Genomic DNA, 144,179 nt, shown 5'->3' with positions numbered 1-144,179 from the left:
GAATCTGTGAGACAGGACCGATGTTTAATTGGCCTTTATTCCAGGATCCTGGGATACGGCTGCGGCATGTTTGAATTCTTATCTTCATTTTTCCAAGGTACATGTTACTTTTGAGGATACCACTGTTCGTCTTGCAGCTCATTTTTGTTGGTATATTGCCTTCATGCATCATCAATCACATTTGAATAGTCGGAAGAGTATTCCTCGGTTGATCATAGATCCAAATGTGGATGTAGCTACTGCTCAAATGGATGTATTGTATTACTTTGCACATATTTTTCCCACCAGGTTTATCATCTTACTGGAAAGGACGTGTTGTCTCCAGTTTCTCCAAAATGTACCTCAGTACTTTGTAGATGAGAACAAAACCTTGGAATGTCTTAAATTGAGTATGCAATTTAAGAATAAACATCTTCATCGTGCTTAGTAGAAGAGGGTTTTCATGATTGTATCATTTTTTAATTAATGAAAATCTTTTCATTTGCTCTCCGTTTTTGGGAGCGTATGCCATTTAGACTACCTAATTTTGTGTCAAGTGTTAGTGTATGTGTATGTATTATTTTTTTCTTAAGTGGAGTTGAAGACAAAGATGGACTTGATTGAGATACTGATGGATGGTGGTTTATGATTCTATCTGATCGAAGGATGGAAGTAACCTTTTATATCCTTTACGAATTTGTTATAGTTTTCTATCGATTATAAGATTTGTTCATGGATAAAAGTGTTTTCCTTTCGTTATATTCTTTCTAAGATATAGGTTATAAGTTGGGTTCGTGGTTGGATGGAAAATTCGTGAAGATTGATGTTGAAGATCAACGAGTTGAGCTCTTGAATGAACTTGTATTTCCTTTTTCTTAGTCCGCGAGGACGCACCCTTATTAAGTGTGGGGATATGTTGAATGCTGAATTGACTAGGTTTTTATGGCTGATTTTTGTTGTTTTTATGCCTGAATGGTTGATTTTTGATGGATTTTGAGTGATGATAAGTTGTTTTGGAAGTGTTTGAAAGTGTTTTGGATGAGATTGATTATATTTTGGAAGCTCATGATGATTCTTAGTAGAAATATGAGGCTTTGTGATATTCTGATAGGTTCTATTGAGGTTGTGATTGGTTTTGTTTAGCTTTTGTTTTGTTCTGTTTTTCTTCTGTATGAAGCATGTATTAATGGTTGATGGAAGTTGAGGTTTTCTGAAAGCTCATTGAATAGTTTTTGATAATTTGGATTGGTTTTAGTATGAGTTATGAGATTCTAATGCTTTCTGTGAAACCTTCTGTAACCCTTTTGTTGAGCTTCTGTAGAGCCTCTGTTCCTGATCTGTTTCTGTTTTGTAGATCTTCTTTGTAAGTGTTATGTGGAATGTATGTATGACTTTGGGAAAGTTTTCTATCCTTGGAAAGAGGTGAATATAAGTTCAAAAGAGCTCAAGAAAGTGGACGAAGTAGCTGCTAAAGACTCAAGAGAAGACTGGAGTGAAGTGACAATAGTGAGTTGTGAGAAGTCACTGTAGTGGCTCTGGTGACCTTTCATATCAGACACACCTTTTGGAAGGGGCGTCCATGACCAAAGAAGGATTATTATGAGTGATTATTGAGCATTGTAGTAAGGAGATGTACTATTGATTAAGAGAGAAAAAGAGAGTCAGAGGTAGCCATGCCAAACAATGTATCTATCTATGAGAGATTGTGAGAGAAAACTAAGAAGACAATGAAGATGAATACTATGTGATATTTTTCCATGCAAAGTGGTGTTTATTTTGTGTTCTCTTTGTCTATCAATAAAAAATATGAAGAAGATGAAGAGCAATATGAAGTTAAAGCTGTGGGAGATTGTTTCTATGATGCTGCATGAAGATTTCTTGCTAGTGGTGTTCTTTTCCTTGTTGTGGTTCTCTAAAGAATGAAACAAAAGCTTGTTGATGTTACAAGATAGATTTTATTGCAGTAGAAACCCCTTTTCCTTGGTGTCTCTCTTAGAGCTCCAACTCAATAAAAACCAATCATTACATAAAAACACAACCATTCAACTCACAAAAACAACAAAAATCAACCAAGAAAACAAGTCAATTCAACCCTCAACATTAACCATTCAAATTTCAACCAACTGCCAAGTCAAGTATATGGAACAATGCATTGAGCTAAGCCTTCTTGGGGCTAGAGTGATCTATGCCTTTGACAATGGAAATTAAGATGAGAAAAGACAGTAATTAGCAAAATGCACAACACCAACTATGAAAGAAGCCTTGTTGCACCAATTAGTTGATAGCTTAGGAAAAGGACCCAATGCCCATAAGTAAGTCAAAGACTAGAAACCCAAGCAAAGATCAAGCTAACCTTCAATAGTAAATGAAAATACAAAAGGCCACCACAAACACCTCATTTAGGAGATGTAAGCAATCTTAGGGGCATAAGCAAGGCCATCCTAAGTGATGTGTATCATCTGAATGGGTACCTAGAGCCCTCCTAGTGGCTCAAGGATATTAGAAGGGCAACTACCATATTTGGATACTCAAGAAAAGTACTCAAGCCCCTTGACTGATTGCTTGCAATATATGATGTAGGACATTGGGCAAATACACCATTGTAAAAGAGATAGTTTCTTCCCAATAAAAAATATATCAAACTAAACAAAAAAATATGACAAAAGCCTTGATCAGGGAAACCACAACTAAGGCTCTGATTGTAGTACTCAAGAAATACAACAATGATGGCAAGATACCCAACTCTTGCAATGGTGGAGCAAGGTACTCACCCCCCTTAGCTATGGCGGGAGGTCCAAGAATAGGAGTCCTCAAGAAGATTATTTGATTAATGAAAAAAGATCATGAAGCATGTTATATCTTAGTCTTTTATACTCCCTCCTATTCTAGGCTCTAACTTTATTACAAGGTTAAAATTTCCTCCATTATAATCTATCCCCGCTTAGACAAGTTTTATCCTCAAATTTGAAAATTACAAAGAGTACAAGGATGAGTCATATGGATCTAGAAACTATAAATGACTCGCATACTATCCTGAATAGGATAGTTGTAGAAAATCAGCCATGACTTTGGATGGAGATGTTCGATTGAGGTATACAAGGTACAAAGATAAAGTACGCATGATAAGGTATCCATCTGTGTCATAAAAATGAAGGCAAGAAACTATTTTTAGTGCAAAATATTATAATATCAACTATACCCTATTCCTATGACATCATGAATCATCTAATAGATCAAGATGGATTGAAAGGAATGCCATCATAGAAGTCATCACTCATCCAATGATTGTCATTCTCACTTGGATCGAATGGCATTCCAAAATAATGGCTATCAAAGATGGGAAAACTATCTCCAAACATATGCTTCCAACCACTTAGATCAAATGGGTGCTAAGGAATTGTCCCCATAATCACTTGGATCAAAATGAAACATAGGGCCACCATCATCCTCATATACATCATATGCACCCAAAGCATAATTCCCATAATATAATGGTTGGAATGAAGCATCCAAGGAAGTATGAAACACTTCTCTAGATTGTTTTATGTCTTGGTGCTCATGCATACCATCCATATGCTCATCATGAGGATATCCAAGGTCTTCAATACACTCATCTTCAACATAGCCTCCAAGATAGCCTTATTTGGCCATAAATGACTCATGTGGTTCTTCAGTTGTTATCTCATCCTCTTGGTCAGGTTCCTCTTCATTGTCCTATCCCTCAACTTCTTACTCTTCCTCCTCCTCCTCATTATCATTGTCTTCTTCTTCTTCTTCTTCTTCTTCTTCTTCTTCTTCTTCTTCTTCTTCTTCTTCTTCTTCTTCTTCTTCTTCTTCTTCTTCTTCTTCTTCTTCTTCTTCTTCTTCTTCTTCTTCTTCTTCTTCTAAGTAGTCAAATTAAGTGGTGGAGTTAGAAATGGATCATAGGGTGTGGAATAGGGTCAATAGTAGGTTGATGTTCTTTGTTGGCCAAACCTTTTATGATCAACTCATCAAATCTACTATCCATCTTTGCCATGGTTTTGCTTAATAAATGGATGTCCCCAAGAATCCACACATTCATCCTATTTATTTCCTTGGATAATTGCTAGTAGTCATTGGATGCTCGAGACACATGCACTACTTCATCCTCTTGATGATTGTTTTGAGTATTTAATGTGCTCATGCCTCCATCTTCATGACATGGTGCATGGTATTCATGTTTCCTAAAAGAAATAGCACATCTATATAGCTAGCCATATTCACTAGCATAATGCTTTCCATGTCCATGTCCATGGCCATGTCCATATGCATATGCATGTTGCTGTCCATAGTATGTATGCTACTATCCATGAGAGTAAGCATGACCATTATATGCATGTTGTTATTCAATAGAATTTGTATCACTATCATATGCATCCTCCATAGACCAATGCTCATTGTACCCATTATTATAGTAACCCTATTCATGTAAAGGTGGGATGATCATATCCAAAGTGTAGTTCTTCACTGTTAAAAGGAAATAGTGATATTCATAGTAATGATTGATAGGAAAAAATCAATATCTCTCCCAAAATTGATCCAAACTGAGCACAAGAGGGCTCATATGGAAGGCAGCATCTAAATCTTTCAAGCCATAATATGGTCCAATTTTAACTATGTTTTTGCTAACCAAAAAGTGGCAAATACCACACCTTCCCTATTATAAGAGCAACCTATAAAGCTCACACTTAAATGGAGTATAAGAGTCTAGAATTCAACATAAATAGTTCATGTTACATGGCTAATCTTGTTTCTTAGTAAGCATCTTTAGGATGGTTTTAATCATCAAGCATGTGATCAATGAGTTGAAGAGTAGACTAAGTAATGCTCTCCAACTTGAATCATGGAATGAGAACTAATCTTTCCCAAATTCTCATGTTGCATAAAATTCTCTACAACCTAAGGTCTGAAAATGGATATGAATATGTCTCTAAGGCATTTGAGAAGTTTTATGATGAATGGGATATTAAGCATCAATCAGTCGCCCCATATACCCCACCCCAAAATGGTATTGCATAGCACATGAACATGACTATTCAAGCAAGAGTTCATAGTATCTACATGTATATTCTCTCTCTCTCTTTGTGTTGTGAAAAGAACACACACACACACACACACACACACACACACACACACACACACACACACACACACACACACACACACACACACACACACACACACACACACACACACACACACACACACACACACACACACACACACACATGCTCGGTCGCTTGCTTGCTCACACACACACACACACACTCCCTCTCATTATTATAATGTGAATGCTCATGCGGCCACTCCAGATCATTACAACTTTAATTGCAATGGATTGATATCTCCCTTCTCTTTCTCCCCACCTCTCTCTCTCTCTCTCATATGAATTCAACACAATAAAATTCATACAAGAAATCCAAATATACATTTATATTACTTTAACTTTTGGCAATAGTGCTATTGCTTAACAAATTAAGAGAGAGAAGGTCACCAAAAACTTGTCAAAATTTTGACATAAGCTAATTAAGTGAATTGTATGATAGTATTTTCTCAACAAAATAAAATGTAGCTTTGCTAAAAGGTAGTGTTGGTGTTGCTTGTTAGATATACTCAATGCCCCACCCTCATAAGATGCTACCAATGATCCATGGTGCTCTAAGTTGTAAGGCCCCCATTATGAGGAGAAGCCATGTGTGAGCATGAACATTGGGTGGGTCCTGAGTTGTATGCCAAATGAGGTCTGCGTGATCAGTTGTCAAAAAGGTGACCTTTGTGGATTAGCCTTTAGGTTAGATAGAATAGTTATGCTGGTAGCAATTCGAGGCACAATGCATCAAGTTGCAGGCTACGGGAGTTATTAGGGGCCCCTATTTTAGGGTTCGATGGCTATGGAAGTGGCCCTTGGTTGGGGGGTCTCAAGGAGACCAATGGCCCCCCTAAATGGGGATCCAAAGGCAGCACCCCTGGCCAGACGATAAAGGGAATATTTCCTAAAATATTCCCTGATCGACTAGGAAATGCTCATAATACAGTCAAACATGCCGACTAGACTACCTTCTTGAGCTATAAATAAAAGATCCCTCTAAAGTCATTGTCAATCTATCTTTCACCCAGTCAAAGTTCCTCTAGCTACCCTAAGATCTTCACCTATCATCTGTTTGGATCTCTATCTAAGCTTCACAGTGGAAGCACATAGGTGGACAGAGCCATCTTTGTATTAGTCCGTTTAAAATTAAAGTGGTCTTTATTCTTCTCATATTTGCTGTGTATTCTCTAATCCTTGCGCAGATTGTGTCTACTGTGTTGTGTAAATTCTACATGGTATCAGAGCCCAGGAGGCTTTGAGGAGCGAAGACTACGCGAGGGGTAAGGACTTCAATAGTAAAGAGGAGAAATGTCATTTACTACATTAAGTAGCAATGTTGGTGCATCAAGTGGTGTTGTTGTTATACCAACAATTCAAACACTAAGGATTCGCCCACTAACCTTCAACAAAGGCAAGTTAGATGGTACAAACTGTACTTTGTGGAAGTTTAAAATCACAACTATCATTGATTATTATGACCTTCTAGAGACGGTGCTAGGGACTGACCTAGAACTACAACCCACCCTCGACCTATCAAATTTGAGTGTTATGATCCCTCCAAATGTAGATCTTTTATGAGCTTAGAAACAAAGGAATGCAGATGCACTATGTGCCTTAGTTACAAGATGTTCTATATTTTGATCTTGATTCAACATACAACCAAAGCATCAGAGGCTTGGAACGTACTGAGGAGTTATCATGAAATGCGAAATCAAACAAGGATTTAGAACTTGGAGAATCAACTAGCAGTAGATAAGTTTATTGAAGGAATTTAGTTGAAGCATTCATCACTTAGTTCAAGAATCTATGGGACCAGATGGCTAGCATTAGGATACAAAAGATTAGTGAGAAGCTAGCTCAGAAGTGTCTTCTGATTATCCACAAAATTTTGATGGATTGGTAACTTCCCTAAACGCTCAAGTGAGACCCTAAGCTTTGACGGTCGAGGAGTTTTGTACACTACTATAATGGAGGAGGAGTTTTGGCTTAAAGCCCGAGAAGGTAGTAGTAGTGGAGATGCTACATTCTCCACCAATTCAAAAGGCAAAGGTGGTTCCTCTACCAATGGTGACAAAAAGAAGAAGGATGGTAAGAAAAAGTTTCAATGAGAGTGCTTCTATTGCAAGAAGAAAGGACATGCAATTGCATATTGTCATGTGAAGAAGGCAGATGAAAAGAATGGCACCATGAAGACTAAAGGGAAGGAGATATCCAATACTCAGCCAATACGACTAAAGTAGAGTTGGAGTTATTCATGGCGACCATTGGGAAAGTGTATTCCTCGATGCAAGAAATATTAACACTAACTCATGGGTATTTGATAGTGGTGCCTCCCATTACATGACCAACAAGAAAGGTCTATATAGTTCTATGAAGCCTCTACAAGAATCCATCATTGTGATGGTTGGGAATGATACAAAATGCCTTGTTGAGGGCACATGTACTATTTCCTTTGTTACTGCAAATGGTGAACTAAAAAATCTTTCAAATGTGTTATACATTTTAGAGATTAAGATAACTTTTCTATCAATTGCTTCTATAACTAATCTTGGCCATGAGGTGAGGCTTATTAAGACATGTGCAAAAATTATTGACAGTGCAAAGTTATCAACAAAGGAGAAAGAAGAAACAACCTGTATGAGCTAAGTGCTCTTATAGCCCGACTGCTCACGTCGGCACAAGTAAAATTTGGCATGAAAGATTTGGTTGCATTGGTGTTGCAGTGTTGAAGGAGATGCATAAGCAAGGTATGGTTGCGCACCTATCTATAGCAATTAAAATAAAGGAACCATGTGAAGCTTGCATGATGGATAAACAACAGAGAAATGCATTTCCATACGAAAGCAAGAATAGAGCGAAGGCTCCTCTAGAGTTGGTGCATACTAACTTGGAAGTATATTCCTATTTCATGTTGATCATCGACGACTACAGTAGGAAGATGTGGGTGTACTTCCTTCATGATAAGACTCAAGCTTTTGGTAAGTTTAAAGAATGACTAAAACTTGTTGAGAATGAAAAAAAGAAAAGTGTGAAGAAGTTTAGAATAGATGGTGGTGGTGAGTTCAACTCAAAGGAGTTTGAAGACTTTTGCAAGAGCAAAGGGATTAAGCGTCAATTGATGATGCCTCATACACCTCAGCAGAATGGTATTATTGAACGCTAAAATCACACCATTGTGGAAATGGCAAGGTATATGCTTAAGGGTGAGGGATTTCCTAACTAATTTTGGGCAAAAGCTGTCAATATTGCAGTCTACATTCTCAATCAGAGTTACACAAAGGCTCTTATGGGCAAAATTCCTCATGATAGTAAGAAACCATCTGTCTCATATTTTAGAACTTTTGGATGTGAATGTTATACTCATGTTCCAAAGGATAAAAGAAACAAGTTAAATACAAAAAGCAAAAAATGTATCTTAGGTAATAGTGATGAGCAAAATCCTTACAAATTATATGACCAAGAGTCAAAAAAGATCATAGATGTTCATGATGTGGTGTTTAAGGAGTAGCCACATACAATGGAGGAGAAGAATATGAGTTCGTCCACTTTATCATCCAGTGAAGAAGTGGTGTATTATGAAGCTATTCCAAGAGCTATCCCTACTCTCAAGGAGAAGGAAGCATCATCTTTGGATGACGAGGAAAAAGTTCACCAACATACAATCACACAACTAAAAAAGCCATTGCCGCAATGGGTGAAGCAAATCTATGATCACAACAATCCTATGCCAACCACAACTGAGGAAAATGCAGATGGACCAAGGAAGTCACTGAGAATAGAGAAGCAAAGAAAGACTTCTACTCACATAGTCAATATGGCCTTGAGATGGCTGAGATTATGAGAGAAGTAAAGGAGCCAACATACTTGGAAGAAGCACTTGCTGATCCAACATGGAGAGTAGCTATGCAAGTTGAGTATGACAATATAATGAAGAATGATACTTGGGAGCTAGTGGATTGTCCAGAAAAGAGGAAGATTATTGGCACCAAGTGGATCTGGAAGGTAAAGTACAAAGCTGATGGCAGCTTAGAAGAGTATAAAGCCTGATTAGTTGCACAAGGATTTTAACATATTTGAAGGGTTTGATTTTCAAGAATCATTTGCTTCAACTACTAGAACGTCCACTATTCGCATAGTACTTGCAGTGGCTACTCAAAAGAAGTTTTACCAAATGGAAATTAAATCTACATTCTTGATGAATGGTGACCTCAAGGAGAAGGTGTATATGGCTCAGCCACCAGGGTTTGAGGCCTCCCATTCTAAGAACAAAGTTTGTAAGCTGAAGAAGGTATTGTATGGGCTAAAACAAGCCCCTGCATCATGGTACCAATAGATTGATAAATTCTTTTTAGGATTTCAAAGGATATGTCTCAGATGCTAACTTATATGTTTATAGGGATAATGAAAAGTCTATAGTGATTGTCCTATATATGGACGACCTTTTTATTATAGGTGACTATGAAGATATGATCCATTAGACTCGAAGGATTTGAGCTAAGTTTGAAATGACAAACTTGAGCTTGTTGCACTTTTGTTTGGGAATTGAAGTTTGGCAAGAGCCTAGCAAAATCTTCATCTCTCAAAAGAAGTATACATGGGATATCTTAAAAGCATTTGGCATGACCGAGTGTAAGGAGATAGCTACACCTATGGAGGTCAATGTGAAGTTATCCATTGAGGATACATTAGCACTAGCTAATATTGGGAGGTACAGGAGGTTGTTGGCAGCCTCATCTACTTGTGTAACACCAAGCTAGATATCAGTTTTGTTGTTGGTGTTTTGAGCAGGTTCTCAAACAAACTAGGAGAAAATCATTGGAAAGTTGGGATGCTGAGTGCTCAGATACTTGAAGGGAACTCTTGATTGTGGCATCACATACAGTTCTAGAAGTGCTCTTATGGGGAACTATGACTCAAATTGGGCAGGTGATAGTGATTCTAAGAGATTAATTTTTGTGGATATCGTTTCTCTTTAGGCTCATGAATTTCCTCTTGGATCAATAAGAAGCAACAACTTTGGCATTATCTTCTACAGAAGTAGAGTACAAGATGGCTTGCTTTGATGCATGTAAAGTAGTATGGTTAAGGATGATCCTATGGCATATGGAAGCACAGGATGAAGATCCAACAAGTGCTAAGATGTGACAATTAGAGTTGCATTGCCATTGCCAAAAATCTAGTTTTTTATGCACGCACCAAACATATTGAGATCTACTATCACTATGTGCGTGATTTGATCGAGAATGGGGTAATAGAGTTAGTCTACTATCTAATGGAGGAGAATGGAGTAGATATCTTCACCAAAGCTCTTACGAAGGATCTCTTTTGAATTCATCTTCAAAGACTCGATGTTGGGTTGAGAATGTAGTTCACCTACTACAAGTGGACATTGAAGGAAAATGTTAGATATGCTCAATGCCCCACCCTTGTAAGGTGCCACACTGACGATCCATGGTGCTCTAAGTTGTAAGGCCCCATTATGAGGAGAAGCCATGTGTGAGCATGGGCATTGGGTGGGTCCTGACTTGTATATCAGATGGGGAGAAGCCATGCGTGAACATAGGCATTGGGTGGGTCCTGACTTGTATATCAGATGGGGAGAAGCCATGCATGAACATAGGCATTGGGTGGGTCCTGACTTGTATATCAGATGAGGTCTATATGATCGGATGGCAAAAATGTGACCTTTGTGGATCTAGCCTTTGGGTTAGATAGAGTAGTTATGTTCGTAGCAACTAGAGGCACAATGCATCAAGTTGCAGGGTATGGGAGTTATCAGGGGGCCCTACACCCCCAACCCAATGGTAAATGGAATATTTCCTAATCGACTAGGAAAGGTTCATAATATGGTCGGACATGATGACTAGACTAGCTTCTCATGCTATAAAAGGAAGATCCCTCTAAAGCCATCATCAATCTATCTTTCACCCAATTAGAGTTTTTCCAGCTACCCTAAACTCTTCTTCTATTATCTATCGGGATCACCATCTAAGCTTCATAGTGGAAGCACACATGTGGACATAGCCATCTTTGTATCTATTCGTTTGAAATTAAAGCAGTCTTTATTCTTCTCATATTTGCTATGTGTTCTCTACTCCTTGATCAGATTTTGTCTCTTGTGCTATGCAATTTCTTCTTGGTATCAGAGTTCAAGTTGCTGAGCTTGGATGGCACTAGGGCCTCAACCAAAGTGTGACTTGATGGGGGCATTGGACATGAAATTCACACTTACTAGAGAAAATTAGCTCACTATCAGTGCAACAATGATGAGTTGAGACTAGGTTTGAGTCATAGGTCAAATGGAAAGAGATTTTCATAATTGGATAAACTAAATGCCATCCATCTCCTTAAGGTTTTGGGGGCTAGATGGCTAGCCCAATTATGAGAAACTTCCAATTAAGTGCACATTGGCATGAACAATACTAGAATGGGTGACCTCTCGAGAAGGAGAGGTACAAGCCCCCCCACCCAATTTCTCACTTTGCTTTACTGGTAATAGTATAGGTGGTGCTAGAAAATTTCTTTTGCTTCCAAATACAAGGTGCAAGTTTTCTTCCGTAAGCATGGATTGGTGTATAAACATGTTTATATATGTATCCATTCCAAACACTCAGAGATACACATAGTATATGTGCTTACATGCCAAATATGCTTTTCTTTTTGCTACACGGTCCATGAAATCCTAGCAATTACATATTGGATTCTTTGCAATGTGCACATCATAACACTCTTACAAAAGGCACTTGAGTTAGGTGTCTCTAGTTTGGAAGGCTCATGCTTCAAAGGTTTCACCCCACTGTGTGGACCTTCATAGTTGCATCCAAAGCTAATGCTGAGTCTATCCTTTTCCTTAAAATCTATGAAATGCCTCTTTGATATCTACATTGTTAGCATCCACTTCTTGTGATACCTTTTGTAAAACAAACCCACCACTCTCTAACATGTGGATTTCTTTTGCTATCAAATTTGTGCCTCTTGTTTGGCCATACTTGTGGAACTATGGGTGGCATGTGATGAACGGAAGAACAATTGTTCTATGTATGGTCCACACTATCATTACAAAACCACATGAACTGGCGCCACATTCCATGTTGATTGCTAGCTTCTTCTCTTGAGTTAGACCACTCCATGATGCCCCAAAATCAAAGTGCAGGCATTTACTTCTCTACACTTGGTCATGCACCACGGAACTTTCCGCCAATGAAATTTTTCCCTTTTGTGCTCTATAGTAGAGAATTGGCCAAATTATTGACACCTGCATTATACAAACTGATAGATCCTTTGAATCCCTCATGTGTGCCAACTAGCTTGCATGCATTAGCTCTACTAGGTTTCGTGATTGGCATATGAACAATGTCCTCTACCACGTGGACAAATACTAGCACAAGAGGGTATGGAGCATGAGAAAACAATTGCACTCCACATCACATCCTAATCTTACAAATTAGTCTTATCCTGGTAAAGTGTCCCTCCCAACGTATATATCTGATATGCCACCAACAAAGCCAACAATCCATTGCTAGAATATTATAATTTGCAACTTTTCTTGAGGCCCACCAAACTCGAATGAATTGGTATTGCATTGTTGTATCATCTTCCATGGTTGCACACCTCTACATATGGCATAAACACTTATGCTCATCTTGGAAACTCTTGTACACATATTGTGATGTGTGTATTTGGAGACTTTGTCCCCAATGAAATAAGCAAGATCTCTCCATTCCTTACATTATGTTGTTTGGACATTGTGCAGATGGCTCTCTAGTTCACGACTGCCACATCTACCATGAATCTTGGAAAATTAGCGCTTGGGTGGCCACACTTCTCCATCACTTCATTCAACTTTGTTTAGAAAATTACTTGTGCATCTATATCCTCTTCCTTCATCTCGCATATTGCCAGAGTCTCATCAACTCTTATACACTACAAAAATACAAGATAGAAATTGAAGTTTGAGAAGACCTATATTTGTTATGTTTGTGTTGTGATGTTAAAATCGTGTAAGAGAAACTACCTTGGATCATATACATGTTGATATCGTGGTCTAATAATTAATATGATGCGCATGGTCGAAGCATATCCAACTATTGCATAGGTCCCCATGCCATTCCTTTGTATACGATTCACTGAGTCAACCCTTGAGGCTAGCCCAATCGTTGACATTTTGAATATAAATCACCTCCTATCATTGTCAATGGCTTTCTCAGAAATAGGCTACCATGGAAAAATTTGTATGTACAACATTGCTTTAACTTTATTAGACGAGATCCCATCCCCTAATCGCTCTCAGCATGTGCTACACGGACCATGTGTTTGAACCTACATGCACAAAATACTGAACATAATATGCATGGCTTTTTTAATAATATTTATGGGATGCATGGTATCCAGTGAATGGAATAATATGTTACATGTTCCTTTGAATGAGTAGTTGGAGTTTCTCCAGCATTGTCGAGAGTTCAATGTTAGACATGGGAATAGCTTACCTCATGAACCATTGTACTTGTCACTAGTATTCTAGTAGCCACAATCATTTGCAAGTGTTGAGGTCTAGCTATACTAAAGTCTCTTACCATTTCCTCTAGGTCATTCGCACCTCATGGTTATATGTGCCTTGATGGATAAACAGTCTTGATATTGTGCTTGCTGAATCACATAATACACTACACACTCACACTTGGAGAGCAAGATGGGGGGATGCTTCTAATAGAAGCATCCAAGGCTTTTGAGACCATCAGAGTTAGCATTACGACAACTAGTTTGTTGATATTAAGTTTTCTTGCATGGCAAGTAATGGGACTTAATAAATATGATTTACTCGTAATAAAGTACAAAAAACTGGGTCAAGCTATCCCACAATCCTTTTAATGACTTTGCAAATGAAGAGTCTTATACATGTCCATGCCACTGGTTTGGTGAGCTAGAAATTGAGTAGCCAGCACAATTTCTACTTGGACACTCTAGTTCTCCATCGCATTTGCTTTGGCAAATGATACCAAGGAATGCCACCAATGTTGATGTGGCCTTTGTTTAGCAATGGCCATCATACTTTTGCTCCATACCCTCCATTGGACATATTGTCTGTCACACTAATGGAAGCTCGTACGCCACATTACCATAATACAAAATTGGGGTCTCCTCCATTCTCTCTATAACACTTGTACCTTAAGCAAACAATGTAACACTCAGTGTCACTCCCAAAGACATTATGCACTCAACCACGCTTGCAGCATAAGAGGATGGTCGTATCCCCTCCTCTTCCACATCAAGCGTGATTGGGATGGTTTGGATTTTTGCCATGTCCAAGGGGGGAAGGGGGGGTTTCGAGGCTTCCTGAATGATTGTTGTTTTCTGAAAGCTGCAAGGGCTCTAGATAAGGTCTATTGTGGGGGAAGGCTGCAATATAGGCCCATTTCCTTGTTCAATAAGATTGCCTTGCAAGACCAAGGTGTTTAGAACATATACATGGCCAGCCTCATGGTCATTGTTGCAATGGATTGGTGTGCTTTGTATTTGGCCATTCGCATGGGTGATAGTAAGAACACAGTAGCCCATTGCCATTGAAAATATTTCCCTCCTTCAACATCAAGAACCGACTGCTTAAGTAGTGCATAATTGATTTGGCCAAGAGGGAGGCCACATATATACAGACCTCTATATTTTGCATAGCACTTGATGATTGATCCATTTCCCAAGCTATCTATACATGCACTAGTACGCATGTCAGATATGGGTGATAGTAAAAGACGAAGTGGGGGGTGGATGCCATATGAGAGAGAGAGAGAGAGAGAGAGAGAGAGAGAGAGAGAGAGAGAGAGAGAGAGAGAGAGAGAGAGAGAGAGAGAGAGAGAGAGAGAGAGAGAGAGAGAGAGAGAGAGAGAGAGAGAGAGAGAGAGAGAGAGAGAGAGAGAGAGAGAGAGAGAGAGAGAGAGAGAGAGAGTGAGAGAGAGAGAGAGAGAGAGAGAGAGAGAGAGAGAGAGAGAGAGAGAGAGAGAGAGAGAGAGAGAGAGAGAGAGAGAGAGAGAGAGAGAGAGAGAGAGAGAGAGAGAGAGAGAGAGAGAGAGAGAGAGAGAGAGAGAGAGAGAGAGAGAGAGAGAGTGTGTGTGTGTGTGTGTGTGATGTGTAATTTTTTCCACCGGAAAGGGGATTGCTAGCAACCCCTTGTTCGGTGAAGAATGATTCCACAAGTCCCTGCTTTCAAACAAAGGAGATTACATGGAATTATTTTTTGCCAAATAGGAAGTTGCCAGTAGCCCTTCCTTGGCGAACAAAAAAATTGCAGGTCCTTTGAGAGTAGAAGCATGGGACTTGTGAAATTTTTCGTTTGTTGAGAAGGGGTTGCCAATAACCCTTTCCTGGGTTTTGGTTTGTCTCTACCTCTCTCTCCTTCGAGAGATAAAGATTGGCATGGCCGAAATTTTTTTCATTGAGAAGGGGTCATTAGCAACCTCTTCTTGGGTGAAAAATAAAGTCATAAGTGAACTTATGACTTTTTTTCCACCCAAGAAGGGGATGTCGACGACCCCTTCTCGGGTGAAAAATTAAGCCACAAGTGGATTGACCCCTTCTTGGGCGAAAAATAAAAGCCCGACTTATGACATTTTTTCCTACCCAAGAAGGGGCTGCTAGCAACCCCTTCTTTGTGAGAAAAAATTGCACATATCACATGCTGTGTGTGTGTGTGTGTGTGTGTGTGTGTGTGCCTATAAAAGGATCCTTCCCTCCCTTTTAATTCGAGTTCATGATTTCTATCCCCGACCCTCGATATGGTTTTTCACACATACAGACACACACATGTCCCAAGCTTGCTCCGCCCCTTCTCTCTCTCTCTCTCTCTCTCTCTCTCTCTCTTTCTCTTTCTCTTTCTCTGTCTCTCTCTCTCGAAGAGTCTCTACATGGATTTTTTCCTACCCAGATCTACTGTGTTTACATAAATCACATTTGATATTTGATGGTAGGAAATCAAGGAAGCAATATATCTCTAAGAAGTATATATAAACCCCTCCATCATGGTGAGATCAAATTTTAAAAGACAAGATCATGCCACCCTATTTGAGGGTGATGAAAGCATAGGAGAAGATTTCGTCCATTAGACGATCCCCTCACCAAGCTTTCCCCCTGGACGAGTAGGAGTTCTCATCACCAAGCTTTCTCCCTAGATAAGTAGGAGTTCTAATCACCATTGTGCATTAGAGAGATATGAAAGCTTGTGACATATGTAATACTAAGATTAACTTTAAGGAAAATGCAATTGTGCAATGGCCAATTGAATTGATGGTGAGCAATCCCTCTCTTGATTTTTGCTATGGCCACTTTATCTCACCCTCGTATCTTATTTTGGATCGATGTTTGCAGGAAAGAGAGGACAACCTGACGAGTCTCCTGAGGACTCTAACTTGCCTCCTCGACCTAGAGCATGACAAGTTGTTATCACCAATAACATGTAATTGGAAGGGAGGAGCTGCCCTCCAAGAGGAGCGAGGTGGAGAGCAACACAAACACGATCAATGATATCCGCTAAGATGCAAGCAACCATTGCAATTGCATGTAATGAAAGCAATCAACCATGGAATGAAATCTAACTGAAATTGAAAATTAACTAAGCTACAACAAAGAATTAACAAATCTATTGCACCAAGACATCCTCATCATGTATTAATGGTTGGGGATTCAAGAATACATGACGGCCATGGCTGAGTGCTTCATAGGCTAAGAAGAAGCTAACTCCAAGAAATGGTAAAGCCAAGATTATTGAATGATCAAAAGATGTCTTGCCTTTGGCCTCTAGTCCCTTTTATTCTAACCCTCTTCCAAACTTAAGGGCTGTTCACACATGTACACATAGGCTAAAGCTAAATTTACAAAGGCTGGAATTAATCAAAAGTGCAAATATTAATGTTGTATTTTCCTTCATGACAAACCATCCCTTCCTGAAGATGGTTTTGTCCTCAAAACCAAGAAGTAATGGCCTATATCCAAGTCAAGAATGATAGTAATCATGCTCATTCATCTTCCAAATGATAAGAAAGCACTGTCCATGAAAAGAAGACTTTTGCATGCCAAACTGTGAGAAAACTGGTTGCTGTCCAAACAGGGCTGATTCACTAAAACTGCCATAACTTTTGATATATTGGTCCAAATAAGGCGTACGAGGTGTGGAAACGAAGTATACACTCCCAAGCATCACCTCATAACATCAGAATCAAATTTTGATGAAGTCAGGACAGTTTTATTGTCTGCAGAAATTTCATACAGCAAGCTGTCTCTGCACAGTCACTGCATACTGCATCATATATCATCCTGTAATAGCCAAGGAAAGTTACTGACATAAGTGGATGGTTGCCAAGAAGACTCTTCAATGGGCAAATTCTTCCACTTAATAAGATACTCAATGAGAGTACGATTTCTGAGAACTTTCTCTCTCTTTCCAATAATGCTTTCAGGTTCATATATGATCAGTCCTGCCTCATCCAATGGTGGTAACTCTTCCAATACTTGTACATCGGGCCCAACATACTTCTTCAGCTGTGAAATATGGAATACATCATGTATTCTAGTGGAGGATGGTAGCTGAAGTTTATAAGCAAGCTCTCCAATTTTGTCCAGAATCAAATATGGTCCATAAAACCTATGAGCAAGCTTGTTATTCCCACCCTTTAGTGAAGCATAATGCGTATTGGGCACTTTGAGAAATACCCAATCTCCAACCTTGAAGTCTAAATGTCTTCTTTTCTCATCAGCATAGACCTTCATTACGTCTTGTGCTTTCCTTATGCTGTCCTTGCATTGCCTCATGAGCAACTCCATTCTTTCCAACTCTTCCTTTGCTTGTGGGTTGATGTCTTCATGGAATAAAATTGATGGAAGTTGAACTTTATACCCATAAAGAGCTTCAAACGGAGACATCCCAATGCTCATGTGATGTGTGTTATTATAGCAAAATTCAGCAAGGTGGATCCAACGATCCCATGAAGCTTGTGTGTCATGACAATAATGCCTAAGGTACACTTCCACCCAATGATTGACTCTCTCCGTTTGCCCATCAGTCTGAGGGTGATAGGCCGTGCTAGGAGTGAGGAAAGTACCCATAGAGGAGAATAGACTTTTCCAAAAGTTGCCCAAAAAACTTCGAATCACGGTCTGATACTATTCTCATAGGCATACCATGTAGTTTGAACACACATTCCATAAATTGCTCGGCGACTTGTCTTGCTGAATATTGGACTTTAGTTGGGATAAAGTGGGCTGATTTGGTCAATCTATCAACTACCACATAGATACTATTCCATCCATGACTGGTAGTAGGCAATCTCGTTATGAAATCCATGGAAATATCTGTCCATTTGCCCGTAGGTATAGGTAAAGGCTGAAGTAAGCCAGCTCGTAATAGAGTGGAATCCTTATTTTGCTGACACTCCAAGCACTGAGATACATACTCTTTAACATCTTTCCATAGACCTTTCCAATAAAAACTTTGATGAACTCTATCAAACGTCTTGAAAAGGCCCAAGTGACCAGCCATTGGTGATGAATGCATCTCTTGAAGCACCTTCAGCTTGAATTTACTGCTGGGAATCAAGTACACTTTACCCTTAAACCATAAGAGGCCATTATGCACTTTAAAATTAGGAAATTCAGCATCACACCCTTGCTGTAATTTCTGTAAAATATGGGTAGCATGCTCATCAAGCACATATTCCTCTTGAATGTCTTCAATCCACTCCTTATAGATGGTGGACACAGTAGATAGACTGCATGCCCACATTCTTGATAACGCATCAGCCACCACATTATCCTTGCCAGCCATGTATGATATTTCAAAATCATATGATTGCAAAGTAGCCAACCATCTCTTTTGCTTGGGAGAAAGATTGGGCTGCGAGAGAAAATATCTAAAGACCCTATGATCGCTTTTGACTTTGAAGTGTGTCCCATAGAGGTAGTGGTGCCACTTCTTGATTGCATGTAAAATAGCAAGCATCTCCTGCTCATAAACATGCATCTCTCTCTCTTTGTCATCAAATTTTCTGCTCTCAAATGCAATGACACCATGCTCCTGTACCAAAACTGCTCCCAAACCTCTACCACTGGCATCTGCATAAATGGTAAAAGTCTTGGAGAAGTCAGGGCAAACTAGTATGGGTGCTGAAACAAGCAATTCTTTCAGCTCATTAAAGCTCTTGTCAGCGATCTCATCCCAAAAGAAGGCCTCCTTTTTCAGCCGATCGGTAAGAGGAGCTGCAACATGAGCATAGTTCTTCATAAACCGTCGGTAAAAGGATGACAAACCAAGGAACCCTCTTAATGAAGTGGCATTGGTTGGTGTAGGCCATTCTTTGACGCACTGAACCTTCTTAGGATCCACTTTGATTCCATCTTCTCCCACTATATGACCCAAGTACTCCACTTCCTTTGTCATAAAAGAGCATTTAGTGGCCTTGGCAAACAGTTTGTGTATCCTCAATATGTCAAAGACCTCTTTTACATGCTGCAAATGGTCTTCTTTATTCTTGCTATAGATCAAAATGTCATCAAAGAATACCAAAACTGTTTTAAAGAGCAATGGTTGAAGTATCTTATTCATGAGAGACTGGAATGTGGCTGGAGCATTTGATAACCAAAAGGCATAACCATAAACTGATAAAGACCCCTCTCCGTCCTGAAGGCTGTTTTGAATTCATCCCCTTCCTTCATGCGTATTTGATGATATCCCGATCTCAAGTCAATTTTTGAAAACACCTTGGCATCCTTCAATTCATCTAAGAGATCATCTATTCTAGGTATGGGATACCTATTCTTGATAGTGACCTTGTTGAGATCGCGGTAATCAATGCACATTCGAAAGGAGCCATCTTTCTTCTTCACAAGAAGGACTGGAGAAGCAAAAGGTGATTGGCTTGCCTTAATGAGACCCATTTCCAAAAGCTCTTTGACTTGGCGTTCTACCTCTTCTCTTTCCACTTTGGAGAGGTGATATGGTGGTTTGTTGATGGGCTTTGTATTGGGCAGCAAGTCAATAGGATGATCCACTTCTCTTTTGGGAGGAAGAGAAGTAGGTGGCTGAAAAATATCATCATATTCTTTCACGAATTTACAAAGACATGGGTCCATATTGTTGGTAGGAGAAGAGGGCTGATCCTCTTCAATCTTGGAAAGAAGAATGGTGAACATACATGCCTTTGCATTTATCTCTTTCTTAACCTTCTTGGGACTGATCATCTCCATTCTTTTCTTTTCAGCTCCATGTAGTGTTACTTGTTGTCCACACCATTTAAACTCCATTTCCATGTTGTTGAGATCCATGGTAAATCTGCCCAAAGATTTCAGCCAGTTGCAGCCAAGTATTATATCAATGGGACCCATTTCTAATGCAATTAGGCTCACTGATGTAGTGCACAATGGGGAAAGGGTGATAGGTACATTTGGACAGCATTGATTGCTCATCTCAAAATTTCCATTTGCCACTTGGATTTTGAGTGATGTAGGTATTTCATGCGTATTCAATTTCAGCCCATTGAGTGACTTAGCATTAATGAAGCTATGTGTACTTCCCGTATCTATGAGTATATGAGCGGTCCTTCCTTTGATTTGACCTTTAAGGCATAGGGTATTATCCCCTCTTGAACCACTCCATGCATCACTTGATATGGCACATAGCGATGGATGTAAATCAGTCCATGAATCATCCAAATAATGACCACCCGGGTCGAAAGGAAACCCATCCATCGGATCATAGAACTCATCATGGCCATTCTCTTCATTTTCATGTGCCTCTTCTTGAGTTGTTGTGACATCAAGATGAGCCAAGCTTCCTTCAATAGATTCAACATCGGAATCATCCTCGATGATCATGCTAATCTTCATATTTTTGGCCTTGCATTTGGACTTATGATCGGGTGACCATTTCTCTCCACATTTGTAGCATAGACCTTTAGCATACATATCTTTGAGCTTGTCATTCGATACATGTTTGCCTTGAGTAGGGGCCGAAGTTTTGGCATTTATATCAGTCCTCTTTGCATCAAATCTATTTTCAGCATTAGGTCTGAAATTACTGCTTTGTTTTGACCCAAACACAGTAGGAAAAGTGGGTATCTTGCTGTAGGTATTGCTGAAAGTATTTGATGGCTTCCCAATATGCTGAAAATCAGTTTTAGCATGCCCATAATGGCCTGATGTCCTTGGGAACTGCGTAGGCTGAAAAGAATGCCCTGTTTTTGGCTGAAAACCCTTGTATTTCTGCCCATAACGTTCAGCCAATTGAATGGCAGCTTGTAGGGATGTAGGATTCATGGCTCCAACTTCAGAAGAAAGAATAGGTTCCAAACCAAATATGTATTTATTCAACTTGGCACTATCGGAGACCCCATGAACATACATCGAGAGGTTCAAAAACTGATTTGAGTACTCTCTAACCGAGAGACCACGTTGCTCAAGCGCATACCACTTTTTTTCTAACCGCTCTTTTTCAATAGGAGAAACAAAGACTTCAATCATAGCATTTTTCAATGCATCCCAAGACAAGAAGTCATGTCCCATCCTCGCCATATATCTCCACCAAGTGTGAGCATAGCCTTCTAGATGAAGAGCTGCAAATTTTACTTTGGCATTCTCGGGCCTTGGGTAAAGGGAAAAATACATCTCTAACTTGTCAAACCACTCCTCCAACTCCGTGGGTGAAGGGTTCTCTCCCTTGAAGTTTGAGATAATTATTTTCTCCTTATACTCTCTCTCGTATTGAGGAGGTTGTCCATTAGGGTGCTGCTGCCCACTATGGTGTTGTAGCCCAAAAGAATTGCCAAAAGGTCCTTGCCTAGGATATTCATTATTTCCATGCCCTTGCGCATAAGGAGTTTGCTGTCCATAATGCATACCATGACTTTGTGGCTGGAAACAATGTCCTTGAGGATGAAAGTATGTGTTGCTCACATTGGGGGTTTGTCCATGCATCGGTGAATTGAAAGGTGGTTGCTGCCCATTATTTTGCTGATTCCAGCCATGATTTAACATGGGACTTGGCCTATTGGCCTGCACTTGAGAAGAGAAATTATGTTGTGGCTGTCCAAAAGCATTTGGGGCTGAATTCACATGTCCATGTGGCTGCCCATAAGAGTTTGGGGCTGAATTAACATGGACTTGCTCATAGCCACCAACATTTGCTTGAGGGTAAAATTGCTTGTAGAAAGAGTTGCACCCATGGATGTCTTCATCATGCTTTGAGTTTGTTTGCACTCTTTCTTGAAGATCCTGCCCATGTGGCTGAAAGTGACCCTTTTGTTGATGGAATTGTGGTTGAAGTGAAGTGGGATGAACAAAATCCTTAGCTTTAGATGATTCTCCAACTTCAAATTGACCTACCACCTTAGGAGTAAGTGGTTTAGGTGGTTCTTCAGCCCTATGCGGGTGTGGGATATTAAGACCAGCTGTAGGCAACATTTTCTCACCAAGAAGTGCTACAAGCTTGTCAATACCCAACCTCATACCCTCGAAACCTGCTTTTATATCCTTTATGTCATTTGACAATTGTTGAAAACTGTTTGAATTCATTGAGATATGAGACATCTCTATGGGTTGATTGGTAGGGGAGTGAGTGGAGCTTGCATCAACCTCATCGTTCTCATAATGCATTCGGTAAATGGCAACTTGAGAAGTGTCATGATGTTCACCCCTTTCCTATTGATGTTCATCCCTTTCCTGCTGATATTTCTTCAATTCTTCATTGATAGTATCCAAAACAGGGTCTCTCTTCTTATTCCTGGCCATGGGTTGATAACTGTACTGAATTTCCTGCAATAGAAGAACTTGATTATCTTCACTTCTAGAGCTCCAAATTACGAGGTCTTTGGCTCTGTTCAAAGCTTGAAGAACCCTCTATCCAACGATCTATCAAGTGCAGAAAATGGATGAGTATAGAAATTTCTGTAAGGGATTTTCTGTTGCTGTCTGAAAATTCCTGCAGGCAGTGAATACCCTGTTCTAGTCAATTAATGGCTTGTACCATCAATACCAAGCATGTACCAACTTCATAACCTTGTAGGAGAGTCTCATACGTCTGCCCATACTGAAAATGACCTCAGTAACCAGTAAAATGGCTGTCTAACTCAAAGTAGACTGCAATCTTTAATGAGGGTATGTATACATACTCTGTTCCAAACTTTAATGCTGAACCATAGTGTCTTTACCATAGGATGCATACATTTTACTGTAGCCATATGTCTTCATACATTTGCCATACCATACATTTGCCCAAAATCTCAAGAACTCACTGTCCATAACTCATGCTGTAGGCTGATTTCAAGTGCCTTTGAGATTTGTACATGCACCTAAACTTGAAAATACGTGGGATCCGAGACCCGAGGGGTTTGCAAAGTTCCCTCTCGGGCCGGGTTGCGCTCCCCTTCAGGGTCCTCGTCGGTAGGGGAGGGTCACCTCTCTTTTGTCCTACCGACTCGCCTGGCATCCACTTTTCCTCGTGGGCAAGTACATGGCAAGTGAATTCTAGCTCTAAAAATCAGTATGATATGCATGGAATAGGAAGGAAATACAATTGCCTTTCATTTGCCCTTTTCACGATATGCAAGATTGGAATTGAAAAGGCTGAAATGTAAATGAGAAATGGAGAGGTATTTACCTCAGCAGTGACTCACTGCTTACAAAGCTTTTCTCACTTACCAATTGGGTAATGATTTTCTTATGATCAAGAGGCAAAATAGGCAATCAATTTCATGTCAGGGTTAGGCAATAAAGATTGAGTAATGAAGCTCAAGAAATTACTGATTTCAGTGAATGAAAGTAGATAAGTAATGCTCATTCATTATGGAAGAGTTTGAGACATTTAGAGATGGCCATTTCAGTAAATTGAAGAGGTTTAGTAAAGACAATGACTGACATAACCTATAGGCTTCATGTAATGCATTAGGTTATGAATGAAAGCTTCATTAATCCTCTTATTTCTCTTCAACAATTGGAAATGAGATCAGCAATTGGATGTAAAGAGAAATTAAGAGTGATTAGAGTACCTCATTTGATTGATTGGAGAAGAGTATTGTTGATGGAATGACCTCCATAACGCTTGACATAGATGAGTTGAGCTTGATAATCCTTCTAAAATCAGTCCAAGAGATCTTCAATCTTCAAGACTAATCCCTTCCTTGATAAGCTTCAGCATCATTAATCCCATGAAAGCTCCATGACTCCATGAATGCTCCAAATGCTGAGATGTATATGGTTTGAAAAGTCTTTAGGGTTAGGCTTGGATAATGTTGTTCCTGGATACGGGGCCCTCCCAATGGCACTATATTTCTTCTTCCCTGAGAAAGATGCCTTTGGAGAGATTAAGAAGTATCTGGAGAGTTAAAAGTGGATCTCTAATCTTCGTGGATGCGGTCCATGATGATGACCAGGGCGACGATGAAGGCCTGGTCAACATGGGGATTGATGGCGGTCACGAAGGTGTGCTTGTCGAGAAGAACGTTGCCCACGGTGAACTTGCGCTTCAGCTCAGCGATCTAAGGCGTTTCTAACTGTGCTTAGTTCTTCTCTTCTCCTTCTTAAACTATTTGCGTGTGCGTTCAAGCCAGGCACAGGATGAAGGCGTGATTGACTGATTCTAAGTTTTCTTCTTCTGTTGAAGGGACGGTTCCTGCACTCAACGAGAATAATGCCACCTCGATTCTACGAGAGAGCGGTGTCAAGGTTTTCCTGAACCTCAATAAATCACCTACATCTAAGCATTCTCAAAAGCAGGCTCCTGCGGAAGTGAAAAACAGGATAGAACAGAAATCCAATACAACGCAAATCACCATTGCGGAGTCGGTCGCATCAGGGAGTGACCACCAGGTCATGCAGATAGCTCCATTGATATGTGAGGTCATGGATGTCGAAAGCAAAGAAACCGATCTCTTTCTTGGAAAGAAAGCTATGCGGACTCTGCACTTCGATTCTCCTGCCAAGATAATAATGGAGGCCTCTCAGATGGCGATGATTGACGGCGAGAATAGCTCCGTGCGGGAGCTGGAAGACGACGAGGTGTCGGAATGGTCCGTGCTAGTGAACGTAAGCTCTCCTGCTGGAAAGCATGACGCGGAGCTCGTGGATGAGGCGGCGACACGGCAGGTGGTAACCTTTGTGAACACAGAGTCGACCTGCCCGGTTCATGAGCACCTGCAGAAGAACCACGAAGAGAGCAACAAGGTGGACCTGCTCTGGTCCGAGAGAAGGAAAGCGACCCCTTACAGGAAACGCCGAGATGAAGACGAGGAAGAAGACGAAGAAGCGGATAAAGAAGAGGAAGAGGAGGATTATTGCAGCGAGAAGGACGATGGTGAAGGACAAGAGGAGTATGGAGAATGGCAGGAGGAAGAAGAAGATTATGCTGCGGATTGTGATGTTCTCTGTCAGAGCTTCAGCGGCATGAGAATGGAGGAGGAGGATAACGATGATGCAATTGTCGGTCTGCCTCGAGGTGAGGGCAAGCACATCCGCTTCCTGGCGACGGCTGCAGGGTCCTGTCAAATCCTATCACTCAAATTCCTCTCTCTACCTTGGAAATTGAATCTAATAGTTGAAAATGACTTCTGCAAGGATCTAAGCTATGGCTCTGATACCAATGTAATGAAAGCAATCAACCATGGAATGAAATCTAACTGAAATTGAAAATTAACTAAGCTACAACAAAGAATTAACAAATCTATTGCACCAAGACATCCTCATCATGTATTAATGGTTGGGGATTCAAGAATACATTACGGCCATGGCTGAGTGCTTCATAGGCTAAGAAGAAGCTAACTCCAAGAAATGGTAAAGCCAAGATTATTGAATGATCAAAAGATGTCTTGCCTTTGGCCTCTAGTCCCTTTTATTCTAACCCTCTTCCAAACTTAAGGGCTGTTCACACATGTACACATAGGCTAAAGCTAAATTTACAAAGGCTAGAATTAATCCAAAGTGCAAATATTAATGTTGTATTTTCCTTCATGACATTGCATGTGGGGAAGGAGTGATATCAAGAGAAGGTGGAAATGTTTCGATGATGTAGACAAGGAAGGGTAAGAGAAAGCTCATAGTATTAGAGAGTGATATCGACAAGGAGAGTGATGACCAACAAATCATAGAGTCATTTAATGTACAATAGGGGCGTGGCCACACACAAAGCAAGAAGAAGTGAATGGAAAGAACATAAAAGAAGTGCATGATAAAGGCAGCATGTATGCCTCTTGCAGACACTTGCGATAAATGTATTGTGCAAGCTTACATCAAAGACCACTTGGAAATGTTGATAGTGAGTGGTTATAAGAGATGGTGACATGTTATTGAATATGGTTTTTATTTCTTTATGTTGTCGATATTACTTCATCATTTTATATAGATGCATATATTGACCCCTTTGCCACCCATCCCATTATGTCATTTGGTTTCCATGCCTACAATAAGACAAGTTACATCAAGGTACAAGCAACTCTCAAAGACTTTTTTCAACAATGGGTATGTTAGAGGAATGGGTATATTCATAGTATCATTGGAGACTCCAAGGCACCAGTGCAAAGGTTAATGATACAATTACAAAGGAGTAGGATCCCCATTGGCTAAAGAAGCATGAGGAGTTTGAGGCAAAAATTGGCGACACCAATTGGGCCTTTTTGTCAAATTGCATGTTTTATGTTTAGATGGTAATCGTCGGCCCACAACACGAATGAATGAGACACACACATGTGAGTGGCCCTAAACTATAGGCCCTTAATATTTTTCAATGTATTTGTTGCCTCCGTCATCACTAACATCTTTAATCATTTGCAACAGCCTTTTTAGATAACATGAGACAACATGTGCACGTTAATTGTCACCTCGGGAAGGTGACAAGAGTGGCAGAGGGGGAGATTTTATCAGCTATATCTTGTATAAATAGGTATGTAGTGGACCATTTTCTCATATGCTTGGAATGACTTCATGCGCTAAATGTCATGTGGATGAATAAATATGCATGAGACCTTGATATAGTACATATACATGCTAGCACAAAAACGAGGATGTCCATACATTGTATCCTAACCTTGTTTGCAAAGCAAGGATGCTAGGGCAGGTTGACCACACAACTATTTTTGACAAGGTAGCTAATAATGCAAAGACATGGACATAAGTGCACAAAAAGCTAGTACCCATTCCCACATGGTACAAGGCACCATTGATCGCACTTGCCGACGTCATGTGAAAGATAGGCAGTTCTTTAAGCTAATTTAACTCTTCGTTTCACTCTGATGCATTTTTTCTCAATGCAATAATGCTATTCTTAATTACCAAAAAGTGTAGGACGAGTATGATATGGCAGTGTAGCCAATAAAACAAAAATAAACATAGCTCTTTGACTTTGAGTTTAGAACCAAGTGGAGCGAGGCATACTATAGTATTAATGAAAAGCTTGTCAAGAAAACTTGACATTTGCTAAGAGTTGCAGACCCTACCTTGGAGAGAAGTGGTATTGGTAAGTTGCTACCTCTTTGTACTTGCCATTGATATGCATTCAAACTACATTGGTCTGAAGTTACAATGTTTTTATCATTGTAGAACTATCTCATGCTTGGAGTGGGGTTCCAAGATCGAGGGTGTTTTGAATGAGAAGAGTATACACATTGTGTTCTCAAAGCTAAACAAGGCAAATCACATAAGGATATTGAAGGCCATGGAGATTTCTAATAGGAAAATTCGAACGTTTGATGGATATGCCTAAATGTAGGTTATTATTGTTCGTTTATACTATCTACATCGTAAGTTCAACAAGTTATTATTGCATGACATAACTTTGATTTGAGCAAATGAAAATGTACATTTTTGAAGTTGGATGAGACAAGAGACCTTTTGGACCATGTTGCATGATAGTAGAAGGAGACTACTCTCGAGTTGGGAGGACTATTATAGCATTTCAGTGGGATACGATTTGTTCTTCCAAAACATATAGGCGATAAAAGAAAACATAGAGAGAAAATGTTTTGCATTGTCTCCCATGATTTCAAGCCAAATGAAGATATAAAATCACAGATCTAAAGACACCAATAGAACGGTAGTCAAAAGAGGAAAACAAAAGAGCAAGTGAACACCTAGTATTGTCAAAGAAATACCAAGTGGAGATCAACCCTCATCACCAATTAATTTGGTTTCTCCACACCCAAAAGGTTTGATGTTTTAAAGTAATGTGGCCAAGACATCTCTTGTATTTCTATAGTGAAAATATATCATTGAACATGAATCATAACCACTGACCGTGTAGGCCCCTTGATTGATACCATTGAAGAGCACATTGAAATCCCAAGAATGCAATGAACACACTAGAGTAGTAGAGGTAAGACAAGTGGAAGTTGCAAGTTTGCTATCTATTACATATTTATCCAAATTTTTCCAAAGGATCTATATTGTTCCATCCCTTGACATGTTTCCAATGGATTTGATTTGTAGTGGAAGCCACTGAGGAGGTTCACATCATTGGTATGGATAGAAGGATAGAGCAAGTTTGTCCATATCTTGCGATGGAGGGGCTTACCTTAGACACCACTATAGAGAGACACGCGATAGTGACAAAAAGTGGCGAGGGGATAACCAAGGATATAACATCGCATCCCATTGACATGCATATTATAGAGCACTGAGATGGTAAGCTTGCTTGTGTAGAAAACTCATGATGTGAAAGCATGTAAACCTTGTTCATCATTGAAGTAAAAACAACAATGTTTTGTAGTGTGCAAAAGGTGAAAGAACTAAAGGTCTTGAATTTGCAAGTGACTGCAGATATGGCATGTATACGTAGAGGTAAAGAAACAATGCTCACAAATTTCAAATGCCATGATCACATGTCAATAAAGATGATTTATCTTTTTGCAAGGGGGGATATATATCAAGATTATGAACCTCCAATGGTGGAGGATGTGCGAGCCCACACACACAGGTGAACAAACATGCCTCAAGAATATTACCTATAATAACATTATGAAAGAAGAATATATTGCTAATTGTGAGGCCAATGTGCAGAGGGCCATACTGAAAGTCACATGGAAGCCCCCTTACAAGACAATGTCTCCCATGCTACTTCAAGGGGTAGAGGATGTACTAGCTACATACATAGGTGAATAAATGGACCTCAAGGATATTATCTATAGTAACATTTAGAAAGAAGAATATGCTGCTAATTGGAGGTTAATGTGTAGAGGTCCATACTGAAAGTCACATGGAAGACTTCTTGCAAGATATTATCTCCCATGCTACTATGATAGGGAAGGTGGAGTGGCATACTATTCTATACGACCCATTAGAGGCAGGAAATGTATTACGAAGAAATCTACAAAGTGAGGCATTCTCTAGATTGGCAACGGCTTTGAAGGAAGTCAACCAACATAAAATGATTGAGATTGACGAAGAAACTACAAACATAGCATGTGATATCATGGTGGTTCATCTCCCTGAAGATAGTGACGTGTATGGATTAGGGGATGGAATTCTATCATGGAACTCCCATATTGAGGTAGAGTCAATTGATACAATACATCTGGTTGATTGTGTGCTTAGGACACAAGGATGTTACTTTTCCTACCACAACACACTCCATGGTAGAGCTCATTGAGCAAGTTTTGAAGGATGGACACCAATGGATGGAGTCAAGGTAGAAGTGTTGGGCCTTACATGTGGTACAAGTTACTCATTGCGAGACACTTGTCTATGTCATTGGAGGTCAAGAGGTGAGAGTTTTAAAGTCATATATTTACATATCATACTTGCTAGCTCCACTCAGTAACTGTAATTGCTATAATTAGTATTTCATGCTTTAAATGCAAGTACATGTGATATATATTCTCGCGTACATGTGATCGGATGTCACTTACAATTGAATTATTCCTCTAAAATTCACAAAAGATGACATCACTACAAATGAGTGGATGCGAGATACATCAAAATCCCTAGCGAGAGGTTAGTATGAGATCCAATGTTGTTAATCTACTACAAAGATGTTTTGTAGGTATTTAGTAGATTCCTAATTCCTTATATTAATACCATGTACTATACGTGGCATGCAATGTGGCAAGGCTTTTGGAGCTTATTTTTGCAAATATACACAAAAGAAGGGGACACCATTTTAGATTGCAATGGAAGGATGTGGTGACCTTGCATCAATTAGCGCTAAATTCCAATAGAAAAATTACATGTTTGTATCACTTTGCCAAAGATGGAAGATCTCTAAGAACAAAGGTAATATGTTTACATAAACTTATACAATGTTTGACCATAGTGTAGTTCTCTTTTTTGTCACACCAATACATGGGTGCTCACCTTTCAATGTGCACATGTGTAGCTTTCTCCCACAAGTTGATAATTAATTGTGTTTGATGTGAATGGGGTGCTTCTACACAAGCGGCCACAACAAAAGGGATCGTTAATAGTGAAGCTCCTTGAAGTGGGCAGGTATTGGGTGATTTTGTAGCCCAGGGCTCACTAAGTTTTTGAAGGAAATATCCACATTGTTTGACATTGCCATTCGGGGCTTAATAGAGGAAGACAACTTGAGCAAGCTACTCCAATTGGTGTGAAGTTGTCAAAGCAAGTACCAACCTTTGTATTTCAATATGAACAAGGTAGGTACAAAGCAACTCCCACAACCACTTCTTCTAGAAGAAGTTACACAAAGCCCTTTTTCTTGAAATGTTTTGATGGCATTGATTGGCCACACTTTAGCCCAACAATGACACTATTTGTGGATGATAGGATGGAGAAGATGCAGAGGAACCCACCCAATGCCTTTATATGCCCACCTCCATTTGAGGGAAACCCCATGGTGGACACTATCAACTTGGAGCACATGCTTTCCTACTTGACTGAGCTAGTGTGCTTCCATGGTTCAATCCTGGACATTATTAGGGATCACCCATTCCACCCTCCAGCAATGGAACTTGATCGATATTGATGTGCACAATGAATATGTAATTTTATAATTATTTGATTGTGTTGATTTTCAAGTGTAATGAAATGAGGATGAGAGAGAATAGGAGAAAGAGAGAGGAATGTGCAAGTGAAGGAGATTGTGTATAGGCCTTCACTCAATTGCAGGTACTATAAGATGTGTAAATAAGGCACATGCAAAATATTGAGGGAGGGGTGGAATATAGATTCATGTGCCCATGTGAATGTATATTTACACAATTAATTGAGCAACAATGAGATAATAATGTTATCATGACATTAACTATTTGAATAATTTTTAAAAAAATAGATATCGCATGTTTTTACAATAAGTGTAACAAATTGTTTGATATCGTATCCTCTTGTAGTAAGTTCACACAATAATGCTCAATCGGTTGTAGCGAAAACATGTGCAGTGTAGTTTCACTTATGTGTGCACAATTGAAGTGCTGATATATCAAAATATAATTGCAAAACATGCACAAAAAAGAGAGAGCTATGTGAATATATATATACATGTGGGAGTAATAATGTGATATTCTTATTTCCCTGATATTAACTACTAAAGGTGTCAAAGACAATGGATCTCATGCAAACCCTTGACCCTTGCAAAATTAAGAGGATTGTGAAAAACTGATGCATAACATGGATTTGTGTTGGAGACTAAGCAACTGAGAGAGAGAGAGAGAGAGAGAGAGAGAGAGAGAGAGAGAGAGAGAGAGAGAGAGAGAGAGAGAGAGAGAGAGAGAGAGAGAGAGAGAGAGAGAGAGAGAGAGAGAGAGTGTGTGTGTGTGTGTGTGTGTGAGTAAGAGGGAGAGAAATAGAGAAGTTATTGATTGAGAGAGAGATAATGTGTGTGTGTGTGTGTGTGTGTGTGTGTGTGTGTGTGTGTGTGTAAGAGGGGGAGAAAGAAAGAAGTTGCTAATTGAGAGAGAGGGGGGAGAAAGAGGAAATTTGTTAACTTTTGAGAGAGAGAGAGAGAGAGAGAGAGAGAGAGAGAGAGAGAGAGAGAGAGAGAGAGAGAGAGAGAGAGAGAGAGAGAGAGAGAGAGAGAGAGAGGGGGGGGAGAAAGATGAAAATCGTTAACTTTTGAGAGAGAGAGAGAGAGAGAGAGAGAGAGAGAGAGAGAGAGAGTGAGTGTGTGTGTGTGTGTGTGAGTAAGAGGGAGAGAAATAGAGAAGTTATTGATTGAGAGAGAGATAATGTGTGTGTGTGTGTGTGTGTAAGAGGGGGAGAAAGAAAGAAGTTGCTAATTGAGAGAGAGGGGGGAGAAAGAGGAAATTTGTTAACTTTTGAGAGAGAGAGAGAGAGAGAGAGAGAGAGAGAGAGAGAGAGAGAGAGAGAGAGAGAGAGAGAGAGAGAGAGAGAGAGAGTGTGTGTGTGTGTGTGTGTGTAAGAGGGGAGAAAGAGAGAAGTTATGATTAAGAGAGAGATTGTGTGTGTGTGTGTGTAAGAGGGGGAGAAAGAAAGAAGTTTGTAATTGAGAGAGAGAGAGAGAGAGAGAGAGAGAGAGAGAGAGAGAGAGAGAGAGGTGGGAAAGAGAGAGGGAGAGGGAGAGAGTGTATGTGTGTGTGTGTCTCTTTGTGAGTGACACAATGAGAGAGAGAGAGAGAGAGAGAGAGAGAGAGAGAGAGAGAGAGAGAGAGAGAGAGAGAGAGAGAGAGAGAGAGAGATTGCTACATGGGACAAGGAGAGAGGGAGGGGGGAGGAGGAAAAATAGAGAGAGAATAATTTGGAGATGGGAGAGAGAGAGAGACTTATACTTAAGGTACTTAACATGGGAGGAGAAACATGGGTGGGGATGGTGGCAGTGCAAGTGATGGAGGTGGTGGCAATGGAGGTGGTAGTGGCAACGGTGGTGGAGGTGGAGGTGGTGGTGGTGGTAGTGGTAGTGGTGGAGATGGTGGTGATAATGGAGTAGTAGTGATACTTGATATATGTCTAGGAGAAGAGGACGAATAAGTGGACTATGTGGAACAATAAATGGCAGTTGCCCAAAAAAGCTCGCTTCTTGCATGCACTCCTTAGGGAGGCCTCCTATAATACATGAAATGAAATCTTCTTTTGTCATCGTTGGTGAAGGAGAAGCAAGCCATGTATGAAATGTCACAAGGCAACTACATGAGTTTCTTTTATAATAGGAACAACTACATATGGTGATAGAGGAGTAGCATTAACATGGAGGATAAACCCAATTTACTTTGGAGATAAATGATGAATAAGAAAGGTGGTTTTGCCGATGATAATAATAGTATAGGGAGCTCACATCAAATGGATAATTTACTATTATGGAAAGAAATAGCAACAATAATCAACAACTTAACTGATAAGAAAGACATAACTTTTTTGGAAAAAGTAGGTGATCAACCTTTTAGTGAAGAAACAGAGTAGTTGGTGAGCTTTTACATGCAAGAGCTTTAAGGGCATAAAGGCTAATTTTTGTAAGGTTATCATTGATTCTTGAAGAAGGAAAGGAGAAATAAGTCAATCAAGGGTCCTAGCATTGTTGGCTACACATACTACATAGACTATGCTACATGAAGATAGGGGTCTTTATTATATTGTCCCTTAAAAATGGGTAATAAGACTACAATCAATGGCCTGACACATCAAGATTTCCTAGACATACTTGGCTAGGAAGGGAATCTTGATTTGGTTGTGCCATTGGGACTTTTGTAAAGAGTGTTGCAATGGTGTTGAAGGATTCTTCTCTTACTTGTTCATTCTCTACTCTAGCCTTTGCTTTCTACCTTCTCACATGCCTTCAAAGATGCCCTAATGCTTGTCTTTTTATTGACTCATTCATTAGAGACTTGTCTCCACCCAAATTTTTAGTGCTCCAAAGAAGGAACTAGAATAGGTGTAGGATTTAATAAAGAAGAAGGATAGCACAATTGCATGAGAACCAAAAAGGTGAAGTTTAGATGCTGGTAGAACTACAGAAAACAATATTTAACAAAACTGCAAATTTTTTGCTTTGAATAAACCATTCGGACCATCATTTTTAAATTTGCAACATAGAAGTAATTTAAAATCAAGGAGTTGGAGTAGAAATAATAATAAGAAATATCCTCAAAATTATAATCTTTTGATAGAAGGGTAGCATTGAAAATGGAGGAAATGATCAATGTTTTCTAAAATGGGAATGGTGGGTGACCTTCGGTAAAGGGACATGTTGATATTGTGCATAGAAAGAAAGAAAGTTCATCAAGGAAAGTTGCATGGTACTATGTATAATCTAAAGATGAAGCAACAAGCTGCAAAGTTCATTTATTTAAGAGCAAGAGGAAATGTTGTTATGATTCAAAAAGAATATCACAGGTCAAGAGTGCCAAGTTAATACCCAACATGAGAAAGGAAATAATAATTGAATGGCTTGATGACTACATCAAGATATTATGTGATTAAGGGACTCGGATCTCATGCTTGACAAGTTTTGGCTTGACTATCGATAGACAAACTATGAGTTTTGGCTTGACTGTCAGTAGATGAACTACAAGGTCCTTGATTATCACCAAGAGGCATCCTTGGAAGAGCTCAATGTATAATCCAGAATATAGAAATCATGCAAACTAATGGGGAAAGCATGTAAGCCACCTATTTGTATACAGCCCGAACTCAGAACCGCTAGCCTCAAGGATCTTGCCCACAACTATGAGGGCAAGCTAACAATGTCGTTACTAAGCCCAAGCAACCCAACCTCAATACCCTAGAGCATGGCCTCACAACCACATTGGCATGTTGGTAACAATGTTGAGATGTTGAGCTCTACATGAGCTAGTATCCACTACACATCTTGGTGATGTTGTAGGATATTATTCACTGGCATATTAGGTGACCAACATGAGGATACGCTAATGATTCTACAATTGGACTACACCCACATAGTCCATCCTTCATTATGGCATATCCATTGTGCTAGTCTTCTTTTCTTAGTAGGTTCACACTTAGTGATATTGTAGACTTAGTTATTTTGTGATAAACCTTATGTTTGCTTCCTACAAACACCTCAAGAATTACAGATTCGCAATTTGTAACCTGCGCTCCAGAATAAGAAAGAATAAGAAGAAGTAGTAAATTTCAACCCTATCTCTTTGTGTGCTCAAGTCTGCATTGCTTTTGTGTAAGTGCTCTCAATCTCTTCACCTCTCTCCCTCTTATATGCTTTCATAATATTAGAGTTGTCCCATGACTGTGTAGAGCTCAATTGAAGGCTAAGATGAAGGCATTGAAGCATGATAGTGAGCAAGCAAACAACAACAATAAGCTCTTCTACCTTGTTCAATTTGCCTTGGATTATAGTTGTAGAAAGCTCCTAAGGCTGGCAGGCTACGGTGTCTGATTGCAATGAAACTTGGTGAGCAAGAATAACACTATGTATATTGGAGATACACCCTCTTAGGGCCCTCATGGGCTTATCTACTACGATTTTTGGTATTTGAGGTCTATTCAGCCTCCATTCTGGACCCACAAATGGTCTTCACAACACTTTTTGGGTACACTATAATTTTAGCTATGTAGGTTGTTTACAGGTTCACAGGTTATAAATCTCAAATATATAAGGTTTCAAGTGTTTGTCAAGTTGCAGACAAAAAAGATATTTGCATACAAATTGCTGATTGTGGTTATTGTTATGCAGTTAGTGGAAAAGATCATTCGTTTAGTTGTGGTATACTTGGTATCAGCTTGCTTGCATATTACAAATTTTTGCTAGTTATTTGTCTTGTCAAAATGTCTAACAACTTCAATTAGATTGTTAGTGAGAAGCTTGATAAGAACAATTATCCTTCATGGAAGTTTAGGATGACAATTTTCTTGAAGGGAAAAGGTGTTTGGAATTACATTGAAGGAGACATGGCAGTAGCACCCGAAGTTCTTGCATGAAATGTTGCTGCAAAATAGATAAAGGGTAAGAAAGATTGGGAGCAAACATAGAGTAAAGTTATGTATCGGCTATCTGTCCACATAGATAGCATGATGGGCTATTTGCAAGAATTTGATACACCCACTTCTATTGCATAGAAGACTCTAGCAAGATTATTTGAAGTAAACACAAAAGCTAGAAAGCTACAACTCAAGTTACAGCTAAACCAAGTGAAAAGAGGAAACTTGTCCATTAATGATTATGCCTTAAAGATCAAGAGTATTGTGGAAAGTTTGGAACTATTAATGTGGTTGTTGATGAGATGATGTTGTGGTGTATGCTTAGATAGACTTGGAGATGAATACACTAGCTTTAGGTCATCTATGAATGCAAGGGATGATATCCTTGATTTTGCAAACTTGCTTTCTATGTCAATACTTGAGAAGAAGAAGCTTGGCTTGGATTCCTCTTCTTCTCAAGGCAAGAATAAGTCTGAATATGTGTTTTACTCTATTAGGAGAGGTAGAGGAGGTCGGAAGAGGCCAAGGTGGTGGTTGTGGTCAAAGTTATGATGCCCAACAAAATAGAGGAGGACAGTCCCGAGAAAGAGGGAGTCAAAGATGCCAAGTTACATATTCTAATAGGCAATAAAATTCTGGTGATAGTAGGGAATATTGGCATTGTGGTCAAAAAGGTCACATTTCTAAAAATTATTTAAAAAAGAAGGCTAATATTAGAAATGGAAAAAGCAGCAAGGTAATTATGCATCCAACAAACAAAAACAATGATGACAAAAGTGAATAGTTGTTTTCTATGTAGCACTTTATGAATACTATGACTATTGATGGTTCATCAAAGAGTGATGTATGGTATGTAGACTTAGGTGCCTCTAACCACATGAATTCTCACGGAGAGTGTTCTAGAGAGATATGTAGTCCAAAGTTTCCAAGCTATGTGGAGACAAGGGATGATACAACTCACCCCATTACTCATGTAGGACATTCCTTTGAGTATGTAGGATGGAAAAACTAAGTACTTGACTGATGTGTTGTGTGTATCAAATATTACAAAGAACTTGGCTTCTTTTGGTCAAATGTTAGAATAAGGATTGCAATTTTGGTTCACATCTAATGGTTGTTATGTAGAAGATCTAAAAAATGATCACAGTTTGATTGCAAAAGAGAAACATGCTGGCAAATTGTTTACTCTTGATGTAAGTCAGCCTCAAATGGATGCTACCATATTTGTCCAAGGTTCAGGTGTTGTGGCTCATGTTGAAATTTGGCATAAAAGAATTGGTCATGTGAATGTGTAATAGTTGAAAGACATGCAGTCAAAATAGATTGTGGATGGCTTTCCTAAGTTTAGAGTTGATGAGATGGATAAAGTATGTGAAGCATGTCAATTTGGAAAGCAAGCAAGGAATGTGTTTCCATGTGGAAAGCATGTATGCAAGAAGTCACTTGAATTGATACATTTTGATGTGTGGGGTCCTACAAAGATTGAAACTTTAAATACTTGTAAGTATTATGTTTCCTTCATTGATGATCATACTGACAAAGTATGGGTTTACTTTACGCATGAGAAAAGTGAAGCGTTCACTCACTCTAAAAGCTCTAATGCTTTGGTTCAGAAGGAGACATGGTTGCATATTAAATGCCTCTAAGGTTAGATGGAGGGGGAAAATATCTCTCTAATGATTTTTCCAAAATTTTACAAAAAAATGATATACATAGGCAATATACATGTAGATGTACTTGGCAGCAAAATGGAGTTGTTGAGTGGAAAAACATGCATATTGCAGAGGTGGCTTGTGCATTGATGCTAATTAGATCCTACCATGGCAATCACCCATGATTGTGGATTCCCAAATTTGTCCAAACAATTAGAAAAGCACCAATGCAATATGAAGGTAAGACCAAACCCATTATCAAGAAATGGTCTAAAAAGTTGGTAGCAAAGACTGCAATAATAAAATCCATTGCAATTTCATGGAAGCATGTGATCATGACATAATTAGTGACATACAAGTGCAAGGAATTGTTGACCACCATGTAGCCAGAGTAGCAACAATCCTTGTGTATTGCTCAAAACACTCAATCCTAACTAAATGACAAACCTAATAAAGATGCTAAACCCATAATCCCAAATCCATAGCAATAGAAACCTCCATCTGCTACTTATATTACTCCATTTGAATTAATCACACCCAAGGATAGCAATATGCAAAAACCAGTGGATCCACAGCTAAAAATAGAAGCAAATTTCTCCTACTCCTAAGGCTAAGCACACCTCATGGTCAACAAACTAAGGTAAAGCAACCAAGCTCGCTATTGGGAATAAAGGGCAATGTACTTGACCACTAGGCACCCGCCCAACATTGTACTCTATGTACTTTATGCTTATCTAGAAAACAAAAAGTGGTACACTACTGTACGCACACATTGTGTCATTCTCTCTCTCTCTCACTTGTAAAGCATCCACCATTGAAGCTCTGTTCTCTCTTCGATCCACGCACTTCAAACTGGTATAAGAGCTCATTGAGATTTGCCTTGATCTCATTTGCTTTGGCATCTATCAAGGCACCTTTGAACCTCATCAGGGCATAGCTAGGGCATTATTGAGTGTGTCTTGAGCTCTTTTGGAAGAGCACTTAAAGCTGGAAATAGGACAACTATGTCTCTTTGCTTATTGTGAAGCATAAGTATTACCATTGCCTCTTAGCTTCAAGAGGGAGCTTGGAAGGGTCATTTGAGACCCCCCTCACATTAGCATTGAATCATTGTAGCCTTCTAGCCCTCCCAACTAGTCAGGCGCCATCACATCAACAACCATGAGTTTGTCTCAATTTTGAATAGAATGACCACAAGTCATTATTTTGCTCATAACTTGAGCTGGAAAACTCGAATTCAATTTTTTTAAAATGAAAACGAAGCTCGCTTTGAGCTCTACGACTTTGTAGAAGAGCTTGTGAGCTGATTTGGAGTGCAAGTATGTCTAAAATTGAAAACATAGAGACTGTTTTTTTAGGACAATGTATATAGATTTTGGCTACAAGCAAATCAACCCACTATCTTGATCATCTCCTTCATCATTGGCAACTCTAGGACCATCATTGGATACTTCAAAGCTCACTCTTGAGCTTGGCATGGGCATTGGGAGTGTTTTACTTAGTTTCTTCAACTATTCATAATAGTTTACAAGGCAGCATTGACAGTTCATGCATATGCTTGAATAGCATTGGTTGTTTGATGCTTATACATGCCCAAATGGATGCCTACTTGTCATGGGATATTGTGCCTACCATTTGGTATTGATTTGGAGCAGACTTTGGCACTAGCATTGCTCATTTCGATAGTGAATTTAGTGTTGTAATAGTAGGGGCCAAATGCAAATTTGCCACTTGAATGACATGTCTATTGGTTGCAGGCACTATCTCGGGTACTCAAAGTGATATCTAGATGCTTATCTTGGATGTCATATACATGGGAACAACTTTGGGGATGCTTTGAGCTTGGTTTTGAGCTTGGGAAATTTTGTCTTGGCTAGAAAATTACAGTTTGCAATTACCATAACATAGAGGGTATTTTGCACAGTTGGATGGTTCCCATTGAGGTCCTTATGTACTGGTTTTGGTTATTCTTGGACGTTTGGTGGTGCACATGCTTTATGCCTCAATTTTAGGATGAAACGGATCATTCGATGCATACATTTTGGTGTTGTTTACAATGAACAATAGATCTTGTTGGTCAATTTGTATCTCTTCTTGGTCACTTGTTTTTTGATAGATTTGGAATGTCTTCTTGTCATCTGAGCTGGAATTATGGCTGGCAACAATGACATTAGTCATCTTATGCACATCAAGAAGCTTGAAGGGGCACATAACTTTGAAATTTGGCAAAAGCAATGCTATAATGTCTTGGTGCAAAAGAAATAGGTAAAGCCTATCAAGTTGAAAGGAGCATGACCAATGGACATAAAGCAAGAGGATTGGGATGAGCTGGCTCATTTGACCATTGAGCTTTCCGTTTTTGATGCTTTTTTGTTCAACATAGAAGGGATCAATTTTTCCTATGCCATTTGGAAGCGACTAAAGGAAGTCTATGCTCTCAGAAGAATGTTGCAAGTAAAGTCTATTGGCTAAAGAAATTGATGGATTTACGCATGAAGGAGGGGACATCCATGTTTGTACACCTCAGTAAGTTTAATTCCATTTTCAGCTAGCTGGTTGTCTTGAAGTTCAATATCGATGATTAGTTCAAGGCTACTTTTTTGCTATGCACTCTACCTGAAAGCCGCGATACTTTCAAGACAGCCATGAGCAACTCGAATGCTATGCTGTTGTACTTTGATGTAGAGAGTTCTCTGCTTATGAAAGAGATGAATTGACAGAACAATGCATCTAACAAGTCATCCAATGCTTTGTATACTAGAGGTAGGCCTTAGCAAAGGGGGAAATCTGAAAGCAAAGGATGTAGTAAATCTCATGGGAAAGATGTGGAGTGCCACCATTGTGGCAAGAAAGGACACTTTAAGCCAGAATGCTTTAAGTGGAAGAAAGAGAAAGGAAAGAGTAAGAAGACCGATGATAGCAAGGATGAGAAGAAGGACAGTCAACCAGCTAAGAAGAACTATGTCAAGATTGAAGAAGTCAATATAGTCAACCATGAGAGCAAAAGTGGTCATGATGCACTCCTTGTCTCTTCTTGCTTTAGTGCACATACCTTGGTAGCAGATACAAATGATGACATGCATACTTGGATCTTGGATTTAGGTACCTCATTTCATGTCACTCCTCATCATGAGTGGTTCTCAGACTACACTGGGGATATGGTGTTGTCCACGTGGGGGACAACTATGCATGTGACATTGCAGGCATTGGCAGTGCGTAGCTACAATTTCAACATGGATCTGTCTTTACTCTTCAAAATGTACGGCATGTATCCCAGCTCAAGAAGAGCTTGATCAATATTGGGTAGCTAGACGATAATGGTTTTCATACCACCTTTGGTGATGGGAAATGGAAGATTTGTAAGGGATCTAGAGTTATTGCCAGAAGCTCAAAGAATGATACTTTGTATCCACTACATGTATCTAGTGTGTGTGACCATCTTGTTGCCGTGATCGAGCAACCAAGTGTTTCCTTGTGCCATGACCACTTGGGACACATGAGTCAAAATGGAATGGAAGTACTTACTCGTTTGGGTTATTTGCCGTGCCTTCGATATGCTGATTTTGAGCACTGTGCTCATTGTGTTTATGGTAAACATGCACATACTTCACATAAAAAGTCTCTTTCATTGAAATCTTTGCCTTTAGAGTTAGTACATTTAGATGTATGTCAAATGCCAGGGTTATCTCTAGGAGGGAAGAAATGCTTTGTCACCTTTGTTGACGACACTACACAAAAAGTCTAGGTGTACCCTATTGGTAGTAAGACTAAGGTTCTTAACAAAGTTAAGAAATTCCTGACATTGGTTGAGAACATGACTGGTAAGACACTTAAGTGTCTTTGCTCTAATAATGGTGGGGAATATGTGTCCAAAGTCTTTTAGGACTTTTGTGACAGCAATGGGATAAAGAGGGAGCTCATTGCTCCTCATAATCCACCCTAGAATGGAGTTGCAAAGCGTATGAATCAGACCATTCAGGATAAGGTTCGTACTATGCTGTCTCATGATGCTGCATTACCCCATGGTTTTTGGGCAAAAGCTGTTATGGCAGCCATTCACTTGATTAATCGATCACCAAATGGGTCTTTGGGGGGGGAGAGTTCCTCAAGAAGAGTGGTCGAGAAAGCCACCTTCATATTCTTATCTAAGAGTGTTTGGCTCTACGAGGCCTTTGTGCATGTCTGTAAAGAGGAATGTAACAAACTTTAGCCAAAGTCTTGTAAATGCATTTTTCTAGGATACAGTGATGAGGGTGAAATAGGGTATAGGTTATGGGATCCCGAGAGAAAAGGAAAATAGTATGCAATAATGATGTAATCTTTCGTGAAGATCATAAGCATAAGGAACCTGAAAAGACAGAGGAGGTCAAAAGGATTATTTTCAAGGAAGATATACCTATTGGACAACATATTATGCCCAATAGTAGACAATAGCAAATACTTGTTATAAATGACCTTGAAAATGCCTGAGGGCATGATGTTGAAAATGGTCAACAAGCTATTGCCCATGATGCCTCACTGTCTCAATATGAAAACATGCAATTTAGACAGCCATATGTGGAAAGACAATATGCTGAAATTTTAGAACATCAAGCTACAAATGCAGATTTGCAGGTCCCACAGCCCGCAAATGCTAAACCTTCACTTTGCAGGTTGACCCGACCTTCAAGACCACTTGATAGGTTGTTCCTAGTGCTCAGTATGCTGTTGATTATGTCATGGAATTGATCACGGTGATCCGTTATGCTTCAACGAAGCAATGACTAGACATGACAAAAAGAAATGGTTCAAAGCTATGCTATCAAAGATGGAATCTCTTGAAAATAATGGTACTTGGATTTAGTGCTTCTGCCTAAAGGGCGGAATATTCTTCCGTGCAAGTGGGTTTATAAGATGAAAGTCACTTCTGGTTCCTCGCCAAAGTACAAAGCACAACTAGTTACAAAGGGGTACAAGTAGGAACATGGGATTCACTTTGATGAGATCTTCTCTCCTGTAGTCAAGATGACTACTTTCATGAGATCTTCTCTCCTATAGTCAAGATGACTACTTTGAGAACCATCTTGGGCTTGGTTGTAGCCGAGGATATGGAACTCATCCAGATGGATGTAAAGACTACATTCTTACATGGTGATCTATATGAGGACATATATATGCAACAGCCTGAGGGTTTTGTGGCAAAGGGCAAAGAGAAGATGGCATGTAAACTCAAGAGGAGTTTGTATGGGCTGAAAGAGGCACCTCAATAATGGTATCACGAGTTTGATACATTCATGCAGTCCCAGGGCTTTCACAGGAGTCAAGTGGATCACTGCTTATATACCAAGAAGGCAGGAGATGGCAACTTGATTATCTTGGTCTTGTATGTGGATGGCATGCTGATTGTAGGCAAGGATGTTCATGCCTTGGACTCTCTGAAGCAAAATCTACATGGCAGCTTTGACATGAAGGATCTTGGTGATGCAAATCATATTCTTGGGATGCGAATACTCAGGGATAGACCAAAGGGGCTTCTCTATCTGTCCCAATAGGAGTATGTATCCAAAGTTTTGCAGTGGGGAAAGCAATTGGGATTCCATTGCCTCCATATGTGAAGCTCAATGGCCAAGATTTTGTATGCTTTAGCTATTGGTAGTTTGATGTGTGCTATGGTTGCTACACATCCTGACATTGCCTTTTGCACAGTGGGAGTGGTTAGTAGGTACATGGCAAAACTTGGCAAGAAGCACTGGGAAGCAGTGAAAGGTATTATGAGATACCTCAAAAACACAAAGTATTTGTGCATCTACTTTGGTAAGCATAAGGCATTTGTTGTTGGCTTTACGGATGCAGACTATGCTACATGCAGACTACAGGAAGTCCACCTCAGGGTATGTATTTACCTTCACAGGGGGATCAGTCTCTTGGATATCCAGGTTGCAGAAGTGTGTTGCATTGTGTCTACTACAGAGGCAAAGTATGTGGCTGCACAACTGAGGCATGCAAAGAGGCAAAGTATGTCATATTTGATTGCTGAGCTTGATATTACTCAGGTTCATGTCCTTTATGTGATAGTCAGAGTGCTATCATGTTAGCATGGAACCCTGCTATCTTTCATGCAAAGAAAAGGCACATACATGTGAAGTGTCATTTCATCAGGGAGGTACTTGACAACAAGAGCATGGAGCTGGTCAAGGTTCACACTAATGATAACCCTATAGACCTTCTCACAAAGGGTCTTCCAGTAGAGCGGTTTGCCCATTGTTGACAAATGATGGGGATTGGATAGGTATAGTCTCTTCAACTTTTACATACTTAGACTTAGCTAATTCTTTTTTCTCCACCTTTGGGCACATTGCCTTTAGGGGGGAGGTTGTTGTGGGAATAAAGGGCAATGTACCTGACCACTGTGCTTGCCTACTCGGCATTGTACTCTCTATGTACTCTCTCTCTCTCTCTCTCTCTCTCTCTCTCTCTCTCTCTCTCTCTCTCTCTCTCTCTCTCTCTCTCTCTCTCTCTCTCTCTCTCTCTCTCTCTCTCTCTCTCTCTCTCTCTCTCTCTCTCTCTCTCCCCTGTATATAGCATCCACCATTGAAGCTCCATTCTCTCTTTGATCCGCGCACTTCACAAGCCAAAGTAGATATTGGATAATATTGAAAGGTAAAGGACCAAACTCACTATTAGGTGAGTACATTTAAACAATAGCCCCATAGCTAACATGAAATCTAGTTACATTTGATGCTCCATTTGCAAGATGGCTAAAGAACTTATGATAGGTACAAAACTCAATGTGATAGAATGCTTCATTCAACTCAATACAACAATTAGAAAGCTGGCAAGAGGCTACAAGATTATCAATTAGATATTGCCAATGACGATGTTGAGGAGGCCATGTCTCACTAGCATACGACCTGCAAAGACCACAAACACATATTTCTAAAAAGCATGTTGATCCAAGAGGAATTCCTAAAGACCCTAACAAAGGATGTGACAACTCTTAAACTCATACCACCTTACATACCCATGACAAAGATTAAGGGTGAGTTTGAAATCAAGCAACTAAAACAAAAATCAATTCATAAAGCCCCTTCTTGAGAAAGTGATACCAACATTTATTATTGCATTGCAAATTATCTCATGACTAATGCTAAACAAGAAATAGCTATTAAGACACTCCTATATGACCCTATATATTGTAAAACTAGTTCCCTAAGGTTGATTATCCTTGTTCACCATCTAAACTCTCCAGCAAAACTTTAACACCATCGTCTATTAGATAAGGTTTTTAGGAGATGTCAATAGTCAATTTGGTACACCTAACTTGTTGTTAAACATTATAATGTATATTTTTCTATTGGTGGGCCAACCATTTGATTTAGACTCCTTTAGTAGAACTAGAATATAACCCTAAGTTTTATGACTAATGGTGTCCAAACCCCTTAGGCTAAAACTTTTGAATATTCATAAATAAAAACATTCTTTCCATTATATGTAGATAATTTTTCAATATAAGGAACACACAAAAATACAAGCAAGTGCTCCAACCCATCAACCACATCCCCTATAATGTTTGGAAGCATTGCAACTCTTCTTGAGTGACAAAGAGAGTGGTGAAACTATATAACTTGATGCTACACAATGGACCCAAAAAAAGGAGTATTGCCTTATTGACACTAGTCAATTTGCCTACCTAGATACCAACTTGAAGTGCATTCGCTAAATGGAGGATTTGAAGATTGGTGTAGCTATTCTTGTTTGAGGAAGCAAGGGTTGACTCCACCTTGCTCCTCGATGGCCAACCTATCCACCAGCACCTACATTTACAATTATGTTATCGAGGCTATTAGTCTGAAAAGATAGCATTCTTGGGAAGGTCTAAGTGGAATAACTACACAAAAGGAGACTTCATGAGGTGCCAATATAAAGTCACAAACATCAACAATGAGCCCCCAACTTATCATATGATTGATGTTAAAGGATATTGAATTGTTAAAACACCAAGTAACGTGAGTTGCTGCCAATATTATTGATGTGGAAAAAAAGAAGTTCGTCCTAAAGTGTGAATATAAGAGGTCATATTAAACTAATAGGTTATGTACATCCACAAACAACTAGACTACATCAAATGAGAGTACATACCAAGTTAGGGTCAAGAAAACAAAATCTCTTAATTATTAGAGGAATGTAATAAAACAATTTTGTATCCTTCAGCTTAGGGAAAATTAGCTTAATTGGGGTTGTAGTATAAAAGACAAGAGTGTGCCATTTTAAACATCTTTTAGCACATTTGCAAACTTCTCCATCTCTTGGAACTTGAGGGCTATTGCCTTCCCCCACTAACATTGAGAGGGAATACTCAATGCCCACCATAGCAAGAGGCGGATTTCTTCTTGCAGCAACCTCTCATCCATGATTCTCATTGTGCTTTTGATTTCTTCTAGCTATGGCTTCATTGTATTGTAAATTTAATACATTTTCATCTATGGCATGGTTATGGCTAGTTGATTCATTTATTATTTCTTGATTTTCTTGTCATTTTAATTCAGACGAGGCTAAGTTCATTTCAATGGTATCAGATCCTTGAGTTTGATTCTTGGCAAGGTCACTTTCAAGCCTAGATCTAGTTACTAGCACCATCCAAGGTAATTGGTGTTCAATATTTGGTTACAAGACTTGGTGCAGTCTAAATTGTAACTAGTTGGGGTTTCCTACAGTTAATCTTCACTATTTTTGGAGCTCTTGGAGAATATATAAAGAAGAAATGGAGGGATCTTGGATATTTTGGTAGCTCATGGGCCCATTTTGAAGTTTCCAGGACTAACTGAGTTTAATAAAGTTTAGGAAAAGCTTAAACTGGATTACTTTTTGCTAATCAAGGGTTTTCCTCTTCTCTGTCAAGCTATCCCAAGCTTCCATAGCTAAAATCTTGCTTAGATATTTCTTCCATGCCAATATCTTCTTCCTTTGAGTTAACAACATCATTCTTCACATCCTCTGGAGCATTTTGAGCAGCATTATGACCATCAAATAGCTCAAACCAACCACATGGAATCATAAGCAAAATTGGTGAAAAATGCGTCGCAAATTTTGAGCAACAAGCAAGCAATCGTCTCCAACATGAAACTCTTCTTTGATGCTTCAAGGTTGGTCCCTAGCACTCCCTAAAGGTACTCCAACAAGTTGAGGATATTCTTTCAATGATTCATCAAGTTTCAAGGTCAGCCATGGATTCGCTCTCCTCACCGTGCTAAGTGATTAGGATAGCAATGAATCTTCATCAAAATTTTCAAGATTCCATGGGGTTTTCACTTAAGCTGAGGATATTCTTTCAATGATTTATCAAGTTTCAAGGTCAACCATGGATTATTTCTCCTCCCCTTGCTAATTGTTTAGGATAGCAATGAATCTTCATAAAAATTTTCAAGATTCCATGGGGTTTTCACTTAAGCTCTTGGAAGCATTATCTTACACTATACTTCAAACATTGAGCCATATCCTCCTCTTGAAGCTTCTTTCAAACCCTAGCAAAGGAGTTTATGGATATCAAACTAAATCTTGCTTAATTCTTATAAATTCCATGGTGCTTTTACTCAAATATCTCTTGAATACCATTATTAATCTTCAGCATGTAAAGAGGAAGCAAGACTGAAGCATTTGGACAAGATTTAGAGGATTCTTAGTCTCTAATTTGTAAAAAAACTAGGTAGCCACAAAAAATTTCAAAATTTTGATCAATTTATGGTCTAAACATGGGGATTATAAAGTGTTTTACTTTAGAATATCAAGTAGAAGGCCATTCCATCAAGATTGATCCAATATTGGAGCAATAGACGTTGGTTCATAGCATTTCCTCCTTCTTGAATGCTTGGGCAGTTATGGATTTCTAAAAACACTTGGATTCTTGTTTCTAATTAAGAATTGAAGCATTTCTTGAAGCTTTGGATTTTCTTTAGCTTTAGTTGAAGGCATTGGTTCACATTAATGAGTATTTGATCAATCTTTAGTCAATGCAAGCAAGCATGGTTCAAGATTGGCATTCTTAAAGCTTTTTGAAGACTTAACATGGACTCTTAATCAATGGAAGGCTTATACAAAGTTCCTATCAACTATTTTGAAGACATTTGATATATTTCAGCAAGCTACATCAACCTCAAGCATTAAACAGGGTATCATCTACTCATTTCTAATATTTTCAATTCCAATTGTTGAGGCTTAGCCAATTGCTGAAGGAGGGGTTGAATTGGGTATATCCTCTTTGCTTGATTGATAAATTCAGTCTCCTGATGTTGAAACTTAATGCCTATTCATTGTTGATTGAATCTCTATGATGAAATGATGGATAATTCACCCTTTCAACTTGATTTCCATCATTGACATATTTCATGATTGAAACATACATGACTAACATTCCAATCTGAAAATTTCAATGAATTTTTGCTCATGTGATTGCTTAATCTTTGAATTTTGATTTCTTGTAATCCTATACATTGAAATACCCAAGAATATTGTAAAAAGTGAGTTTCGTAAGTGAGTCCACTGTTTACTAAAGATAAACCTTTCTCAACCCTCTTCATTTCATTCAACTTTCAAATTCTTACATCTCATTGAATGTCCAAAGCTTTATTTCAGTCATTCAAAGCATTCTTGTTTTCTAGAACACCAGCTTTGCCATATATACATACTGACCACTCAAGGAAAAAGATCATAGCCGGATAAGATAGCAAGACAAAAGAGAGGTGACCCTCCCTTGCTATTTAGGACTCCGTAGAGGTGCACAACCTAGCCCAGAAGGAGCTTTGCACACCTTTTCACCATAGGTGGAGACTATGTAATACCACTCATGATAAAGTGGACGAAGATTGAAGATTATTGAAAAAAGGGCACTAAAATAGGGTAAAACAGGGCAGTAAGCACAAGGAAATTGCAGGTCATTACAAGTTTACTGATCTTTTACAAGTGGCTATATGGTATTTGAAGGGTACACATATTGTACTTTAGTGGACATAGGTGCATGATGCATATCCATGATGAAAATTGACAAAATATGGCAATTACAAGGTCAAACAGGTTACTGACACTGTCTCGACAGTCACAGAAAAGTGAATTCAAAATTAGATATTTTAACTTTGACATAGAAATTGTGTACTCCACACATAGAAGACAAAGCAAGCTTTGATTCTAACTAAGAAGTTTGCCAATCAAAGTTGTGGAGAAAAAGTTATGCCCATTTTTTAAATATTTGGTCACTAAAAATAGCTGCTAGATAGCTAGGCAAGGTATACTATTTTGGTCTAGAACTATCCCTTACCCAATTGCAACTTGTAATTTCAGCAAATTTCACCTACCCACACATACTAAGCTTCATTTTGAGCTCATAAACACAAGGATTTAAGGGATACAAATCTTGTTATAGCCCATTTATTGATAGCCACTCTTCTTTTACTACAAATAAGAAAAAAGAGCAAATGCCGGAGAGAATAAGTAAAGACTTAGCTGAGTATTAATAAGCAGAGATAAACTCATCCATTATAGCTACAAAAGGCTAGATCCACAAAGGTTACCTTTTTGCCATCGGATCACATAGACCTCATTTGACATACAAGTCAAGGTCCACCCAATGTCTATGCTCACACATGGGTTCTCCTCATAATGAGGGCCTTACAACTTAGAGCACCATGGATCATTGGTGGCATCTTGCAAGGGTGGGGCATTGAGCATATCCAACACTACCTTGTTTATCAACAATCTTAGGTTACTATTATGTGCATCATTCTATGAGCCAGTAGAGTAGTGGCATGCTTCATAGAGTGATTCTGAAGATGATGAGGCCCTACAAAAGGATGGGAATAATGGCAACATACATGAAGAATCACAATGGCCAAGAGACCCTATTGATGAGATACATATGTCTAAAGGTAATGGCTCACATGACTCAAATGAGTTCCAACAACTTTCTTATAGGATTGAATGCATAAATGAGGGTATCTTTCAATTGAACAAAAAGATATATGATAAGTTTGGACAAATGGTCAATCATTTTGAGAAGTTTGGGTAGCATAATCAATGATTGGACACTAAGTTTGATCAAATGATCACCATTCTCAGCAACTTGGGTAATAATTGGGAAAGCCCTCCACCTTTCAATGATACTAGGGCATCAATTCCAAATGACAATGTGAAGTCAAGGGCATCCCATTAGTTTATACACTCAACCTATGAACAAGGTGGTCCATCAAGAGTTAAGGAAGCATTTCAACCTCCTGTAGCTCTTAGAATAGGGAAAGACTAAATTTTGACTCTTCAAGTGATCATGGAAATCATGAAAAAGCTCAACATGCTGAAAAAAGAAGAAGACATTCGTGGGTCTGGACACTTCTATAAATAGTTTTATTCACAAAACTTGCAAATGCCTAATGTAAGAAATAGATAAGGTCAACACCTTCATGAAGATTCAAGAAGAGAGAATAGAATTCAACATAATGATGATATTGAGGAAATCATTTCATTTATTCAGCCCCCTCATAATCATCAACCACATGGAACTAACCCACTTGGTCATTACTCTTTTGATAATAAGAAAAATGGTCATCAATCCTTTAACAATAACCATGGACAACTAATATGGGATAATCTCTCTCCAAGACAGCAATCAAGTGGTTTACCCAACAACAATGGCCATCAATACCACTATGATAGAGAGTACAAAGAGAAAATTAGCATACCACAGTTCAAAGGGGACGATCCATTACCAACGGAGCTTGAAGAATAGATTGATAACTTGGAAATATATTTTACTCTCTATCCACGCCATGATGAGGCAAAGATTTGCTATGTAGCTTTACACTTAGAGGGATGGACAAGATTTTTATACATGGAAGGACTTTAAATTAGCCATGACACTGGTTTTCGTATCTCCAATGGAAAAAGAAAGATTGGAAAGGAAGCAATATGATCTTAGATAGCCAGGCTCTACGATTAGGGAGTATTACAGCTAGTTCTAAACCTTTCTGTTTATGTTGAGGGCATTTCTGATTCAACAAAGTTGAATAGGTATATTTTTAGATGAGATCCAAACCTTTCAACAGAGGTTGGAGGGGCAACAAAGCTTGCAGATGTACATGCAATCATTCAGCATGTTAAATGCTATAGAGAGAAATATAGAAGAGAAGTGAGCTCTTTTCAGCCCAAGATAGGAGCCACTTATCATTCAAATCTACCAACAAGTATTGGATAGCAATTAAACCAACAAAGAGAGGCTTATAGACATGAGAATAGGGCTTCAAACACTTTCAACAAGATTACTATGTACACTACAACCTATACTTTAAAACAAGGAAACAACTTTAGGTATACTGTTGATCCAAAAGGGGATTTTAAGAGAGGTGAAAATGGAGCTAAACAATCACCCAATACCATTAACAATAAGTCCTTCTCTAATGACAAGCTAAAATGATTATCTTTCAAATGTGGAGAAAAATGATTGCCTGATCATAAATAAAAGTGCAAATCTAATAGTGCAAAGTTTAATATGGTAATCATAGAAGATTCAAATGAATATGAAACCCATGAGAAAGATAGATTGCAAGATGAGATAGCTCTTACTCATGAGGTGGATAACCACGATGATCAATTTGTACAAGAGGATTTAGGGCTGATTAACAGGTTTCATTTCCATCCATGTGGTCCATTTAATCCGGGTGGATTACTAGTGGATAATTCTTTAGCTCTTACATACTCACCCATGCTATGTTCTATATTCCAAGATGCTTGGATGGGTTGTAAAGGAGAGAATACACTTCAGCTCAAAGACATGATTAATTCTAAGGTTGCTCATATTCTTATTAATATGAGCAACGCACATAGATTTGTCAGTGCTAATCATTATTTGAGTTGAACTCATTACCCCAAGAGATGGATACCCCATTGAAGGTACAAGTGGCAAATGAAGCTCAAGAGTTGAGCAAGGAGATATACCTACAAACACCCATTGAGCTATCACAATCTTGTAACATTATGACAAACTTGATTGTCCTGGATATGGATCCTATAAACATCATCATAGATTGTGATTGGCTTAGAAATATTAGAAAGTTTTCCTTGGATCTTAATTGGATGTTTATGGAGTTTACTTGGAAAGGGCAGCAAGTAACACTTAATGGCATAAAGAAAAAACAAGTTGAAGTAATCAAGGAAAAAGAAGATGAAGAGAGAAATCAATGCGATGTCTTGTATTTTCACAGTTTTTCTCTCAAAGGTGGCTAAAAATCAACAATCTTCTACACCTAAAGAGTGTGATCCATGTCTTTAAACTTTTGAAAGAGTTTAAAGACATATTTCAACCTCCTACATCATTACCACCTAAGAGAGAAATTGACTATTCTATTGATTTGACACCTGACACTTAACCTATCAACAAATCTCCTTATAGGTTATCAAAATAAAAAAGAGAATAAGTGGAGAAATAGGATAAAGACTTGCTAGAAATGGGGTTTATTCAACCTCGTCAATCACCCTTTTTTTCTCCCATACTACTTGTTAAGAAGAAAGATGGATCCTACAAGATATGCATTGTTTATAGGGACCTCAACAATAGCACAAATTAAGATGAAGGAAGGTGATGAATACAAGACGGCTTTTAGAACAAAAAGAGGTATTTACCACTTCTTGGTTGTGCCATTTGGACTTTCCAATACACCTACTACTTTCTAGGCTTTTATGATAAGGTTTTACAGCCATTTTTGTATTGATTGGATATTCTTTGATGATATTCTCATATACAATAGGAATAGAGTGAATCATTTATAACATGTCCGTGTAATCCTTACATTAAGACGACATAAGCTTTTTGATAAGAAGAACGAGTGTACTTTTATGGCCAATGAGACAGAATATTTGGATCATATTGTGGACGAGAAAGGGATCAAGGTGGATCCAAAAAACATACAATTCGTTAAAGATTGACCTATACCACAAAATTCTACTTTATTGAGAGGATTTCTAGGACTATACTCTTTCTATGGGAGATTCATCAACAATTATGCCTATATAGCAACTCCTCTCGCACAGATAGATTGAAGAAAGATGCTTTCTTTTGGGATGCTAAAGCCAAAAAGAGCTTTGATGAGTTGAAAAGTTTTCTTATTTCAACACCTAATTTAGTGTCCTAAGACTTTTTCAAAGAATTTACGATCTATGATGATGCTAGTGGTTGTGGTTTTGGGATTGTTCTATGCCAAGAACATGATATTATTGCCTATGGAAGTAGAAATTTGAATGACAAAGAAAGGAAATTCCATGTCTATGAGCAATAAATATTAGCTATACTTCATGCTATTAAGAAGTGGCATCACTACATTGATGGCAATGATTTCAAAGTCAAAAGTAATCACCAAGTGCTGAAGTATTTTATTTCACAACCTAACCTATCTCTTAAGCAAAGAAAACAGTTAGCTACATTACAAGGTTATGACTTTGAGATCTCTTATATGTCATGAAAGGATAATGTAGTGGCAAATACATTATTTAAGATATGGGCATGTTTCGTTTCTACTCTATAAAGCTTAGATCCAAGACATACAGTAAAAATATTTGTTATATAAGCAAGCAACCAACATTATAAAGAATTTACAACAAGGCAATGAATATGAACTTTCAATTTCATGTGATAGAATGGACTTCTTTGGTTCAAAGGCGAAGTATATTCCACTCCTTAGATATCTTTCAACCAAAGGATTTTACAAGAGATGCATTCTTATCCTTTGATAGGGCATACTGGTTTGTTTAAAACCTTTGATACAATCCATAAATACTTTTATTGAAAATGACTTTGAAAAGGCGTCAAAGAATATGTGATGCAATGTTTACTATGCCAATAGAATAAAGATTCCAACTTGTTGCCTAGTGATCTACGTCAACCATTATTCATTCCACATGGTAAATGAACTAACATCAATATGGACTTTATTACCAGATTACTTACCACTATGTAGGGTTGGAATAGTAGTTTGGTTTTGTTGTGGTTGATCATCTTACTGAATCAGCCCATTTTATACCCACCAAAGTCAAATATTAATCCAAACAAGTGGCATATCAACTCATAAAAGGAGTTTTTAGACTTCATGGTTTACCTATGAAGATTGTTTATGATAGAGATACAAAATTTATGAATTTTTTTTAAAAAAGCCTTTACTTTCATATGAACAAAATTAACTCCAAGTACCATTTACCACCCACAAACAGATGGTCCAACTGAAAGAGTCAACAAGTGGTTGAAAGTCTACTTATGACACTTTTTCCATGACATACAAAATGCATGGAATTATTGAATTCATCTTACAGATTTTTATTACATCAATACATACCACATAAACATGTCACCATTTGAGACTTTATATAGCTATACAGTTCAAGTATCTTCAACATTGTTTTATGATGAAGTGAATCTTCTTGCTAAGGAAAAATGCTCTCAGTTAAGAAATTATATCAATATATCTTTATACAATGAGATGAAATCAAGTAGTGATGATAGCTCTCGATATGAACATTCACATGAAAATGAAAAAAATACAATGCTTGATCTTGTGAAAATGCAATGCTTGATCGATCATTTTTTGTTTAAGATTATTAGGATAATGTGTGCATTTTAATTTATACCTAATTATTAATTGCTAATTTTTAATCTTTGAATAAGATGATAAAACTTGATCAAACACTTCATCTTCAAATAGGATAGTAGAACTTGATTAAGCACTTAATTATAATAATTCATAATTAAGCATGCACTAAAATATACATATTACCTTAGCAATCTTAAATAGTAAACACCCTATTGGTCCCAAAATTAGTGTCACTTTTTATATTTTTTAACTTTGATTGCTAATTAATAATATACAAGTTGAGATTTCACAATCTCTTTTAATAATTCAAAAGCCCCTTGCTATACATACAATCAAAAAAATAACGTGAGTTAATTGCCCCTTGATTTTCACCCAAGACTTGCACAAATAAAACCACCAAACTGGCCAAATGCTACCCCAATTTACAATGGATAGATTGGCATCTAAAATCCCTGTCAATTCCAAGAATTTCAAATGTCGATGCCTTCTCTTGTTGATACTATCCCAAGGTGGTTGTCAAATCCTAATTTTATAGAAATTTAGGATTTGTAGTAGAAATCCTCCTACTGTCCATGAAATCTGGTTAAGATCTTTGAAGGTGAAGTTGGACAAAGCTCTTTAGCTTTTGTTCTCTTTGTGCACCTGTCTTCATGAAGATAACAACTGTATGGAAAATAGGTTGCCATTAAAAGTTGATACGCAATGTTTTGAGAAAATCCCTGAATTTTTAATTGGAAAGAATATTTCCCAAGATAAATTAGATTGCCTACAATACTTGTAATTGATATAAAATGTGTTAAATATCATGCTTGCTCTAGCAAAATGAAAATTTATATCAACCATTATATCTACCCCTAAGTCTTTGCTAAGATTCCCTTACTCACCAAGAGCTAAGGTTACCCAATGCAATGATTGGTGTATAAGGCGAGAGGATGTTCACGAAGACAAGATTCACTCCTATGGTAGCATCCAAACCAAAGCAACTCCAATGGTGGTAATTACCAAAACCAACCCTACAATGGACACAAAAACTATATGAATCTAGTGTATAGGCATTGAGAAGAACAATTCTAAAATGCTACTAGACAAGGATCACTATGATTCTCGAAAAATATTACCATAACCGATGGTCAAATATATATCTTGAATAGAACATGTTGTACAAGCAACATAAGATGATTCCAAAATGTGCTCTCTTCAAGAATCATTTTTAATTGTTTTCATCTATATACTTAAGAATATATGAAAGAACAAGTATAATAGATAATTAAGAAAGTTTTCATATCCAAACAATATAATAGTTATAGAGCTAAAAAGTAGCTTGAATTCACAAGTGACAAGCAGTGTGCTATCCTCAATAAGTGTTCTATGGAAGGATAGGCCCAATTAGTCATGTGGCTTTCTAAAGTGCACTAAAAACGTGATCAAGCTATATAAATTTGAAAATGTCAATGCTTTAGAAATACTAATGTATTGAGAACTAAGTAAAAGCCATGCTAGAGATGTATCCCACTATTGAGTGGACTTGTGTACCCTTAATCATAATAGATTAAGCTGTCGTGAGACACACTGTATACAAATTTGAAAAGATCAATGATTTAGAAAGACCAAAATTGTGAAATCTACATATGGGGTTAACCACATCATACTGATGCATTGGGCACGCTAGAGATGTGTCCCACAGTTGAGAGAACTGTTCACATACCCTTAATAATAGATCTAGTTGTGACAAGACACATTGCATACAGATTTGAAAAGATGATGCAGAAAGACCAAAATTTTGAATTCTAAATATGGAGTTAAGCACTTAAAATGACTAGTGCATTAAGAACTAAGTAGAGGCACGGTAGAGATTTGTTCCTTACGCCTCCACAAATTGAGGGCTAATAACTAGACATTCAAAACCATCAACGCTTGCCCAAATTGAGGGCTTCTAAAGCGACCAGAAATTAACAGAGAAACTTGTTCTTCAACTCTCACATAATGCCACTAACAGAAAGGGCTACTAAATAGAGGTATTCAACACTTGCCCAAATCACTTTCAAGTCTCCATGAAAGGGCCTTTACACTGACCAGAAACTAACAGAGAAACTTGATTCTTCAGCTCTCACATAATGCCACCTGCATTGCAGCGCCCAAAGCAAGTCAGCAGGCATGTTCTATTGCAGACTTTTTAGAGGTTGCTAAAGGTTGTACCATTTGGTGGGTATATAAATCATCTCCCCTGCCTCTAAGGTGCACTCAAAATATGGCACGCTTGCCAGGTTGGGCCATCTTTCATACACATCTGGCGCATCAACATCCACCTGGAATATGAAACGCCAAAGAATTCATATTTGTCCAATCTATTTGATTCAACATCCACCTGGAATATTACGCTGTCAAGGCAAGTGCCACGAAGCTACACGTTCAGCTACAACCACATCCAACACACCAACAGTGCAGACATGTGACATGTATGTACATGCACAGAGAGAGAGAGAGAGAGAGAGAGAGAGAGAGAGAATCACCTGAGATGTGTTGCGTAGATAGAGATTATAATCAAATGGATATAGGTTTGAATTTTCCTTTGCAGAATACAGGCGTACGTATTTCTTTCCCCAAACCTGCACACAAGTGGCCTTGTAAGAAGAAAGAAGCAAACATATTTGCTTATGACCATCACAATTATGAGCTGTGTCACCCTTGCCGCAATTTGTTGGTTCCTTGTCTATAACTTATGCAAATCCACAATGCATAAATCATAGTTACAACACCTCTTGGTCATCTCAAGTGGAACAATTTGTACTCAGCAGCTTTCCAGCTGAGAAAGATGAGACTTACCATGGCCACAAAAATGCCTGCCTCTGTCTAACTCAGCACACACTTACCTTTTCAGCTTGTCTATATACCTTGCACAAACTACAACCGTAATTATGCTATCTCTTCATGACCTCAACTTTGAAGATTTACTGTTCAGCAAAACCCCTCACTAGATTCCATTTGCCTCAGGTTCATCTAAAGAGCTGCTCCAAACCAGATTCAATTAAAAATGTGTATACTTGCAATGGATTGAAACACCCTTAGTACCTGAGCCAACACATTGTAGTAGGGGTCTCGATGCAATGGAGTAATTGTTCCAGCAGGTCCAAGCCAGACATTTCTTTGGTACAATCCTTTGCCTAATTTCACATACTCTGGATTTCTGGCAGTTGATTAAGATAACTCAATAACTAAAACAAAATAGTCCACGGGATACAACCATTTAAAGAGTACAGAAAGGACTCTCACTCTTACAAAATCCCTTCAGCCATGGATGGCAAATCATCCAAAAGCTGCTGTTGTGCTAGGTAACCTCTAATCGGCTGGTCTTGACAGTTTCTACAGAACATTTCTATAAAATCTTCCAGCAGCACTGCAGTACAAACTAACAAATGTGTCAATAATTTATCATTTCCCTGGCACACCAAATATACCAGTAATTCCATCATATTACCAAACAAAAACTAGAGGCCAAAGGTCAAATCTTACTGGGGTGTTGAGGTATGAAAAGCTCTTCCTCTGGTACTGGACTCTTTGCCTTGTAAAGATCACGGAAATCTGCCCATCGCTTTTCCCCATCATTCCAACGAGATAGCTCTACATGGACTGTAGCCTGTCCAAAATCTGTAACCAGGGTATCAAGAGTCCAATTTCTAGCACTCCAATTTTCCATCGCTGCTTCAATTACAACTGGTCGTTGTGCCTGTCAGATTAAGCGGCAATCCAAACACCATCATTTTAATACATAAAGACCTTAGTGAGCTCATCATTTTGACATACCAGTCCAACCACAAGCTTACTGACGTATGAAAGCATTATGTATTCAAGGAGTATTTTTTCCGAGTCAGATGAATCTCCTTTAAGAGTTCAGGTTCTTATGCTCTATGCAAACAGCCTCCTTTGTTTAATTCAAACTCTAAATAATGTTTTTGTGTGGCATAATCTGTAGAGATGAATTTTTATGGCACAATATATCTTCCAATGTGCACAAGATCACTTGAACCCTAGTGTAACAAGGACCTAGTGCTACTGTCACAAGCTAGAACATGTTTATTGCTGATTTCATGATTTAATTGTCAAAGTGTGTGCAAGAGTAAGAAATAGCAAACAGAAGATAACAACCAGTATCAAACGTGCTGAAATGCACTCGTGCCAAAGAGAGACATCAGGGACCAAACGGCACAAAATGGGAAACTAGCAACTGTCATGGGGTTGTGAATTTTTTAAACTTATTTCTCTTGGAACAATTAAGGCACATGTAAATTAAGTCTTGAAATGGAGTCACCATGACAAACAAAACCAATTTGGGCAGTAAGGGTCATTGGCAACAGTTGCGAAAGACAAGTGCCACCGTGCACTTGAGACAGATCTGGGTCGGAGAGATATGTCTGTAAAGGCCCAAGGGTTAGGAAGTTTCAAACACTTCAGGTTCAAAGAGGTCAGGAAGTTGAAATTGAGGCTGGGCACTAGTCAAGATTGGGCAGGGCCCAATTAATTTTCATTTTTTCTGAATAAAAACTGGCTGCAAATTCAGTTCTGGGCTGGAGATTGCATGGGCCGGTCTGCCAACCATCAGAAGCTGAGCTGCCACATGGCAATCAGCCCCTTTCAAGACTATGCAGAGCAGGTCTAGGTAGGAGAGAGAAGTTGGACAGCAGGCAAGAGCAGCTCTTTGGCCTTTTGGGGCTGGCGATTGCTAGATACTCCTCAGGAGCAGGCACCTGCTGCTGGACACTATCCAGGGGCATGTTACTGCTGTTGAGGACTGCTTATGGGCAGCAAAATGGAGATCTGTCTCCCCTTCTACTATTAGCAATCAGTGTGTCTTGTGTGGTCATCTCCTACCTGTGAACCTCAGTTTGAGTCAGAAGAGGACATTGGGAGCTCTAACATTGTATTTGTTTGTCATTTTAAGTTTTAGACACTTTAGATGGAGGGCACATGAGTGCACTTCTTTTTGGGCACTTTTAGCCATTTTTTGGGGTGACCATATTTAGGTTTTTGCCTCTTTTTTGCCTATATACAAGCGGCCTGCCCTTGCACTTTTATTATCCATTATCCATCATTGATTGTTCATAATCAACCAACCCTCTTCATTCTCTCATCCCCCTGCTATCATCTGGTGTCTACACAAACACATAGAGCTGCATGTTGGGGCTAACTGTTGCAGCTCAGCCATTGTAGTCACATTGTTCCTTCTCTCTCCTACCTTCTCTCTGCATTCACTTTCCTCTTTCTGTTGCACACTCTCACATGGTATTAGAGCCACATGTGGGACTGCTGCTTTTACCAGGGCAGATTTTCATTTTTGACCTCGGGCAGCTTCTGACAGGCTGGACGGCGTTATTTCTGCACCCGGGTGGCTCCTGCAGGCTGGGCAGCCTGTTTTCTGCCCATTCAGGCCTACATGTCTAAAGGCAAATCCCCTGTCTACTGCGTTTTGGGTCTGCTGGAATAAGTGCATGTATCACCTGCGTTTTTATGCAGGCAGCACACCTATCTTTGTGTTTCATGCAGCACTGTCATCAACCTTGCGTTGGCGGACCCTTTCCTAGCTAGGCAACAAGTTTTTGACCTGTTTGACTACATTAATTGCAGCCATATCTGCATTTTGGCAGATCTGCCCCAGTCTGCTCAGCATCGAATCCTCTTTCTTACCTCGGCTACTCCCTATCTACATTGCTCTCTGATAAACATACCGACGAACCTTGTACAAGTGGAGAACATTCCAGTAACAGCATCTTCTTTGTTTTCTTGCAGGTACTTTATTGAATGACATCTATGGCCGACGTGTATGCTTTGGGGGATCGTGTGGTTCAAGATCATTCATACCGACCATCCTATCTCTCTTTCCTACTATATTCCTCTGGGGTTTGCAGTCCCCAATTGGCATTGATGGCATCTCCTAGGCATGTGTCAATCCTACCCTCTCTACCAACATCTGAAAAGCTAAATGGAGCAAACTACCCTCTACCATCATGTCGCATGGAGTCTCCTTGATGGCTGTGACCTTTGGGATTTTTCTTATATCCCAACCTACTATGGATCCTCATGACAATGTGACTGCAGATTCAACAACTTTATGGGATCGGTTGAATGCCAGAGCCCGCTCTTTTCTCTTTTTGAGTAGTACAAATTCTGTGCTCGTGCATGTTAGACGTATCTGCACTACTACAAAGGTTTGGAGGAGATTGGCATCTCTCTTTCGAATCGAGACATTTGGGCATCAATTATCTCTTGAGTTGAAGCTACGATAGCTTTCTGTCTTGCAAATTCCCTTATGATGAGGGATCTGTCAGAGTGCAGCGGTGCGGAAGCGTAGGACTGAGAGAGAGAGAACGCAGAGAGAAAAGGGAGAGAAAGAGACAGTGTACAATGAAGATCTGCTGTATAAAGAATGCTGAATACAAAGATATACACGGGCGCAGTGCGCTGGACTGCGTGTCTCCACCTTGACGATGCGACCTGCTGTCCACCTCGAAGTCTGCTGCAGTCTGCACTGTCTGCTGTCTGAAATCTGTGAACAGAGACAGAAATCTGCACGGCACCGGACTGTAATCTGCGACAGAGAAGAATGTACAGACTGCTGAAAACGTCGGCAATATATAGCCGAAAAACTGCCTGGAATGGGGCGCCAGAAATAGGGCGCAGCCTGGAATAAATCCGCTGCAGGCAGTCGGACTGCCACGTGGCAGTCCGACTGCTGCTGGTCCGACTGCAGCAGGTCCGACTGCTGCTGCTGGTCCGACTGCCCTCCAAAACAGGCTATGATCTCTGACAAGATCACATCCATAGGATGGGGGAGATTTGAGATGAGCTTTCATTCCTTGGTACAAGCATTTCTTCGGAGGACCTAGCTGTGACACTTCTCTTGCATCTTCCATCACCGAAATACGATATGTTCTACATAAGTCTTCTCACTTCTCGTAGCCGGGAGACTCTCACTTGGGAGGAGCTAGTTCCATTGGTGCTTGAGCAAGATGTGCATCAAAATAAGTCAAATTCTTACGAATAATGTGCACATGGCCATGCTTATACAGCTTTATCTCTAGGTACATGACAACTCAAGCTGAAGAAAGGAAAAAGGTATTGGAGTCATCTTCCAAATCTAATACAAATTTTGTGGGAATGCATCGAGGATATTCCACGTGTCCTCATTGTGGGAAGACCTTGCACCCTGAGGAAAGTGCTAGAGGATATACCCTCACCTTCGTCCCAGAGCGAAGGGTGGATCTACATTGGAGCCTTCATCTACCTCTTTTTTGTCACCCCATATTACCGCTGAGTCAATGTTTCTATACATTTATTAGGTGGAGGAGCCTTCTTCAACTATTGATAGTGATGCATCAAGTCATATGACTCCCTGAGGTGATTTGCTGCAAGATCTCCATCAAAGGGTATTACCACTGCTAGTGACATCTCTTTGATACCTATTAGTGGTACTGGCACCTTGCCTCTATTGTCTGACCGTCCCTCGAGCTCCATTTCTGAGGCCCTACATCTTCTAGACTTGGGCTTCCATCTTCTCTCAATTCTTGGCCTTCCTAGACTCATGACCTACATTGCCTTCCCCAAGTCGGCCAAGATTCTTCTACAGGAGCCACTTTTTTAACAGGTTGGCAAGAGAGGGGCCTATCTATGCTCCATTCCCCTTTCATTATGCAAGGCCCTTCAAGGCAACTATAACCGCACCCATTCCCAATTGTGCACCATTTATCCCACAGGTTCCATCCCATCCCCTTGTAAAGAAATACTCTAACACAGAAACACAAATAGAAACCGTACAACAAAGCACAAATTGATAAAAGAACATAGTTAGGGTTAGGGTAACTCAAAGACAATGAACACAAAAAATAAATGAATTGGTATGACTATTGCATATACAATGCTCATGCAACAAACACACTATGCAGTGAATGAATACTGACCCTCAAACTCCTGTATCTCAAGGATCAAGGCAAGGGTAATGAGCTGGAGAGTGTATCGTACTTTGAATGGATCCCAAATCGCAGCAAGGCAATCTCCAATTGTCGAAACAACAGTAAACACAGCCTGTGTATAGCTGGACCTGAAGCAAACGGCAATCTAGAGTACTATAAATGCAAGCTAAAGAGAGAAAAACAGCAAACGCAAGCAAAGGAGAGAAAAAAACCGCAACAACAACAAGGAGAGAGAAAACTGAGTAGGCGGCAGCTGGAGAGTGATTAGCAACAGTTGCTCTGCTGAAACAACTACAAGCTGCGAGTGGAAGGCTGGAAACAGGCGCCAGACTGTAGATGACAACAAGGGACACCTAAGACTGCGATATCCTCCGTGAAAGGGATGAGGGCAACAAGCTGAAAACACCTGAAACCTGCAAAAACGAGATATGTATTTCTGAATGGAGGGCAACATACCTATTTTTAGAAAGTTTGGGCCCTCCCAAGTGGGTTTATGCTTATGGATACAGACACTCTCTAGGAATGCATTTCTTTTAAATAAACAAGGTTACTTTATTAATTAAGCATGTTTTGGGACTGTTTAAGTGAAGCTAATGCATTTTTAGCTCAACATCCCCTCTCAAGCCCAACAACAGTGCCTCGAGAATGAAGGCCAATCAAGCCCTTTTTCTTTTCTTTTACCCCAAGGCATCCCAGCCCAAAGCAACCAAAGCATAGGACAAAGGGTACGTGTCGGCTGCCCAATGGTCTACTAAGACTACAACGGCAATGATTATCTTACCAAGAGAGCCCAAGTGATCACCCCAAAGAGGACAAGGCATCGGCCAAAGGGTACATATCGGCTGCCTAGTGGCTGACCAAGCCCTACAAGGGCCGATGGAATCAGCTATGGACTTTTTTTTTTTAAGGCTTTTTAGATTTGATAGATTTAGCATTAAATGAGGGTTGCAAATCAATTTTCGTCCTATTGAGTATCAATATCCCAATATGAGAGAGTGATAAAGGGATGGTTGAACCCAAGACCTTCACAAAACAAGCATACTATCCCTACCATTACTGGGTATCGATGAAGAAGAAAAATGACTAAGGTGTGGGTATAGCAAATAAGTAAAGCAAGCAAGACAAGCAAAGCAAGCAAACAAGCTAGGAAAAAACTGCCTTGAAGATAGTCATTTGCAATGCCACGAATATGGTGGATTTAGAGTTGACCACTCCAAAAGACCGAAAAGGGATAAATGCACACAGATGCATGTTTACATGAATAGAATGCCAATGCATGAGGTAATGAAAAGGGAGATGCAAGATGTCATGCTCACGTAAAATGCTATGAACTAATGCCACTTGGACAGTGTCCTCGCAAGGGAATTGTTCACTTGCCCAAGCACCCTTTTATAATCATATCATCTTGGCAATGCGGATGAAGTTATAAATGTCCATAATACAATACAAAAGAATAAATTAATGTCTAAAAACTGTAAGCATCATCACTGTCACTATAAAGAGAAGAAGATATCTCCTCTCAAACTGAAAGGAAAAGCAAAAGGAAAGCACCCTCTCCCCGTCAATCTGAAGAAGCAAGGGAGGGTATACCCAAGCCGATCCTAGGTAGCAAGTACTAAAGAACCGGCTGATTGACCGCTTTGGTCAAGATGTCTGCAAAATTATTTGATGAAAGCACAAACTCTAGCGGATAGTGCCTAGCTCAACTTGCTCTCCAGAAAAGTGAAAGTGGACTCCCACATGCCGCATCCGTGGTGTGACGATCGGATTGTCCGCAAGGGCAATGAGACTCTTATTGTTGTAGTAGACAATGGTGGAAGAGTCACAAGGAAAATGAAGCACCACCAGTAAACTCCTCAGGTAGATGGCCTCGGTGGTGCCATCAAAGAGAGCCCTATACTCAACCTCGGTCCTCGATCAAGGAAGCCGCCATCATCTCCTGTTTGTGGCTAGGCCAGGAAATGGGAGCCGTGCCCAAGGTAAAGAGGTAACCGCCATGGGGACATCGGATGTCAAGCTCTCCTACCCAATCAAAATCAATGTACCCCCGCAAGCATAAACCAGAACCATATGTCAAGCCATAAAAATGAGTACACCATAAATAATGCAACACACGAAGACATGCAATCCCATGTAACATCCTAAGTGATGTGAAATACTGACTGAGTATGCTAACTAGGTAAGCTAAATCTGGCCTAGTATGAATCAACCAAAGAGATTTCCCTACAACAGACCAATAGGTGTGTGCAGCAAAGGGCTGACCTATGGTATCCTTTGAGAAGTGGACAGTAGGATCAAGAGGCATGGCCATTGGCCATGTCTGATCCGTAGTGTACTGCTCCACAAGCTAAAGTGCATACTCCTACTGTGATAGAAAAATACAACCCCTAGATCAAACTACCTCCATCCCCAAGAAATAAGACAACAAACCAAGGTCTATCATCTCAAAGATAGCACTAAGCTTTGCCTTAATTTTTGCGATGGCAGCAAAATCTAAAGCCTATGATGAGTAAGTCATCAACGTAGACCAAGATATAGCTAACCCCCTTTGCGGTAGATCGAACATATAAGTTCGAGTCATAAGGGGTAGAATGGTATCCGTGAGTCTGTAAGAACTCATCCATCCTATGGAACCAAGACTGTGGTGCTTGCTTCAGCTCATAAAGAGCTTTCTGCAAGCGGAATACCTTATCCCGCGGGTTCCTAGAAGGAAAGCCCGGTGCCTGCTCCACATAGACTTTCTCCTCGAGATAACCATTCAAGAAGGCACTCTTGACATTCATGTTGGGAATAAAGGCCTCGTGCCTTTAAATGTGCTTGGGTATGAACACACCCTTAGCACTTCTACTTACACATATACATCTATCTAAAAATCTAAAGATGCTGTCTCTCATCATTGTACCTATAAACGGGCTCACTCTCGGCTCTGCTCTATCTCACTCTCTCTGTCTCTCACTGTGCGTAACGATTGTCTGTCTCGATCTCCGTGCCCAACCCATCACTACAAACTGGTATCAAAGCCATCAAGTTCTGCACACTTCTCGAGATGTCAAGCGTAAGCTAGGTGAGGAGACAACTGCCAAGGTGACAATTCCAGGTCGCGAGCAAGTAGGCGAGACAAGTCAAACGCAAGCTTGTGTGCAAGAGAGGCAGTCGACCGGCTCGACAAGAAGGAACAGTGTTGACGGGACAGTTGCCGTCATGCGACAGTTAACTGAGTGTAGGCGACGTGACAGTGACTAGATACAAGCGGTGACAAGTGGGTGACTTCAGCCACGCATGCAACACGACATGGTTACCAAGCAACGACCTGCACGGCAGGTCCATTGACCCGCCGTTCAATATTTTTTTTCTTCTTCATTTTTTTTTTTTAAGTTTCCCTACCGAGGGTTCACGCATGGAGGCACAATACAAATTTCCGTGAAATTCAAGCCCATAAATTTGGGCCTTTTCTCGAATTTAGGGATCTCAACACAGAATTGGACAATTTGACTAAGAAATTGCAAAGTCGGTGCACATTTGCTCGGGAATTTTGGAGCTTTTCACATTTTAGTGAAATTCTTTCAATTTCACTGAAATTAGTGCACGCAGGACTTGAAAATTTTGGGGATTTATCCAGATTTAGTGTGAGCAAGATGCAACAGTAATATCTGTCTCAGAAATTGCAGGAATTTGTGACATTTTGTTCCTAACATTTGGGGCTTTTCATGTACATGCACAAATTGGGCTGAAATTTATCCAATTTCTCAGCATTGATGCACATTAGACCCCGTGCAATTGGGGGCTTTTGCAGTTTGGGCAAAATCTGTGCAGCATTTGGTCATTTTATTTACATGCAGATTGAATTCCACACAATTTGGACATCAACACTTGGTAAAATTTGGGGTTTTTGCTGAAATTGCTCTATTTTGGCAAAATTGACCTGTCCTATGCATGACAGAGAAAATGCGAATGTGTGTTTGATGCTTTGAGCACAAAATTTTGGGGCCTTTGAACGTTCGTGTCAAATTTTATGCCCGTGGGTACATGTATAACAGAAATCGCAGCTAAAATCTGGGATTTCTCATGTAATGTGATGCATATGCCCTTGGAACAGCTGTAATCAGTTGTGGAATGTTGTAGCACATGGTTTGGTGTTTCTAAAAATTTAATTACAGATCTGAAATCTGTGCTTCTGCGTGGTCATTTATTGCTGATTGGTACTTGTTTGTACCTTGGTTGGTACTTGTTTGTACCTTGGTCACTTGAGTGATAGTTTTGGGCTTGCATTTGCTGCTTTTTGGTCACATTTGGGCTGAAAATCATGGCTGGCAGCAATGACAGCAGTAATCTGATGCACATAAAGAAGCTTGAAGGCACACATAACTTTGCAGTTTGGCAAAAGTAGTATTACAATATCCTATCGCAAAAGAAGTAGGCAAAGCAGATCAAAACCAAGGGGGCAAAGCCCACAGACATGGAATAGGACAATTGGGATGAGTTAAATGAGCCAGCACGCTCAACCATAGAGCTATCAATTTCTAATGCCTTGCTATTCAACATTGAAGGTTTGGATTTTGCATATGCTATATGGATTAGAATGGAAGAACTGTATGCACAAAAGAGTGCTGCAAGCAAAGTATATTGGCTGAAATAGCTTATGGATTTGCGTATGAAAGAGGGTACAGCAATGTCTACTCATTTGAGTGAATTTAACTCCATTTTCAGCCAGCTGGTTGCCTTGAAGTTCATGATTGATGAGAAATTCAAGGCTACTTTCTTGCTTTGCACTCTACCAGAGAGTTGGGATACATTCAGGACTGCTATGAGCAATTCTAATGTGATCCTTTTGTATGCTGATGTAGAGAGTGCTCTACTTATAGAAGAGATGAATCAGCAAAACAATGCATCCAGTAAGTCTTCCAATGCTTTGCATACTAGGGGCAGATCACAGCAAAAGGGCAAATATGATAACAAGGGACGTAATAAATCATGTGGCAAAGATGTTGAATGTCATCATTGTGGCAAGAAGGGTCACTTTAAACGTGATTGCTACAATTGGAAGAAAGAGAAAGGAAAAGGCAAGAAGACAGATGATAGCGAGGAAGAGAAGAAGGACACCCACCCTAAGAAGAGCAATGTAAAAATTGAAGAGGTGAATGTAGTCACTCATGACAGTAATAGTGGGCGTGATGTACTTTTTGTCTCTTCACACTTTGGTGAACATGCTTTACTTACAAATACGGATGATGACATGCATACCTAAATTCTCGATTCAGGTGCTTCATTTCATGTCACCCCTCATCGTGAGTGGTTCTCCGTCTATACAGGGGGTCGACATGGTGTTGTCCATCTTGGGGACAACTATACATGTGACATTTCAAGTATTGGCAGTGTGCAATTACTCTTTCAACATCGCTTTGTCTTTACACTTCAGCATGTACGGCATGTACCTCACCTCAAGAAGAGCTTGATTAGCACAGAACAACTAGATGATGATGGTTTTCGTACCACCTTTGGTGATGGAAAATTGAAGATCTGTAAGGGATCTAGGGTTATTGCCAGAGGTTGCAAGAGTGATACTTTATATACACTTCATGTATCTAGTGTACGTGACTAAGTTGTTACCATGACCGAGCAGCCAGGCGTTTCTTTGTGGCATGGCCGATTAGGACACATAAGTCAAACAAGAATGAAAGTGCTTTCTCGTTTGGGTTACTTGCCTTGTCTTCGTAATGCTGATTTTGAGCATTGTGATCATTGTATTTATAGCAAACATGCACAGACGTCTCACAAAAAGTCTCTTTCTTTGAAATCTTTTCCTTTAGAGTTAGTATATTCAAATGTATATCAAATGCCAGGATTATCTTTAGGAGGAAAGAAATATCTTGTCACCTTTGTCGATGATGCTACACGGAAAGTATAGGTTTACCCTATTCGTAGCAAGGATGAAGTGCTTGACAAGTTTAAATTTTTTTTGTAAAGGCTGAAAATCAAACAGATAAGACACTTAAGTGTCTTCGCTCTGATAATGGTGGGGAATATGTGTCCAAGGCCTTTCAGGCATTTTCTAACAGCAAAGAAATAAAGAGGGAGCTCATTGCCCCTCATAATCCGCCCCAAAATGGAGTTGCAAAGCGTATGAATCGAACTATACAGGATAAGGTCTGTAGGATGTTGTCTCATGCTGCATTAACCCATGGGTTTTGGGCAAAGGCTGTTATAACAACCGTTCACTTAATTAATAAGTCACCAAACAGGTCTTTGGGGGACGGGGGGAAGGAAGTTTCCCAAGAAGCGTGGTTGGGCAAGCCACCTTCATATGCTCATCTGAAAGTATTTGGCTACGAGGCTTTTGTGCACATTCGTAAAGACAAACGCAGCAAACTTGAGCCAAAGTCCTGTGAATGCATTTTCCTAGGATATGGTGACGAGGGTGAAATGGGATATAAATTGTGGGATCCCGAGAAAAGAAAAGTAGTACGCAGCAATGACATTATTTTCCGGGAAGATCGCATGCACAAACAGCCCGAAAAGACTGAGGAGGTCTGTAGATGTAAACGCCCCGAATAATGTAGTATGCTTAACAATTATGATATTCGCTTGTTTTCAAGATTTAATTTAAAAGAGAATGAACACTTAAAGTTGAAAATGAAAATTCCTCACAAAATTACAGCCAAAATATAAAAGTAATGGAGACAGGATTGAGGGTTGAAGATGCGCAACCCCCCCCCCCCCCCCCTCCCCCTCTCCCCCACGAAGGAATGTATTTCTGCTCAACCCAAGTCCCTTAGGGAAGAGCTTAGTTACAATCAACCTGAGAGTGAGGAGAAGTAATTCTCACTCTCACAAGATCATGCAAAGATGTACAAACACACATGCATTATCTATTATGCAACGATAAGAACTGATTTCTTTACAGTATGAGAGAAGAAAGAGGGAAAATCAGCCTTTCTTCATCGTTGATCACCAGTACATGGATAGGGCTTGCTTCTTGTTGCTAAAAGGGAAGAAAGAGCTCCAGAAGGAGGTGTTGTAATGAATTTACATGCTTGCTGTCATGTAAAACAGTAGTGATAGAAGAGGGAATATGGAGGAATTTCATAATGGAGAAGTGGGGGATGATGATGGGGATGGATGGGGCCAGTTTCTGGCTATCTGTGGGTGTTGTATATGAGTTTACAGCAAAGAAAAATGATGCCGAATGAAGAAAAACGAGCTCTTATTTATAGAAGAGGGAAGAGCTAGTACAAAAGGGGAAAGTGGAGTAGCATAAAACAAGTGTCCAACCACATGTCATGAGATGTGATAAGTGGTGGGACACTTGGAAGCTTGTGTGACAAGTATCTTAACACTTGTCTCTTCTCTAAGGCCTTCCTTTTTGGGCTGAATAATGTCAAGAATAGAAACAACCAAATTTAGTAAGCACAGTCAGAGTACAGAATTTACTATTTTTAGAATGACATCCCTATTTTTTAGAACTAGCATTTTTAGGCTAATTCGAGGCTCCTAAAATTTAGGGGCCTCCCAAAATTTAGGGACCCCCCCAATATGAGTGTCATATGAAAGCTTTTTCCGTGTACATCACAAAAATGGTATCAGAATCCTCATGTGACTTTCCTATGCAACGAAATGTGCATTTCAAGCTTTCAGCCCACACATGCACATTGTACAAGCATTTCATGATCATGCCATCTTGTTGATTGTAACTGTCTGTTCTGGCGGATCTAGCCCACACTTCAAGGCATCAATCCTTTCTGTGTGCGAGTCTAACCCAGATATGCGTGAGTTCTGGTCACAGCCCGATTCTCCCCAATATGAGTGTCATATGAAAGCTTTTTCCGTGTACATCACAAAAATGGTATCAGAATCCTCATGTGACTTTCCTATGCAACGAAATGTGCATTTCAAGCTTTCAGCCCACACATGCACATTGTACAAGCATTTCATGATCATGCCATCTTGTTGATTGTAACTGTCTGTTCTGGCGGATCTAGCCCACACTTCAAGGCATCAATCCTTTCTGTGTGCGAGTCTAACCCAGATATGCGTGAGTTCTGGTCACAGGCACCCAATCGGGCCATATAGGTGAAAGTGTGAACTATCTTTTCTCTAACCCACCGCATGGGTCCACCATAACCTGTGACCACTCATCAGTGGCCAGCTCCAATGCACTTTTCTTTATATCTAATTAGTACAAAGGAAACAAATTTAATAATTCATTATATAGACAAATTAATGAAAAAGGATACAAATTCTGTTTCTATAGAGTTGTGATAGCCCTCTGGCTTTTATTCAGCTGTCCTCAGCTGAAAAGCTTCTTGATATGGCTGAAGAATATCTGGGTAATCCTTCATGAATTTTTCATCTACCCACTGTGCATCTGTTGTGGGTAGATTCTTGAAATTTAGTAAGAATTTTCGTGTCACAAGGCCACTTCTCGTGGTTCGATCCTTGTGAAACAAAATCTGTTCAGGTTCCAAGAGTTGCTCTATTTCTTCAACTTCTGGGGGATCTTCAGTAATGGGTTCCTTTGGTTCTGGTCCTATGTAAGGTTTTAGCAAACTTACATGAAAAGCATTGTGTATTTTCCAATGAGCAGGAAGCTTAAGTCGATAAGAAACTTCATTTATTTTCTCAATCACTTTGAAGGGTCCAAAGTATCTACTGGAGAGCTTTGGAAAAGATGAATATTGACCGGAATCTTGTTTGAGCCTGCTTTTATCAAACTTTAGCAAGACATATTGACCTTTTTCAAAAGCCAAAGGTCGTCTTCGTTTATCTACTTGCTTCTTTTGTCGCTCTTGGGCAACTTTGATAGTGGCTCGAACTTGATCCATTGCTGTTTTTAAATCTGAAGCAAACTCATCAGCAGCAAAAATCTTATCTTTAGTGCGAATAATTGGAGGAGGAATCACTTTACCCTGTACTATTTCATTTGGAGCTTTCCCTGTGGATGAGTGTACTGTATTATTGTAAGCAAACTCCAATAATGGAAGATATTTCTCCCATTGTGACTTATGTTCACTAACATAAGCTTTCAATATATCCAAAAGAGTGAGATTCATCACCTCTGTTTGGCCGTCAATTTGAGGATGAAAAGCTGAGAAGAACTTTAAAGTGGTTCCCAAATTCTCAAATAAAGCACCCCAAAAGTTACTTGTGAATTTGGAGTCTCTATCTGAAATGATCTCAAAAGGCATACCATGTAATCTAAAGATATGTTGAATGAAAAGTCTTGCAGCTTGTGCGGATTTCAATGGTTTATAACATGGAATAAAATGTGATTGCTTGCTGAATCGATCAATTATGACCCAAATCATATCACAACCTTGAGGTGTTCTTGGAATACCTGAGATGAAATCCATTGGGATAGATTCCCATGGATCTTTGGGCACTGGAAGAGGTTGCAACAATCCTGGAGTCTTCTGCCTATCATACTTGGATTTTTGGCATACTAGACAAGCCTCAATGAAGTTATGTGTATCTCTTCGTAATGTTGGCCAATAAAAGTAGGGCTCAATTGCACTTAGAGTGGCTGCCCTCCCTCTATGCCTTGCATAAGGGGGTTCATGACTTTCTTTAAGCACCTTTTGTCGAACAAGAAGAGTGACACAAAGGCGATTGTTCATGAGAAGGTAACCGTCTTTGATGGAATAATCTGAATGAGAACCTCCTTGCTGTAAATTTGACCAAATTGCTGCAAAATCAGTATCTTCATCATAAGTATTCTTCATCGTTTGAAAATCTTCATGATGAGCCACTGTAATAGTTGCAATGCGAGGCACTCTAGAAAGTGCATCAACAACTACATTTTGTTTTCCTGGAGTGTACATAATTTGAAAATGAAACATAGACAAGAAATTTTCCCATCTTGCATGTTTCTCCTGCACATGCTTTTGAGTCTTGAAATACTTTAAGCTCTGATGATCAGTTTTAATAAGGAATTCATTGCCTAAAAGATAATGTTTCCATATCTTCAAAGCATGAACCACTGCTAAGAGCTCCTTTTCATAAATATCATACATTTTCTCCACATCATTTAGACGGCGGCTTTTAAAGGCTACAGCATGGCCTTCTTGATTTAGCACTGCACCAATACAATCACCGCAAGCATCTGCTTCCACCACAAATGGTTTTACCAAATCTGGAATGATAATAACAGGTCCAGAAGTAAGAGCTGTTTTCAGCCTTGTGAAGGCTGCCTTCTCTTTTTCCTTCCATTGGAAAGAGGTATTCTTCTTTGTAAGGTCATGAAGTGGAGAAGCCATATGTGCCAAATGCTTAATGAAGCGGTGGTAATAAGAGCATAAGCCAAGAAACGATCGCACCTCATGTACATCATGAAGATGAGGCCATTTCAAGATCCATCTGAATCCCTTTAGAAGAGATGACATGCCCAAGGTAATTTATTTTATGCATGAAAAATTCACTCTTTTTACCATTTACCAAGAGTTGATTTTGTTGAAGTAATTGTAGAACAATCTCCAAGTGTTGATAATGCTCCTCTTCATTCTTGCTAAAGACAAGAATATCATCAAAGAAAGTACCAACATATTGTCGATGCTCTCTAAAGATGCGCTCCATCATTCGATTAAAGGTGGCTGGTGCATTGATTAATCCAAAAGGAACCACCAAGAATTCATAAAGACCGTATGAAGTGCGGAAAGCAATTTTGTGTATATCTTGTGATATTACCCTAATTTGATAATAACCACTCTTTAGATTAATGCGGCTGAAAATCTTTGAGCCTCTTAGACGATCCAAAATGTCGTCAATTCTGAGAATAGGAAACCGATTCTTCACAGTGATTTTGTTGAGGGCTCGATAATCAATGCACATCCTGAATGTGCCATCTTTCTTTTGAACAAGAAGAATCGGTGAACAAAATGGTGAGCTACTTGGCCTAATTAGCCCACGGTTGAGTAGGTCTTCGACTTGCTTTCTGATTTCTTCTTATTGAGGACGGCTCACACGGTATGGTGCTATATAAGGAGGAGAACTGCCCGGAATAATATCAATATTATGGTCTTCTGGCCTTTCTGGGGGAAGTTGATAAGGAAGATCTTCCGAAAAACAATCTTTATACTTTTCCAAGAGCTGAAGTCGCTCTTGGTTTTCAGCATTCATATTATCTTTTACATCACTGACATAAGGCAAACAACATTGAACACAATCCTTAATTGCTCTAGAGACTTGCATATGGCTTACCATAGGTATGGTGTCTCCAGAAACTCTAGCTTGGATCTCGTACTTGTTGCCTTTATTGGTGAGTTCTACCTTCTTTTTCTGAGAGAAGATGGTTGAAATTACTATATGATTCCAGGGCATGCCAAGAATCACATCGCAACCATCAAGGTCTCCGATACAGAAGGTATCTTCGTCACTGTAGCCTTGAATTTGAAACTTGAGCTTGCCAATGTAGGGTGTCACAGTCTTCACTGTGTCACCTTCATTGGCATTTAAAGCTTAGCGAACTTCTGCCGAAGTGTCCATCTCTTTATTCTTTAATCCAAGCTCTTTAGCTGATTGCAAGGAAATGACATTTTCATTCGCCCCAAGATCTATCAAGAATAGTGCTTGCTTACCTTGCAACTGTCCCCAAGCTTTTAATAATTTGCACATCTCTGGAGTATGAGTTGTGTTTGCAACTACATCACTGATAGCATTGATTTTCACTGGCGACTTAGGCTTGTTGTCAGAAACCTTGCTTTGTACTTTGTTTGGACATTGCTTCGCTATGTGGCCTGTTTATCCACATTTAAAGCACTTCCCTTCTTTCATGAAGCGCTGCTTTTCTTCTTCGGAAAGTTGCTTTGCTTGTGGGTATAGATTGGAGCGAATTTGAGGAGCATTAGGAGACGCATAGGGCTTCATCTTCTTTTGATTTGATGGCTGCTTTTGCCGCTGTTTTTGTCCTTCATTTGGGGCTGAATACTCCTCATCATCAGCTACTCTCTTCTTATCATTCTTTTGGAATGATTTGTTGCCATTGTGCTCCATTTCCCATGTCTCAGCATGGTCAATGAGTTCCCTGAGACTAAAACAATGATAATGATTAAGAGCAGTATGAAGTTTAAAATGCAAACCTCCTTGAAACTTCCTAAGCTTTTCCGAACTGCTGATCTTCTTGAAATGTTGGACCTTCAAAAGTAGCTCCCAAAATCTCTTCATATAGTCACCAAGTGACTCATTTTTCCTTTGCCAAAGCCGATCCCATTCCATTTTTACATCTCTTTTGAAATGAACAGGAAGAAATTGGCTTTGTATCATGCGAACAAAGGACCGCCATGATTTTGGGGCAGCATGATCATATTCCAATCCCGTCCACCAAGTATGGGCTAAGTCGGTCAAACATAAAGCTGCAAACTTAATCTTTTCTTTTTCTTTATACTTGTTACGACCATACAAAATTTGAAGTTGACGAATAAACTTCAGAAGAAGATTAGGATTTCGGGAACCATCATACATACTGAACTTGATCTTCTTTTCAAGTTGAGAAAGTGACTTAGTCTTCTTCTTCTTCTTATGCCTTTGTCCATGCCCGCATCTTGAGGTTGAAGATGATGAAGTGCTTGATGGGGATAAAGATGGAGACGAGTGTGAAGAATGTCGACGCCTTTGACGATGATGAGATCTTCCACGAGAAGGGTGTGACTCTTCGTCACTAGAAGAGGGTCCATCAGAGTAGGCGCCAGATGACTTTGAAGAAGAGGATGAGCTTCGACGCGATCTCTTCCTTTGTCTTGAAGTACAATGGGACTGCCTCTTAGAAGTAGTTGGACTTCTTGATCGCCTCCTTTCATTGGTATGGCTTTGTCTCCTTGAAGCAGATGGGCTTCTTTCCTTGAATTCTTTGGGATTCTCAACTTTTTCTAGTTTGAGAAGTTGCTCACGAATTTGTTGATTCTCCTCTCTAAGACTTTGAATGGCTTGAAGCATAGCACTCGACTGATCCATTGAGACTCTTAAGAAAAATATGCTCAAGCACTCAATGCAAGGGCTAAAAACAAACAAACTTATAATTGTAAGTACTACCAGTGTTGGGGTCAAGACCGAGCCAAAGCTCTGATACCATTGTAAACGCCCCAAACAACGTAGTATGCTTAACAATTATGATATTCGCTTGTTTTCAAGATTTAATTTAAAAGAGAATGAACACTTAAAGCTGAAAATGAAAATTACTCACAAAATTACAGCCAAAATATAAAAGTAATGGAGACAGGATTGAGGGTTGAAGATGCGCAAAACCCCCCCCCCTCCCCCCCCCCCCCCCCGAAGGAATGTATTTCTGCTCAACCCAAGTCCCTTAGGGAAGAGCTTAGTTACAATCAACCTGAGAGTGAGGAGAAGTAATTCTCACTCTCACAAGATCATGCAAAGATGTACAAACACACATGCATTATCTATTATGCAATGATAAGAACTGATTTCTTTACAGTATGAGAGAAGAAAGAGGAGAAATCAGCCTTTCTTCATCATTGATCAGCAGTACATGGATAGGGCTTGCTTCTTGATGCTAAAATGGAAGAAAGAGCTCCAGAAGGAGGTGTTGTAATGAATTTACAGGCTTGTTGTCCTGTAAAACAGTAGTGATAGAAGAGGGAATATGGAGGAATTTCATAATGGAGAAGTGAGGGATGATGATGGGGATGGATGGGGCCAGTTTCTGGCTATCTGTGGGTGTTGTACATGAGTTTACAGCAAAGAAAAATGATGTCGAATGAAGAAAAACGGGCTCTTATTTATAGGGGAGGGAAGAGCTAGTACAAAAGGGAAAAGTGGAGTAGCACAAGACAAGTGTCCAGCCACATGTCATGAGATGTGACAAGTGGTGGGACACTTGGAAGCTTGTGTGACAAGTGTCTTGACACTTGTCTCTTCTCTATGGCCTTCCTTTTTGGGCTGAATACTGTCAAGAATAGAAACAACCAAATTTAGCAAGCACAGTCAGAGTACAGAATTTACTATTTTTAGAATGACATCCCTATTTTTTAGGACTAGTATTTTTAGGCTAATTCGAGGCTCCTAAAATTTAGGGTTCTCCTAAAATTTAGGGACCCCCCCAATATGGGTATCATATGAAAGCTTTTTCCGTGTACATCGCAAAAACGGTATCAGACTCTTCATGTGACTTTCCTATGCAAAGAAATGTGCATTTCAAGATTTCAACCCACACATGCACATTGTACAAGCATTTCATGATCATGCCATCTTGTTGATTGTAACTGTCTGTTCTGGCGGATCTAGCCCACACTTCAAGGCATCAATCCTTTCTGTGTGCAACTCTAACCCTGATATGCGTGAGTTCTGGTCACAGGCGCCCAATCGAGCCATATAGGTGGAAGTGTGAACTATCTTTTCTCTAACCCACCACGTGGGTCCACCATAACCTGTGACCACTCATCAGTGGCCAGCTCCAATGCACTTTTCTTTATATCTAATTAGTGCAAAGGAAACAAATTTAATAAATCATTATATAGACAAATTAATGAAAAAGGATACAAATTCTGTTTCTATAGAGTTGTGACAGTAGGGTTGTATTCCACGAAGAGATACCCTTTGAACAGCAAAATGTGCCTGCTGTACAGCAGCAAATACCTGCTGTAAATAAACCTGTAAATGCAGGAAATGATGCTGGAAATAATCAGCCAGCTATTGCCCATGATAATGAGCCATTACATGTGCAGGAACACCTTTGACAGGAAGCTGTTAATACTGATTTGCAAGCTAAAAAGCTAGGACAGTATGCTGAAAATGGAAATTTGCAAGAACAGCCAGCAAACAATGATCATTGGGTTAGGAGATCGTCTAGGGCTACTAGACAACATAATAGATTTGTTCCTGGTGCAAACAATATGGCTGATTATGTCATGTTGACAGACTGTGGTGAACCATGTTGCTTTAAGGAAGCAATGGACAAACAAGACAGCAAGAAATGGTATAAAGCCATGTTGTCAGAGATGGAATCTCTTGAGAAAAATGGCAATTGGGACTCGGTGCAGTTGCATAAGGGGCAGAAAACACTTCCATGCAAATGGGTTTACAAGATGGTCACTTCTGGTTCCTCACCAAAGTGCAAAGTAGGATTGGTTGCAAAGGGGTACAAGCAGGAGCATGGAATTGACTTTGATGAGATTTTCTCTCTTGTAGTCAAGATGACTACATTGAGAACCATTTTGGGCTTGGTTGTGTTGGAATGTAAAGATCCTTTATTCACTCTGTGTATTTTACACGTGTATTGTTATGTTGTACATGTGAATGCACCCTTACGGGCCCTAAGTATAAATACATTCTATTCTTTGTGTACCAACACATTGTTGGTATACCCAAATCTGTTCGTCACTCTTACTCTCACTCTCACCCACCTGTTCACTTCCTCTACTGTAAATCTTCACGCTTCCGCTACCCGCACGCTCCAACAACTGGTATCAGAGCTGAGGTTCAGGTGCTCGCGCTCCTCGAAGTCCGCGTGAGACATCACCATCTCTTTGCTCGCGAGAAATCAGTAAGTCGTCACTCATACAAGCCAGGTCGTCACTGTTTTCAGGCACGTGTATGTGCTGGACAGTCAGGCGACGGTGTTGCAGGTCACGTTTTGTGCAACGACAATCTGATAGATAGGTGACAGGTCAATTTTTGACCAGGCAGGCAGTCACGAACAGGTCACGAGCAGCCAGGCGCAGGCTGCACAGGTCAACGCAGGCCACGAAACTGCAACGATAGGCTGCGTGGCACCAGGCGCAAACTGCACAGGTCACGCGATGCAGTTTCTTCACGTTTTTTGAGCAAGCGACAGCTCACGCAAGGCTGCGTGGCATCTGACGGGCAACGCAGGTCAACGGCTGCAGTTCAACACATTTTTTCTTCCAGAAATTTTTGAAATTTTCTAAGGTTTACTGCAAGCAACCCTTTGCCACTGACGGGAGTTTGCATGCGCAAGCACAGTTCTCAGATTTGGTCAAATTTGAACCTGGAAATTTGGGGCTTTTCCCAGATTTGATGCTGTTTATGCTTGACAGTGACATCTGTGTTAGAAATTGCAGACATTATGCGCATTGACCTCAATTAATTTGGGGATTTTTCAAAATTTGTTGAAATTTTGCTCATCCGAGTAAAATTTCTTGGCATTGGACCAAGGAAAATTGGGGCTTTTCATGTATTGATGTAATTTTGCTCAGCTGAGTCAGTTTGGCTGACATTTGCACACATTTGGACCTGGAAATTTGGGATTTTGTGCAGAATTTGATAAATTTCTGCATTATTTGCCTGTGCAGTGGCTGGTTTATGTCAAAACAGCAGAGGATTATTGCTGGTTATGCAAGAACAGCAGTGTATTTGCTGATTTAGCTTGTGCTCTTGCAGTTTAGTGCTTTTACACTTGTACTTGTGATAAAATGGCTGCAACTTCTTCCAGTTCTGACATTAAAAGTTTGATGGAAATCAAGCGATTTGATGGTCAGGGCTTTGATCTTTGGAAAGATCGTATGCAGGGCATACTGTTCTTAAAGGATTGTGAGGATGCTTTGCAAATGGATAAACCCGCACAAATGTCTGAGGCGGATTGGGCCAAAGCCAATAAAAGGGCTGTGGCTTATATAAAGATGGGTGTCACTGATGACATTTTGATAGACATTAAGGGTTTAGACACTGGTTATGCAATATGGGAGAAGTTGAAGACTACCTATGAGATCACCACACCTGTTAATCGGGTGCATTTAATGCGTAAGTTGGTGAATATGCGGCTGGATGAGTCCAAGCCTGCAACTGAGCACTTGAGTGCATTTACTGGCATTTTAAATCAGCTCAAGGATGCAAGTTTGGATTTTGATGATAAGTTGAGGGCGATCTTTTTGATCATGACATTGCCTGACTCTTGGGAGACTTTGGTTGTTTCTCTCAGCAATAACCCCAATCTCACATATGATGGTGTGAGGGATTCGATCTTGAATGAAGAAATTAGACGTAAGTCTAGTGGAGAAGGCAGTAACTCAGCTTATAATGTTAGAGGCAGGGCTGAAAAGAAAAATGCAAATACTGGACAGAGAAGCAGAAGCAAGAGCAAAGGAAAAGAAAAGAGTGATGTTACATGCTATCAGTGTGGTCGGAAGGGCCACAAGAAGCCTAATTGCAGGTATTACAAGAAGGAACAAGAGAGAAAGAAGAATGCAGGGGACAAAAAGAAGAAAGAGGAAAAGACAGATGCATCTGAGGCAGGTAAAGGCAAGGAAAAGGCCAATGTGGCCTCTAGTGTTGTCATAGAGGAGCTCTCAGATGCAGAGGCTGATATATTATGTCCAGTGGATTATGATGCCCTTGTATGTCACATGCAGGATATGCAGATCACCAAGGCTGATGTGATTGATGCACTTTTGTCAGTTGATGATTGTGTCACTCAGACTTGGATTGTAGACTCTAGTGCCTCTTTCCATGTGACTCCATGCTTGGAGTGTTTTGCTACTTTTGATGCCGGCGGTTATGGCAAGGTTTACCTTGGAAGTAATCATGCTTGCAGCATTGATGGGATTGGCACCATACACTTGTCTTTGGATAATGGGCAATAACTTGTGTTGAAAGATGTCAGATATGTGCCTGGCATCAAGAAGAGTTTACTATCTGTTGGATAGCTTGACTTGCATGATTACACCACACTATTTGGTGGTGGTTTGTGGAAATTAAAAAGGGGTTCCATGCTGATTGCTAAAGGAACCAAGAAGGGCACTCTGTATTGTCTGCACTGTAAAGCTTTGAATGGCAAGTTTCTTGCAGTTGCTGAAATTGGCTGTCATTTGGAGTTATGGCATAAGAGATTAGGCCATATGAGCCAAAAAGGACTTGATGTTCTTACCTCTTTGAAAAGGGTTGATGGAAAAGGCTCTAAACTTGATTTTTGTAATGACTGTCAGTTTGGAAAGCAAATGAAAAATTCATTTTACTCTGGTGTCTCCCGTAAGTCAAATGTATTGGACTTAGTGCATTCTGATGTATGTAGCATGCCTTTGAAATCGTTGGGTGGTGCTGCATACTTTGCCTCTTTTATTGATGATTGTTCCAGGAAGATTTGGATTTATTTGTTGAAAAAGAAAAGTGAAGTGTTTGTTGTTTTTAAAACTTTTTATGCATTCGTGATCACTCAAACAGGTAGAAAGTTGAAATGCCTGAGAACTGATAATGGAGGTGAGTTCACGTCTAATGAATTTAAGTCCTTTTGTGACTTGCATGGGATCAAGAGGGAGCTTACAGCCCCTTACAGCCCTTCTTCAAATGGTGTGGCTGAAAGATACAATAGGACTCTACGTGAGAGAGTGCGGTGCATGCTGTCCACTGCTAATCTCCCTCATGAATTTTGGGGAGAGGCACTTAAAACCGCGGTTCACATTTGCAACCGCTCTCCAAACAGGTCCCTAAATAATGGCATCCCTGAGGAGATTTGGTCTGGCAAACCGGCCTCATATGACCATTTACGAATATTTGGCTATGATGCTTTTGTGCATGTTAGAAATGAGCTGAGAAATAAACTTGACCCGAAATCCACCAAAGGCATTTTCATGGGCTATGGTGATGAGGGTGAATTTGGCTATAGAGTGTGGCTACCTCAGTCCAAGAAAATTGTTTGCAGCCGTAATGTTGTGTTTAATGAGGCAAAGTTGCTAAAAGGTACTTTAGCCTCTGATGAAGACATGAAAAAGGTCAAATTTCAGAATTCGCAGCCACCTATTACTTCAAATGATGAGCCTCATGGTGCTGTACCACAGGCTGAAACTGATGATCAGCCGGTTATCTTTGAGCCAGATGATGATGGACAGCAAATAGAAGCACAGGGAGGTCATGGACAGCAAGATAGACTTGTTGATTATGAAAATGCAGGTGCTGGAAATGAAAATGAAGGTGCTGTACAGCATGAACAGCATGCTGAAAATGGCTTACAGCAGCCAATAAATGCTGAAAATAACATGCCTCCAGATGTAGATCCGATTCCTGAGAATGTAAATCATTGGGTACGCAGGTCTACACGCCCAAGAAGGCAGCCACATAGGTATGACCCCTCTTTGCATTATGTGATGCTTACTGATGAGGGTGAGCCTCTGACATATAAAGAGGCTAAGTCATGCAAATTCAGCAATAAGTGGGAGCTAGCTATGCAAGAAGAGATTAAATCTCTGTATGCTAATGATACTTGGGATCTTGTGTCGTTGCCCAAAGGAAGAAAGCCTCTTCCAAACAAATGGGTTTACAAAGTAAAGACAGTTGATGGGAAACCCAAGTACAAAGCAAGATTGGTTGCCAAAGGGTATGCACAGAAGGAAGGGATTGACTTCCAGGAGGTCTTCTCACCTGTCATGAAGATGACCACACTATGTGTGCTTTTTGCTCTCACTGCTGTATTGGATTTAGAGCTGTACCAAATGGATGTGAAAACAGCTTTTCTGCATGGTGACATTGATGAGGAGATCTACATGAAACAGCCCGAGGGTTTTGTAGTTCCTGGAAAAGAGCAGTTGGTGTGTAAACTAAAACGCAGCTTATATGGGCTGAAACAAGCACCACGGCAGTGGTACAAAAAGTTTGACACTTTTATGCTCTCTCATGGGTTTACGCGCAGCCATGCAAATCATTGTTTGTATATGAAAAAGGATACAGATGGCAGCCCTATCATACTTGTTTTGTAGGTGGATGATATGTTGCTAGCTGGAAAGAGAAAGACTAGCTTGGATGCTCTCAAAGATCAGCTGAAATCAGCTTTTTCCATGAAAGATTTGGGGAATGCAGAGCATATATTGGGCATGAGGATTCGTAGGGACAAAACACAGAAATTGTTGTTCTTATCTCAAGAAAAGTACATTGAAAAGGTACTGGACAGATTTAACATGGCTGAAGCTAAGCCTCTCGGAGTACCCTTACCTCCATACCTTAAGCTTAGTAAAGCCAACAGCCCAAAAGATGACATGGAAGCCAATGCTATGAAGAGAGTCCCTTATGCATCAGCTTGTGGCTCTCTTATGTATGCTATGGTGGCTACTCGTCCAGACATTGCTCATGCAATGAGAGTTGTCAGCAGGTTTATGTCAAATCCTGGCAAACCACATTGGGAGGCTGTCAAGACTATTCTTAGATATCTGAAGGGTACACAAAGAAAGTGTATTTCCTATGGGCAGGGTGCACTTAATTTGCAAGGTTATTGTGATGCAGACATGGCAGGTGACTTAGACACTCGCAAGTCCACTAGCGGGTATGTCTTTACAGTTGCTGGAGGGGCCGTCTCTTGGTGCTCCAGGTTGCAGAACATTGTCGCACCGAGTACTACTAAAGCTAAATACATATCAGCTACTGAAGCTTCTAAGGAAGCTATATGGTTGAGCAGACTCGCAGAGGATCTCGGCATGTCTATGAGTACTCCAGTGTTGGGATGTGATAGCCAGAGTGTTGTGTATCTGGCTAAAAATGCCATGTATCATTCACGCACAAAGCATATTGATGTGCGATATCACTTTATCATACAGATTCTGGAGGATGGTCTAATCACATTGACCAAGATCCAAACACAGGACAACCCTCCAGATGTTCTCACTAAAAGTCTAGGCAAGGCTCAGCATGAGCTTTGCATACGACTAGTGGGAGTTGGTTAAAAATTCACTCCGGACCTTTAAGTGGGAGGTTGTTGGGATGTAAAGGTCATTTATTCACCTCCGTGTATTTTACACGTGTATTGTTATGTTGTACATGTGAATGCACCCTTACCGGCCCTAAGTATAAATACATTCTATTCTTTGTGTACCAACACATTGTTGTTACACCCAAATCTGTTCGTCACTCTTACTCTCACTCTCACTCACCTGTTCACTTCCTCTGCTGAAATCTTCACACTTCCGCTACCCGCGCGCTCCAACAGGTTGCAGTTGAGGATATGGAGCTCATATAGATGGATGTACAGACTGCGTTTTTACATGGTGATCTACATGAAGACATCTATATGCAACAGCCTGAAGAGTTTGTTGAACAAGAGAAAGAAAAGATGGTATGTAAACTCAAAAGGAGTTTGTATGGGCTGAAACAAGCACCAAGAGAATGGTATCATAAGTTTGATACATTCATGTAATCCCAAGGCTTTCATAGAAGTCAAGTGGATCACTACTTGTACAACAAGAAGGCAACAGATGGCAGCTTGATTATCTTGGTTTTGTATGTTGATGACATGTTGATTGCTGACAGCAATACTCATGCCTTGGATTCATTGAAGCAAAGTCTTCATGGTAGCTTTGACATGAAGGATCTTGGTAATGCAAATCACATTCTTGGCATGCAAATACTCAAAGATAGATCGAAAGGCTTACTCTATCTATCTCAGCAGGAGTATATCTCCAAAGTTTTGCAGCATTTCAATATGGAGGGGGGGAAAACAATTGGGGTTCCATTGCCTCCATATGTGAAACTCAGTGCAGAGGACAGCCCTACATCTGATGATGAGAAGGCTGAAATGGCCAAGATACCATATGCTTCAACTGTTGGCAGTTTGACGTATGCTATGGTTGCTACACGTCCTAACATTGCCTTTGCAGTAGGAGTGGTTAGCAGATACATGGCAACCCCTGGCAAGAAGCATTGGGATGCAGTGAAAGGTATTATGAGATACCTCAAAGGCACAAAGGAGTTGTGCATCTACTTTGGAAAGCAGAAGGCATCTGTTGTTGGCTTTACGAATGCAGACTATGCTGGTCATGCGGACTGCAAGAAGTCCACTTTTGGGTATATGTTTACTTTCACACGAGGAGCAATCTCCTGGATCTCCAGGCTACAAAAGTATGTTGCATTGTCTACTACAGAGGCAGAGTATGTGGCTGCCACTAAGGCATGCAATGAGGCTTTATGGCTTTCACGTCTGGTGGAAGAGCTTGGCATCTCAGAGTTACCTCTTCTCCATTGTGATAGTCAAAGTGCTATCATGCTAGCATGGAATCCTATCTTTCATGCAAAGACAAAGCACATACAGGTGAAGTACCACTTCATTAGAGATGTACTTGACAGCAAGAGCTTTGAGCTTGTCAAAGTGCAAATCGATGATAATCCTCCAGACATTCTCACAAAGGGTCTTCCAAACCTCATTGCCTACAGATGATGGAAGTTGGATAGATATATGTATTTCAGCTTTGTACATACCTAGAGTTAGCTGATTCTTTTCTCCTCTTCAGGCACATTGCCTTTAAGTGGGAGGTTGTTGGGAATAAAGGCCTTGTGCCTTTAAATGTGCTCGGGTGTGAACACACCCTTAGCACATATACTTACACATATATATCTATCTAAAAACCTAACAGTACTCTCTCTTGTCGTTGTACCTACAAACAGGCTCACTCTCGACTCTGCTCTATCTCACTCTCTCTATCTCACACCACGTATAACGACTGTCTGTCTCAATCTCCATGCCCAACCCATCACTACAATTCATCTGATGTATCAAACAACCGTAGTGAGCGGCTACCGAGAGAAGTAACCAGAAAGATATCAATCATGAAGTAGGGGCAAAGGTCTCTTCATAATCAATGCCATGCTTCTGTCAACACCCTTGTACTATAAGGCAAGCCTTGTAGTGTCTAAAGTCCCATCAACTTCTAGTTTGATCCTAAAAATCCACTTTGTCTCGATGACTTTCTTGTGGCTCGAATGATCCATCAATGTCCAAGTCTCATTTCGGTTAATACACTCTAGCTCCTTCTCCGTGGCCTCTCGCCATTGAGGGTGCTGAAGAGCCTCCTGCCATGTATCCAGCTCAAAATAAGCTATGTAATCAGCTATAAACAACAATGCAAATGATGCTTGAGAAGCAAGTCGGGCAGATCTTCTAGGTCCCTCCGAAGTGGAATCCGATGGTAAGATCCCCAAATTCCGCATGGTTTGTTGGTACCAACGAGGTAACGGGTCTCGCAGAGGGGGCCTAGGAGCTGAAGAATCTACAGGAATGTCAAGAGGGAGAGGTAGACCAAGCTTAGTAGACACAATCTCTGATGATGTGGAAGGAGGAATCGGATCGGAATCCGGTATAAAGGATTGCATGATATCCCTCTTGTCAAAAACAATGTCCCTCCGAACGATCACCTTATTTGTCCGAGGATCGAATAAGCAATAGGCTTTCGCTTCATAGGAATATTCAACAAAAATAAGGAAATCATCTCAAGGAGTGAGCTTTCCTATCTTATCATAAGGCGTGTGTGTGTAGGCATGATACCCGAAGACTCTAAAGTGGGAAATTAACAGGCCGAGAGCTAAAGAATGCCTCATATGGGGTCTTTTGAGGAAGAGCCACAGTCGAGCACCAGTTGAGGATGTACACCGCTGCGTTAACAACCTCGACCCAAAGGCACTCAGAGAACTCTACTGCGAACAGCATAGAGCATGCCATTTCCATGACTGTCCAATTCCTACGCTCTACGACTCCATTTTGAGAGGGGAAGTTAGAAGAGGTGAGCTTGGTGGCGAGAGATACCATGCTACTGTAGAAACTCAGAAAACTCGTGGGAGATAAACTCACCACCACTATCACTCCTCATGCTACCAACACGACGTCCAGTCTGGTTATGGACAAACAGCACCCAAGCAAAAAAATATATAAAAGCATCTAACTTGTGCTTGAGAAAGTACACCCACATGCATCTAGAATGATCATCCACTATCAAAAAGAAGTACAACGCGCCGTTCAAGGCGGCAGTGAATGTCGGCCCACAAAGATCAACATGAATCAATCTACGAGGCATCTCAACACGATGTGTGGACTACTGAGGGAAAGGGGTACGGTGTTGCTTCCCGAGCTGATAGGCTTTACAAACATCACGAACTGGCTTCAGGCAGGAAAGGCCCTCAACCACCTCACAGCGCAACAACTCATAAAGACAGTCATAACCAAGATGCCCTAAGCAAAAATGTCAAAGACACTCATTGTTCGTAGGCTCCCGAGATATGGCAAATGCCTGGAAGCTATGGAACACGCAACGCTTGATTGTCGGCTCAATCAAAAAGTGTGTCATGTGGTATAGGCCATTAGGTTGTGTCTCATCGCGAGCAATTACTAAATTAGTCTGAGAATCAAGGACCTCGACTATGGTCGCTATAAAGAAAATTACTCGCCCTAACCGGCAAAGCTGCTGAACAGATAACAAGTCACCCCAAGCTGAGAAACATGATATACATTGTCCAACGAAGCCAGATCCGAACCCTTGTTAGTGGTAAAACCAACGCAACCTTGAGCCTGAATCTTGACCAAGGAGTTGTTTCCTACACGAATCCATTCGGCTGCAGGGGCTCGAGTACAGAAGATGTCCTCTATAGGAGTCATGTGATGTGTAGCTCCACTGTCCACAATCCAAATAGGAGTTCAAGTGCTCAGCTGTGACGAGTGGGCCTCTGCGGAAACCTCATCAGGAGGCAACTCACAGATATGGATGAGACTCGCATCTAATGTCTCTACGGAGACAATGTCGACCACTGCAGACTAGTTACACAAGCCCTCTGGAGTTGAAAACGTTGTCGACTAAGATGGCGGACCGGTGGCAGTGTGAGTCTGAGCTTTAAACTACTCCTTGCAATCACCTTGCCTCCCCTGCTGGGGGTTGCCTGACTGAAGGGCTAGGATCTAAGACTTAGGTTTTGGTGTTGTGTCTCTTACCTTTGATCGACACTTATCGTTAAAATGGCCAGTTTTTTAGCAATGTCGACAATATCTATTCTTTGTAGATACATTCTGCCACCCTGGTTTAAGTTGTAATTGGGAGTTTCCTTGTGATTCCCCGAATTGATTTTGTTTTTGAGTTTGATTGGAAGTTTGATTTTGTTTGTCCTTCCCTTGTTGCCCCTTTTGAGAATGAGCAACAAGAGCCCCCTCTAAGGGATTATTCATATGAAATTAATCAAACAATGCAACAACTGACACTCAAATTCATAGAAAGTAGGCATGGTAGGCTTTGAAGTTATACCTTCCACAAAATTAAAGTATTTCTTGGGGAGTTTGTTTAGAAACAATGTGAACTGATCGTAAGAGGACTTGGGAGTCCCCGTAGTGGAGAATTTGGCAAGACGCCGATACTCAACCAACTTGACATTCAAGTTGTCCCAGTCAAAGATTTTGAAATTTTGAAACTCATGGTCAAGATTGATACGACGGGTCGTATCTCGAGCTCTAACTCTAAGTCAAAATGCTGAAGCTGAGAATGAAACTCAAGCAATAAGCCCTACATCAGCTCGACAATAGCGGAGACATTCGTAGCCTTCTATGAGTGGACAACCTCATATGGAACAAGTGCGGGATCGGGTTGGGGTTCCAATCCTTGCACAAGATCCCATAGATTTTGTAAATCAAGGACATGTCTCATCAAGTTCAACCAAGTGGTAAAGTTTGACCCGTTGAAACGAGTCTTGTCATTGAATGCATGCTTGGTTGAAGATGAGGTAGAACCATAAGGTGTCGAGAAAGTGGGGTAAGATGGATGGGTGAAATAAGATGGCGGTGGTGGTGGTGGTGAAGGGGTCTGATAAGAAGAAGGAGAGAAAAGAGATGGGTAGAAAAAAATGGGCTGTGAATGTCCAATGAGTGCCGATTGAGGCAGAGGAACTGGAACATGAATGTTTCCATAAGGTGGCGGTGTAGCTAGAGGCACTAGGATATGGAAGCTGTGACATTAATGTGATATTTAATGTAACATTAAGGTCACAAATATTGAATGTGACATTAAAGTGACATTTAATGTGACATTAAGGTAAATCTAGGGGAACATGCACGAGGATGACCGTCCGGGCTCTTGGGCACCCGAACGGGGTTAAGGGGAGCCTAGAAATAAAGAGAGTCCAAGAATAGTAGGACTCACCAAGGTTTGACGGCCGGCAATCGGATCACGATGGTCTGGCCAGCAACATACTAGGCAAGGCTAGGAGGTGAAGGAAATGACTCGTGCTCACGGATTAGGACTGTTTTCTTTTGGCTTCACCGTCTTTTTCTGGGTCATCGGACATTGGTATGAGAGCTAACAGGTTTAGTCGTGTGGATTTGTGGCATCCTTCAACGAAAAGGCAGTCGATGGATTTTCAGTAGTCCCGCTATCCATTCAATCGACGGGTCAGTCGACAGGTTTCATACGTCACGCAGGAAATTTCAATCGACAGGTTTTCCTTCGTCGACCCGTCACGGATCCGTGAAGTCGTTGGTCAAAGGTGCTGGGTGACACGTCACGTAAAGTTTGACGTGACGTGTATGTACGTCACGTAACTTATCGAGGGGGAAGCTACCTTTTCACGGAACGCCGTAGGCTGAATCGTGGGCCACCGAATCCTGGTTCATGCCCGTCCGTGAACGCCCCTCCGTGAACACACCAACGAAACACACATTCTTTTCCTTTTTCGCAGGCTGAAGCTGAAGTTATTTTCTGATGCGTGTCTGATCAGTCGACTGCACATTTGGAATTTTTCTCATCAGCCTCGACTGCATTTACATCACAAGTACAAGCTCAGCAGAGAGCAAGTTCAGGAAAGGGGCATTGATGGCTTGCGTGATTATTAAAGAAGGGGGCTGAATACTAGTCGTTTCTGCAAAGAAGCTCCATTTCCTGCGTAACCGACTTTGTTCGGGTGATAAAATTTGTTCCTTACTCTTCGGGTTTATTCACAAACCAGCAACAACTACCTACCATTAAAATCAGGGAAGTACTTTACTTTGTATGCAAATTTCTTATCTTTGCTTTCCAATTCCAGTGTATTAATGGCAGAAAAAGGGAAAGAGAGAGTAATGGAAGGTTCTAGTTCTAGGGACCACCCTATGGTAGATCCTCATGAACCAGAAATTCAAAAAGAACAGTGGGAAGAATTTTTTGCTACACGAGAGCAATTTGATGATCTTACTGCTCATGTGCAAGCTCAGGGGGTTCAAATGGAATTTTTAACCCAAACACTCACTGAAATAAAATCTCAATTAACTTTATTGTTAAAAAGAGATAAAAATAAAATAGAAACCTCGGATGTCCCATCTTCATCGAAAGATTTAGATGTGACTATGCGAGATCCTAAGGAACCCCACCATAAATTGAGGGATAATCCAGTTCTAAAGGATATGAAACCATCTCAATTTCATGGGGAGGAAAAAGATAGAAATAAAGATACAATCTTTAATTTCCTCCAAAAATGGGAAGATTTACATAAATTTAAGAATACCCCACCACATCTCCAAGCATTGGAGGCTAGTTTAACTTTGGGGCCCAAAGCATATAAGTGGTGGCGAACTTTAAAGGAGGCAAATAAAATACCTGAAACTTGGGCTCAATTTGAATCCGTCTTTTTGAAAGAATTCCTTCCTAAAAATGAAATGGAAAGAAATTGGGAAGATTGGGATTATGTCAGACAAAAGGGAAGACCCTTGCTGACATATCTGGAGGAATATCGTGAGATAATCCTCAAATTGGAAGGAATAGATGAATTCCAAAAAACAAGAGGATTCATTAGGGGACTAGATAAAGCCTGCAAAAAGGAAGTAAAAAGGAGTTCACCTAAGACGCTGAAAGAGGCAATTAAATTTGCATTAATTTATAAAGATAGTATGCGTCCAGGTACACTCACTAGTCTCACTGATACGGAGCCTAAGTCTAAGAAATTGGAAACCTCAAAATTTGTGGGCAAATTTAAAAGGAAAATGCCATTCTTTAAGGATAAAAAACAACCTTTTGAAAAGAAACCATATGTGAGGCCAAAGTTAAGTCCTGATAACTTAGATAAGGCCAAAAAAGAAAAGTTGTGCTTCAATTGCCTATCCCCTAACCATGCTGCTTGGAATTGCCCTCAAAAGAAAAAGGGGGAAGACAAAGGAAAAGATAAGGACAAGGGCAAGGGAAAAGAAAAACAAATCCATGTAGTGCAGACCTTAGAATTAAAGGGGCATGAAAAGTACAAATCTTCAGAGATCTTGCACATGGATGTACAACATAAGTGTTGTATGTCAACTTCTATGTGGCAGCCTACTTTTGGGCCACATGATTTACTTAGAGTACATGGATTGATAGCTGGAAAGAGGGTTAGAGTCATGATTGATGACTCTGCCACACATAATTTTATAAACTATGCACTTGTCAAAAAATTGAAACTTCCCCAACAAAGGAGTGGCCATCAATATGTTGTTCGTATGATGCAAGGCCAAGACAATAAAATATGAGATACAATGGTATCCAATTTGAAAATTGAGATTCAAGGATATAAAGATAAACTTGATTTCCAAATTATGAACATGGAAAGAGCTGATATTGCTCTAGGGAGGGAGTGGCTATGGGGATTGGAACCATCCTTAAAACGTAGTTATCACCATAATACACTGGCATTTGAAAGGGATGGTAAAACTTTTGTCATTCAAGGTGAACATGAAGTATCTGATAATCCTTTGCTGTGTTCTACTGAAGTTCAAAAGCTGATAAAGAAGGAAGTTTGTGAGGTATATATGTTATGGTCTCTTCCTGTACAGAACACTTTTACTTTCTGTAATATAAAGCAACAATTTTCTTATGTTTATGAGTTGAATGTTAATAATGAATTAAGTAGTTTGTTAGATGATTTTAAAGATGTGTTTCCTTCTGATTTACCAAGTGGCCTTCCACCAAATAGGGATGATATAAATCACCCAATTGACATAAATAAGGATACACACCCTATTTCTAAACCACCGTATAGGTTAAGTGAAACACAGCATCAAGAAGTTGAAAGACAAATTATGGATTACCTTGATAAAGAGTTTATTCAACCCAGTAATTCACCTTGGGCTTCACCAATTTTATTGGTAAAGAAAAAAGATGGTTCTATGCGACTTTGTGTTGACTATAGAGCACTTAATAAAATAACGGTGAAGAATAAATTTCCTATGCCCAGAATGGAAGACCTTTTTGATCAATTACAAGGGGCAAAATTCTTCACAAAGATAGATTTAAGATCAGGTTATCACCAAGTAAGAATTATGGCACAAGATGTTCCCAAGACAGCATTTCGTACTAGATACGGGCATTATGATTTTTTGGTGATGGCTTTTGGCCTCATTAATGTACCAGCTACCTTTATGAAGCTGATGAATAGTGTTTTACGGCCCTATCTAGGACATTTTGTAGTAGTCTTCTTGGATAATATCTTGATCTTTAGAAAATCAAGAGAAGAACATTTGGAACACTTACAATTAGTATTCCAACTGTTAAGAACACATTCCCTTTATGCGAAGAAAACTAAATGTGAATTCTTTGCACAAGAGGTCAAATATTTGGGGCTTATTATCTCAAAAGAGGGAATCAACATGGATCCAAAAAATGTAAGGGCAATTATTGAATGGCCACCTCCAAGGAATCTGGAAGAGCTGCAGATCTTCCTAGGTTTATCTGGATTTTATCGTAGATTCATTCGAGATTATGCCAAAATAGCTGTTCCAATGACTGACCAACTTAAAGAGAAAGGAAAAAGTTTTAATTGGGGAACAGACCAAAATGAAAGTTTTCAAAAACTTAAGATAGCTATTGCTACAGCTCCAGTACTATTAATTGTGGATCCCAATAAACCGTTTGTGGTTGAAGCTGATGCCAGTGATAAGGCGATAGGCGCGGTCTTATTACAAGAAGGTCGACCAGTTGCTTTTGAAAGCAAGAAATTAGACCGTGCAAAACAGAATTATTCTGTTTATGAGAGGGAGCTGTATGCAATAGTACATGCAATGAAGAAATGGAGGCACTATCTGTACGGTGCCAAACTTTTGATTTTATCGGATCATGAAAGCATTAAGTGGCTTAATGATCAACCGGATTTACACGGGCGTAAAGCCAGATGGGCCGAACTCCTTCAAGAGTTCGACTATGAGATAAGATATAGAAAAGGAAAGTATAATATAGTAGCTGATGCACTCAGCAGAATGCCTATCATTAATGAATTGAGTTTTACTCAGTTCACTTCCAACTTGCTTGAATCTTTAAAAGGAAAATGCCAGGTTGATCCGGCATATTCCAACATATGGGAAGCAATAAAAAATGGGGATCCAAATGAAAGTGCTTCTACTGAGGAAGGAATATCTGACGATGTTCAACAAGGAAATGGAGCATCAGGGGTTGCTCAAACTGGATTCAAGTTGAAGAATTTTACCATTGATAATGGTTATTTACTCTACAAGGGTAGGGTATGTGTCCCGAAAGATACAGAAATAAGGCGCCAGATACTCTTTGAGTGTCATGATACCCCTAGTGCGGGACATCCAGGAGTTAATAAGACTTATAGTCTTATTAAAAGGCAGTTCTTTTGGCCTGGAATGAATAAGGACGTCCTTGACTATGTGGTCAAATGTAATAAATGCCAAGTTAATAAAGCTGAAAGATTGAAAATGGAACGACTTCTCCATCCACTAGAAATTCCTTCAGGAAAATGGAAGAGTATCTCCATGGACTTTATTGTTGCTTTACCTAGAACACAGAGGGGGCACGACTCTGTGTGGGTGATTGTGGATAGGTTAACCAAAATGGCTAGGTTCATTCCAACTTCAACTGATGTTAAAACACCAGAATTGGCTAGATTGTTCGTAGAGAACATATACCGATTGTATGGCCTTCCGGCAAATATAGTTTCTGATCGGGATAGAAAATTTGATAGCCAATTTTGGCGTGCGGTATTTAGGAAATTGGATACTAAACTTAGCATGAGTACGGCGGATCATCCGCAAACAGATGGGCAAACTAAAAGGGTTAACTAAATTCTTGAAGATATGCTTAGGGCATATGTAAGTAAAAGGCAAACTAATTGGAAAGAGTATCTACCGATAGCAGAGTTTGCATATAACAGTACCAAGCACTCTTCCACTGGATATAGTCCATTTATGTTAATGTATGGGTTTCAGCCCAGAGCTCCTTTTGCAGTAGGACTGCATAAGGAAAAGGTTCAGGCAGCTAAAGACTTTTTGGAGGATATGAATAGTATGTTAAAATTTGCTCAAGAAAATATTAAAAAAGCTCAAAATCGAGCTAGAGTATATGCAGATCCTCACCGAAGAGACATCTCCTTTGAAGAAGGAGAATTGATCTATCTTAAGGTGCCTGAACAGACTAAAACTATGAAAAAGGGACAATATCCAAAGCTTTCACCAAGGTATTGTGGTCCTTTCATAATACTTAAAAAGGTGGGAGAATTGGCTTACAAGCTCCAACTACCTGCTGGTAGTAAAATACATCCAGTTTTTCATATAAGTAAATTAAGGAAGAAGCTGGGTGATTTGGATAATCTAATCTTAAATGATGACATTGAGGAGCTATTCAATGACCAATCTAATCCACATGAACCAGAAAGGATATTAAATGTTCATAATAGACGAACGAGGAATACTATTTATCAAGAATGTTTGGTTAAGTGGAAAGATTGTTCAAAAGAAAGCTCAACATGGGAGCGAGTAAGTACTTTAAAAAAAAGGTTTTCCGATTTACAGTTAGACCTTCCAAGTATCGTTTTCGAGGACAAAACCGATTCTTAAGGGGAAGGAAATGTAACATTAATGTGACATTAAAGTGATATTTAATGTAACATTAAGGTCACAAATATTGAATGTGATATTAAAGTGACATTTAATGTGACATTAAGGTAAATCTAAGGAAACACGCACGAGGATGACCGTCCGGGCTCTTGGGCGCCCAAACGGGTTAAGCAGAGCCTAGAAATAAAGAGAGTCCAAGAATAGTAGGACTCACCAAGGTTTGACAGCTGGCAATCGGATCACGATGGTCTGGCCAGCAACATACTAGACAAGGCTGGGAGGTGAAGGAAATGACTCGTGCTCACGGATTAGGACTGTTTTCTTCTGGCTTCATCGTCTTCTTCTGGGTCATCGGACAGAAGCCCTGTCCAAAGTTCGGCTGGGGCACAGCAAGATGACTAGAAAGTCCACTAGGTAAGGCATGGAGGCAAACTGTGGTACCAACTAATCCACACTCAGGAGAGACTGGGAGGGATACCCAAGCTGTAATGATCCCGAAAGTGTGTAAGAAGAAGGTGGAACACCACCCGATTGAGGCAAGGATGAGGTTCTAAAAGGTGTGCCAGTGCTTCCATAACCCCCCAATGTGATGTGCAGTGCAACATGAGGTGTCTGAAATGGAAATATAAATGGTGTAAATGAAAGTGACAAGCAACGGAAGAAGATGGTGGGATGGGTGGGTTTGAATTTGTTGAGTGAAAGGTAAAGATGCATTTTGTTCATTATTTTCATTTAATGATTGAAAATAAAAAGATGATTATGAAGATGTACCATGTAATGAAGGAATAGGAACACCAAATTCATTCTAATTTTGAGAAGTAAACTGAAAAGAAGAAAGAATAGAAGAAGAAATACCTGGCTTTTTCTTATAATCCCCACAACGTGTGTTAACATACAAGAATTGGTCCTCAAGAGAACCTTTTCCGTAGTCAATAGACTGTACTCTTTCTTCTTCATGATTTCTATCAATATATTGCAAAACAGAAGAGATAAAAGACAAAGAAACAAAAGATGAATCTAAAGTACCTTGCACCGGAGTAGACAGAAGAGAATGAAAGAATGGAATATACTCCGGATCTCTATCTCCAACAAGAGGGCCCCATCCCTAATGGAGGTCTCGATGGCCCTACCACATCATCAGACTTACGTGCAAAATATGAAGAGAGAAAATCATGTATACCTTCATAGAGTAGCTTTTCTTGAAGAGAAATCCTTCGGTCGAGCTCCTCAATCTTCTTTTGTCTGTAAGCGGTAATCATGTGATATTCTTCATCGGACAGCTTACATAACTTTATTTCTTCCCTGTGGTCAGAAGTGTCTTCCACCATGTCGAAACTTTGTGAAGCAAGCTGATCTACCCACTCTCACTCAATTCTCGGCATAGATGTTTCTGGAGACTGAACTAGTATTGTTATATTCGAAGTCATCTAAACCTACTGTTGTTCTTGCTTCTACAAAGAGCTTTCAAATCAAGGCCTAGGTTTCTCTCAGAGAACCCTGCTCTAATACCATGTAAAGAAATACCCTAACATATAAACACAAATAAAAACCGTACGACAAAGCACAAATTGATAAAGGAACATAGTTAGGGTTAGGGTAACTCAAAGACAATGAACACAAAAAATAAATGAAGTGATATGACTATTGAATATACGATACTCATGTAACAAACACACTATGCAGTGAATGAATATTGAACCCTGAACTCCTGTATCTCAAGGATCAAGGCAGGGGTAATGAGCTGGAGAGTGTGACATACTTCGAACTCATCCCGAATCACAGCAAGGCAATCTCCGGTTGTCGAACAACAGTAAACACAGCCTATGTATGACTGGACCTGAAGTAGACAGCAATCTAGAGTGCAGTAAATGCAGGCTATAGAGATAGAAAAACAGCAAACGTAGGCTGTGGAGAGAGAAAATCATTTGAACGCAAAGGAGAGAAAATCTGCAAATGGAGGCAATGGAGAGAGAAAATCTGCTGCAACAGGCTGAGGAGAGAGAAAAACAGCAGCGACAGCAAGGAGGACAAAGAAATTTGAGCAAGCGACAGCTGGAGAGTGATCAACCACAATCGCTCTGCTGTAAACAGCTGCAAACTGCAGGTGGAAGGCTGGAAACAAGCATCAGACTATAGATGACAGCAAGGGACAGCTGAGACTGCGATGTCCTCCGCGAAAGGAGTGTGGGCAACAAGTTGAAAACACCTAAAAGCAAAAACGAGATATGTATTTTTGAATGGAGGGCACCATACCTATTTATAGAAAGTTTGGGCCCTCCCAAGTGGGTTTGTGCTTATGGGGCACAAACACTCTCTAAGAATGCATTTCTTTTAAATAAACAAGGTTACTTCATTAATTAAGCATGTTTTGGGGCTATTTAAGTAAAGCTAATGCATTTTTAGCTCAACACCCCCACCATCTCCTCTGATGGTTCCCTTGTACCTCCCATCCCTTTCAGAAGGGGACGATATTGGTGATGCAACCGTGGATTTCAGAGGAGGCTTCCCAGGATCACGAGGAGTTTCTTCAAGATTTCCACTCTCCTTTGGGCCTCTCCTTCCCTTCTCTTCATCATCAAGCCACCATCCCCTACCCCTTGGTGCTTGGTTCCTGATGTTTCTATGCAGCTTATGGCACCTTCGATAATTCCTCACTATTGTCTCATAGTTGGGTTAGAGGCTTGGCTCACCCATCCCTGACTAGAGTTTTCAGCAGTGATCCGAGACCTCTCTGTTTCCTTTGCTCTTTGGTGGCCTTCCATTTGGTCAAATTTCTCTATGGAGAGGGGGTCTTGCTCCTTGGTTGGCTTTCTTCACCAACGGACAGACTACATTGGCATTGGCACTCTTCCTACCACCCTTGGATCTCCATCTCCTTTGGACTTCCAGCACATCTAGGATCTTAGAGGGGGTGTTAGTAATCATGTGTGTCTTGTGTGGTCATCTCGTCTGTGAGTCTCAAACGAGCACATCAGGAGCTCTAACATTGTATTCGTCTGTCATTTTATGTGTTTTAGACACTTTACATGGAGGGCACATTAGTGCATTTCTTTTTGGAAACTTTTGGTCATTTTTAGGGGGTTTGACCATATTTAGGATTTTGCCTCTTTTTTGCCTATATGCAAGCGACCTGCCCTCCCACTTTCATTATCCGTTATCCATCATTGATCCTTCATGATCAACCAGCCCTCCTCATTGTCTCATCCCCCCTGTTACCGCATGGCACCCACAATGATACGTAGAGATACATGTTGGGGCTGATTGTTGCAGCCTTGTACCTTCAACCATTGCAGTCACATTGTTCTTTCTGTCTCCTGTATTGTCTCCTCCTCTCCGTGTTCACTTTCCTCTTTCCGTTGCGCATTCTCACATCTACTCTCCCTCTTTTGTTACAAAATATGGTTGAGCAAGGAAAGAATAATGGACTACGAGGGAAATATGAAGAAGAACAAGAATGAAACCATAATGGCATGAAAGCGCTTAATGAATTGATAGTTGAGCCAATTCTTTTATAGTATTTCAATTTTCAACTAGGATACACTCCCTTCACTTGGCTCGTGGAATACAACGCTTTGTAATGCATTGCATATCCCTTTAGCACTCCATCTCGCACCATGCATACGCTATAAACTAGCACAGCGAGGGTTTCACCTTCTTCAATATCTTTATTAATAGAAGACAATTGCACCTTCAAGCTTTTAAATTTATTTATCAGTGAAATCAAGGAATCATAATTGTTTAAGTTCAGTCTGACAATTTCCATTAAAAGATTTATCTTTGAGTTATTTGCTTGGGAGCCAAAGGTTTTGTCTTGAGCTTCTTTTGCATTTGTGATTCCCGATAAAGGGCATCCTTTGACAAGCCTCATGCTATTATCCCGAGTGCTTTATTTATTTTTCTTTTCCACGTGGAATCATCAAGAGCCTCAGGTTCCTCAAATATTCCCCAAAGATCTTTTCGTATTCAATGATGCATGGTTTTTATTTTCTAGGTCTGAAAACCATTTCCATTGAATTTTTTCCACCACTTCTATTTCAAACATTTTGAGAATGGAGAGGTCTTACAAGAGACTCACACAATAGTGTCTAATTCCTTTTACAATTTTATGCCCACATTCACTCGTTTTTATTTCTCACTTGCACACCAGCTATGATTGCATAAATCGAGTATCTAACCAATGCTAGAGAGTTATAGTTGGAGTTAGATCAGCTCTATAACAAGATGACTATCATGAAGAGGATTTCTTTGGAGGTGCAAATGCAGACTTTAAACCCTAACAAGTCCACTTTCATACAGGAGCCTGTGAACAAGTTTTGATAGTCACAGATGTAAGTTTAGACTATAGGTAAGGTAATCACCTCCAAGGGCATGGCGATTACTCTGTTGTCATAGTTGCCCCCTAGATTCAATGCATTCTACTCCAACTTGATTGCCTCAAGGCGGACAAAGACCATTTAAGGGGAGGAAGCTAGTTCCTATGGTCTCGGATCAAGAGGAACAATTAAAGGGTACAAGTTCTCAAAATCTGAGGCTCTTATAAGCCAAGCTTTCCAAAAGAAGGGAAAGAAGAAGCAGAAGAAGGATGACAAGAACAAGAACAAGGAGACCACTTGCCACATCTATGGTAAGACAAGTCACTGGAAGAAAGATTGCCCTAATAAGGATAAGAAGAACACCGAGGAGGAGGAGGAGAATACTATAAAGGACTCATCAATAGTAGCTGGTCCTTCATTAGCAGCTTTTCTACATCTAGAAATTATCAGGCCTTCTACATAGGATCCGTGTGATGCAACTGTGATGGCCCCACAGTCTTGAGAGTGGATTGTGGACGAACAATGGCGCTCTCAACCACATGACCCCTCCTATAGATGGCATTGCCTATATGATTATGATACATGGGTATATTTTGATTGGTGATAGTTCTTCAATTTTGATAAAAGAGAAGGGTGATACGCAACTCATTGTGGATGGACATAGTGATGTATGTTTAAGCTTGGGCTACCATTTACTTTCGGTGAGTAAGATTTGTGGACTTGGCCTCACAATTGAACCTGATAGGGATCTCTTTCAAGTTTCTGATGGAAAGACTAGGCAACTGCTTTGCCATGAGCATGAGGAGAATGGTGTCGTCAACCCTTACTTCTCTTCTTCCCACTTCCCAATCTCAAACAAAGCTATGGTATGCTCAGTTCAGCCACCCCAACTACGAGTAGCTTCAGAAGCCAACTCATGATCAGCTTATGCGTGTATTGCCAAATGTTGGGATAAGCCATTCACTGTGTCTATCTTGCATCCGAGATAAATAGCATAGAGATGTGATTCATAGCAAGGCTTCAAGACAAGCAAAGGAGCCCTTGGTTCTTGTTTCTACACATCTTTGTGGACCCATGCAAACGGAGTCTCTTAAGAGGAGACTTTACTTCATGTTGATTATGGATGATTATAACAGAACATGGGCTTACTTTCTAGCATATTGAAATCTGAAGCTCTCTCTCACTTTAAGAATTGGCCCATCTTCAAGAAGAACCGTTTAGGATGAGAGCTTAAGAAAGTGAGGGCCGACAAGGATGTAAGTGTTTGTCTCCAAAGAATTATCTTGTTTCTATATAGATCAAGGGATTCATCAAGAGTAAGCAAACACCAATACTCCTTAGGAGAATGGCATATTAGAGCAGAAGAATATTAGTGTGATTGAGATAGCTCGAACCATGATGAAGCATCGAACAAACACTTCAGTGTCTATGGCTTGAAGCGATGGCCACCACAATTCATATCCTAAATTAGTCATCTGCATCTATCGTAGCTAGTATGACTCTTTTTTAGGCATATTTTGTACGAAAGCCAAATGTTTCTTATTTCAAGCTAGTCGAGTGTGATGTTTATGCTCACATCCCCAAACAACAAAGGGATAAATTTTAGCCGGCTTCCAAAAAACAAGTGTTTGTTGACTGCAGCTCTCTATCACAAAAGGGTATAAGATTTGCAATCCCATCTCACGAGATGTCTAGACAAGCGGAGATGCACGGTTTGTTGAGTTTCCAACTGCAAAGGAGAGTAAGAACACCCTATTCTTGAAGATCCAAGTAATAGTTGGGTACCTCAACTAGTAGCTATGGAACCTATGCATCTTGAGGCTCCATCTATAGACAAGGAGATTGTTTCTCTATCAGATTCCCCACTGGTGGATGTTTCAGAGTCTTTGGCAAAGGCAGCGCAACCAAGGAAGTATCTTAGTATTGACCTCCTCATTGGACTCACGAGATACTCCATGATCAAGGATTGAGGGGCTTCTTGAGGAGTGGTAGCCGCAGGATGGCCCATAGCAATCTTGAAGTAACCAAGCACATTCCACCACTAACTATGATTTGATTAACTATGCCATTCAAGATAGGGAGCCAACATCGATAAACAAGGCTTCATAGTCTGATCATTGATGAAAGGCCATGTAGCAAGAGTTGGACTCCATTGGGCAAAATGGCACTTGGCCCCTTGTGCATCATCCCACTCATCGAAAGAAGGTGATTGGAATCAAGTGGGTCTTTAAGACCAAGGATCTCAACAATTAAATTGGCTAAGCCAATTTGTTTTCCAAATATCCTTAAGCAATTATTAGTAGCTCTTAGACCGGCATTAATTTAAAAAAGTAATTAATACCTAGTCTCTAATGTCACCCCTGACATTAGTGACCAATGAATTGATCTAGGCCAATATCTAACACTAGGTACCACCTAGAACCTATCAGACATGACTTATTACAACTTTTGTCTTTGGCATCAACTGATATTTAGAGGTCTTGGGTCCCACATGATGAAATAATTAACTTGCACCTCACATGTACAAGTCACCTTTGTATATTTGATTAACTTTTAATCAAATGCTAAATAAAGCATTAAAATTTTAGATCCTCGTAACAAACCACTCCCTTGAAATTCTTGCAATCGTCCTCGATTGCACGGGAATGTGCCAAAGCAATCATTGCCACTACTACGAATACATGCTGGTATTGCAATCAAACAACATGTGCATCTATTGCTCAACCGTGCTCATACCCGCTACATGTGAAATTTCAATCACTTAAACCAGTTACAATCCACACCCATGAATCATTAACCACTGTCAAAACCATAAGGGGCGCATCCACATGTCAAAACTCGACACTATTCTAACCGCTAAGGCATTGCAGTGCATAAACAATGCCTCACAGCAATGATTTACTACATGATAGTCATGTAAAGCATACATCACTTTGCAAACCACATGTAATCTATGCAATTATTCTTCTTTTGCATCACCTACAAATGTACATCACATATCATCCATGTATTCCATACATACCTTGTAAATATACATCACATCAGGGCACTCCCACCTACACTTCCGGCATCCACAACTCAAGCTCGGCTTGTCCTCAGCTTACTCTCAACTGTCACAAGTATATTTTATCTTTTTATTCAAAATATCAGAGCTATAGTAAGGGGCTTCTACAAGGAAATGTCTATTTCTGCTACAGCAGGTGCTTTCGTGCAAAAATTGCAGAAATTTGTTGAAATTTGGGTCAAAATTTTGGGCTTTCGCATGTTTGGCAGACATTGCATATGTACTGAACTTTCAATCTGAAATTGATTGACATTGTGCACATTGGACAATCAAATTTTGGGCCTTTTGTTTTTTCAGTGCTACTGATCACCGTTCTTGCATTGGACAGTGTGCTACTTGCTGAAATCTGTAAAATTTTCAACACATTGAAACAATAGTGGTCAAGTTTGACACGGTTTAGTTAATTACAGCTTGACATTTGCTGTAATTTCTGGAAATTTGCAGATTTCCAGGTTAAGCCAGCTTTGGTTATTGCTCTTGCACATTTTGGAAGAGTGACATTTATCATGGCCAATCAAGGACAAAGTGATGTCTTCACTTATGTATCTAAAGAGGATAGATTGGATGGCAATAACTATTCTCTATGGTCCTTCATGATGAAGAATGTACTTGTTGCAAAAAATCTTTGGGATGATGTCAATGGGGAAGAAGTTCATCCTAGAGATATGGCTCTCTTGCTGCCCCTCCACAAGGAGGTCTTGGTCAAAGGCACAAGCTCTGGTTTAGTCACCACCCCAAAGAATAGTTGCACAAAAGGCTTGGGACACTAAGGATGCCCAAGCATTGTCACTTATTGCATTGCCAATTCAGCGGTCTATAATCCCACATATTTGGTCTACAGCTACTTTACGAGTAGCATGACTTACACTTGATACTCGCATTTCTTTCTTAAAGAAGGAGCTTGAAAATGTGAAGTTGGAAGAAGGTGATGCTATGTAGGATCATCTTAATAAAATTCACGACTTGTGCAAGTAGTTGATGAATGTAGATGAGTATTATTCTAATGCTCAAATGATCTCTACTACTTTGAATTCTTCGCCACCTTCTTATTTGGCCTTTCACACAACATTGAATCTCACGATGTGAATTCCTCTACAGCCACTTACCTTTCTTCAATGGGTTAGTTTGTTGCTAAAAGAATAGCAAACAAGAAAGAATAGTGGGGTGGATGTTGCAGCCTCTGAACAAGCTTTTATGGCAAGACAAAAGGGCGATGGCAATCAGTCCAGGAATGCTCTATAAAGTTCTGGAAGTTCATGAACTTCACAAAACAACAAGAAGCAAGGGGGTACACAAGCCAAGAAGGGAAAGTGCCATTATTGTAAAGAACTAGGTCATTACATCACAGAATGCAAGAAACGCATTGCCAAGGAGAAAAAGAAAAAGTCTGGGATCTCTATTTCAAATGCAACTTCTACTGCTATTGCTACAGAGTCCGCACCGTTTGTCAATGACTGTGACTACTATTTTTACACTTGCAGTTATGATTCTTCTTCGGCAAATAGAGCATTCAACTCTACAAAGAATGCCAGCACTTGGTTCTTTGACAGTGGTGCTTCTAAGCACATTACATCCCGTAGGGATTTGTTTACCTCTGTTGTTGTAGCTCCTATTGGCAAATCAGTGCAATGTGCCAACAATGCATCTTATCTTGTTAGAGGTGTTAGAGAGATTGTCTTGAAAGCCATTGATGGCTCTACTCTCCGTTTGCACGATGCATTAAATGTGCCAAGAATAAAGAAGAATTTGTTATCCATTTCTTCTTTAGCAATGTGTGGAATGCAAGTCACATTTGATGATGATACATGCATGGTCAGGGATACGGAATTCTTGACTTTGGTACTTATTGGCACATTATGTTTGGACTTTATGAGTTGGATGCTCATTCCATTGATCAATCAATATATTTGGCATCTACTATTACTCCTAATATGTCACAGAAAAAGTTGTGGCATGCTCGTATGGGGCATGTTCACTATAGTAGTTTGATGCTTATGCAGTGCGCTCAAATGTTGCAAGGTTTACCTCTGTTGAAGAGACCTCCTATGTACATTTGCAAGGGATGTATTTTGGAAAAAAATGCATTGATTTTCTTTTCCTCGTGATGTTGCTTTTAGAGCTACGACCAAGTTGCAAATTGTGCATTTGGATGTGTGTGGACCCATGCAAACAAAGTCATTGGGTGGATTACTTTGTCACCTTCATTGATGACTTTACTCGTTTTTGTTGAGTCTATTCATTGGTGAAAAAGTCAGAAGTGTATGATGCATTTTTGGCTTTTACTGCACTTATGGAAAATAAATTTGCTTGTCAAATTAAGACTCTCCATTCGAACCAAGGGGGAAATACATGTCTTCCTTGCTAAATAATTTTTTGAAGTAAAAAGGCATTGCACATTAGTATACTATGCCATATACTCCACAGCAGAATAGGGTTGTAGAAAGGAAGAATCGGTCACTTATGGAGATGGCCAAATGTATGTTGAGAGCTAAAAATTTGCAACATGGATTTTGAATAGAAGCTATTATATGTGCTTGTCACATTTTGAATAGGTGCCCTACAAAGGCATTGAAAAATATAACGCCTTTTGAGGCTTGGAACAGTCGTAACCCTTCACTTAGTCACTTCCGTACTTTGGGGTATCTTGCATATGCTCATATTCCCAAAGTATTGAGAAAAAAGTTGGATAATAAGGCTGTCAAGTGTATATTGAAAGCAAAGGATACAGATTGTACAATCTTGTTTCCAAGAAAGTTTTTGTTAATAGAGATGTGATTTTTTATGAAAAATCAGAGTTATCTCTTGCTGGTTATGACACATATCAGGCTGCAAATTATGTGTTTGAAGGGCTGCTATCTATTTCTTTTGGTGATACAACTGGAGCTTCATTAAATGAACAAAATGTTCAGCCAGTTGCTCCATAATGCAGAAATTTTACCTATGGCTAATCTGAATATTTAGCAAGATGCTGAACTTGAGGTTCATTAAGAGCATGTACATAATCAAACAAATACCTAGATAGTACTTGCAAACTCTACAAGACAGTCATTTGGATGCTCCTCTTGCTGGTCATATCGAAGACAAGCACATATGCATGATCATGCTAATACTATGGAGTCTGTTATGGCCGCAAACACACTTGATGAGCCTGATTCTTTTGAGGATGCACAACAAAGTGTGCATTGGATGGCAGCAATGCAAGCTGAATTTGATTCTATCATGAAGAATCAAACATGGTATTTAGTTACATTGCCTATTGGAAAGAAAGCCATTGGTACTAAATGGGTCTACAAGCTAAAACGAAAAGCGGATGGATCCATTGACAAGTACAAGGCCATGTTAGTGGCAAAAGGCTATGTGCAAAAGAAAGGCATTGATTATAAGGAGACATTTGCTCCTACATCCCGTATGACTACTATGAAGTGTTTCAAGCCTAAGGTCAATCAACAAGGAAAAATGTAGGCCAACACTTGTTAAAGATGCCACAAATAGATGATGGTTGTCAACCATAGGCCCAACAAATCATCATTGAGAGCCTCCATGTGAAGATCATCAACAAGCTTGTGGGGACAACCAAGGGAGGAGAGGACAACAGCCACAAAAACACAACATTAATCTCTCATATGGATAAGCAAAAACATGACTGAGAGAGAGAGAGAGAGAGAGAGAGAGAGAGAGAGAGAAAGAATGTAGAGAAAATAGAACAATAAAGCTAAAAATAAACTTGATTGAATACAAGACCAAAAACAAATTGAGGCCCCAAGGACAACAAAATTAGGGTGCCAGATGGAGCAATAGAAGATGGAGAAGATACTAATGATTATGGCCACAAAGGGAAAAAAGAGAGAGAGACGCAAGCTAAAGAATGAGATGATCACAATTAGACAATGATGAGCATGGCCCAGAGAAGAGGCAGCAATACACGGTGGATGCCCAACAAAACCAATGAAATTGCTCTGAATGCATGCCGAACATAACAATGTTGGGAATAAAGGGCCACCGTGCCTTTTATAAGTGCTCGGGTGTGAACACACCTTTGCACTCGTACCTTAGTCCTTTACATATAACTATCAAAAACCTAAAGAGTGGTGCATCTTTCCATATCCACATATCATGCATCACACTCTACTACTACTACTCTCTCTCTCTCTCTCTCTCTCTCTCTCTCTCTCTCTCTCTCTCTCTCTCTCTCTCTCTCTCTCTCTCGCCATTGCCTAGCATTGAACCTCCACTACACATCAATCACCGCAAACTGGTATCAAAGCTAAAGGTTGCATTGCTAAAGGCTACATCACTAAAGGTTGCACGTTGTCAGTCCTAGTCAAGTGTGCTACAACTGACACGCCCTCGATAGAGTGAATAGGTCAACGCAGAGTAGATCGGTCCTCAACAGGGGCACAATGTGACAGGTCATCCAAGCGGCAACTCCATTAGCAAATCGTCCGGCAAACAAACCAACAGGGGCAATGCGAGCACGTCACTCGGGATCAGCATGGAGACGGGCAATTAGTCGTCGCCCATCACGCTCTTCCTTTTTTTAAGGAAATATTTTCTTTAATGAAATGTTTATCCTTTGTTTGAAATTTGTGGGCCTTCGTACGCACACAAGCATAGTTCAACGAATCTCAGAGATTGGATATGCTTTCAACCCCGAAATCCAGGGATTTTGGCATACACCAAAGATTTTGCTCGTTAGAGCAAAATTTGTGCATTCTTGAATACTCTCAAATCTCAAAATTTTGGGTTTTTTGTGCATGTGCAGAAATTGCAATGGGACACATGCAATTCTTGAAATTTTGACACATTGAATCCCATACAATTTGGGGCTTTTGCAAAATTTGTGAAATTTGGGTCAACTCTGGTCTTGATATGTAGTTGCAATGAATTTCTATGCAAATTAAGCACATAGGACCCTAGACAAATTTGGGGCTTTTGCAAAATTTGTGAAAATTTTGGCAAAATTGGCTTGTGCAATCCATTCGAGAGTTATGTTTAATGTCATTTTAGTAGTTTGAGCATAGAAATTTTGGGCCTTTTGACCATGAGAGTCAAATTGGTGCCCATGGATGCGTTTGGAGCAAAAATTGCGGTTAAAATTTGGGGCTTTCTCATGTAATTGATGTATTAGCCCATGATACGGTTGCAATTGCTTGTGGCGTGCTGTAGCACACATTTTGTACCTCTGGAAATTAATTTGAGAATCTGAAATTTCTGCAATTACTTCTTTTTTCATTGTTGGTTGGTACTTACTTTGTACCGTGGTCATTTGTGTGACATTTGGGCTCACATTTGCTGACCTTTGAGTCACTGTTGAGCTGTAAATCATGGTTGGTAGCAATGATAGCAGCAATCTTTTGCGCATCAAGAAGCTTGAAGGTGCACACAACTTTGCAATATGGCAAAAGCAATACTATAATGTCTTGGTGTAGAAGAAATAGGTGAAGCCCATCAAAACAAAAGGAGCAAAACCAGCAACTATGGATCAAGAGGAATGGGATGATTTAGATGAGCTTGCATGCTCTACCATAGAGCTTTCAATGTGAAACACACTGCTTTTCAACATCAAGAAACTGAAATTTGCCTATGATATGTGGCAAAGACTTCAGGAGTTATATGCTTAAAAAAGTGCAGCTAGCAAGGTTTATTGGTTGAAAATTTTGATGGACCTTCGTATGAAGGAAGGTACAGTTATGTCTGTACATTTGAATGAGTTTAACTCTATTTTCAGCCACCAGATTGCCTTGGAATTTCACATTCATGAGGAGTTCAAGGCAAAATTTTTGTTGTGCACCTTGCCTGAAAGTTGGGATACTTTTAGGACAGCAATGAGTAACTCGAATGCTATGCTATTATATTCAGATGTGGAGAGTTCTTTATTCATGGAGGAGCTCAAAGGCAAAATATTTCAGCAAACAAGCCTTCCAATGCACTACATACTAGAGGCAAATCCCAACTAAAGGGCAATTCTGACAACAAAGCACGTAGCAAGTCTTGTGGGGAAAATGTGAAGTGCCATAATTGTGGCAAGACAGGGCACTTCAAGCGGGATTGCTTTAAGTGGAAGAAAGAAAAGGGCAAAGGCAAAAACACTAATGATAACAAAGATGAGAAAAATGACAGCCAACATACAAAGGAGAGCAATGTGAAGATAGAGTAAGTCAATGTAGTTAGTCATAAGAGTGACAGTGGCAATGATGTACTCTTTGCCTCTTCTTTTAGTGCACATTCATTGACTGCAGATTCTAATGATGAAATACATACCTAGATTCTTGATTCAGCTACCTCATTCATGTAACACCACACCATGAGTGGCTTTCTGACTATAGTGGTGGTAGACATGTTGTTGTCCACTTGGGGGACAATTATGGATGTGACATTGCAAGGATTGGCAATGTGCAATTGGCATTTCAGCATGGTTCAGTGTTCACTTTGCAAATTGTAAGGCATGTACCCCAACTCAAGAAGAATTTGATAAGCACAAGACAGTTGGATGATACAAACTATCATACCACTTTTGGGGATAGCAAATGGAAAATATATAAGGGCCCTAGAATTGTTGCCAAAGGCTCTAAAAGTGTATTCTTTACATGTATCTAGTGCGTGTGATCATGTTGTCATCATAACCGAGCAGCCAAGTATGTCTTTGTAGCACAGCCGGTTGGGGCACATGAGTCAAACTGGAATGAAAGCACATTCTCGTTTGGGTTTTTTGCTGTGTTTGAGGTATGCTGATTTTGACCACTGTGATCTTTGTATTTATGGCAAGCATGCTCAAACATCACATAAAAAGCCTCTTTCACTAAAATCTTCACCCGTAGAGTTGGTACATTTAGAGTCCAGATGTATGTGAAATGCCAAGGTTGTCTCTAGGAAAAAAGAAATATTTTGTCGCTTTTGTTCATGATGCCACATGTAAAGTATGGGTTTATCCGATCCGTCGTAAAGACAAGTCCTTGGATAAGTTTAAATAATTCCTAGCACTTACTGAAAATATAACCAGCAAGACATTAAAGTATCTTCGCTTTGACAATGATGGAAAATATGTGTCTAAAACCTTCTAGGTTTTCTGTGACAGTAAAGAGATAAAAAGGGAGCTCATTGCCCCTCGTAATCCGCCCCAAAATGGTATCACAGTGTATGAATAGGACTATTTAGAAGACGGTCCGTACCATGATGTCTCATGCTACATTACCTCATGGTTTTTGGGTAGAGGTTGTTATGATAGCTATTCGCTTCATAAATCGGTCACCAAACAAGCCTTCGGGGAGGAGTTTCTCAAGAAGTGTGGTCAAGCAAGCCCCCTTCATATACACACTTGAGAGTGTTTAGCTACAAGGCATTTGTGCACTTATACAAAGAACAATGCAGTAAATTGAAGCCAAAGTCTTGCAAATGCATTTTCCTAGGAGATGCTAACGAGGGAGAAATGGAATATAAGTTATAGGATCCCAAAAAAAGGAAAATTGTACGCAACAATGATGTAGTCTCCCGGGAAGATCGGATGCATAAACAACCAAAAAGACAGAAGAAGTGAAAAGAGTTGTGTTCCGAGAAGAAACACCTGTAGGACAGCAAAGAGTGCCCACTGTACAGCAGCAATACCTACTGTAAATGACCCTTTAAATGCAAGGAATGATACTGAAATAGATTGGCAAGAAGTTGCCCATGATATACCCCAGTTTCAACAAGAAAATGTGCCTTTGGAACAGCCAAAACAGGTAGTACAACATGTTGAACCTTTAAAACAACAAGCTATTCATGCAAATTTGCAGGCTAAACAACCAACAATCACTAATCATTGGGTCCGTAGGTCAACCAAAAATACCAAACAGCCAAATAGGTTTGTTCCTGGTGCGAATTATGTTGTTGATTATGTCATATTGATAGATTGCGGTGAATCATTATGCTTCAAGGAAGCAATGGACAAAAAGGACAGCAAGAAACGGCATAAAGCTATGCTCTCAGAGATGGAATCTCTTTAAAAAAATGGTACTTGAAATTTGGTGCATTTACTAAAGAGGCAAAAATTCCTACCATACAAATGGGTTTACAAAATGAAGGTCACCTCTGCTTCCTCACCAAAGTACAAAGCACCGCCGGTTGCCAAAGGGTACAAGCAAAAACATAGAATTGACTTTGATGAGATCTTTTCTCCTATAGTCAAAATGACTGCTTTGCAAACCATATTGGGCTTGGTTGCATGCGAGGATATGAAACTCATACAAATGGATATAAAGATTGCTTTCTTACATGGTGATCTGCATGAGGACATATATATGCAACAGCCAGAAGTTTTTATGGCTAAGAGACAAGAAAAGCTGATGTGTAAACTCAACAAAAGCTTGTATGGGCGTGAAACAAGCACCATGTAAATGGTATCATAAGTTTAATACATTCACGCAATCTCAAGGTTTTCAAAGAAGTCAAGTGGATCACTGCTTATATACCAAGAAGGCGGCAAATGGCAGCCTTATTATATTGATTTTATATGTGGATGACATGCTAATTGGTGGTAGGGATATTCGTGCATTAAACACATTCAAGTAGAACTTACAGAGTAGTTTTGATATGAAGGATCTTGGTAAAGCCAATCATATTCTTGGGATGCATATACTCAAAAATAGATCAAAAGGTCTTCTTTATCTATCATAGCAAGAGTATGTATCTAAGATTTTGCAGCATTTCAATATGAAGGGGAAAAAAGCAATTAGTATACCATTACCTCCATATGTGAAACTCGGTGCAGAGAACAGCCCTACATCTAATGATGAAAAGGCTGAAATAACTAAGATCCCATATGCTTCAGTTGTCGGTAGCTTGATATATGTTATGGTTGCTACACGTCCTGACATAGCATTTGCAGTGGGAGTGGTTAGCAGATACATAGCACATCCTAGTAAAAAGCATTGGGAAGCAATGAAAAGGTATCATGAGATATCTTAAGGACACTAAGGAAGTGTGCATCTGTTTTGGAAAGCAAAAAGCATCTATCTTTGGCTTTACGGATACAAACTATGCTAGTCATGCTGACTGCAGGAAATCTACTTCAGGATATATATTCACCTTCACAAGGGAAGCAATTTCTTGGTTCTCTAGGCTACAAAAGTGTGTTGCATTGTCTACTAAAGAGGTAGAGTATGTGGCTGCCACTGAGGTATGCAATGAGGCTTTATGGCTTTCACGTCTAGTAGGAGAGCTTGATATTACTAACACTCCTATCCTCCACTATTGTGATAGCCAGAGTGCTATCATGCTAGCACAAAATCCCATCTCTCATGCAAAAACAAAGCACATACAAGTGAAGTATCACTTTATCAAGGATGTATTTGACAGCAAAAGCATTGAGCTCGTCAAGGTACATGCAGATGATAATCCTGCACGTCTACTCACAAAGGGACTTCCAACAGTGCAGTTTGCTCATTGCCAACAAATGATGGGAGTTAGATAGTATATGTATTTCAGCTTTATATATACTTAGACTGAGCTAATTATTTCCTCGACCTTCAAGCACACTACCTTTAGGTGGGAGGTTGTTACAAATAAAGGGCCACCGTACCTTTTACATGCTCGGATGTAAACACACCCTTGCACTTGTACTTTAGTCCTTTACATATAACTATCAAAAACCTAAAGAGTGGTACATCTTTTCGTACCCACATATCGTGCATCACACTCCTCATTCTCTCTCTCTCTCTCTCTCTCTCTCTCTCTCTCTCTCTCTCTCTCTCTCTCTCTCTCTCTCCACCATCGCCATTGCCTAGCATTGAACCTCCACTACGCATCGATCACCACAAATAACTACCCTAATATCTAGCAAACTACCTAAAAAGAACCAAATAGAGGGGAAAATGCCAAGGGATAACTACTTAGAAAAATGGGCAGTTGAGGCAACCAAACAAGCTACAACAAGGTACCCCACTACAATTGACTCCTACCATCGAATGTTTCAAGGATACACAATCTTGAGGAAAAAAAAGAAACAACATACATGACTAATGCTAGAGCTTCAAACATCTTCATCTGCCCTAGAATGAGGCTCACAACCAAAAGATGGACATCAAGAGAGACATGGAATGGCATGATTCCTAAAGCTAACAAGAAAGGTTCAAGCATAATTGTCCCTAAACATGCCATTTCGTTATAATCTACTCTTTGAGACCTGTAATCCTTTGTTAACATCAAAGAGCTCATATGAGCCACTCTCTCTATAACATATATCTATGAGAGACTCTTGTCCCTATAGTCCTTACGAATGATATCCATCCCTAGTGTACTTTGGGATGATATTAACCAATCCATGTCCATGAACTACTAGAGGTAAAATGGCACAAGATCTCCAAATACCTCTCTAAAAGATCATTAAAGACAGCTCTCTATAAGCACCTCCTTTTTGGGAGTGCATGATGTGATGTTAGTAGCTCCGCATTGTTGAATGAAGCTATGAGAAAAATATGATAAGATGGGGAATGATTACTCACCCATAATGTCTTGAAATTGAAGTTCCATACTTGCCACTCTAAACATCTTTGTAGTAGCTATCAAGAGGCCTCTGGCCTAATCAAAATCCAACTCTTTCATGACATACCTTTGGTTACCCAATTTTGACCTTATTTGAAAAAGGAGACTCTATAGAGAGACCAATCTAGATTGAGCTTGCTCACATTTGATGTATACATACTATCATTTTTGCATAAGCATAATTTTTTCTTTTAGACATGACGAAAAGCAAAATAGTCCATCACAAGTTGAGTGCATGTCCAATCAACAATACCCATCCACTGCACGATTCTCTTGTGAGACCCTCTGACTGGCAGATCAAATTGCTAAATGAAAGATACAACGATATCCAAAACGATGAAAACAGTTTGCCATTTACAGATGCTATTATAGTCTTATTAGGCACAGCCAATAAGATATTAGGAATTCATAGGTCTTTGACGCATGGACCACTTGCATCCCCAAATTTATTTGTGAGCATACTCAAATGTATCAAATGCAGCAGACACGCCGTCATTGCACCATTTAGCCATGTTACTGGATCATAAACACTGGACGTACCTCATGCCAATTACGCTTGAAGTCTTCTAGCGAGGGACATCGAACTCGAGCAACTGGAGAAGAGGAGGACGCTCCGGCAGCTGCTGCACTCGAGCTTGAGGAATCAGCCGCGAGCGACCGTCTGTAAACCACCCGACAATAGGAGAACAGGCTGCGCGGTACAGCCAGCAGAGAGCGCCCGCCCGAAGCCCCTCGGGCCATACCAATGGCGCTGTTCTGAACCAAAAACCAAGGTTTAATCCAAGTGAATAATGCACAAATCTCCCACGCCTCAGACCGCTATCAAGCGTTTTCATGTTCATACGAACTATTATATTTGAGATTTCTACATACTCTAGTCTACTTCAGATAGTTTGTGAATAGTGTTCTTGCAAAATAAACGCTAGGTTGCTTCGCGGTAATTTCACCCTGTGCAACGAAGCAACCTTGCAAGGGAAGCGAAGTACCACATGGCAACTTCATTTCCCTCGCTTCTTCCACTATCCTCTCCCTCCTCTTCTTTCTTCTCTCTCTTATTCTCTCTCTCTCCCTCCCTTTTTGTTAGCAATGGTCATGACCTACTACTTAGTCTAATTTCAGGCCTCTCAATCCGCAGATGTTGATGCTTGTAGACAATGACCTCTATCAATGCCTACAACATACACAACACTTGCAACAATCATGTCTAGGTCTCCTAACGAATGCAAGTTTGATGTAGGTTTTAGAAAGCACTTGTGTGATGATGTAGGCTTGTATTAGATTGTGGTCGTGAGGTAGATTGAGCTACAATTGTGATACATGCTAGATAGTGATTTGATGCAACTGACTTAAATTGCATTTTACTGAAACTTGGACAGTAGTTTGTACTTCACTCAAATACTGGTCTAATGCAAGTTGTATGAAACTATCATGATGTAGGTTGGACTGTGATGATGCAAGTAGGACTATAACTATGACACAAGTTGGGCAGTGATCTTAAAGTTAATGAGGGCGGAAAACTATTACATGGCATTCTCACTGTGATGTGATGCAGGCACTAGAACAATGATTGACTCTCTTGAAAGTGATGCAGGCACTAGAACAATGATTGACTCTCTTGAAAGTGATAGTTACTGTGATAGTGATAGCAATTGTTGAGTGTCTTCGGGGCTGTGGTGCTATAGTGTGTGAATACAATTCATTGTGGGGATGGATGATGCAAACAAATGAAAACATCAAACCATGGAAAATGAATATATTGGGAGATGAATATGATCAAGGACTAACGCAACTAGCCATGGAAGCAATGTTCCACACCCCTTCTGAGAACACATGGTACAAGACATATGGCCATAGGGTCTGTGACTAGACCATCTCCTTAGGATCTATAGGCATGGAAAGACCTCACACACCATTAATGAAAGGAAATATGAAGAAATTGACCATATGTGGGAACGCCAATAGTCACAATGTGTGAGTAGCCTTCCCTTATTCAATAGTTGTTGGAAGAAAAATAAAGAATAAAGTGACAGTGATTAGCACTCACCACCTGCAATATACATGTGGCTCGATGTGGAAGAGGAGGGGATAGGGCCATCCTCTTATACTACAAGTGTGGTTGAGTACATAATGTCTTCAGGAGGGCAACACTAAGTATTATGTTGTTTGCTTCAAAATACGAGTGTTACAAAGGAGTGGAAGAGATCCTAGTTCCGTATGACACAGCAGCATACGAACTTTCCATCGGTAGTGGACAATATGCATCCTATGGAGGATATGAAGGATATGGAGCAAAAGTATGATGGGCATTTCTAGACAAAGCCCACGTCAACATTGATGGCATTCCTTAGTAGTGTTTGCCAAAGCAAATGCATCAAAGAATTAGAGTGTCCCAATAGAAATTGTGCTGGCCACTCAAATTTTGGATCACCAAACCAAGTGGCATGGACAAGTCTCTTCATTTGCAAAGTCATAAAAATAATTGTGGGATAGCATGTCCTAGTTTTTGTACCCTACTACAAGTAAATTATACTAATTGAGTACAATAACATGCCATGTAGGAAAACTTAATGCCAGCATACCGGTTGTCGAAATGTCAATGATTATTGGGATGATCTTGTTTTTCGCCATGTTTGAGGGGGGAGAGGTGAGGCTTCCACAGTCATTGTTATTTTCTCAAAGTTGCAAGGGCTCTAGGTGAGGTCTACTGTGGGGAAAGGGTGCAACGTAGGCCCATTTCCTTGTTTGACAATATAGTCTTACGAGACCAAGTCATTGTTATTTTCTCAAAGTTGCAAGGACTCTAGGTGAGGTCTACTGTGGGGAAAGGGTGCAACGTAGGCCCATTTCCTTGTTTGACAATACAGTCTTACAAGACCAAGGTGTCTAGAATATATACCTAGCCAATCTCATGGTCATTGCTACAATGGATCAGTGTGCTTTGTATTCAACCATTTGCATGGATGATAGCAAGAACATGGTAGCTATTGTCATTGCAAATGTATTTCTCCTTCAACATCAAGAATTGACTGCTTATGTAGTGCATGATAAGTTTGGCAAAGAGGGATGCCACATATATGCAAACCTTTGTCTCGGTATTTGGTGTAGCACTTGATGATGGGTCCATTTTCGAAGCTATCTACACATCTATGGGTATGCATGTTGGATATGGTAATGGTGAAAGACTTAGGGTGAGAGTGGGTGTCAAATATGAGAGAGAGAGAGAGAGAGAGAGAGAGAGAGAGAGAGAGAGAGAGAGAGAGAGAGAGAGAGAGAGGAGGAGGAGGAGGAGGAGGATATATAAAGCATGTGTGCATGAGAGAGAGAGGGGATGGGGGGAGATAGAGAGAGAGTGTGCATGTGTGGATGTGGATACCACATATGAGAGAGAGGGGAGGCTAGATGGATAGAGAGAGAGAGAGGAGGGAAGGGAGATGGATAGAGAGAGAGGGGGGATGGGTAGACAGAGAGGGGGAAAGAGAGAGAGAGAGAGAGAGAGGGCGAGGAGAAAAGAGATGAATAGAGAGGGGGGAGACAGAGAGAGAGGCCAAGAGGAGGGAGGCAAGGGAGAGCAACATACGTACTTGCGGGATTAAGTAAATATTTCATAACTTGGGGGAAAGGGGGGGCAATTTCATAGGGGGTGGATGGCCTTACATAACTACTTTGAGATAGTGGAGCATTAAATGAATATCAAAGATAGAGATAGAGATAGAGAGAGACTTAGATACATATAAGGTATGAAGAGAGAGCCGAGAGGGGAGGGTGTTCAACATATTTTTCTTCACTAAATATGGGGGCATTGGCGACCCCTTCTTTAGCAATAAAATGATCTTAGTCCACACACACTCTCTCTCCCATCCCCTCTAATAAAAAAAACCCAAATAACTGTGGATCACATTCTCTCTATATCTCTCTCCCTCTCTTGCATACCACCTCAATTCCCAACATTCCATAAATCTCTCCGATTGTTGATTGCCCCCTTTTGTAAGGTATGAAGAGAGAGAGAGAGAGAGAGAGAGAGAGAGAGAGAGAGAGAGAGAGAGAGAGAGAGAGAGAGATGGCTAAGGTGTGTGTTAGACATATTTTCCTTCACCAAATATGTGGGCACCAACGACCTCTTCTTTCGCAATAAAACGATCTTAGCCTACACGCACTCTCTCTCCCATTCCCCCTACAGAAAACCCATATAACCAATATATTAATTTATACTAACATAATAATTAATATCATACTAATTACTATTGTAATAATTGGTATATATCAATATCAATTATTTAATATAATAATATTAATATCAATATTGATATATAAATTAGTATAATAAATATTAATTATCCATATTAATATTAATCTTATATCAATATTAATTAGTATATCAAATAATCATTGTAATTCACTAATATACATGTTAATTAATTAATATCAACTAATTATTATTATATTTCTTAATTAGTCAATGAATCAACTAATATAATAATACTTTTTAAATTAATAAACTAATAAATATATATCAAATGTAATTAAGATACAAATTAACATCAAATAATATTAATATATTAAACAAGTTTCTAATTAACTAATTTATATTAATTCATATAATTGATATTAATAAAATAATTAAATAATATTTCAATTTATTTTTATTAATTAATATTAGTATTAATAGTGATGAATATTAGCATTACTATCAATTTTTAGTTAGTGAATTAATACAAAATAATATTAATTAATTAATTTACCATTAACACATTAATTAATTTCATAATTAATATATACAAATTAATTATAATAAAATTCCTAAAAGAAAAAAGCAACAAAAAAGCATTTTTCTTGGTACTCAAATGAGAGAGAGAGAGAGGAGGGACGATTGAGTTTTTTGGGGGGCAAAAAATTCTACCCCCAAAAGGTGGCGATTTGTCCCCTCCAAAAATTAATTAATATTATCATTAATTAATTGATAATAAATAATATTAATAATACTAACCAATTAATACTAATAACTATTTAGTTAATATATTAATTAATACAAATTAATATTAATAGTATTATCAATTAGTTCTTTAATTATTTCATATAGTAATATTAACTAATATACTAATATTAGTCTAATTAATTAATAACCACTTAACTAATATTAATATACTAACATTACTACAATTAATTAGTAAAGTAACTAATATTGATATTAATTAATATACTAATAACTTATTAATACTAATACTAACTAATTAAGATATAAATTATTAATATGCTAATAAATTTGTAATACTAATACTAACTAAGTAAGTAATTATTAATATATTAATTAAGTAATATCGATTAAAATACTAATTAAGTACTAATAATATCTAATCTCTACCTAATTAATTAATTAATTCAAACTAATATTAATTTCTAATTAGCAAATTATTATTAATTGATATAAATTAATCTACACTAGCAAATTGTACTAACTAATCCTCAACTAATAAATTAATTAATTGATTTTTAATTAGTTAATATTAATAAATAGTAACTAATTAAGTAATTAGTACTAATTAAAGCTTAGAGAGAGAGAGAGAGAGAGAGAGAGAGAGAGAGAGAGAGAGAGAGAGAGAGAGAGAGAGAGAGAGGTTTTTTTCTCCTAGGAAGGGGTTGTCGACAGTCCCTTATTGGGTGAAGAATGATTCCACAAGTCCCCTCTCCTAGACAAAGGAGGTTATGTGGAATTATTTTTTGCCAAATAGGAAGTTGCTGACAACCCCTTCTCGGCAAATTTTTTTTGCATAGTTCCTTTGAGAGTAGAAGGATGGGACTTGTGGAAATTTTCTTCACTAAGAAGGGATTGCTGGCAATCCCCTTCCATATGGAAAATAAATCCATATGCATCCTCTTTTATCTGGGAGGGGACTTGTGGAATCATTCTTCACTAGAGAAGGGGCTATCTTCCTGGTGGGAAAAAAAAAACATGTATCACATACACTCTCTGTCCCCTTTCCTCTCCCCCAAGAGATGAATGATTGGTTTAACGAAAATTTTTTTGCCAAGAGTTCTCCGACATCCCCTTCTCAAGCAAAAAATAAACTCTCCTTTGCCCATAAAAGCGCCCCCTATCCACATTGCAATTCATTTTCATGACTCTTGGTATGTGGCTCTCTTTCTCTCTCTCCCCCTTTCTCTCTCCTTTGTCTATAAAAGAACCCCTCCCCCTTCCAATTCTAGTTTGTGATTTCTGTCTCAAACCCTCGGTATAGTTATCGTACGCACACACACACACACACACACACACACACACACTCTCTCTCTCTCTCTCTCTCTCTCTCTCTCTCTCTCTCTCTCTCTCTCTCTCTCTCTCTCTCTCTCTCTCTCTCTCCTTTTCACACTCTCTCTTGAAGGGAGGTGAGCCCTGAAGAAACACAAGCGGGAGCAAGAGGTATGGTGCAAGAAGCAAGAGCAAGAGAGAGAAACACACACAATGTGGGAACTCCATCAATCATAATGTGTGATTGGCCTTCCCTTTATTCAAATGTCACCGAAAGAATAAAGAATGAAGTGAGAGTGATGGATGTCTGTTGTCTGCAGTGTGTAGGTGCGGGTACTGTCAATGTGTAGTAATACATAGGCGACTAAGCAGAGGCGCCTTTACTCCCAACGACCTCCCGCTTATCAAAGGTGAATCTACCTTAGTGAGAGAAGTGAAAAGAAACAAGAAAATGCATTACAATGTATACATAGATACAACATGATGAGGAAATATGTCATCTCATCCAATGCCCATCAATCTTCTAAGGAAGGCAAAGCACTCTGTAGAGTGGCTTTTCATGAGCAATCTGAAGGATTCTAGTCAGTTGATATCTTGACAAGGTTAATAGACCTATCCTCAATGACCTCACGAATGAAGTCATACCTCACCTCAATGTGTTCCGTCTTTGCATGGAAGACCGGATTCTTGGCTAACTGGATAGCACTCATAGAATCGAATGTAGTGTAGGGATAGCATCCGCAATACCAAGGTCAGCAACCAAATGACCTCACCAAATGGCCTCTTTCCAAGCCTCAGTGGTGGCTGCAATAAACTCAGCCTCTATAGTAGAAAGGGCCATGCATTTCTGTACTTGGACATTCACGAAATAACACCTCCAACAAAAGTGAACACATAGCCAGAAGTGGACTTTCTACTATCTGTATGTCCAGCATAATTAGAGTCAGTGTATCCCATGACTCCTATATCCTGGCTACCATAATATATACACATATCAGCAATGCCCTTCACGTAGCTCATGATACCCTTCATGGCATCCCAATGCCTCTTTCCAGGTGTAGCTATATAACATGCCACAACACCAACTACAAAGGCTATATCTAGACGGGTGGCTATCATGGCATACATAAAACTGCCCACTGTGGATGCATAGGGAATCTTGGCTATCTCGGCCCTCTGCTCATCTATTCGTGGACAATCGGCTATGATACTGTCACATGAGAAGGCAATGGACAACTAATAGGCTTCACATCTTGCATACAAAAGCAGTCAGGGACTTTATGGATATACTCCTTCTGTGACAAATAGAGAAGTTCCTATTGAGACCTGTCACACGTGTAATGCGCATACTAAGTATATGAGAGGCATGTCCTAGATCTTTCATCTTAAAGTTCTTCTTGAGCTGAGCCTTAAGAGCATCTAGCTCATCATGAGCTTTCCCTACTAAAAGCATGTAATCCACATAGAGTACCAAAATCAGTAATGAACCATTATTGACTTTCTTCGTGTACAAGCACGGGTCCATATCACTATGGTTGTAGCCCTATGATTGCATGAATGCATCAAATTTGTGGTACCATTCCCTAGGTGCTTGCTTCAAGCCATAAAAACTCTTCCTCAATGTGCACACTAGGAGTACTTAAACCCTTTGCTACCAATCTGGCCTTGTATGCCAACCTAGAGTGTCTAGGGGTACTTTTCAACTTGTACACCCACTTGCAAGGCAAAGCCCTCTTGCCACCAGGCAAGGAAACCAAATCCCACGTACGATTCTTATGCAACAAGTTAATCTCAAACTACATAGCCCTCTCCCAGGAGTGATTGTCACCCATGTGTATAGCCTCATCATAGGTGAGAGGCTCTCCTATATCTATTTTAAGAGCATCGGTTTGCACAGGCTCTCACCCATGCAAATTGTAAAGGTAGATGAGCGGTAGGAAGGAAGCTAGGAAGATAGGAGAACAATGGAAAAAAAGGACCTAGGCCATGTAAAAAGGGGATGACTACCCAAGGGAAAGAGGGTTTTGTATATAAAGTTCAAAAAGTGAATGAGAGCTCATTCTTTGGTGTGTGGCAAAGTGGACTCTTCTTCTTCTCTCCTTCTCTTCTCTTGTCTTGCTTGCTTGTAAGTGCTTGAGGGAGGGAGTGTGAGTGAGTGAGAGAGTGAGTGTGTGAGGGTGAGGGATCTTGGAGGTGAAGCCCTCCACCATCTCCTCTCCTCTTCTTTTTCTCTTCTCTTCTCTCGTCTCGCCCGTAGCTATGGAGGATGAAGCTTGGAAGAAGAGGCTTGAGGATGCTTGAGCATGCATCATGAATCGTGGAGCTATCGAAGTGCTTGAGAGAGAAAGTAACTCAATCGAGCATCAAGGTAATCTCACTACACTTGTAGAGAGGGATAGTGCGCTGATTATGTGAGCGGTGGCCATTAGTGCTCGCTTGAAACACTTGAACAATAAGCGGTCCATGACCCCGTGGCGATTGATGCCTCTACACTCCTCCTAAAACATGAAGATTGATTGCTAGTGTAGGCTGTCTAGCTGGCTGTGCGGGAGCAAGGGGACTCCTCCTGAAAGATAACCCTATGTATCTCAACAACTTTCTCAGGCTACATATGTAGTTTGTTCTCATGGAACACAACATCATGGCATGTGAATCACTTTCTACACCTACGGATCCCAAAGACGATATCCCATCTCACTTGCATCTCCATAGCTAAGGAAAATGCATTTCACACTTTTAGGATCTGGCTTATTGTGTTTGTCCTTGGGCACATGGTAGAAGGCCTCGCATCGAAAGACATGCAAATGAGCATATGAGGGAGGCTTTTCTATCTATACCTCCTCTGCAGCAAAACCGGGAAGTCAATACCACTACAAGGTGACCTGCTAATGAGATGCACGACAATAGAGATTGCCTCATCCCAAAAATGATGTGGTAAGCTTGCTTGGCTAGGATCCTCTCATGGATAGTCCTATTTATACACTCATCCATACCATTTTGGGAAGAGGTGTAAGGGATGGTCATTTGATGCTTAATATCTCGCTCATCACAAAACTACTCAAAGGCATGTGAGACGTATTCACCCTTGTTATTGGTCCTTAGGCATTTCAGCCTATGCCCAGATTGGTTCTTTGCTAAAGCAAGCCAATGCTAAATGACTACCAAGATATCAAAATTCTACTTTATGGGATAAGCCCAAACCTTACGTGAACCCTAATGAGTGATAGGGCATGGGTCCACATACATTTGAATGCACAAGAGCCAAAGGCTTACCCATGTGTGGAATACCAGACTTTTTATGCGAATTCCTATTTTGCCTGCCATATAAACAATGATCACACAACTTAAAATGCAAGTAGTCAAAAGGTGGAAGATACTGCAAAGCACTAAGCATTTTCATTCCCTTAAGTGATATATGCCCAAGATGACCGGGTAAAGGCTGCCAAAGACTTGGCACCTCTTGCAAGAACAAGTGTGCCACGAGTTATCTTCCATGCAGAATCACCAAAGCATATATAATAACCTGCACCATCAAGCTACTGCCGAAAAGACATAAGACTTTTAGTCATTGTAGGTACATGACACACGTTATGTAGAACAAAAGTGCTACCAGAGGGAAACTGTAGAGTGACATCACCAATGCCAACAATAGCAAGAGACCAATCACATCACCTAAGCACACAATACTAGATACATTGCAATAGGTATGAAACCACTCACGATAGGGGGTCACGTGAAAAGATGCATGTGAATCCAAGAGCCAACACTATGTATGCATAGACTAAGCCTCGGTCAGCTATAAGAGGCATCACATGAAGAGGTTGCTAAGATATAGTCACCATCGGACTCCTCAGACTGCATGGCATTTATCTCCTCAATCTTTACATTGGACTTTGTAGGTATAATGTTGCAATCATTGGTTTTCTCCTGCACTTTTTCTTTCCCCTTTTCTTTGCGCTTGTCATCGCACATCTTGTGGCATTGCGGTCATATGTGTCCTGCTTTTCCACAATAATGGCATGTAAGATCAGACTTACGTTCACGGGACTTGCTGCATCCATGTGACTTAGACCGAGACTTCTGAGAGTCCTTCCCATGATGATCATTATCTTACTTGCCACTTTTGCCACCTCTAGCATGTGAACTGTGGGAAGCATCATTGCTTTTCCTGTTAAATTTTTCAATCAAAAGAGCACTCTCTACATCTTTTAATTTCAGCCTATCAAGTTTGTAGGTATAGATCACAATGCAAAATACATCCCAAGACTTAGGTAAAGTGCTAAGCAGAAACAAAGGATGTAGATTATCCTGAAACTCAAAACTCTGTTGTAGCAGATTCTTTATGATAGAATGAAACTGACTAAAGTGAGCAGATAATGGGGCCCCCTCCTTCATGCAGAGATCCATCAATTGTTTAAGCCAACACATTTGCAAAGTAGGGATCTATTTTGCATAAATTTCTTGAATCTTTTCCCATAGATTGCATGCACTCTGATCTTCATCTTCAAAAACATTATTGTGAACCTCTTCAGAGAGTTATAAAATGATAGTGGACTTGTATAGTGCATCAAAATCAGCCCAATCATCATCATCCACATTCTCAAGTTTAATACCTTTGTTTTTTATTGGCTTAGTCTGTAATTTTTGCACCAAAACTTGCCATATTTGAGACTTCCAATAGCTATAGTTGGTGCCATCCAACTTGGCAATGTTAAACAAAGCTGTATCTTTGAGATAAGTAGCCATAATGAGTCAAATAGAGACAGACTATGTAGAAAAAAACTTGTTGTAATTAGCAGTAAATAGGCTAAAACCACTACCAAAATAAGCTGAAAATAAGAGAAAATGCTAAAATGACTAGTTGTCCACTAAATAGTACCAAATGTACATCAAAATGACATGATTAAGCTTAGTAAATATATCATAGTCCGCATAAAATAACTTGCTGTAATAAATCATAGTAGTGAGAAAAAGAGGGCAAACAATGGGCTAATAGTGATCCAAAGTCAAGTATGATTGCCATGTCAGATCTTGCATGAAGCGGGTATGTAAGAAACACTATAGTAGCCAAGAACCATGAGCCAAACACCCAAATGTGTCAGAGCAATCAATGTCATTAAGGAGGATACAAGCCCTATCACAAAGAACTCAAAAAGTAAGCCAAGCTAGGTGTATGCCTAACTGATAGGACCTGACAAAGGTTGGTGTATGCTCAAAGAGAAGATAGATCAAATCAGCCCAAATGCATCCAATGCAGACAAGTATCTATGAAGAGCATAGACATGTAAGAGATCTTAGTCTCATCTACTCAAGAAGCTCAACTGCACAAACCACAAGCTCTGCAATATCCAAAGATAGCATGAAGCTCCCAACCACCACTGCAAAAAGATCAATGCCAATCAAGCAACAAAGCTCAAAGATAGCATGTGAATACATAAGCATCATGGAGCCAAGATCATATATCAATGGAGCATCGAGATCAAGGGATCGGTCAAGCATCACCTATAACATCCACTACATCATGTAACAGTCAATGTCAAATCTCTAACAACCCAAATAAGCATCAAAGAGCTAAAAAGTATGCAAATGAACAGCCTTGAAGCTCCAAGTGGCAATCAAACAACACAGACAATGTAAGGAGCATTCATTTCTGACATATACATCAAAGCATGTATCGAAGGGTCAAGCATAGAGACCACATGCATAATGACTGTTAGAAAGCATGCCACTATAGACCAATGTCAATCAAATGCCAACCAAGATGGAGCTTGATCAAAGCTCAAAAGGAATTCTAGAGAGCAATACAAGACATGCGCCAACCTCCATATACATTTGTGTAGTCATATGAGTCACTTAGGAAACCACCTGTGTATCAATAGGTATAGCATACACTAACCTAATAGGCTTCAGCCCTGGTTATTACAACAATAAATTCACTATCAAAACTGAGTAAATCAGTCCTCAAATCAAGCTCAAAGCCACCTCAAATCATGTGCATATGATATACCAATGTACTAGCATCAATGGTATGCACCAATAGTGCATATAGAACACCCCAATCATAGCCAGAAGGAATAGGTATATAAAATCCCTGTTAAAAGAGGTTCAGCCCTACTATATGCAACAATGAATATGCTACCAAACCAAGCTATTTTAGTACCAAAATCAACTCCAAATCCAATCTATAACACAAGCATAGCATTCCCATACATGTAGGCGTCACCTTAGCATAATCGGACATCATAAGACTAACAAAGCTGACCATAGAAGCATCAAATAGAGTACTGCACTGTATTTCTAGACTCTAATCACGGGACTTACTGCAAGACTATCCACGCGACTAAGAGTGAGATTATTGAGAGTCTCTCCCATGGGGGGCATTACTGTTCCTATCATTATTGTCTCTAACTGTCAAAGCTTGAGAGGTGTAGGAAGCATAGATATTCTTTTTGTTAACCTCTTTAGTCAAGAGTGAACCCTCTATATCCTACAACTGTACCCCATCAGTAGGCATGTTGGCACACATAACACTACAAAATGTATTCCATGATTCAAGCAATGTAACTAAGAGGAACAAGGGAAGAAGAGTACCTATGAATTCAATCTCTTGTAAAGATAAATGATTGATAATGGAATGAAACTCATTTAAGTGAGCTGACATAGAAGTGCCCTCCTTCATGCAAAGGTCATTGAGTTGCTTCAACCAATACATTTGAGAAGTGGGGCTCTACTGGGGTCATAGACATAGAACACCTGCTTGGAGAGGGACACTATGATGGTGAACTTACATAGCTCATCTAATTCAGCGCAATCCTCTATATCAATAAGTTTGGGCTTGACATCCTTACTTTTTAAAGGCCTAACCTGTAGTTTTTGCACTAAAACTTGCCAGATTTGGGTCTTTCAGTAGTTGTAGTTGGTGCCATCCATCTTGTCAAGATTAAAGATAGTACTATCACTTGAGCCACCAACTATAATGAAGGTAAACAAGTGCACAAATTTTCAAAGCATATTGCTATACAAATAGTCCTAAAACCACTACTAAATCAAGCTAAAAACAAGGGGTATTGATCAAGTAATGAACTGTCCACAAACTCAATGCAAAGAGCTATCGAATGGAGGTGATTACTTGCATAAATAGTGAGGTAAACTGCAATTATAGCATGGTAAAAATGAAGTATACAAGAAATCAATGCTAAAGATGGCAAATTAGTGATACCAGACAAAATGCAAGGAATAGATCCAACTAGAAGTGAGTGAATATGTGATTGGCACCAAGAATTGTTAAAGAATTAGTGTGTCAGATTGAGGGCATAACCATCATGGATAGCCTGGGTCTCACAGATAATAGAAGAGACCAACTAAAGGCACAACGAACTAAGAAATGTAATGGAAGCTCCATACATAACGAACCAAGATGCATACATCACTGACAACATCATAATAGAGATAGGTGCTAGCCCAAGAGGAATGTCAGATCAGCCCACAAAGGATGAACTGCATATATAAATCATGATAAGAGCATGTACATGTCACCAAGTCCCACGGTCTCATCAGAAAACCCTCAAGCTCAACTGCATAACTAAATGCTAAATGTAATATCCAAGTGTCAAGTAATGGCTCCCATTGGAGCAAAAGTTGAATGGAAAATGAGCAGACAAAGCTCAAAACATCATATAGAAGGCATCCAAACATCCAAGATCCAAGTAGCATATATCCGGGAGTATCCGATCAGAGGAACTTGGAAAGCTCTTTATTGGAGCATCAAATATCCATACATAATAGTAAATGACAAACAATGTCAAGATTCAAAGCTCCAATCTCAACTCAAAATCAATATGGAAGCATAACCAAGCATGTGAGTTCAATGGTATACCTCAATGTAGCATTCAAAATGCCCGAGAAGCATCTAAGAGCGATAGACATACAAGATCTTTAATAAAATAGTATGCTTCCCTTTTATTCTAGCAATGAAACAACCATTGTAAATTGATCCAAATGATCTCAATAGAAGCCCAAGATGTATCCCAAGCATTAAGCTAGCATATGGGCATCCATGTCAAGCCGTGAAGAGTATCAAATAGGTAGAGATAAGCTTAATAATTGCTGTTCATAGGCAGTATACAACAGACTACTTTGAGTACATAGTCAAGAACTAAAATAGGAAGGCTCAAATCCAACTCTAGGAGCTAGTAACCAATGTTGGGGTGCCAAAGGGTGAATGCCTAGGATTTAGCCAAGTAGTAGAGGCCAAACGGGAGGCAAGATAAGTGCTAGATGAGGCAGGGACTGCAAGTGCAAACACACTTCTTGTAACCCCTTTTTCTGTAGCTAATGCTGCCGACAATGGGACCCAAGGCAATGATTATTGGGGATTAGAGCAAGCCTCAATAAGTCTTCTATCACAGAGAAGGAGAAGAGTACTAAATCGTACCCCCAATAAGAGAGAGAGATAAGAACAACAAAGGGTAAAAAAAAGTGAGAAAAGAGATAGAGGAGGAGTTACTAAGATAGAGAGAGTGCAAGATAAGGCAAAGATAAGGGAGAGATAGAGAGAGATGATAGTTAGGGACTTGTGGTCAAGGATGGTGAAGACCATACACCAATTCTCAATCAATATTGTGGAGAACCCCTACTCCATTCAAAATTATGTTGCCATTCTCTTCACCCCATTTGTCTATCCCAAAGCAACCCATCTACCTCCAACATCCCTCTTCACTCATCATCACTCACATCAACACCTTAATCTATCCCAGTCCATATTCATAGAATTATGCCTCAAACCCCCCGAGATTCTACCATAATCTCATTACTCAACCCACTCATCTAAACCAAATTTCTTGATCTCTTAAACCCTATTTACACTTCCCTTGTATGTGCTCTCTTGCTTGTACAAATCCTGATTTGAAGTGCAAGTCTTTAACAAAGGTTGATAGAAGAAGGATATCCAAATGTTGACAAAGACGACTCCTAAATGGAGAAGTTTGGGAGCTAGATGTGAGATAGCATAGGTAAACGACACCCCCATTTAGCAATTCCAAGTCTAGGTTACTCTCTTGTTTTTCGTGATAATATTATTAATAAAAATTATGGGTAAAATGGTAATTTTGTTAAGTAACATAGGCTATTACACCATTCGGGATTCTTGTGGAAACCCAAGATTCTGAATAGGAGGACAAACACCAGGTGCTTAAGATGAAATTCGAATGGAATTATCCTCTCGTAATGGCATTTTAGTCCTCACATCACCCAACCTTAAATAAATGGGATATTTTCTACTAGAGAAAGGAGTTACGATCTTAGATAATTCAATTGCTTCTTTAGTAGTGATGGGTTATGGGAGATCTAGTTATTGAGAAATATTTAATCAACATTACTAGGATAGCTAAGCATCTTACTAAGACTAAAAGCATAAGGACCAGACCCTACTACTCAAAACAAGGCATCAGTACTACCTAGATGGGGCTAAAAAGACTCGAAATTCATGACTTGTGACTATGGAACCTATGTTTGTAAATCTCAAGACCTATATAAGCACTTATGCACAAGAGCATTTTCTTGTTGCATTGAAAGACTATTTGAACACATGTTTGTGATTTTTCTAAAAAGAGGAATACTTAAATGCAAGTTAAACCTATGATTGAATGCATATGCATCCCCAAGGATAGTTGCATGGGCTTTCGACCAAGGGAGCTAGATTTTTCTACTCTAGTGTGATATCCGGAATTAAATTAAAAAAATTTCCAACTTCTCACAAAATGGAACTCTAAAATCATTAAATAGAGAAGATCTCGAGCAAAAAGACGTGAGGATCATAACCCAACATTTTTTGGATTGACAAGGACTGTAGCCACCCATCATGGAAGTCACAGCGTGAACAAGAGTTATGAGTCATATTAGTTATATTAGTCATTAGTGGTCCAAAAATACTAGTTTTTTGGACAAAACTAGTATATTTTTTATATTTTGGATATGATTTATTATAAATATCCTAAAAAGTTATGTAAATTTCTAGAATAGGGTGTCATATAAAAAAAGCAAGTGGTTTTCTTAGCCAATTTTGGAGATTTAATACAAAAAAGTAAGGATTAGCAAAATCACGCACATCACGATCACAGTTTACAGGCAGTAAATAGCACTTCGAATAGGGAAAAGGAGAAGGAGTGATCTGGAAGATTTCTAACCAAGTGTCTTGCAGTTTTACCCCCCTTTTAGAGCCAACGGAACCATCAGATTTGTGATTTGAGCATTAGATTGCTGATTTTGCCAAGATCCCCTCCATAAAGACATCTTCTTCTTAGCCACAACCCTTTCTCTCTAATTTAGCTATAAATAAGAGGCACGGGGAGCCATTGAGAGTAGTTTGAGCAAGAGGGGAGAGACTCTTCTCAGGAGTATAGAACAAGAGGGAGTGAGACAAGAGAAGTACGAGCATAGGAATTTCTTATCAAGAAGACAATGAAGATATTTTGTGAGCTCTCAAATTCAATTCCTCCACCCCTTCTATCCTATTCCTTCCTATTGAATCAAGAATCTTCTCGATTTCTCGAAATCTTTGGTGATCATTTCCCCCCTATAAATCAAAATTCCGTCAATCTAATTACCCCCAAGCTTCTTCGCCAAATTCCCCTTTGTTTTGCGGTCTTGCGATTAAAGACCATGGCTCCAAAGAAGAAAGCTATGAAAGTTGTGGAGACAGGAGTTGCCAATAACGCTGTGAACACAATTACTACAAACAAAATGGTGAGCATGGGGATTACAAATGAAGTTGCGAATACCATCAACCAAGCACCCGTCACAGATTTTTAGGTACTAATTTTCTTAAATAAAAGTAGCTAGCATGCCTTTATTCCATGAATAGGCAATAGAAGCTACATACAAAATATAAGCTTTTATTCGATTCATGCATATAATTTCTTTGAGGAATTCTTAACCCCACGAATTCCAAGGTGTACAAGATGTACCTATGCGAGTTCAAGGAAGGTAATGTGTCCCTGAAAGATTTAATATTTCTAATTTTTGTGTTGATCAAATAAAATCTCTAAATCATAAAAGTTAATCCTCAGTATATAAGAGACTTTGAGATGCAATTGCCAAATGATACTGTTCATAATTAAACTAATCAAGATTGTCTTTTATTGCGAGCAAAGACCCATGAAACTCCAAGGGAGTTATCCTCAAGTACGAAATTCTTGCTTAAATTCAATCCAAACTAATCCCCAAGGAAGAGGGAATCCAGGAAGACTATTAGAAGGTATTGCCACTTATGCTGATTTGTCTTGAAGTTATTTTGCCACTTATGATGATTTGTCTTGAAGTGATTTTGCCACTTATGCCGATTTGTCTCAAAGTTATTTTGCCACTTATGCTGATTTTCCTCAATGTTATTAATTTTAGAAAGAAAATATTTGTCTTGGAAATAAACATGTTTAAAGTTTACGTATAATGCATTTGAAGTAAGATGTTTGTGATTGTAAGCTAGGCATTGATCTTTCCTAAAATCATCAGGCTAAAAGATGGATGACTGAATACAGATCGTCGACTGAGGTAGTATTATGTACTGAGTACAAATTGTTGACTGAGACAGTATTTTGGTAAACACAGAACATCGAATGAGGCAGTATTCTGGTGAATACAGAACATCGACTGAGGCAGTGTTCTTGATAGTGCTAGACCTCCCCAAGGCCAGCGTGAATAAAACCTACTCCAAGGGGTTTTTCTTTTTGTTACACGTTAGTGAGTTTATACCAATCGTGATGCGAAAGGTCTTGTCGTAGGGAACTCTAGTCGGCAAGAGGAGGTGAGGATACCAAGGGGCTTTGGTCATAAACTCCTTAAGGCTCTTACGAAACTGCCAGCTACCCTTCGATTTCTAGACTTTGCTCTGGAGGTTCCAATATACTAGTTGGGAACTTGGAGAGAATAATAATTCAAATGGAATACATTGTAAAAGTTAAGAAGGAATTGCTTTACTCTGTTTTTGTGTTGTAAATTAAAGGTGTGTAACGAATTTGTATCAAGAGATAATTCAAGGAAGCTGATTTTATATGTTGAACTTAAAGTGGTAGGTAATTAAATAACTAAAACTACTCTCTCGAGGGAAGTGGGAGGATGGACCCCTGACCCCGACGGATCCAGACCTATGGCTAGGTGGTCTCGGTAAGCTGATATCTTTTCTAAGAAGGAATAAAAATTGCACTTGATGGATCATTAGAAATGAGAAAGACCGATTTGCATCACTTTAGAATTTTTTAATATTAACTAGCCACTAGTAATAGATTTGACCAGAAAAACTCAAGTCGATCCTTGTGGGAGCAGCCTGAACTTCCACTGCAGGGTAGACTAAAGCAAGCCTAGTTATCAAACTCTGAGGGTTTTATTAAAATCTTGGATGGTGCTTCCTAGGACATCTCTTGATGGACTACTAAGAACGTACCATCGAGGAATAGCTCGGGTGGGCATGTTACATCTGGATTGCTAGGACCAAGGCTAGGCAATACCAAAGATCTAGGGGGGCTATGGTCATAATTCCTTGGGTGTTTTAGGATTGGCCTACCCCTTCCGAGCTGGGTGGATCTCCTAGAAGGCTTGGTGTAGGTATGGGCAAATTTGGTAGTTTTATTTTGGCCTTTAAGTAGAGTATGTTGGAATGATTAAATAAATATATTATTCTTTTTGAAATGGTTGAATTCTTATTTGTGCTTAATTTATGTGAGGGAATGTTGTTTTAAGAGGTTGATTAAGGAAACTAATTGCTACGTATCAAACTAAATTGTGCTAGGAATAATTAGCAAACTAAAGAAAGTCCTTAGAGGAAAGGTGGTGGCTAGATGCCCAATGGGACTTGCCAAAGGTAGAGTGGTCATAGTTCACTGAGAGGCTTCCATCACAACTTAAGCATTAGTTTAGGTAATCTAGGAAGAGCTAAAAAATGACTATCCTATTATGTTATTAATAGAATCCAACCAGTGCCATTTTAGGGGGATGGAGTTGAGATTTTACCATATAGGTAGAGCGGTTGATATGCATCATCCCCCCTCATTTCTCACTTTCTTTGAACCAAGTGTGGCAATGGTTCACTTCAACTCAAGGGATGATAGCAATGCTGTCACCTTAGAAGCCAATGCTAGATGGCTGATAGTAGACTTTAGCATTTAAATTAGGTTCTTATTTTAGGTCAATCCTTGTGGGGTTGAAGTGGAGCTTTCCATATAGGGTAGACTCAAGTTATGACTAGTTGTTCTAGTGAGTTCTGAGTGGAAGTACTCTTGATTACTCCTTTATGGGCTATAGAAATATGTGCTATCATTGATGCTCATTTATGTAGGCACGTTATAATTTAATTTCTATCTATTAAGATATTTAGAGACTCTCTTGATATTTTCACTTCATATGAGTGAGTTAGAACTTTCTTTTCACTAGAGAAAATTGGCAAGTTACATTTACGAGATTAGCCTGAGTGAATGCCATCACCATTACATCCAACAAACTACCATCCATGAAACAAGTTGCCCCATTTTAATTGTCTAAGCATGCCAAGATCTAGCCTTCATAGCATCCCATGTCACCTCTTGCCTTAGAAACAATGAAAATTTAGCCTTCCAATATCCTGACATTTTGTAATAGAAAGGCATTCCATCTAGAACTATTGACTCACTACAATTGTTATGGCCTTGGCCAAATACACTCTCATGCTAGCCATCTTACTAAAAGGTCATTGATATTTCATGTTTAAGAAAACAAATGTAGTTGAAGAAATGAATCGAATGGATCATTGACATAAGCCATTGTAAAGATAACACTTCATCTTCTAGATGCTTCTTTGGTGCAAGTCGGACCACAAGTTGTTCAGGACAATCATCAGCCAAGTAACATATAAGTCACGATACAAGTTGTTCAAGGCACAATCACCAGCCAAGTAACATAGAAATCGATACTTCATGCATCATGAGCGAATCACCCACCACTCCTCAAAATGTCTTGGGAATCTCTACATTTCAAAGATCAAAAGTTTTGGCTTGCTTCTCACTCTTGAGTTATTTGTCATCTTGCTACTTGTCTTCTTCTCACACTTTTCCTTTAGAACTCAATGAAACAAATTCTATGTAATCCTATTCAAAATTGAACTCCCTTTATTCAAGGATGAATCCAAAATCTTTCTTGGACTTGTGAAACATCTTAGATTTAGACATATACTTGTAGATTTTTGGCTTACTGATCACAACTTGGCATATGTTTGCTAGGTCCACTTAGGCTGATGAATCACTTGTTGTAATCGTAGAGTTTCTAACTCCATTAGAGAGTGACAAAGTTCCTTGTGTAGACCACAAATAAAATACGGATAAAAAGGCTCCTAATCATAACTCTAATAAACTTCTAATGAGCAAATGAGCTTTTTGAATTTCACACCAGAATCATCAATAGGAAGCTTCCTTTGCTTGATGTTGGTGATATGCTCCAAGACACGAGTAGGCACTTTTTCTCACTAACAATTATGTAAAAATGTCAATTTGAAGTCATTATGGGTAGTCAATTGTGCATCCTCAAACAGGGACACCCATGAAGTAACATATCTCCTCAAAGTACTAAGAACAATCCTCAACTTCTCCACCTAATCAATTGGAGAGTTGGAATTATGAACATCATAGGCTTTAATGAATGATCAACTCCAAGAATCCTAATCCTTTGACTTGTTGCCGTAAAACTTAGGAAACTTTGATGCCATGGCAAACTGAGAATAAATTATCGATCCAATCCCCAATGTAGAATAAGGATGATCAAATGGAAAATTATGAGTCACTAAATGAACGTTTGTCTTTGGTAGAGTAGTACATGATGCATAATCATCTAAACTTTTGAGTTTATGAATCGTGTCATGAACCAAACATAGATCCCAAGGCACATTAGAAATGGTGAAAACACTAGACATAATTCAACTCAAGATCAGGCCATAGTGGCCTCTAACCTTGAGATCACATCCACAACCTTGTTTGTAAGGATTGTTCGAACAAACATTGCAACTTGGATTGCAACTTGAATTTCCATGTGGATGAATTGAAGGACACATGATAGTCACGATGAATTAAAAATTAATAGACATCTTGCATTTCTAGGTCATCAATTGTTAATGGTAAATTACTACCAGTAAAAATATTTCCAACACATAAAATAGAAATTATGCTTATATTCAAAATAGACAACATAAATAATTGTGTGTAGAACAATAGGGGAAAGACACCATTAAAATAATTATACTACATCAAAGATTACAACAAAAGGATGACATAATGACATATTGATTTGCGTGTTAGAGTAATGCTAATATACAATGATACATTTTGTGACCATGCCCTTAACAAACAAGAGCTTTAGATAGACATTTTTATAGCTTATATCAATGTGCTACACATTGCTAGAACTTGTTAAGGCAAAGAGCTTGAACTTGCAAAAGACATGCCTAAAGTTGGAGATGAAGAACATGAAAGGCCAATCAAAGGTGTTAGAGGTATTTTTTAATCAAAATCAAGTCATGTTTGATAATTTTTTTGTAATTTGGGAATCTCTCATCCCCATAAGGTGCATTTGTACTTTTTCCCATCTATTGCTTGCAAATGTAAGAACATTAGTAAGAGCTAGGTTGACCCCAATGCAAATTGTAATATCACATGAGGTTAAACTAGACGACCAATGAGAGTGGCTAGTAGCTGAGCCTAAAGCTATATTCAGCCAAGAACATAGAAAGCTGCATTTTCCATTTTGCATTGCACCCCACATTGTTTGACACTTGAAGTGCACTTAAAAAAACTAAAAGCTTGATTTCGCACCGTGCACAGAAAGAGAACCATGCACACACTTAGTGAACATAAATTGAGGGTTGTCTATAAATAAGAAGGAACCCACTTAGACTTAACAATCATAACAAACCCACCAATGGGAGACGACCCTTAGACATAGATGGGTGATTGAGAACCCCAATTTGTAGGACTAGAAGAGAGTTTCGACAATGGAAAGCCAAACACATAGAAGGATCAACACCATTGGAGATGCAACACTACTCAACTTAATCAACCTCATTGACAACTTGGTGGAGCAAGAGATCGTAGACATGGTAGAAACTCGTATGAACCACAGAAACAAAGAGCTCAACTTGGGAGATTTCCCAGTCGAAATCCAGTAGATGGTGAATAAATATGATTCACACACACAGATGGACCACCACAGTAGGCCATCAGAGGACATCATAGCAGACCTTGAAGAGGAGAGGAAACTAGTGCGTAAAAGCACATCGGCGTACAACTAGGAGCAGCAAGCTAGGAAATTGCACCAGGGCATAGAGATGCGGGAAGTCCAGCCCTAGCGAATAGGAACCAAACATGATCGAACATAGAGAGAGAGAGAGAGAGAGAGAGAGAGAGAGAGAGAGAGAGAGAGAGAGAGAGAGAGAGAGAGAGAGAGAGAGAGAGAGAGAGAGAGAGAGAGAGAGAGAGAGAGAGAGAGAGAGAGAGAGAGAGAGAGAGAGAGAGAGAGAATGGTAGAGGTAGACCTAACGGAGCTTCTCATAGATAATATGTTGGCAAAACAAAGTGCAGCAGCACTAGCAACCTCATTGCTTGTAGGATTAGGAGTTACCCAGGGCTCCAAGAGCCAATCGAAAATCCCTATAGTTGCAAAGCAGTTAGATAAATACTAGTCAAACAATGACCCTTATAGCTTCGTGGAGCAATTTGAGCAGGTTTGCGAGGCCAATGGCCTCATTGATCTCGCTCAGCGCTCGTAAGCTTTTGGCCTATGCCTAGGTGATAAGGGTAGGACATGGTACACAATCTAGATATTGCAAAGCACAACAACTTCAACAACCTCAAGAGTCTCTTCATTAAGAGATTCTCTGAGGCTGGGTACTCTGATAATCTCATAGTGCAACTGATGAATGTTAAGTAGAAGGACAAAGAAGACATCGTGGACTACATTACCCGTGTGTGGAGTCTCTTTAAGAGAATCCCTCCCACTAATGAACGACCCATTGAGAGAGCGGTGTCCATAGTCTTTATCAATGGAATTCGTAGTGAGGAACTCTACAAGGCCTTGGCAAGCAACTCGAGCTTGTAGAGAGATGCATCAACTAGGGTCTTTGAAGAGGCCATACGAGTGGACAACCAGTTGAAGGAGAGGAGCTCCAGGAGCTCAAATAGAGACAAGGCCAACTCTGGAACCTTAGAAAGGGAAACAACATCTAGCGAATGATAACTTCTAAGCACTCACAATAAGGGAAAAAGTGTTGACCAGAGCCCCATTGGCTCTTTTAGCACCGAACGTCATGAGACCAGCCATTCTTTGGATGGAGATCAATCCTATAGGCATACCTAAGTCACTCGGACCTTTTGTAACCCATCCACTAAGTGACACTCTAGTCCACTTTGCGGAGGAGCCGAATGATGAGGAGCCTTATGTGAACCCTTACATCTCATATGACAAAGAGGGCAATCCAATTCTCATGGACTATCGACAAGTGCCGGTGATGGCATTAAGAAGAGAAAGAGGTAGAGTCTTAGGAGGGCAGACCCAAGAGTCGATTTCATGTTGGACTTGCGGTCACCCAAGACACATCTCTTTGCGATGCCTTGAGAGGGAGCAAGCCAACCGAGATAAGACTAACCTCGGATGTGCAAACTTTGGAATCACTCACCTCTTTGCCGATTGCCCTAGATGGAAACCACCCTCTAGTTCAGAAATGGTACCTTCAGTACCTTTGGGTTGTTTGGAGTCGAGACACTCGATGGATAGGTCATGTCCATCTTGTTGCATGTTATGATTCGAGCACAGACAAAGAGAGCTGGCATATCACTGCCAGGGCCCAGTAATCTAGATGCAGTCTCAATAGGGAAGAAAAGCCATAACTAAAGGAAGAAGAAAATTGACGCAAAGGGCACACTTAAAATCGAGAGCGCAATGACACTACATGTTGGAAAGAAAGTCACGGATGCAGAGGCAAAAACATCCGCTCCAAAGAGTGCTGAGAAAGGGAGTGCTAAGGTAGGGGAGTACCCCAATTCGAAGTGCCAACTCATAACCATAGAAAAGGTCAAGGAGTGGGTGAGAGAAGCCCAATAACACCTAAAGGATACTGAGCCCATCTTGGAGGACAAGATCAATGATCTCTCTAGCATAAGCATGCCATTCTCTCCCACACAATTGAGAGATGCATTTGCACCTCAAGTAGTGCCACCTAGACAGAGCTTGAATTCAACGGGCTAGCAAACTAGTCAAGGCCATTGGCCATGGAGCGTGGAATTAGGAGAGAAACAAGCAATCAAAAATCTTATGAAAATGCTAGTGGCCACCCCTATAACTCTAAGCTTAGGAGACTTGCTTAGGTAGTATTCGATGCTATGGCAAGAGTTAAAGTAGTGGGTAGAAGGATTGCTAGAGCAAATGACAATTGACTTGCAAGACCATGACGTAGTAACACAAATACTGAGCCTAACACTGCACTCAATGCCCAAGTCCTTGCACGTTAATGCTTTCTGGGGAGGCACAGAGATGCACACAATCTTGGTGGTCCTAGCTCTAGGTGATACCATGAGGAAATGGATTTTAGACATGGGGGCAGGAGTCAATGTGCTTAGCCATGCAGTACTCCAAGCTTGGGGTGACCTGCCTCTTGAGAATGCTAGGTTCAATGTCACACTGGCTAACATAATGAAAGTAAAGCCATTTGGAGTACTGAAAAATTGGCCATTGAAGATTGTAGGTGTCCAGTTCTATGTAGACTTCATAGTCATGAAAGGAGTGAACTACAACATCTTGTTAGGCTGACCTTGGATACGCAATGCATGAGTCATAGAAGACTGGGACGGTCTGAACTTCCTAGCCAATCGAATAGAAGCACACGGACTGGGTTTTGCCCATCGTGATTGTACTGAAGAAGAATGGAAAGATCAGAGTGTGCGTCAATTATGAGAAAGTCAATGTTGCTACAAAGAGAGACAATTATCCGCGCTAATGTACACTGAGCATATGCTCGAGAGAGTAGTTGGTAAGAAGGCCTATAGTTTTTTGGACAGCTTCTTAGGGTACAATTAGGTGCAAATACATATTGATGATAGGCATAAGACTGCATTCGCTACCGAGTGGGGTGTCTTTGCCTACATAGTCATGCCCTTTAGGTTGACAAATGCATCGGGCCACTTTTCAACAGCTCATGTGTGCTATATTCAAGGACATGCTTAGGCAAGAGTTAGAAGTGTTTGTTGATGATCTGTGTGTCCACTCAAGTTGGAAGGAACACCTAGACAACAGTCTTTGAATGGTGCAGATTATATCATCTCTCATTGAACCCCTTGAAGTGCCAATTCTGGGTGATGCATGGATGTATCCTAGGGCATGTGGTGTCCAAGAACAACATTGCCACCAACTTGTCAAAAGTTAGGGTTGTCAACTTGCCACCACCAAACCGATTACAAGGGAGTTTAGTGCTTCATAGGCCATACAAGATACTATCGATGATTCATGTTGAACTATGCATTAATTGCTAGACCTCTATACAAACTGCTGATAATATTCTAATGGACTAAGGAATGCCAATGCACATATGAAGAATTGAAGAAGGTTCTAACCACTGCAACAATCCTAAGAGCCCTAAATTGGACCATAACCTTTCACATTCACATTGATGCCTTGAATTTTGTCATGGGAGCTGTGTTGTGCCAGCCTAGTGAACCTAATCTAGACTATCCAGTGGGGTTTAGCCATGGTGTTTGCTGTAAAGAAATTTTGACACTATCTTTTAACAAACCTTGTGCTACTAGACACATTGCTTGATGGTTACTTTTGCTATTAGAATTCAACTTCTGCGTGGTTGTACACAAAGGGAAGCAACACTAGATGGCTGATCATATGTCTCGCATACCCACATGAGAAGCTATTGGACAAGGCATCATGGATGATTTGCTAGGCGTGTATCTGTTTAACCTGTCTAGCGATAGGGATTTTCTTAGAGCCAATTTGATGCCATACTGGGCAAATGACATAGTCCAAGTTTGACTTAGCTCCCAGTTCCACTAGCACGAGCACAATGCACCACACAGTGAGATAGACACCCCCCATGTAGTGCACCTTCTTTTCTTTTCTAGTAAATACAAATGTTGCAAACCACCAACTTCAAAAACCCTGTCATCATCATCATCATTAACTCAAATGACCAGCCTTTAGATCACTGAACCCTCATCAACACAGACCCACAAGTGCTATGGGACTGGCACTCGTCTAGGAGGGGGTAAACCAAGTGCAGTGATTGACTTGCTCTCATCAGTCCTTCTACTCCTATTCTAATAGACTTTTTAAGCCTTGTTTTGCCTAGCCCTAATGCTTTTTCACAATAGTTTTATCATGGTTTGCTTCATCTTTTTGTACACAATTTAATCCATAGCTTTTATTATTGTTGAATCTAGAATGGCTAATTACTTGGCTATCTAATTTTCTTCTAAGTCTACCTTAAACACAAATTTAAATATAGTTATCTCATGGGAATTCCTAACATGACTAAAGCTTAATTATCATTGAAGGGTTTCTATCTATCTTAATGTTATGATAATTGATCTAATCTAGTTCAAGTGTTCTTTATCAATGAAGCTTAAGGTGCTTAATTCATTGGAAAAAATAAGATGATGAAGCAAAGAAAGAGGGTGTTGATTTTCATGATTCTTTGTGAGTGTTGTAAGAATTCTCATGGGTTGAAGAAAATAATGAACATTAATGTTTTTAAAAAGGAAGATTAAGATTTTATCAAGTTTATGAAAAATCTTGCTTGACCTGCATGGCACCTCATTTTTCTACATAGCATAGCACCTTCTTTCTAGGAGGAGAAATGGAATCAAAAGAAATTGTGATAATTGATCAATAGACTTGGGGGATTTTGAGGAATGAGAGACACAAGCATGGCTTTTCTTTGTAGCAAATTTCCTTATAGATGTTCCTTCCTCTAGGGTTCTCACCTTCAAATAAGATGCCAAATTATTGGAAGCTTCAAGCATAGCCAAGCTTTGATACCATTGATGTGTAGATCAAATATATTAAGGCAGAAATGTAGCAATCAATTTAATTTCTCTCTCTATCCTCCCTCCCTTTCTCCCCCCTTCTCTCTCTATATATCTCTCCCTCCCATGTCCATGATCTCATAATATCCCAACACCCCATTGGAGTTGCAATTGTTCATGCTTACCTTGCTTTCACAATGGATCTTCGATATACATAAAGTAGTGCCCCCATGCAATTCCTAGACACTTAAGATACTACTTTTCTAATGAGATAGTAGGCATCTACTTAGGGGAGGTTTTTAGGGTAGGATATGAGATGGACTCTCACATTTCACTACTCGAGCTTATATTATATGAAATCGACTGCCACATTCTACTATCCAAGCTTACTCATCAACATTTTACTGAGGCTTTATATACAACACAATAGGTATAGCTTTTCCTCACTCGTGGCCCACACAACAATCTCCTTCTGAGGTGATACCTTGGAATAGTCATTATGATGAACAATGTCAAGAGACTAGAGCACATCTACAAATGGAGGCATCACTAGAGATACTAATCATAGATGAGTAAATGTTTAGACACCTCATATTGTAGAGTACAACCTTTCTCACCAAGTTGGAGAGAGATTTGTACTGGTTATTCTTGAGCCAGGATTTGATGCATGCTTCAAAGAGCATGTCTAGCCATGCCCGTCACATCCCTTGACACATGGAAAAAATCTACATCTAGCTTATACATCATAGCATATCAGTCCCATCTCTAAGATCCACCAACATCTTGCTCACAAGCAACTATTTTTTTCACAATGCACATGGTATAAGAGGCCATTGATAGGTGTTGGGGGTGAAGGCATCTATGCCTATGCTACCCTATATTTACTTCACACACCGTGGTCACACACTTTTACACTACAAGTGATGGGTGTCTATCACTACCACTTTATTCTTTATTCTTTTAGTGACTATTCAATAAGAGAAGGCCTATGCCTAGGAAGCTGTCACCTGTAGAAAGCTGTCCCTATGCCTAGGAAGCTATCACCTACAACAAGATGCTATCGTTTGCACCATGGAGAGGTCACCTGCAAAATGCAGAAAGATGGGGCCACCTAATGCCTCCACAAAGCTGCTTGGTCCTAGAGCACCTATACAAGCCATAAACGTAGGAAAAACATGCTAAAATTTTACATCTTGAAGATTTGGGCTGCTGCTTCGTGGTGAAAAATCACTCTTTTGCAAGAAATCTCTAGACTAGGTCCTCATTAAGGCAATGATACCATGTGAGAGTGCACAATAGAAGAGAAACATGAACACAAAAAGGAGAGAGAGAGAGAGAGAGAGAGAGAGAGAGAGAGAGAGAGAGAGAGAGAGAGAGAGAGAGAGAGAGAGAGAGAGAGAGAGAGAGAGAGAGAGAGAGAGAGAGAGAGAGAGAGAGAGAGAGAGAGAGAGAGAGAGAGAGAGAGAGAGAGAGAGAGAGAGAGAGAGAGGATGAAGAAAGAATATTGCATTGACTAAAGAAGAATGCTAATACAATGATGATGGACTGATAAGTCCCTGCACATAGCCCAAAGTATTAGTGAGGGCACCAAATTAGGCTAATGATGATGGCAACACCAAGCACAGAGAGTCGGAGTGTGCACTTGCAAAGGAAAGATTGAAGATTGAAGAGTTTATGTTTTTGCTAAGTGGGGGAGGCTAGTTATAAATAGTCGAATCCCAAAAAATTTGGCTGACCTACTCCTGTAGAGGCCACAAATGCTAGCCAACCAGCACTTAATGCTGGTCACTTAAGAAAAAATGCTAGGAAAAATAGGGATGACCTCGAAAAAATCCTAGATGACAATGACCATGTCCAATAGGTGTAGGCAAACTATGGAAAGCAGTAAACTAGCCTAGGAATGCATGTAGGAAGCCAATAAATAAAGAAAATACACCTAAACTGTCGGATCTCCTATGTCTTCATCAAACTTTGATGATAGGAGACCAAGAGATGATTGACATACATAACTAGCATAGGCACGCTAACATGCCAGTCAAACATTGTGACTATTGGAGTTCCCATATCTTGAGTCTCTTTCTCTAACTCTCTTGCTTCATTTGCCATAACTCACACCTCCGGCGCTTCCACTTGCTTGTGCTCTCACTCAGGCTTCTCCCTTTAACTGATATCAAAGAAGACACCAAGGAGCTTCACCCAATATTGTCGCAGCCCAAATTTGAAAGCTTCAACTCTCGACCAATGGCAACCATGGCTTCAACTTGAAGAGGTAAGCCTTCATGCTTTGCTTCTTCCCAACTACTCAAGTCTCTAAACACTCATTGGGCATTGCTAGGCCACGCTCCCCAGCATTAGTAATCAACTTGTAGCACTATTTTTGAGCCACTATGCTTCAACCATTTATTATATAAACAGGGTAGTATGATGTCATACACACAATGACATCATACACTTCATTGTTTGGAGCTCTACTCATGCTTGTATGCCTACATATTGATGTTGGATCATTGGGGGTTGTTTGTTGATGTCTTGGAATGCTTTTGGGATTGATTTGAGTTCAAAATAGCTCAATTTTCACTATCATTTGAGTGCAATAATAATAGATCAACACACTATTTTACCAATGTACTCTTGTGCCTCTTGCTCTTGGAACATATTTGGACACTCTATTGGATGCATTGATATCTACATGGATGCTACATTCTTGATTATACTTATTGAGAGCTCCTAAGCTCTGATTTGGGCTTGGTTATACCGACATTAGTTGTGATTTATGCTATTGGCTGCTACAATAAGAGTTTGAAGAAGGTATTAGCTCTTATCCTCTTGGACATATGTCATATGTATCTCAAATGTTTGGATGCTATACACATGATATATTGAGCTTCTTTTGTTCATCTAGCATTCACTCTTTTTTCTAGTTGGAGCTTGCTTGATACTTGGATGTTACATAGAAGTTTGGATATTTGCAATTGAGCTTGAGGTTACTTTAGTGAGACCATTGAACTCAGTTGAGTTGTATCTATATCTTTGAATGTGCTTTGACTGAAATTGTTGTCTAGTGGGCCGATTTGATCCTTGCATTGAGCCCAACACCTACCTCTATCAAGTTGTTATCAATGATGTGCATACACCTCATTTGGTTATGTATTGAGCTTTTGTTACACTTGCTTAGTCGATTGTGTATTTGGTAGTTCTATTTTGTTATCTTGAGACCTACTATATGCATTAAAATTTTGCCTATTTGATGTATCCCACATTGAGTTTGATAGTTCTTGGTACCTATTGCATGCTCCGTAAGAGTGCTAGTTGTTTATACATACCCTACTTCTTGCAAGATATGCTTGGCAGTACAAATTGGATTCTATTAGTTGTGATTGCTCACCCGTGGCTTTGATTTTATTCATAATTTTCAACATGTTGCAGTTGTAGTTTTATGCGTTATTTATGAGGGTAGATGCTTTAACTTGATCATCACTCATGGGTAGTTAGTGGATAGCCCTACTCTTTGTAGTATTTTGGACTATTTTGATGTCATTTACAATAACATGTTTGTCTTGGACTATGCTTTCATTTATTGCATTATGTCCAATGGATCAAATACAATGCTATCTTTAACATTGACAAATTGGGGCACTAATTGCAACTATTGGAAGATGTAGATATGGCAAGTCTTAGTGTAGAAATTGCAAATTAAGCCATTGAGTCGTGAGGGTGCAAAGCCCAAATACTTTGATGCAGAGGAATGGGATGATTTGGATGAATTATGTAAATCTACAATCATTTTGTCAATCTCTAGGTAAGTTTTCTATAATGTAGTCTATGAAGGGTGAACCGCCTAAGGAGTAATGGGACAAGATTTCGAATGTCTATGACAAGTAGAGCCATGCATCTAAGATGTATGGGTTAAAGCAACTCATGGACTTGTGTATGAAAGAGAGGACTTTCATGTTTGCTCACTTAAATGAGTTTCATTCTATTTTTAGCCACTTTTCTTCACAAGGGATTGACTTTAAGGATAATCTTTCCCCCTTTTTCTTGGTGATTACATTACTTGAGTCATGGGACACATTTCATACTGTTATGTATGCGAATATGCATGTTGATGGGCTAAAATTATAGGATGTAGAGGGTGCATTATTGAATAAAGAGGTTAATAGAAATAATGTTGATGCTTTCCATAGTTCTTATGCTTTGACAATCAAAGGTAATAATGGTAGGAGCACGAATGATCGCCGTGGGAGAGACTCTGATAAGTCTCATTCTCAGTCACATGGATAGTCTTGTAGTAAGTCCCATGGCCATAAGTTCGCATTGACTTGCCATTATTGTGGGAAGCATGGTCAAAAGGGACAACCAGATATAAAGGGAGTAAAACATAGTCCTCTAAGGCCGTAGGAATCAAGAAAGAAGATCATCGTTACTTATGCATACTCCAAAGAGTGAAGAAGATAGGGCAACCTACCATTTAAAAAAATCCAATCCTAAATGGAGCAAGACCTGCAAAATTTAACCTATTGGGATAACAGTTGCCTATCAAAGCCAATGTTGATGTTAGAAAGATGTCTAGACAACAAAACATACCCCAAATACTAATGCCTAATGGAAAGAAAGATTGCTAGGTAAAGAAGGAGCCACTTGACTACAAAATGCAGTCAAAGTGCTGATGTCATATGGAAAGAGAATGCGATTAGATGGAGAAAATTCTATCCAGAGACTACAAATGCGGCCAGCCCTATAGGTGAAAAAAGTGGAGAGGGACTAACCTGTGATAAAGAAAAGCTTCTTAGACTACAAATGCATCCCTAAAGATGATAGCAAGTGGAATGAAAGCGGACATAAAATGCTATAATGCCCTCTTGAGGGGTATGAGCATTAGTGGAGGGGATGGAAAGAGGAGAGACAAATGTGGGAGAGAGTGACAAAGTGTCACAATGATGATGAAGTGGGTATGCAAATGGGTGGAGTCAGTGTCGTATTTATAGGCATAGAATGCATCGAGTGGCACCTCAACTCTCTCAAGTGGCACCTAATCAAATCTCTCAGATGGTACCCATTGAAGTCTATCATCTAGCATCCACTTGTTGGGGGTAAAGGCGCCTCTGCCTAGCCGCTCGTGTATTACTACACTGACAGTCACCGCCACTACACACTGCAGGTGGTGGGCGCCCATCACCGTCACTTTATTCTTTATTCTTTTAGTAACAATTTGAATAAAGGAAGGCCCGGTCACACATTGTGATTGTTGGAGTTCTCATTTCTTGTCTCTCTCTTTCTTGCTATTGCTCTCCCACCATAGCTCTCGAGTCCAAGCTTCAATCCGTCTCTCCCTTTCAACTGGTATCAGAGCTTGGCTTCCTGACTCTTGAGCTTGGTTCATGGCATTCTCAGCTTCCCATCGACACCCTACTCGCATTGGGT

At 39.8% G+C, this 144,179-nt stretch overlaps 1 protein-coding gene across 3 annotated transcripts; it reads right to left on the bottom strand.

Annotated features, from left to right (window-relative positions):
- Positions 1 to 54,378: 54,378 nt before the first annotated feature.
- LOC148041770 (uncharacterized) lies at positions 54,379 to 112,526 on the bottom strand. Of its 3 annotated transcripts, none has more exons than XM_087682307.1 (10): positions 112,359 to 112,526; positions 112,026 to 112,241; positions 57,666 to 57,879; positions 57,432 to 57,549; positions 57,225 to 57,339; positions 56,666 to 56,761; positions 56,352 to 56,461; positions 56,229 to 56,276; positions 55,040 to 55,168; positions 54,379 to 54,818 (listed from the first exon to the last, which is right to left on the bottom strand). In XM_087682307.1, the coding sequence occupies exons 2-10, from the start codon at positions 112,224 to 112,226 to the stop codon at positions 54,719 to 54,721; spliced, it is 1,131 nt and encodes a 376-aa protein (XP_087538433.1). In that variant the 5' UTR covers positions 112,227 to 112,241; positions 112,359 to 112,526; the 3' UTR covers positions 54,379 to 54,718. The 3 variants fall into 3 exon arrangements, with proteins under 3 accessions (XP_087538433.1, XP_087538441.1, XP_087538426.1); XM_087682315.1 differs by having other exon boundaries at positions 112,026 to 112,236; XM_087682300.1 differs by lacking the exon at positions 112,359 to 112,526 and having other exon boundaries at positions 112,026 to 112,342.
- Positions 112,527 to 144,179: the final 31,653 nt, after the last annotated feature.

Source organism: Lygodium microphyllum, chromosome 1, assembly GCF_053477565.2.
Source record: "Lygodium microphyllum isolate KBCC chromosome 1, Lygodium_microphyllum_v1.1.10, whole genome shotgun sequence".
NCBI classification, from domain to species: domain Eukaryota; kingdom Viridiplantae; phylum Streptophyta; class Polypodiopsida; order Schizaeales; family Lygodiaceae; genus Lygodium; species Lygodium microphyllum.
This window is presented reverse-complemented; position numbering and strand designations above follow the sequence as displayed.

What these genes read in the sequence shown, in the direction of transcription:
- LOC148041770 (XM_087682307.1), bottom strand. Translation starts at nt 112,226, where the DNA reads ATGGCCCGAGGGGCTTCGGGCGGGCGCTCTCTGCTGGCTGTACCGCGC. An exon ending in TCAAGCGTAATTGGCATGAG is followed by an intron (nt 57,880 to 112,025) that starts GTACGTCCAGTG and finishes TTAATCTGACAG; the next exon opens with GCACAACGACCAGTTGTAAT. An exon ending in AGTTTCTCTGTTAGTTTCTG is followed by an intron (nt 55,169 to 56,228) that starts GTCAGTGTAAAG and finishes TGTCCATTGTAG; the next exon opens with GGTTGGTTTTGGTAATTACC.